At 44.7% G+C, this 139,034-nt stretch overlaps 16 protein-coding genes across 18 annotated transcripts in view; 10 read left to right on the top strand and 6 right to left on the bottom strand.

The window, feature by feature from the left end:
• Window positions 1–6,995, bottom strand: part of kctd17 (potassium channel tetramerization domain containing 17) — a gene marked incomplete at both ends in the record, with an annotated part of 10,514 nt that extends 3,519 nt beyond the window's left edge. The window contains one exon of the mRNA XM_080542026.1: window positions 6,612–6,995. Coding sequence (XP_080398152.1) covers window positions 6,612–6,995 — 384 coding nt within the window. The remainder of the gene's footprint in view (window positions 1–6,611) is intronic.
• Window positions 6,996–8,158: 1,163 nt separating this feature from the next.
• On the bottom strand, window positions 8,159–12,352 carry plbd1b (phospholipase B domain containing 1b; the record flags this gene model as incomplete). The annotated part of the gene is made up of 10 exons (XM_080542315.1): window positions 8,159–8,335; window positions 8,742–8,848; window positions 9,056–9,241; window positions 9,388–9,528; window positions 10,051–10,251; window positions 10,880–11,024; window positions 11,171–11,317; window positions 11,553–11,694; window positions 11,924–12,007; window positions 12,123–12,352. The coding sequence occupies 10 exons, from the start codon at window positions 12,350–12,352 to the stop codon at window positions 8,159–8,161; spliced, it is 1,560 nt and encodes a 519-aa protein (XP_080398441.1).
• Window positions 12,353–13,851: 1,499 nt separating this feature from the next.
• Window positions 13,852–15,180, top strand: cby1 (chibby 1, beta catenin antagonist). Of its 2 annotated transcripts, none has more exons than XM_080541672.1 (5): window positions 13,852–13,886; window positions 14,121–14,222; window positions 14,339–14,444; window positions 14,657–14,769; window positions 14,971–15,180. In XM_080541672.1, exons 2-5 carry the CDS (start codon window positions 14,145–14,147, stop codon window positions 15,049–15,051), a joined length of 378 nt encoding a protein of 125 aa, XP_080397798.1. In that variant the 5' UTR covers window positions 13,852–13,886; window positions 14,121–14,144; the 3' UTR covers window positions 15,052–15,180. The 2 variants fall into 2 exon arrangements, with proteins under 2 accessions (XP_080397798.1, XP_080397799.1); XM_080541673.1 differs by having other exon boundaries at window positions 13,854–13,886; window positions 14,099–14,222.
• Window positions 15,181–21,918: 6,738 nt separating this feature from the next.
• pdap1a (pdgfa associated protein 1a) lies at window positions 21,919–26,140 on the top strand. The gene is made up of 6 exons (XM_080542229.1): window positions 21,919–22,058; window positions 22,630–22,712; window positions 22,846–22,920; window positions 23,204–23,328; window positions 23,565–23,716; window positions 24,794–26,140. Exons 1-6 carry the CDS (start codon window positions 22,046–22,048, stop codon window positions 24,826–24,828), a joined length of 483 nt encoding a protein of 160 aa, XP_080398355.1. The 5' UTR covers window positions 21,919–22,045; the 3' UTR covers window positions 24,829–26,140.
• Window positions 26,141–29,511: 3,371 nt separating this feature from the next.
• sh3bp1 (SH3-domain binding protein 1) lies at window positions 29,512–38,119 on the top strand (the record flags this gene model as incomplete). The annotated part of the gene is made up of 18 exons (XM_080542314.1): window positions 29,512–29,573; window positions 31,658–31,700; window positions 32,120–32,224; window positions 32,367–32,443; window positions 32,590–32,701; window positions 32,844–32,920; window positions 33,174–33,261; window positions 33,430–33,498; window positions 34,022–34,112; window positions 34,377–34,513; window positions 35,234–35,345; window positions 35,493–35,574; window positions 35,695–35,775; window positions 36,018–36,131; window positions 36,365–36,462; window positions 36,607–36,769; window positions 36,994–37,337; window positions 37,728–38,119. The coding sequence occupies 18 exons, from the start codon at window positions 29,512–29,514 to the stop codon at window positions 38,117–38,119; spliced, it is 2,247 nt and encodes a 748-aa protein (XP_080398440.1).
• A 382-nt stretch (window positions 38,120–38,501) lies between these two features.
• cdc42ep1a (CDC42 effector protein (Rho GTPase binding) 1a) lies at window positions 38,502–47,716 on the bottom strand. The gene is made up of 3 exons (XM_080541524.1): window positions 47,580–47,716; window positions 42,524–45,200; window positions 38,502–40,507 (listed from the first exon to the last, which is right to left on the bottom strand). The coding sequence occupies exons 2-3, from the start codon at window positions 42,981–42,983 to the stop codon at window positions 39,822–39,824; spliced, it is 1,146 nt and encodes a 381-aa protein (XP_080397650.1). The 5' UTR covers window positions 42,984–45,200; window positions 47,580–47,716; the 3' UTR covers window positions 38,502–39,821.
• Window positions 47,717–58,263: 10,547 nt separating this feature from the next.
• Window positions 58,264–60,574, bottom strand: LOC308167385 (putative endonuclease 4). Its single transcript, XM_080541799.1, has 7 exons — window positions 60,448–60,574; window positions 60,108–60,317; window positions 59,544–59,726; window positions 59,297–59,428; window positions 59,013–59,117; window positions 58,567–58,696; window positions 58,264–58,401 (listed from the first exon to the last, which is right to left on the bottom strand). The coding sequence occupies exons 1-7, from the start codon at window positions 60,512–60,514 to the stop codon at window positions 58,338–58,340; spliced, it is 891 nt and encodes a 296-aa protein (XP_080397925.1). The 5' UTR covers window positions 60,515–60,574; the 3' UTR covers window positions 58,264–58,337.
• Window positions 60,575–61,538: 964 nt separating this feature from the next.
• Window positions 61,539–78,519, top strand: tnrc6ba (trinucleotide repeat containing adaptor 6Ba). Its single transcript, XM_080542602.1, has 22 exons — window positions 61,539–61,616; window positions 63,642–63,729; window positions 64,197–64,218; window positions 64,618–64,971; window positions 65,121–68,258; window positions 68,564–68,728; window positions 68,841–69,043; window positions 69,291–69,365; window positions 70,154–70,357; window positions 70,538–70,663; window positions 70,881–71,003; window positions 71,380–71,550; window positions 72,005–72,124; window positions 72,859–73,057; window positions 73,486–73,650; window positions 73,794–73,946; window positions 74,165–74,308; window positions 74,869–74,961; window positions 75,200–75,418; window positions 75,732–75,802; window positions 76,048–76,187; window positions 76,380–78,519. The coding sequence occupies exons 2-22, from the start codon at window positions 63,673–63,675 to the stop codon at window positions 76,954–76,956; spliced, it is 6,519 nt and encodes a 2,172-aa protein (XP_080398728.1). The 5' UTR covers window positions 61,539–61,616; window positions 63,642–63,672; the 3' UTR covers window positions 76,957–78,519.
• A 2,119-nt stretch (window positions 78,520–80,638) lies between these two features.
• Window positions 80,639–84,190, top strand: csnk1e (casein kinase 1, epsilon; the record flags this gene model as incomplete). Its single annotated transcript, XM_080541753.1, has 9 exons — window positions 80,639–80,714; window positions 80,997–81,107; window positions 81,291–81,439; window positions 81,917–82,145; window positions 82,502–82,672; window positions 82,987–83,135; window positions 83,289–83,487; window positions 83,881–84,020; window positions 84,158–84,190. 9 exons carry the CDS (start codon window positions 80,639–80,641, stop codon window positions 84,188–84,190), a joined length of 1,257 nt encoding a protein of 418 aa, XP_080397879.1.
• A 4,613-nt stretch (window positions 84,191–88,803) lies between these two features.
• Window positions 88,804–98,935, top strand: tmem184ba (transmembrane protein 184ba). The gene is made up of 7 exons (XM_080542607.1): window positions 88,804–88,868; window positions 89,895–90,060; window positions 94,597–94,687; window positions 94,857–95,024; window positions 95,163–95,332; window positions 95,626–95,826; window positions 98,049–98,935. The coding sequence occupies exons 2-7, from the start codon at window positions 89,901–89,903 to the stop codon at window positions 98,276–98,278; spliced, it is 1,020 nt and encodes a 339-aa protein (XP_080398733.1). The 5' UTR covers window positions 88,804–88,868; window positions 89,895–89,900; the 3' UTR covers window positions 98,279–98,935.
• Window positions 98,936–101,177: 2,242 nt separating this feature from the next.
• Window positions 101,178–105,167, bottom strand: maff (v-maf avian musculoaponeurotic fibrosarcoma oncogene homolog F). Its single transcript, XM_080542226.1, has 3 exons — window positions 105,026–105,167; window positions 103,474–103,563; window positions 101,178–103,316 (listed from the first exon to the last, which is right to left on the bottom strand). The coding sequence occupies exons 2-3, from the start codon at window positions 103,504–103,506 to the stop codon at window positions 102,873–102,875; spliced, it is 477 nt and encodes a 158-aa protein (XP_080398352.1). The 5' UTR covers window positions 103,507–103,563; window positions 105,026–105,167; the 3' UTR covers window positions 101,178–102,872.
• Window positions 105,168–105,840: 673 nt separating this feature from the next.
• Window positions 105,841–108,986, top strand: tomm22 (translocase of outer mitochondrial membrane 22 homolog (yeast)). The gene is made up of 4 exons (XM_080542042.1): window positions 105,841–106,117; window positions 106,941–107,059; window positions 107,349–107,466; window positions 107,851–108,986. Exons 1-4 carry the CDS (start codon window positions 106,022–106,024, stop codon window positions 107,923–107,925), a joined length of 408 nt encoding a protein of 135 aa, XP_080398168.1. The 5' UTR covers window positions 105,841–106,021; the 3' UTR covers window positions 107,926–108,986.
• A 627-nt stretch (window positions 108,987–109,613) lies between these two features.
• dmc1 (DNA meiotic recombinase 1) lies at window positions 109,614–114,905 on the top strand (the record flags this gene model as incomplete). 2 transcript variants are annotated; one of them, XM_080542045.1, is made up of 13 exons in its annotated part: window positions 109,614–109,667; window positions 110,104–110,148; window positions 110,738–110,884; window positions 111,529–111,611; window positions 112,128–112,180; window positions 112,989–113,030; window positions 113,220–113,292; window positions 113,523–113,614; window positions 113,823–113,896; window positions 114,157–114,271; window positions 114,397–114,457; window positions 114,579–114,695; window positions 114,836–114,905. In XM_080542045.1, the coding sequence occupies 13 exons, from the start codon at window positions 109,614–109,616 to the stop codon at window positions 114,903–114,905; spliced, it is 1,026 nt and encodes a 341-aa protein (XP_080398171.1). The 2 variants fall into 2 exon arrangements, with proteins under 2 accessions (XP_080398171.1, XP_080398170.1); XM_080542044.1 differs by having other exon boundaries at window positions 109,614–109,670.
• Window positions 114,906–115,337: 432 nt separating this feature from the next.
• Window positions 115,338–124,989, top strand: gspt1 (G1 to S phase transition 1). Its single transcript, XM_080542169.1, has 14 exons — window positions 115,338–115,696; window positions 116,139–116,177; window positions 117,918–118,193; window positions 118,458–118,491; window positions 118,652–118,729; window positions 118,820–119,000; window positions 119,852–120,006; window positions 120,213–120,353; window positions 121,076–121,169; window positions 122,199–122,279; window positions 123,522–123,695; window positions 123,776–123,865; window positions 123,955–124,123; window positions 124,337–124,989. Exons 1-14 carry the CDS (start codon window positions 115,501–115,503, stop codon window positions 124,387–124,389), a joined length of 1,761 nt encoding a protein of 586 aa, XP_080398295.1. The 5' UTR covers window positions 115,338–115,500; the 3' UTR covers window positions 124,390–124,989.
• A 333-nt stretch (window positions 124,990–125,322) lies between these two features.
• Window positions 125,323–128,911, top strand: rsl1d1 (ribosomal L1 domain containing 1). Its single transcript, XM_080541650.1, has 9 exons — window positions 125,323–125,374; window positions 125,676–125,809; window positions 126,057–126,195; window positions 126,581–126,729; window positions 126,887–126,988; window positions 127,409–127,502; window positions 127,844–127,987; window positions 128,083–128,184; window positions 128,430–128,911. The coding sequence occupies exons 1-9, from the start codon at window positions 125,333–125,335 to the stop codon at window positions 128,601–128,603; spliced, it is 1,080 nt and encodes a 359-aa protein (XP_080397776.1). The 5' UTR covers window positions 125,323–125,332; the 3' UTR covers window positions 128,604–128,911.
• A 3,672-nt stretch (window positions 128,912–132,583) lies between these two features.
• Window positions 132,584–133,615, bottom strand: LOC308167835 (kelch domain-containing protein 10-like; the record flags this gene model as incomplete). The annotated part of the gene is made up of 1 exon (XM_080542313.1): window positions 132,584–133,615. The coding sequence occupies one exon, from the start codon at window positions 133,613–133,615 to the stop codon at window positions 132,584–132,586; it is 1,032 nt and encodes a 343-aa protein (XP_080398439.1).
• Between the last annotated feature and the right edge of the window lie 5,419 nt (window positions 133,616–139,034).

The raw sequence follows: 139,034 nt of genomic DNA, 5'->3' as shown, positions 1-139,034 counted from the left end.
AAAATGGAGAGAAGAGAAATGATGGAGTGAGGGAGAAGAATGAAGGGTAGGTTATTAAGGAGAGCACGGGTGGGGGTGGGGGAGGGGGGACAGGAGCAAGACGGAACACAGCGGTAATAGAGGGCACCACTCCAAATCAGAATGGGAGAAGTGTTTCCGAAATGACAAAGAAAAAAAAAGCCAGAGAACAAGAGCCAGAGGAGAGAGAGAGAGAGAGAGAGAGAGAGAGAGAGAGAGAGAGAGAGAGAGAGAGAGAGAGAGAGAGAGAGAGAGGAGAGAGGGAGATGGAGAGTGTGGAGCACTCTTTTGGAGAGCCAGGCAGACAAAGGGAGGGGTATGGATTAGAGACGAGAGGCACAGGAGACACAGGAGAGATGAAGGACTCCCTTCAATCAGAATCAGAATCTGAATCAGAATAGCTTTTATCTTACTGTAGTACAAGTGCACAAGAGTACAATTATTTGGCTTTGGTTCCTCAACATTGACATTGCAGCATTCAGATACAAAAAACACAATAATAACACAGTAGTTATAAGTAGGCTAACGTAAGTCTAACTCTATAACGTAAGTCTAACTGTAGTACATTAGTCCAATGGTATGTACAAGTAATCCAATAGTGTGCAGTAGTTCTAACAGTTCTGTAATACATGTGTATAGCGTGCGAGGGGGTTGGTTGGGAGGTGGCAGTCTTTTGTATTCTTCCAGTGTGTTTCTCCAGGAGCCTGATTGCTTGGGGAAAATAGTTGTGTTTTAGGCCCGAGGCTTCGGTACCGTTTCCCCGACGGCGGTAGCTCGAACTGTTCCTGATTGGGGTCCCTAATAATCCTGAGGGCCTTTCTGACACACCAGTAATTGTAGGTGTAGTGGAGAGATAGTGGTGTAGAGAGATAGTGGTATAGAGAGATAGTGGTATAGAGAGATAGTGGTAGAGAGAGATAGTGGTATAGAGAGATAGTGGTAGAGAGAGATAGTGGTAGAGAGAGATAGTGGTATAGAGGTATAGATAGTGGTAGAGAGAGATAGTGGTATAGATAGTGGTAGAGAGAGATAGTGGTATAGAGAGATAGTGGTATAGAGAGATAGTGGTATAGAGAGATAGTGGTATAGATAGTGGTATAGAGAGATAGTGGTATAGAGAGATAGTGGTATAGAGAGATAGTGGTATAGATAGTGGTAGAGAGAGATAGTGGTATAGAGAGATAGTGGTAGAGAGAGATAGTGGTATAGATAGTGGTAGAGAGAGATAGTGGTATAGAGAGATAGTGGTATAGAGAGATAGTGGTATAGAGAGATAGTGGTATAGAGAGATAGTGGTATAGATAGTGGTATAGAGAGATAGTGGTATAGAGAGATAGTGGTGTAGAGAGATAGTGGTAGAGAGAGATAGTGGTAGAGAGAGATAGTGGTAGAGAGAGATAGTGGTAGAGAGAGATAGTGGTATAGAGATAGTGGTAGAGAGAGATAGTGGTAGAGAGAGATAGTGGTATAGAGAGATAGTGGTATAGAGAGATAGTGGTAGAGAGAGATAGTGGTAGAGAGAGATAGTGGTAGAGAGAGATAGTGGTAGAGAGAGATAGTGGTAGAGAGAGATAGTGGTATAGAGATAGTGGTAGAGAGAGATAGTGGTAGAGAGAGATAGTGGTATAGAGAGATAGTGGTATCAGATAGTGGTATAGAGAGATAGTGGTATAGAGAGAGGGTCAATGACGTGACGTGCATATTTTTGTGTCATGTATATTATTTCCATTTAAAAATAGATTAATCAATTCAAGTCATATATGATTTTATTCTATACAACATGGTTAGCTTGAATGTATTGTCAGTACATTCTAATAATATGGATTACTTTGTGTTTTAGCATCTCAAACCCCCAAAATGTCAGGTGGCGCAACCGTCTCAACAAAGGAACAGATTAAGAACACTGTTAAAAGTGGTATTTTAATAATAATATATTCAATATAAAATACTGTGGCATGATTTTATGTTTGAAACCTTTCAAATAAACACACATTTACAAATAACAATAGTTTTAAAGCTATTGAGATAATTGAGGAACTTTTGTCCCGTAAAAAAAATTCCTCAAATGTCAGGGTGGCACAACCGTAAACATGGGACTTTTATTTTGAAATCAAGAGACTATTGCATCAGCCAAATGTTTCATCATCCAGAGGACCCTGTCTGACATCTGTGGCTGAGTGAAAAGATTTGTAGAGCGCTCTCAAATATTGATAAAAATAGATAGTTTCACCTCAGAGGTAGGAGGGTATATTTTCCATGTCAGGTGGTACAACCAATGTAAAACTAGGAAAATGTTATTTTATCATAAAACTACTATTCTGTTTTAAAATTATTTGTATGATATTGCTAGCATAGGTCAAAGCTAATGCAGGTGTCCAAGTAGAAGCCTGTTTAATTTGAAATCAGTGGCAAAAGTCAGGTGGTGCAACCGGTATGTCAGTTGGCGCAACCACAATTAATGCCACTATATGGAATAAATAATGTTATTTAAAGCTCTAAAATGTGTATTTGTGTCTACTTAAATATATATTAACACTTTTAAACATTTCACGATTATAATGTCTTTAATTTTAATCATTTTAGATGCCACTATCAGTGAAGGAAAAAGCAGCCCAAAAACAATGATTATTATTTATTTATTTTGTCTAATAGATATAGATAGATATAGATAATAGATACATGACAAAGATTTCACTTAATAAATAAATAATAGGAAAATATAAATACTTTTACAAATAATTGGTTGCGCCACCTGACAGTTTTTGAGCAATTAAGTTAGAAATACAGTAAAAATAAATAAATAAACAAATTAACAAATGCGGCATGTTAAGCACATTGTCACATACTCAAAAATAAAAAATAAATGTATTTTGAACAAAGTAAAAAAATAAAAAACTTTTTAGAAGCCTTATTCGTCATTGACATAGTTGTATAGAGAGATAGTGGTAGAGAGAGATAGTGGTATAGAGAGATAGTGGTATAGATAGTGGTAGAGAGAGATAGTGGTATAGAGAGATAGTGGTATAGAGAGATAGTGGTATAGAGAGATAGTGGTATAAGAGAGATAGTGGTAGAGCGAGATAGTGGTATAGAGAGATAGTGGTATAGAGAGATAGTGGTATAAGAGAGATAGTGGTATAGAGAGATAGTGGTATAGAGAGATAGTGGTATAGAGAGATAGTGGTATAGAGAGATAGTGGTATAGAGAGATAGTGGTATAGAGAGATAGTGGTAGAGAGAGATAGTGGTATAAGAGAGATAGTGGTATAGAGAGATAGTGGTAGAGAGAGATAGTGGTATAGTGGTATAGAGAGATAGTGGTATAAAGAGATAGAGGCACAGGTGGGGGGGGGGTCTGGACAGCCAGGGGGGGATGTTCACAGTAATTAGAGGTTGGGTGCGACGAGAGGGAACACGCAGCACAGCAGTCAACCCAGAGGACACAGCGGGCAGCCAGCACAGGGCTGGCCTGGAGCTAACATCGCACACACACACACACACACACTCACACACACACTCACACACACTCACACACACACACACACACACACACACACACACTCACACACACACTCACACACTCACACACTCACACACACACACACACACACACACATACACCTAAGTCAGCTGCAGCACAGCAGAGGACAGACAACCACCTCCTCATTTGACGTGACTAGACTTGACAGTAGGCATGACAACACCTGTGTGTAGCTTCCAGAGAATCTCAGCAAGTATCACTCTCTCACACACGCACACTCCACGCACGCACACACACACACACACACACACACACACACACACACACACACACACACACACACACACACACACACACACACACACACACACAGCAGATTAAAAACAAGGTTTTCAAGTATTTCTGTCTCCCATCATCCTGGCTTGTCTTTTCAGCCACACATATTAAAAAGCTCATCACAGAGAGGTCGACCCTGGTCTTGTGTGTTAATGGTTTACTTGACATTTACACCAGGAAGTACGATGTGCCTCGCCACCAGCTCCTTATGGAAAACTCAGTGAATCCCTCAGGACCGTCCCTGTTAGGCAAACAGACGGCGTGTTTACCTCAACACAGAGACACATAAAGAGACTCTCTGACAACTCTGTGATGAAAACACTGACTGATACTGTACCAACACTGACTGATACTGTACCAACCCACATCAGTACTGGGGGGTCTACTTTGAATTCCTCTAACAAGAAAAGAAAAAACGCACTGTGTTGAAGAATTAGGCTAATCACTTTTTCACATAATCACAGATGGCTTAGGCTACATGAGTCCAGAGCTTGGCTCGTCACTGTCAGTGACAGCTCTATAGTAAGAGACATCTCAGTATAGTATACTCTCTGCTGCTTAGGTTTCATCCCAAGTGGGGGGAAAAAACCGCCAACCCACCTATTCAATAATCTATTCAAATATGTTACTCATAAACAAAGTAGAGTCAAATAGTCTACAGCACATACACAGGAAGAGGAGAGAAGACCGCAACACATCAACAACATTCTGAGCCCCTCTAACTAGCCTATCTCTATTCTCATTCACTGTTCTCTGCCAATACTGCAAATTGGACACATCTTATCACAGAGGGCATCAAGACGGGTTCGGGCATGTGTTGAACATCCGTAACGTCACATTGCAGAAGAAAATAGGGAGAGGCTCTGGCAACCCTGGGCAGAGGGAGGCAGGGACCTACCTGTAGCTGCAACATTACGAAACACAAATGCACTTCACCTCACTACTTTACCTAACAGCAAATCACCCCAATGCCTGCTCTGTGCAAAACGTATCCCTGACAGTCTCTCAGCTACATTAGCCTTGAAGTGTAGGCCTGCATTATAGTAATTTGTGGGTAATTGTTACATGCCATTACTATGCCATTCAAGATCATTTGTAGCAGATTTTACTATTCTGAGCTGCTTTTGAACTACTGTTCTGGACTGGTTCTTCTAAGCCTGTTCTGGAGCGGTTCTGAAACAGGGCCTCAGGGTTCTGCTTTGTGAACAACAGTCAGGAGGAGGGCAGGAGGCAGTGGGAGGCAGGGCCACAGTGACAGAAGGCACTAGGGTATTTTTGCACCGGGGGGTGGGTGGGGTGTAGCCCCGGAGGTGCCAGACAGACTATAATCTTATTTTAAAAAATAGTAGCTGTGTGTGTGTGTGTGTGCTCAAAACACACCACGCCAACCCCAAACCACCAGATTACAATAGAGCTCCTGTGATGATAAAAATAAAAATAAGTCAGATTGGCTTCGAAAAAACTGCTTTTAGGCTACTTGTTTCTTTTTTCTTCTTCTTCTGAATGGTAATTCAGTATCAGGGGAGTCTGGTGGAGGTAGAAATCGGCGGACGGAGGTTGTAATGTGTGGAAGGGAATTAGTAATGGTATCAAACACGTTAGGTACCATTCCTCCTTCTGTCCCATGCATAACAATGAGCCCGTCCTCCGATTTCTACCTCCACCAGCCTCCTCTGATCATGCTGTGTTCACGAGGTCTCAGCAGTGCCTCACAAGCCAGCCAGGTTACAAGTGACTGCTGGTCATGGGAGTAGAGGGGAGAGAATGGGTAAAAGAAAGGGATAAGTGTAGTTCACTGCTGTTATAACCAGTCGGTTAACAAATAATGACAGCGTGAAAACACAGAGACTAGCTGGGGAGACAGAGAGGAGGCAGGCAACATTCAAGCGGAGGAGACTAGTAAAGGGTAAATAGACTGTGGCATGCATTCAGAGTTAGTGAGTGATTGACAGTGAGTATACAAGCCTTGGGGGGCTGGAAAATAGAGGAGGAGGGAGATGACAGGCAAAGTGTGTGGACCGCGCCTGACTCCAGGCAGAGCTCCATTGTTTAGGCACTAATGAAGGTCAAATGGAATAGAAACATGTGCCTCCCCCAGCTATTCACTGGGCGCAGGAGAACATGTCAATTTGCAGGAAGACTAAAGGCTATGAACTAAAAGCTTTGGACAATCACACACAGCAGCAGTCCTCCATAGCGGACCTGAAGAATAGGCCTTTAAATGCAAAACCACATCATCATCATCAGTATGATTTGATCAGTCATGTGACAATCCAATTATGTGGGAAATAAATGGGAGAAGGCTGGATATGTCCCTGGCTGCCAACACTGCACAGGTCTGGCAAGCTGCACGTGTACACACATCTGACTGGGTAGTAGTGGTACCATTCATCTGACTGGGTAGTAGTAGTACCATTCATCTGACTGGGTAGTAGTAAGTGGGTACCATTCATCTGACTGGGTAGTAGTAGTGGTACCATTCATCTGACTGGGTAGTAGTAGTGGTACCATTCATCTGACTGGGTAGTAGTAGTGGTACCATTCATCTGACTGGGTAGTAGTAGTAGTGGGTACCATTCATCTGACTGGGTAGTGGTAGTGGTACCATTCATCTGACTGGGTAGTAGTGGTACCATTCATCTGACTGGGTAGTAGTGGTACCATTCATCTGACTGGGTAGTAGTAGTGGTACCATTAATTCCATCAAGTGATTAAGAGTTTTATTGAACATGCTGAGAGTGCAGAGCTCTTATTGGAAAGCCTTTCTAACCCTTACCGTGTCTGAATGCAAGTCCTGTTGCTGACAGAGCCGGTAGAGAAAGGAAGTTTGCTCTTTCAGTAGGGTTTGCCGCGTTGTGAGGAACACGGTACCGCCGACGTTCAACCGGACCCATTTCCCGTTATTCCCCGGGCCGGTCGGGTTGATCCCAGAGGCGTTGATCCCGGTGCTCTGCGTGTCCGTCCGGCTGGGCTCGGTGTCGCTGCCGGGGGTCGCCGTGGTGGTGGTCGTGTTCTCGCTTCCCTCGCTGTCTTTATTATTATTGTTGTTGTTATTGTTGTTGTTGTTGTTACCGTTAACGGTGCTATGCGGTACCGAGAGTGAACCGACTTCAGATAGAGCTTCTTGTGGCACCGGTTTCGGTTTATCCTCCGTTGCCATTAGGGAATAGCAGTGGGATTGCAAGTATGTAGCCTGATCTGTCAACGAGCAACAACAGCAGCGATCCTCTGCTGTTAAAGCTTCCTCTCCGTCTGGAGGCGAGAACACTACTCGCTCAGAGACACTAGACTTGCCTACTCGCTCAGAGACACTAGACTTGCCTACTCGCTCAGAGACACTAGACTTGCCTACTCGCTCAGAGACACTAGACTTGCCTACTCGCTCAGAGACACTAGACTTGCCTACTTGCTCAAAGACACTAGACTTGCCTACTCGCTGACAGGAGATGTGATGTGCTCCGCCTTTCCGAGCAACACCGCCAAGAACACTGGGTATTGTTGTTCCACTGAGATAACTGCATTATGTGTGCTCAGGCAGTGGTTCTCAACCCTCTCCTCTGGGCCGCTCCACATATTTGATCTGTTCCACCACCAGCTCACCTGATTCAACTGATCAAGTATAAAGCAATTATGGTTTGTACTTGAACAGTTGAATCAGGTGAGCTGGTGGTGGAACAGATCAAATATGTGGAGCGGCTGGGGGTCCCAGAGGAGAGGGTTGAGAACCACTGGATGCAATGGTGAATTGAAATGAGGGATGAATTATGTCAATGACATTAATCGGCATAGCCAAACGCATTATTGTACAACAAATAGTTTAATTTCAGTGCAATTGTGTTTAGTTCACAAAATATTCACAAAATATTCCCACATACACACACACACACACACCTGAGAATATTACAACATTATATACAGACAACAATTCACAACTGGGCTACACCATCACCAGTCACCGCTGGGAAAAAAGCACTCTCATCACTGAAATCAGACCACCAGCATAGAATATTAACAACGGTGTGTTTTTAATTGGGTCACAATTGGCCCCCAAGGATATTCCTTGTCCTAATTGATTGAAATATAGGCTACTGTACTGAGAAACTATATATGGAGCATAAAAAAACAACAACAAGCCCCTGTATTGTGAGAACTCAGGAAAACGTACAGTTGCCTATTCGTAAACAAACAGCTAATGGCGGTTGGCAATGAACAAACAAATACCAATAACATTTTGCCCTCACCAGCACCAGCACCACTACCACAACCACCTCTGCTTTCAGACTTGCAAGCACCTCTCTCTAAACCGTTGAACCCGGGCCTAAATCAAGGCAGGTAGAGGGAGGGCCGCATGGTGACAAAGCTGAAGTTGTAGGTCTGGGGCAGTCCCTGGTGAGCAGTGCTGTTGAAATGGCCCCAGGAGAACGGGCGGAGGCCCCCTTGCGTGGTGGGCCCGTTCACAGCCTCCGCCACAAACTGACGCGCCATGTGGAAGTCTGTCACCTGTACGAAAACAACAGAGGGAGTTGAGGAGGGTGTGTCTCACTCTCAACAGTCTAAGACGGCTCCTGCTTCTCTCCAATCTGCGTCAGTGGAGGCGGAAATTGGAAGACAGGCTCATTGCAATGCACATGATTGATGAGAGCAATGTAGTGGATGGCTATTAAAGTGGGTTCACGTGTCCTTTCACATCAGTGCAGATGAAAGGACAGAGACAAGGACAGGAAGCCACTTCAGATTACTGACTGAGATGCAGCCTAGAGGTACTGTAGGAGGTTTGTGTGAATATGAAAAGAAGGAAATAGCAAATGTTGGAGTTCTCATGTTCTCTCTGAAATAGTTATGCTATGTGTGAATGAATGTTATTATTATTTGTTAAGCTGATTGCTTTTTTATTATGAGCCCTGACCTTGGTGTCATAGCAACCTCCTGGACGTGGTCTCATCAGCCTCAAGTCGTTGCGACAGCAGATGGTCTTGCATGGGTGGCCCTTGGAATACGGGTCCTTCTTGTAGTCTGGAATGACACCTCAATAGCATTGCATTCCAGATTTACAGATGTGAACAGGAGGGGAGTTTCAAGGCAGGAGTGCATAGCTCTTGAAGCAGGGACACAGTGTGTACAGTGGTGATGTGATGGGGGGTGGGGGGTATTTAGGCAAGAAGACAAGAAGAAAAGCATGCACACAATGAGTCCATGTCAAAACCATGTAGCAGAACTTACTGTTGTATCTCATGATGTGCTTCAAGGAGGCTAGGTCAGAGACCTTGGCCTGGTCTCTGCGGAAGATCTTGGCTCTGGGGCACAGGTCATAGGAGAAGTCCTCCCCGCGCTTCTTCCACATCACCCCGTAACCACTCAGGTTGTAGATGTCTGCGTGGAAGGGGACGTTGTAGGACGGCCAATAGCCTGTTGCAGTAAAGATGACAAATACAATGCCATAGAGTACCACGGGATTATTCAAATGTTAGAAATTAAATGCCATAAATGGCGAAATGAACGAGGAAATCTTGCGGACAAATTAAATGCAAATGAGGATTAAAAGGCCCCCTTACCATGGCGGAGGGCCTGTGTCTGGTCTGAGTGCAGCACCAGTCCAGGGATCTGTTCCACCACAATCAGCGCCCCCTCCCTGACGCTCCGGCCCAGGGTCACCCTGCTCATGTCCAACACCATGTACTGGTTGTTATAGGTGCCTGACAGACCGGGAGTACCAGTGACACTGGTTATTATTGTGAAATGGCGTTATCTGATTGTATTGTACAGACCACACATTTCCTGATTAATGACATTCAATCACTCGAGTTCCAAAGAGTTCCACTCGAGTTGTAAAGAAAAGGTATACTAGTCAAACCAGAGCTAGGGAACCAAAATGTTACAAGGGGCTCAAACTGTACATATCAGGGGAGGCTGGTGGAGGTAGAAATCGGAGGACAGGCTCATGGTAAGGCATTATATAGCTTGGTAATTCTACGACCTATACTTTAATATACCAGCAGACACTCATTCTGTGCATGACATGTATTGTAGATGTATCCACCTACTGTATATGGCTGTAAGTCGGACTATTGTAAAACTATTTACTGAATACCTGAGGTGTCCAAACTAAGGCCTGCGGTTGTTGCGAGACAGCGATATCAAAACGTCATTACAGGTTTTACATTTATCACAGCACCCACACAGAGCACTTCTCCAAAGATGACCATGCCATGCCTCACCAGAGTTGTACTGGGCAAAGATCTGTGCCCACTGTTCTCCGCTGTGTGCCAGTGTGTTAGCCAGTCGTACCCTCTGCCAGGCCAGCAGGCTGTGGGGCGTCACCAGGCTGAACAGGGAGGTGTTGAACACGTTGTTGGTGGTCTGTGTCATCAGAAGCCCACTGCCCAGGATGTAGAAGTCATCCAAGGACATCAGGAAACCTGCGCACAGAGAAAGGAGGGGCTCAGAGAGAAGCATAGGGAGGGGAGGGGAGAGGAGAAGAGGGGAGAGGGAGGAGGTACATGAGTGCTTGGGTGGTGGGCGTACCAGCCCTAGCACCATAGGGTTAAGAGTTATTCCTGCCCACCCAGAGTTTTCTTTTTTCTGTTCACGTGGGCAGGAATAACTACTGGCCCTTAGCCCAGCATATCTCACAGGAGGAGGGAATATGGGGGGTTGGGGGGTGATGTATCATCACTGATACCAAAGTGTATAATAATGTCCTTTTAAATGTAGAATGCTTCTGAGATAGAGATAATGTAATAGCACTATTTAAGCCACTTCTGGTGTAATGGTAATGGGGCCTGCAAGGGGATTTCTATGGCAGGGAGGTTGGCAAATCTCTCAAACAAAAATCTCTCAAACATCATATCACCGCTTCTGACTTGAAAATGAGGAACTATGCTACCGGAATACATTTCATCATTCCTCTATTGTGGCATTCATCATTCCTCTATTTTGTATATACAAACGTTCCTCTTTTTCAAGACAGGGGTAGTAGATTCAACAATAGCAATTCAAGACTGCTTGGTTTCAGTTATAGTAATTAAATGTTTCGTTTTCCTCTACCAGGGTAGCTGCTGAAGGACATCTTGCCCGTGGCGGCTTGAGTATCTCTCAGCCTGAAGTCCCAGTGTTTATAGATACGCATGGTGGCAGCGTAGGTGTACCAGCTGGAATGTGCAAACAGCAGGTTCTCGAAGCCTGGTAGCATCTGAGACAGAGGAAGGCATGAATGATGTTGCATCAATGACCACATGGTATTCAGGCCCTGTTTCAGGATATTCAGGCCCTCTTGGAGTAGAACGTAGGACGGAAAGTTTTATAATAAATAAATGTCTAATGAAATAGCATACCAACCTTTATAAGTGCAGAGCAGTGGCCCATTCCAGGCATCCTGAAAGGAGTAGGGCCCCGGGAGGAGTTGGCGCGTAGTACCAGTGCTGGGATGAGGTCCAACAGGTCTCCAACCCCATTGAGCAACTGCACTGCAAACACTGATAGAGGCTAGGAGGTGGAGAGAGGTAGAGCAGATATATTGAGATTTAGCATAAAGGACTGGGAAATGTTTTTTTATGACCCCAGTGGGTCAATTGAAAAGCTGATGCCCAATAAAACAGAAGAGAAAGAGCAGTATTACAGCTTGCAACAGCATCTGTGTACAGTCTGACCACACACACACACACACACACACACACACACACACACACACACACACACACACACACACACACCTACCTACCTCTGTCTGTCTGCTCTTGGCCCAGTGTGCAGCCCCAGCCTGAAGCCCATCCAGCTGAGCTAGGATCAGTCCTGCATGGAACCACAGGGGGTCACTGTTTCTCCTCAGCTTCACCTGCTCCCTGGTCCACAAGTCCTGCATACTGTGTAGAGTCCCCAGGTAGATGTTAGTAGGTCCTTGTGTGTTTACTACCTGAGGCGATGCAGAAACTTCATTGGATCTGAATATGACCTTAACCAACCTACTAGTCAAGATCTAATGTAAAATCTCTGAAACATTGTCATATAGTGGAATTACAGAGTTGTCTCCCGGTTGCTGGAAATGATTGTGCTATATGATGTAAGCGATTTGAGAGGGAGGAATCATCATACCTCATGAAGTCTTTCAAGGGCTCAAGAATCTTCTCATCCTTAATCACCTCGGGATACATGTTGGAATAGTGGCTAAGCATCTGCCTGATGGAGAGAGAGCAAGTTCAGTGTTGCCTTTTTCTTTTTTTTAAGTCACCACTCACTCTACCGGTATATCAAACAAGCACAATGATTGTGACATTGACAACAAACCACTCACTCTGCGCTTAGGTACCCTTCTAGATAGCCGGCCAAGAAGTAGGTGATCTCGTCGCTCTCTGCGGTCTCCCCATACCCTGCCCGTATCTCCAACACCCCCCAACCCGTGAGGGTGAGAGTGTCGTTGAAATAGCCATAGGCAACCCCCTCCTGCTCCATCACCCCCTCCCTCAGAATCACACTCTTCTGGGCAGCATCCCAGTACACAGTGGCCTCTTGGATCTCTAACATAGGAGGATGGGAGTTGAATAACACACATTATATAATATATCACTGATGGTCACATGGTCTTGTCTGTGTGTACTCAACTTAATGTTTGGTTTAAATTATTGTTTCTTCATCTCCAATCCATAGAAGAGTCATGATCTCTTGTTTGTCTATTTTAAGTTCTGTTTATATAACTATAGGGAGTTATACCTTTGATTTGTATGCTACTTTATGAAATTGTGAAATCTAAATGTGTTTGATTTGATTTTAATAAGTTTCAAAAGATATGGAGAAATACAGTATATCAGACAATTGAAACTATAACTAAAACAATAACGGGAAGACAAATAAATCTGACTTTCTTAATGAGTGGAGGAACATGCTTTGGATATTTATCTGCGCCACTAAGATCCTGAAAAAAAGAGCAAACCATTGGCATTTTTAAAAAATAAAAACCCTATAGCCTGTCAATCAAACGCAACGCAGCGCAGGCTACGTAGCACACCGATCGTCTCACGTTTGTCGTTTGGTTTCAACAATACTCAGTTTTCTAAATGTTTCTTCATAAATGTAAATAACGAAAGCAACGTCAACGATATTGAAGAATTAACTACTTACGGTTGGTTTGAACGGAGAATGCAGCCACAGCGTACCAAATTAAAATGCAAGTGCATGGTCTTAATCTCTTATTCCCTATGACAGCCATTAATTGCAAAACAATCGCTAATTGACTGACATTAATATTGTTTACGAGCTGGCTGGATAGTAGTCTAATTAGCGGAAACTAACTGGATTGGTCGAGTGTTTAGACGCATCCTTATTGGCTCATGTCGGTGTTGGAAACGATTCCAATGCAAATGTTTTCGATATGAACCTATTTATTTATTTATTAAATGACTGTTTATAATTGTAACGCCTTGTATACACAATTATCGTATCGCAAAAAATGTCCACCCCAGATGGGACTCGAACCCACAATCCCTGGCTTAGGAGGCCAGTGCCTTATCCATTAGGCCACTGGGGCTTGTTCTGGAAGTGGGCGGGGTTTAGCCTTTATAACACAAAAATGCAATTGGTATACCATGCTAACTGTTATTTGCATAGCATGAACATTCTCCTCATTTTCGAGTAATGTCTCAGAAGATAGCAAACGCGTTAAGAACCTGCAAAGTAAACAAAGTCATCTCTTCAACGGAAGCACTCACTGACGCCATCACCATAGTGACCCGCTCAACTCGATGGATTAGCCCACTCCGTCTCCTCAGCAGGGGTATTGATCAAGATTCTATATTTTGAATGGATAAAAACTAGACTTTGTAGTTCAATTCAGCAACAACGCGTATTCCGTTACAATTAACATGCAAGGAAAATAATATATTATTTGAACATTATCTACTTGGAGTCCATTTATAGTTTCGTGTATTACCTCTTTTTTCTTCTCTAAATAATGGAACTGTCGCAAGTGTATGGCTAGCTACGTTAGCCCAAACTGGAAAACAGAAGTGTTTGGCGGTTAGCAACTTGAAGGATATTAACTAAGTCTGAACTTTAAACACAGGTAACACATAACATGAATGTTTAATTCACTCAACATTGTACTCAAGGTGGCTATATAGACACTATTTCCTCATCAATTGAGTCAATACTGTGGCATACATCTTTAGGCTAGCTCAGTTGTTATCTGCCCTGGCTCTAGCAACTGAATTAGACCGGCGAGAGTAACAGTCAAACATCTGGTATGGTCAATTAAATGGTCATTAATCCTCACAGTGTCTCTACCCGTCTCTCAAAGTCCAAGTCTATACCGCTCTCGAAGATGCCGCTATTTGGCAACACTTTCAGCCCGAAGAAGACCCCACCGCGCAAGTCTGCCTCTCTATCCAATCTCCACACTGTGAGTTGCTTTCTAGTGATTTACTGTATTCTGTTAATATTCTATTCTGCTTTATTTACTGTACTCTGTTCTGTTGCAATGATTTGTAGCCAGCTACTTTTTTTGTTGTGTTCTAGTTGGATCGATCTACGAGGGAAATAGAACTGGGCCTTGAGTATGGAGCCCCCATGATGAGCATTGGGGGTCAGAGCTTGAAATTTGAAGAGGGGCAATGGGTTGCAGGTAGGCATCCGATGAGGAGATCTCGGACAGTGAATTGAGGTCCACTCGGGCTTGCCATTGAGTACCTTACACATATTACTATGTTTGCAGATTATCAGAACATATCTCAGAAAGCTTAAAGAGAGCATGTATTTCACTCTACAATGACACTACCTGTGTTTATTTTGTTTATTGATTCTCTCTCTTCCATGTGTTGCCTTACATTTTTACAGAGTCAGGAGGGAACGTATCAGGAAAGGAGATGCAGAAATTGAAAAAGAGGAACCTACAGCTAGAAGAGGAGAACAATCTACTGAGGCTGAAGATTGACCTCCTCTTGGACATGGTGAGTTGATTCACTTTGTGCATGCCACTTATATATGTTTGTAAATAATGATATTACTTTGTGGGCCACAGTATGATTATTGTTACATTAAGTTGTACTAGGTGAATACGGAAGCCTTTTAATTGACCCAGGATATGAGACTTCCAGTTCCTTCCTAGAACAAAGGACTAGGGTAAATGTGATTCTATTTTCCTCTTATAGTTGTCAGAAACCACGGCAGAATCTCACCTGATGGAAAAGGAGCTGGAGGAGGTAAAGAATCATCCTCGGAGGAGAAAGTGATGCAGAGGAAACCTAACAGGAGTTTCCAATGACTGCATGTATGGAGCGGATTGACGAAGGAATATAAAAAAAAAGACGGTGATGATGGACGGTGATTCTAATTGTATATGTACTGTAAAATTATATTTATAATTTCTAGACCTAAAATCATTGAATGTATGAATGTTTAAAACACTCTAAAATGTCTTTGACTCACTTTTTGGCAGCTGAATGCATTTATACATTTTCATATACATTTTTTTTTACTATATTAAACTATTTGGATTAACTTGAGGATACTGTTTTCTTCAATTGCATACATTCACTGTTTATAACCTGTGTTTAATTGTTATGTTCTTAATGCTCTTTAAAAAAGAGAGAACAGCTGACTTCATTATTAGTGACAGTGAAGTAGGGGAGGTTAACTGAGGGTCCAACACATAAAGGGATCATTTGATCATCGAGAGTACATCTCGGTTTGATTCACTAAGATTTGTTAAACTTTTGTTTTACCCCTGCAATGTTTACCTCAAGGTATATAATACAGCCTGTTTCAATGGCAGAGCTTTTCACTGTTTGCATCAGTCCTATACAACCGCCAGTGCCAGGTTAAACCAATGTCTGGGAACTAGAAAGGATTTCCAATGGGAAAGATATTATGGTTAATATTACAGTATTGGAATAAATGTTGATGTTTGACTTAAACATGAAAATAGACAACACTTCCCATAATTTTCAGATTAATCATTGTAAGAGTGGGGGGTGGGACATCTATAGGCAGCTTGTCCTTGCAAATAGGTGAAACCCTTAAGAGAGAGAGAGAGAGAGAGAGAGAGAGAGAGAGAGAGAGAGAGAGAGAGACAGAGAGGATGCACAACAGAGGGATACAAAGGACTTTGTGAAGTCAAGGATTGAGAGACATAATAAAACCAGATTCTGGAGTGTTTTTGGCCTGTGGTCCTGTGGAAAGGGAGGAGCAGGAAAGGGTTTGGATGGAGTGTTTGGATGTTTTTTTGAGATGTGTTTTCAGGACTAAACAAGGGGTTATTATGGCACATGGGGGAATCAACAATAAACATCATATACTGTATACTTTTACAAAGGTTGCAGGACTGTTGGAAAACTCTTGACAGATTGTCGGTCTCTTTGGTGGTCAACTGGTGGAATCATACAATAACTATGAGCAGATTTGTTTACATGGTTGGGGCAGAGCTGATTGCTGCAGGCTTTTTCCTGCTTTTTCCTTTTTCTGTGTTTGTTTCCTACGGCTGCATTAGCTGCAGCAAAGCCACAGACATTTCTGTACAGGAAGAGAAAAACATGAAGCAGACTTATCTTTAACTTATGACAACCACAATTGCCATAGTTGCCATCACATGGCAAATGTTTTGAAACTCAGGATTTACCCTCGGGTACATAAGGTTCAGTGATAGGAAATGTTAGAATAGGTATAGCATAGCATAGAGTACAGCACAGTGTTTTATTTGTATAGTATAGTATAGTGGATAGTGTACATAGCCTTTATTTATATAAACCAGCTCTTTTCCCTTCTTGTTTTTAGTTTTTTTTTCCTAGCACCAGGGGAGCCCCCCCTCCCAAATTTCGTTGTTTGGTACCTGTACTATATCAATGACAATAAAGACCATTCATTCATTCAGCACTCTTCAGAACAGAGTATGTTCTTGGAAGTATGATCCAATGAGAGTGTTTCAGAGATTAGTCAACCCTCTATTCTGTGACCCATCCCAGTTTAAACCTAATTTATTTTTGCATAGTCTTACCATTGGTTAAGATAGCCTGGTTCAACTCCTCTGACTTGTTATGGAATACATGTTTATGACAACCAGGCTTATTTTTTTTAAGGCGAGACTACCCCCCCCAATAGGCAAAAAAAGAAAGAAAATAGATATCACTATGAACACATTCCCAGTTTGTTATGTACCGTATTTTCCGGACTATAAGTCGCTCCGGAGTATAAGTCGCATCAGGCAAAAAACGCAACATTAAGAGGAAAAATCATATATAAGTCGCACTGGACTATAAGTCGCATTTATTTAGAAATATATTTCACAAAATCCAAGACCAAGAACAGACATGTAATCTGGAAAGGCAAGTTTATTCAACTACACAATAGGACACAGAACAACAGGCTGAATAGAAGTCAGGCATGTTAACATAACACATTAACAGTTATTCAGCAACACAATAGCATAAAGAACATACCTGGGAGGCTGAATAGGCTAAATGAACATAACAAGCCAGCGAGTCCAACAAGCAAGTTACCAGTAAGCAAGTTCACCAAGCTACCGTTTGCTTAGCCTCAACAAGCTAATGTTTTAGATAACTTCTTCAGGGGAAATAGGAGCAGCATATAGTTGTCACAAGCCCAGAGCGCCCTCTGTCGGCTGTAGACGGTAATGTTTACTCCTTGGTTCATGTCAGTCAGTATGAAATTATATATATATATATTGACATATAAGTCGCACCTGACTATAAGTCGCAGGACCAGCCAAACTATGAAAAAAAGCGCGACTTATAGTCCGGAAAATACGGTACATAAAAACTAAGAAAAAATTTATTGCAAGTTTTCTGAATGGTATTATTGTTTATGTTTATTATGCAAATTAGATGCTAATTGGACCCAAATCTCCAGGATCACTCACACCATCATATGTGTCATTTTTTTTTAATTTATGTTGACACATAAGAAAACAAACTTTTTCCATGAAAGATTGTGTCTGTCCTCGTATCAGCCCATACATCAGGAAATACTGTCCATAGTCATAAAAAAATCTATTTTCGCCATGGTTTTGGTATAAAATGTACTATAAACAGGGCTATGAATGATATATCATCAAACTCTTGTGTGGAGAGAAGCAGAATATGGATAGGAAGAAATGTGGAAAGTTTGGTCTGTTTTGGTGCAAGGAAAATGGGCAACTCATATGGACAAACACATAAAAACCCATTTTCGGGAAAACACTCAAAGTTTTGTATTGTGAAATATGATTTTTTTTTATTTGAAACTGCTATTCACAAACACAAAACCTAATCAAACCATTAGCAATAAACATCCTAAACACCTGACTGATAACTGAATAACATAAACTGAACAGAAATGCACACAGGCTACAAATAGTGGCTGTTATGGAATAGAAAGTGTCTCCCTCTCTCACAAACCTCTGGCACCACCATGTAATCAGCACACAGAACTACAGCCAGCCAGCCAGCCACACACACACACACACACACACACACACACACACACACACACACACACACACACACACACACACACACACACACACTCATCTACTCAGCCATCCCAGCCCCATACATCTGCCCTTCATTCAGTTCCTGCTGGTGCCTTTTTAGCTTTTGGGCTGTGCTGAGGTGCTTACGCCTACGCTTGGCCGCTGCGCTCGTCGCTGCCTCTGCCTTCTTCACCCGGAGCAGATCGACCCCCCTCATGTTCTCCAGTGTGACCATATAGCTTTCCAGCCACAACTTTTCCATCACACCGAGCATGGCATGGGCACCTTCATTAAAGTTTGTAACGGCCATCCCTGCAGCAGCCTCAATTCGGCCTTTGCCTTGAAAAACTGTCTTCGGACACCGCGCCCAGATTACTGAGTTGAGGCACTCATTGGTGTTCTGTGTGCCTCCATGCTGCATCCTCTGTAGAAGGGCATCGCTGGTCATCCTGTGGTAGACAGGCAGCAGCTTCTTCCCCACCTCCTTGCAGAGAAAGTTCTGAGGGTGCTGGCTGTGGCTGTCGGGCTCCTCTCCCTTCTCCTCCGCCTTCTTGAACCAGCACCAGGACACATTGCACCTGTCGTGCGTAGGATGTTCATCATCCGACATTGAGTGGAGGAGGCCCGCCCATATTTCGCTCTTCATCACGTGTAAATTGCCCAGATTTGACAGAATGGCTACCCTGTAAAAATTTTGCAAAGCCTTGCATTTCTTGGCGGTTAACTGGCCGACCCCCTTCCCTCCCAACTTGCCTTCTTTAGTTAGTTTCCGCAGAGCAGTGCCCATTCTTTTGTGCGCGTGGTTGATGCACTCCAGCTTCTCAACCACAATCCCCGGGTAGGGGTCCAGGGACACCACCTCCCGGAGCGCTGAACTGTCCCCATCGCCGAGCATCTGCGTGTAGCGCAGCTGGTGGCGGTTTACTGACCTGCCCCACATGCGCTTGGCGGATTCCTGCTCCATTGCTTTGCTGGAGCCAGCAAAGTTTTGGGAGCAGGACTTGGTGTGTTCCTCCTTCCAGGTCTTGTAGTCCTCCTCTGTGACCTTTTTGTCCTTGACAGCAATGGCTTTGAGGACACAAGAGTGGCAGTAGGTTGACAGCACCTCGTAGTCGATGACTAGCCCGGTGAGGATGTCAATACAGACCCCGATGCCATAATGTGATGAAAACCCCCTCTTCTGCCAGGTTCCGTCGAATGATACAGAGATGTCTATGACAGCGTCCGGATCCTCCTGCAGGAGCTCTGCCACATCTGGGTCGGTGTCGGCGTAGGCCTGCCGCACCACCTCTCTGGTGTTGGAGAGGCTCTCAAGACCTCTGTTGGTCTCTACGGCTGAAATAAAAAACAAAGCAAATCACCAACTCTTCATCTGAAGTTTTATTGATAAAAAGTAAAGATGAGAACAAAGAGACTGATGCATTTTATTGCCATTATGTATGAATATCAATCATGAGACACAAACAGTATAGTAATCAACTGATTACTGCACTGAAAAACAGTATTGATCACTGTCTCTCTCTGCCTCTCTCTCACGCACACGCACGCACACACACACACGCACACAGAGGCTTCTGCCTACAGTAACTGTTAGCCTACACACACAAACTGTCACAAACACACACAAACGAAAGCATACACACACACACACACACACACACACACGAAAGCGTACACACACACACGCACACACAGACACACACACACACACACGAAAGCATACACACACACACACACACACACATACATACACATACACATACACACACACACACACACACACACACACACACTGTTTTATTACATACTGAAGTATTCCCTTCCCACTTGTTGCCATAGAAAATACACTATAAAATAGCCTGAGAGAGAGAATTCTTACCGGACACCATCTTGCTGTGCTTGACGTAGGTACTGTGTCCAATCCCAGGTATCCCGAGCACTTTGCTGACTTTTTTTAGGGCTGCATAGCCCGTTCCCAGTTCATGTGCGAGGACCACCATTCTGACGTTTATGTCAAACGCCGTGGACTGGAGACGAGGGGAAGAGAACGTGCTCCTGTTGTACTCACACTCAACGCACCCCAACACAAGGTTGGATGAGAATCCTTGGTTCCCTTGACCAATGTCCACCTTTAGTGCACCTTTCTCTCCGCAATCCGGGCATTGCAGGTCGGCAATCAGTCCAGTTAGTTGGCCAACATGCGCCAAAAGCCAGCCTTGTGTAGCCGCAGCAGCGTGCTCTTCAGAAGCGCTCGCTGACGGCGACAGCGACAGCTTGCGCTAGAATGAATGAATGAATGAATGAATGCTCTTTATTGTCATTGTACTGATACAACGAAATTAATTCTCTTATCTCTGTGCAACAAAAGGGACTTACCTTCGAAGCACTTTGAATAGCATCAACATTTTCCTCCACGTCACCTTTCCTCTTTCTCTTCTCTCTAGCCAAGCGGAGCTGCATCTGCTTCTTTTTGCCGAATTTGAAACATGAAACTTTCATCATGTTTGTTTTCTTATCGTATATTTCCTTGTCTAACTTCTGCGTAACTTCTAACTATCCTTGTCTATCGTTGTCTAGCCTTCTGCGTAAAATCGACTGAGTCAAGCCTTCCGCGTCACATGGGACACGACAACCAATCACATTCGAGAATTTTCGCATCAACCAATAGAATCGCGTATTTTAAAAGAATGCAACCTATCTATTTTAGTGATTGGTTGCTGATACAAGGGGCGTTGTAAATTTTGGAAGCGGCCATTTTGAGCACAAGAAACACATCTTTCAAACAAACTCAGGCTTGATGTATTTCAGACAGCAGCCGTTTCGGTAAAGCTGTGCGTAAACTACTAACTTTTGGCGAATTTATGAGGATTTTACGGACGCATGCACCACAATCAAGTAAAATAAACAACCAAATGTGTTTTTGTCGACGTTTTATTGTCACTAATATGAAAGAAAACATGTTTAGGAGGCAAAAGAGCAACTCATCTCAAAATCGGGAAAAAAGGGGAAATTGCGTTTTGACGGGGGGTAGCCTCGTCAATCTCCCGAGATTTATCAAAACAAGCCTACACTTTCCTTTAGCGAGGTTGATGGAATACCCCCCTGAATCGGTTTGGTCTGCATGTTCTTTCATAAGTCTCTTGTGTACCAATGTGTTTTGTCATCATTCAGTATGAAATATTAACCTACCTACTGTAATATTTAACAATGAAGTAGAAGGCCTACAGTTTCTCTTGGTTCCTGTGGCATAACCTTCAATTATCAATGGGCTAAACATGTTTATGCAGTCTATGCATTTGCATTTGAGACAGTACGGACTCATAACAAGACAAGTTCAGTCATCTAGCTAGCCTAGAAAGAATTAATAGTCACTATTATAGTGGTCTGGCTTTCTTCAACATAAAGGTTTCCACTTAAAAAAATACCGCCACATAAGGTAATTACGGCGGTATTTTTATTGGTCATTTTCACATTCAGTCCGCCCTGTACATGTATGTTGCTTATATAAACGGTCTGTTTACATGCCGATCAATGTGTCAGTTTAGCCATTGGTTGAGCTGTGCATCCCGGCCCCGCCCCTTTCACTGAGTCACCGGAAGCAGCTGAACATTTGCGCTTGCTTGCTTGGCAGCGGGAGACGAGAGGGCCTGTTCTTTAACAAGACAAAACCAAACCTCCTATTTTACTGGATAAACAGTGAACCTATTTATTTTTTTATATATATTTTTTTCAGTGTCAGTCGTTAAAGCTCTATCCTAAACATGCCGAGAGGTGGTGAGTATCAAACACTGTTATTTTGTCTAATATAATCGCGTTAGCAACTCCAGTAGCTAGCATAGCGAGCTAAAGAGTTCCACTTCTAGTCAAAAAAGTAGCTCGCTAGCGAGCTTAACTAACGTAACATGTGTTTTCTTTGAAATGTTATGAGCTAGCTGGAAATGTTCCAGCCAATAGTTATAACTAGATGTGTAACTGATATATTACGCTAGCTAGCTATTTTAGGTGTCTAGCTAACTATCCAGCTAGGAGCTACCCTACCCTAGCATACCATTACCATGTGCAGCCGGCGGATTTCATCATTTCAGCTTTATGACAGCGTCGTTGTTGTTGACGAACGCGTCCTGACTGTCTGTCCATAAGGACATGTGTGGGCAACTGTTTTGCCATAATCCTTTTGTGGCTAATACTAATATGTCAAAGAACCTCAGACGTGATCATTTGCACTTTGTCGTGCTGGTTCCATATGTCACATTGTGTGTGTATCCATGCCGCAGTGAACGTCATGTGTGACTCATCTCAATGTATTCTTGGTCGCCCACATTAAAGCGCTTCTTTTGTGTTTCAGGGAAAAAGGGTCACAAGGGCCGAGGCAAGCAGTTCAGCAACCCTGAAGAAATCGACCGACAAATGAAGGCGCAAAGAGAGTTGGTGAGAGTGGTTCTACATCACTGTCTCCATAGTATAGCATTCACCAATATACACGGAGGTAGAAGGAATGCATTCAAAACTCTGATGGGCTGGCTTGAACGTGAAGATAACATGTGCTTGGTTTGTGTGACAGGAGGCAAATGGTGGAGTGGAGAAGGAGGCATCAGGATCTGAATCTGACAGCAGCAGCAGTGATGAAGACAATATTGTAAGGAAAAATGTCTTATTGCCTCTGCTGACCGTTGTTATTGTAGTGCCTATTTCAAATCCAACCTTTGTTAGAGGTTTGATGCAGCACAGGCACTTCAATCTTAGTTTTCAGAAGTTCTGATCTTCAAAACGGGGTGAAATGTAGGGTTACAACTTACTTTGTACTAATTGCTAATTATGTCGCGTGGGCTCTGTCTTGCTCCAAGTTGACTGCTCTAGTTGTGATTGAATTCTGAGGTTGAATTCTGTTTGATGTACTGAAGTATTTTCTTTGTTTTTAGAATAAGAAGAAGAGTGGAGTTGAGGGGCTGATTGAGATCGAGAATCCAAACCGTATATCACAGAAAAGCAAGAAGGTGACAGAGCTAGACGTTAACGCACCTAAGGAATTGTCACGCAGAGAGAGGTGGGTGTCTCACGTCTGAATATTCCCAGAAATTATTATTGAAAGCAGTTTTATCTGAGAATCATAAATATGTATAATCTCTGTGTATTTTCTCTGTTTCTCCTCCTTTTGGTCACTTTTTCACTGTCTCTCAATTAAATTGAGCTTTATTGCCATGAATTATAAATGTAAACATTGGCCAAACAGACATACAAATGGAAAGTAAGTGAAAATCTAAACATATTTCACTCTTTCAGGGAAGAGATAGAGAAGCAGAAAGCCAAGGAGCGCTACATGAAGCTGCACCTGGAGGGGAAGACTGACCAGGCGAAGGCTGACCTCGCCAGGCTGGCCATCATCAAGAAGCAGAGGGAGGATGCTGCCAAGAAGAGAGATGAGCTGAAGAAAGGTAATGCGTCATACTGCTTTAGTAGTATGTTATATTACGTTAATGTAACAGTCCAATTGGCTAATACAGGGTTAGGGAATGGAATCGAGAACCGGTTCCAAATTGTTCGATGCATCGGAATCGTATGCCTCCAAGTTATCGATTCCTCTTATCGATGCAGGCATGTTTTGTGCATGCGCTGACAGTTGCGCATTGAAAAAATGTTTGCGTCAAACTCTGAAACTTGCAACAAAGAGTCAAGGAAGAAACGGTCCAAAGCGTGGCTTCATTTAACAAAGAAACATTACATCATTGCTACTGGTAACATCTTTAAAATAATAATTTCAGGTAAGGGTGGAAACACCAGCAAAACATCTTTCGACACAACATGGGCTAAAATTAGTTTAGTTTGACACTAGTTTTTGACACTAGGCACGTGTGCCACTGCCTCCCAAGCTAGCAACACGTCTCTTACTCAGGGTAAATATCCTATGCTAATAGCGCAACACAGACAGGCTTATCAGCTTTTTTCTTTGACTAAGAAAACCTAAATGAAAATGAATGCTGTACAAATATTCTCCCATTTTATCAGCTGACCCTGTGCTCTGGTGCTGGCAGAAGAGAGAGACACACTGCCACTGTTGTCAAACATATTTGTGCCTTCAGGCGTCCTCAACCCCATCTGAGAGGGTGTTTTCCACAGCTGGAGACACTATTAACCCAGAGAGATCTAGGATCCTCCCAGAGAAAGCAGACATGCAAAAAAGAATACTTTTTTGAGTGTATCAGTTTTATATTTGTTTTCAAAGTTATATCCTTTGATATAAAGACCATTTAAATTATTTTCAATTTTATTTTTAAATGCATTTTTATTTATGCTCAAATGTTATGTTCAGATATTATACACTTTGTTCAGAGACTCAATATAATAAAACAGCTTTGAGCTGAACCCGTGTAGGCCTTTTGTTCAGGAATCGATAATGAATCGAACCGATAATGGAATCGCTATCAATAACATCTTATCAATTCCCATCCCTATACAGGGTGTATTTATATTCTTCACATTAAGATTGTCCTGTTTTTTTGTTTTTTTTTCAGATAAAGAAACCGATGAGTCCAAGTCCAAGCGCTAGGCCTCCTCCCCCGAGGACTGGGCCTGGAAAAAGTTCTGGGGAGGATGGAGAGGGAGAACTGAAGGGAGGGGAGGGGACCAATATGATGGGTGTCAGCTCAGGGGTGTGCTTGGACTCCTGCCCTTCTTAGATGAGGGGAATGTGAGCCAGGTGTTTTGGTGGAGACAGGAAAGGGGTGAGGGGGAAGAAGGGACTCTTTGGGTGCCTGTTGGTTTCTCAACCTGTGATGTCACAGGCATTGTAGTGTCTCCCTCCTCACTCCTCCTCTGGGTTCTAATTCTAAAGCTGCTGGAGTTTCATTCTTTTTTTTCTTTTTTACATTTTAACACAGTTTACTTATGAATGGAAAGAGTTGGAGGGTGGATGAGGAGGGGTTTTATTACTTCATCTGACCTGTTTTAATAAGGTTATTCAGGAAGAGGTGGTGTGATGGAGGAACGCTAATAAGATCTGCATTATACAGGACTATATGTACTCCTTTTCTGTTCTGGCCTTCATCTCCACCAGCTGTGTCTTCATTCCCAATCAGACGGCTCAAAGGCCTCCCGAGTCCTGAGGAAGATCATGGGAAGAGAGAGGTCCCATAGGCAGCATTTCAGAGCATGTGTACGGAAAGGAATTCGACTTTGTGCCACTACTTATATTTAGGTGTTCAGTTTCTTCACATTTTGTAACCCGATGTTATGGCCCAGACATGTTCATGACATGTTCATGCCACAGCTTCTAATTGTCGATTGGCTGCTCAGTTCTAAAAAACGCAGTAGCGATTTGTCCGGCTGTCCCTGTGACTTGATTGGCTAACCAACCACCTGACAGCATGATATTAGCAGGTCAGAAAGGAGATCTATTGGTTAAAAGGGCTGATTATGCATTGTTATATTTCACATAATATGATGTAACTGATGTTAGTTCCACAGGTCAGAGCTTTGCCGGGGGCCTCTTACAGTTTGTTTCACCATTATGGCTGTTTCTTATGGGGTCACTTGTTTCTCTTCATAAGCGACCACAATTTTGTTGCCTTTGATAGTTTACAGGACCAACTCACTGTCTGTGTTTCTGGTAATCATAAACATGCTATGCTATAGCGCAACAGTGGAACCTGAAATGCCTTGAAAAGGAAAGCAATATTCTCTTAACGGAGGGGAGGTGGGGCTGAAAGAACTCATTATTCTCTTGAAACATACAGTATATAAAAAGTGTTTTAATGTTCGTAAAGGACTCTCCAGGACTGAAAGGATTGGTCGGTAATTGTTTGATTTTTGTCTGTATTTGAATTCATTTGCTGTATAGAAAATAAATACATTAATAGATAAATGAATATCCATTGTGTGTGTGCGTGTCTTTGTCTGAATTGACCAATTCGGATGATTCAGTACTTTCATTGATGTGTATGTTACACTTACACACTATAGAAGTTGCCCTTAGTTGATAGACCACCTCAGGCTCACTGTGGTGGGGTTGCCACTGGGCTTTTCAGATCTGGACAAAGGCACTGCTTTGGTTACAACAGCTGATGTGAACAGTCTGACAGACGGAGTAAGGAAGCGCTGATTCCATCGCTTTCTTGTTCGCTCTGGTGCTGAGATATGACAAACAAAGATGGGTGTTACTGATGGGTGTTTAATGTAGCTCAGTTTAGTTTTTACCTGTGCAGAAAAACACCTGGGAAAAATGCAATGAATTGACTGGCTTTAGCTATTGGCTACTCTATATCACGTCACTCATCACATTATGCATATGTGTGCACTTACATGTGCACTCACCATGACCACCAGACTGCAGTGCTTCGTAAGTGCATGTCTATCATGCAAATTACTTTTGTGCTGTTGAAGATGGTGATTAGCATGGTTTTATAATAACATTTAGCTTATTTTGCTTTAATTTCAATTAACATTTCAATTAATTAATATTTCAATTATTAATATTAATATTACTATTATTAATAACATTTAGCTTAAATGTCATTGTACCTGTTACAATGACAATAAAGATCATTCATTATAAGTATCTAGTGGTGTGTCTAAGCTACAATATCAGTCTGATACAATATCAATATCAGTCTTTTCCTAGTTACCTCACCCACTTGTCCCATAAGGGACACCCTAAAACTGACTACGAAGACAAATAAGAAAAACGCTTATGAAGAGAAACAAGTGACCCCATAAGAAACAGCCATAATGGTGAAACAAACTGTAAGAGGCCCCCGGCAAAGCTCTGACCTGTGGAACTAACATCAGTTACATCATATTATGTGAAATATAACAATGCATAATCAGCCCTTTTAACCAATAGATCTCCTTTCTGACCTGCTAATATCATGCTGTCAGGTGGTTGGTTAGCCAATCAAGTCACAGGGACAGCCGGCCAAATCGCTACTGCGTTTTTTAGAACTGAGCAGCCAATCGACAATTAGAAGCTGTGGCATGAACATGTCATGAACATGTCTGGGCCATAACATCGGGTTACAAAATGTGAAGAAACTGAACACCTAAATATAAGTAGTGGCACAAAGTCGAATTCCTTTCCGTACACATGCTCTGAAATGCTGCCTATGGGACCTCTCTCTTCCCATGATCTTCCTCAGGACTCGGGAGGCCTTTGAGCCGTCTGATTGGGAATGAAGACACAGCTGGTGGAGATGAAGGCCAGAACAGAAAAGGAGTACATATAGTCCTGTATAATGCAGATCTTATTAGTGTTCCTCCATCACACCACCTCTTCCTGAATAACCTTATTAAAACAGGTCAGATGAAGTAATAAAACCCCTCCTCATCCACCCTCCAACTCTTTCCATTCATAAGTAAACTGTGTTAAAATGTAAAAAAGAAAAAAAAGAATGAAACTCCAGCAGCTTTAGAATTAGAACCCAGAGGAGGAGTGAGGAGGGAGACACTACAATGCCTGTGATATCACAGGTTGAGAAACCAACAGGCACCCAAAGAGTCCCTTCTTCCCCCTCACCCCTTTCCTGTCTCCACCAAAACACCTGGCTCACATTCCCCTCATCTAAGAAGGGCAGGAGTCCAAGCACACCCCTGAGCTGACACCCGTCATATTGGTCCCCTCCCCTCCCTTCAGTTCTCCCTCTCCATCCTCCCCAGAACTTTTTCCAGGCCCAGTCCTCGGGGGAGGAGGCCTAGCGCTTGGACTTGGACTCATCGGTTTCTTTATCTGAAAAACAAAACAAAAAAACAGGACAATCTTAATGTGAAGAATATAAATACACACTGTGTATTTTTTTTTTGTCCGTTGATGCATTTGTGGGTGAGAAGAAGGACTTTGTAGTCAACCCTGAATGAGACAGGGAGCCAGTGTAGTGAGTGTAGAACGGGGGTTATGTGCTTGTATTTGTGGACTCTCATCAGGATCCTGGCAGCGCTGTTCTGGATGTATGGCAGCTTCTGTATGCTTTTGCCAGGAATCCCGATGAAGAGCGGATTGCAGTAGTCAAAGGCATGGACAAGTTCTCTGCATCTGACAGGGTTAGAGTGGGACGGAGTTTGGAAATATTTCTGAGATGATAGAAGGAGGTTTTGCACAGGTGTTTTATATGGTCACTGAAGGTCAGGTGAGGGTCAAACCTAACCCCCAGATTTGAGACTGAGGAGGAGAAGGGGATGACTTGACCCTCGAAGGTGAGCTGTGATATGGGCGAAGACTGAACCTGGTGTGGGGTGCCAACAAGAAGAGCTTCGGATTTGTTACTGTTTAACTGAAGGAAGTTGTTGTTCATCCATGCCTTTATCTCCTCAAGACAGGTGGTGAGACATGACATGGCTGCAGAGGGGCTTGGGGCAGTTTTAATGTAGAGCTGTGTGTCATCAGCATAACTAAATAAATGCTAGTTTCCCCTTTTTTCTCTCACATCCTGGTCCTTTTGGTGGTGTGTGAACAGCTACCATTTACAGAAGCAGTAACAAAAGCCACGAGATGTCAGACTGCTCCATATTAGTAGCCCCCTGTCAGAGAGGTGTCGACACAGTCTTTGCAAGCGATCAAAGGACAGGAATGTCAGCAGTGGTGTAAATGGAATTAATTCTCTAGGGGAATCCTGGTGGGTTCAGAGAAAAAGTATTATAACACAAACAGGTTAACTCCTGGAACCCCTCCCCCCCACTCAGTAGTCACTTCCCATAGACCCCAGGCTCTCCCCCCCCCTCCCTCTCTCTCTCTCTCTCTCTCTCTCTCTCTCTCTCTCTCTCTCCCCCCCTCCCTCCCTCTCTCTCTCTCTCTCTCTCTCTCTCTCTCTCTCTCTCTCTCTCTCTCTCACACACACCTGCACTTGGTAGATCCAAACCACTAATAGAATTTGGTGCTCTGCATATACAGTAGCACATCCTCATCTACTCTATGAGCATATTTCTATATGTTACAAGATTCCTGTGATGTTGTTTCACATTGTGATGCACACAAACCCTCTCTTCCTCTTGCTGCCTCATCTGAGTGACTTCCTCTTTCTGGACCTGTCTGTGAGGAGGTTGAGCACAGGAGCACATTTCTGAAACGAGAACGAAAACTGTCGGATGACGTGTCACGGCACACTGGTATACACATAAGACACATCCACATGCATTGTTTCCCGCTCGATGAAATAATACACACACTGCGACACTGCGACACTGAAGATCTGGAGTCAAGAACAAGGGAAAGTTCTAATGCAAAGTTTCTGATTCTAATGCAACCATGCTGAAACAGTCTTTCAACAATCTAAAGCAGGATATCTTAAAGTTCGGATCTGTAGGGAAGTAAGTACTTTCAAGTGCCTTTTTCTTGTTGTTTTTTTTGTTTTCAGGAATGAGTTTGTGAATACTATAAAATATGTTTGTCACAGAAAATGATCTACACTGTATAACGGTGGATAGAGTACAATAGTGACATACTGTACTTTTGTAATGCTTTAATTTCTATAACAATATACAGTACTCTTTTGTAGGCAATCTAGACATTTTTACTATGAGTAACTGTAGGTAGTTTGGAGTGGAGAGCATGTTTGAACCTATGTTTTAGAGTGACCTGAGGACCTACTGTATGTACGTAAAAGCAAAGAGTACCTTTAGTTTCTGAGGACTACCACATTTATGTGGTTGTCATGCCACCCTTCTTTTGATGATTGTTGGCGAACAGAATACCTACTTTTGTCACTGGTTACTAGTGATATTTGCTTCTGAGTTTACATTGACCTACAGTCCTTTTCACTGAAACCAGTTTGCTTTGGTTTTTAGTAATTATCTAGTCTTGTTTGCCAGCTGTGTCTAGGAGAGCAGAGATGCCTTAAATAGCAGGTGAATATTAAAGCCCCCCATAGTTTCATGTAGAGCACCAGATAAAGGGTTGAATGGTCTGTGCTTAGAGAAGTATCATGTCCTCTGTGACAGTAACATAACACAGTATGTGTGAGAGAACAGACTGTCATAGCAGTGAGTAGTTAGTTTAGATGCGTCACCGTGAGATGACAATAGTGCAGTCCTCTCAGCTCACTTGTATTTGTTTGTGTGTGTGTGTGTGTGTGTGTGTGTGTGTGTGTGTGTGTCTGTGTGGCATCTAACACAATAGGTTAACGTGTAAATGTGAGTGTATATCACCACCTGCAAACTTGAAAATCTCACCCTTTCGACCTTTCTGCTCTACTGTGTGAGTGTGTGAGTGTGTGAGTGTGTAAGTGTCTGTGTCTGTGTCTGTGTCTGTGTCTGTGTCTGTGTCTGTGTGTGTGTGTGTGTGTGTGTGTGTGTGTGTGTGTGTGTGCGTGCGTGCGTGCGTGCAGCTGAGATGTGACATTGGACACCAGGGTTGGGCTGCTGACATTCATCCCGCTACCACTGAGTGTTTTTGCAGGTTGCAGCAGCAGCAGCAGTAGCAGGGCAGGAGAGCTGTCAGTCTGCAGGCCTCTCTGTCACTGACATGTTCAGGTTATTAATAAACCCCACTAACGCATCTGCACCAGAACAGACAGTGCTCTAACCACCAGAGCAGAGGAGTAGCCTTCCTCCACGCAGTTCACACATTGCTAAGACTGGCTCGGATCTTGTGCCATTAAAGAACACAGCTCTAGGGGGTTTTGTTTAGTTGAGAAAACCTCTGATGAAATACTCAGATGTAGAAATGCTCCTTCTCAAGAATGAGTGTAAAATGTGTCTGCCGATGTGGCTGGACAGTTGAAAGTGAAAATAGGGAACTTATTGTTGATTTCATAGGTCGTTTCTCTATGGGGGATTTTTCTTCAGTTTAGTTTCAAATGGCACAATTCACACTCATAGAAACACACTCACAATTCACACGTAGGAAACACATATTACATTATGTAATTAGGCACCACCATGTGTCCTGTCCATAACCTGGGCAGGGCTTCCGTTTTTGCTTTACTTTGGTTGTTGATCTAACACTTCTCTCAAAGGCTTGTTGTGTATATCTCTCTCTCTCTCTCTCTCTCTCTCTCTCTCTCTCTCTCTCTCTCTCTCTCTGTCTTTCCTGTTTCTCTCCAACAGTGGTAAGAGTGTGATGTTGCACATCAGAGATGAGAGGCAGGAGAATGTGACGTCAACACTAGGGTTAGGTTAGGGTTAGGTTAGTTGACTTGAAAATGACTTGTTTGACAGTTTGACAGAAATGTTGAAGCACGCTGTCTTCTTTGAGTGTATCATGATCATAACCTTTACATGTATTTTATACTTCTGCAAGAGTTATTGTGGGCTGTTGTTATGGTTAAGTCATTATAGGCTCCAATTTGATGCAGCAAATAGTGCTGAGCAGAGCTAAAAATACTTTGCAGACTTTGCCCCAATTTTACTAATGTTTGCACGTCACGACAAATAAAAGTCTCTATCATCTGTAGGTCACAAGATGCTACTGACCTTCTGACTGAGGATCTGCACATGGTGAGTTAAAGAGGCTGTAGAGAGAAGAGAACAGTGGTGGCTCAGCTCAGTGTACTGCACTACTATGAGTATGCATGTTCATTAATACATATCAGTATAGTAGGTTCATACAGAACAGGGGAGGTTAGTTGAGGTAGAAATCGGAGGACAGGCTCATTGTAATGCATGGTTGTAAGGAATGGTTCTACTGCCATCCATTCCTCCACCGTCTGTGCACCTGTACACTTCCCCACAAGGATTTAAAAGCATATGAATGGCTTAAGCATGGGCTCTTACACCAATCCATTCCTATTTTAATTCATGTGGGGAAGTGCACAAGTACACATTTCAGGGAAACAGTGCAACACAAATTGTTGGTAAATCAGTACCTTCTCTGTGATTGGCCTGTCTTCTTTATCAGTCATTTTCATTGGTCCAAGGTGGAGCAGCGGGTGGAGCCAGCCAAGAAAGCAGCTCAGGTCATCAGCAAGAAGCTTGTGGCCTGCCTACAGAGTCAACAGGGGCTGGACTCAGAGAAGCGCATGGTAACTCCTCACCTTTGAACTTTTCATTACTGTATAGTCTCTCAGGTTTTAATTATCCACAGTATCCAATGTACAATATTATCTTCCTACTCGTTCTCTCCCCCCCCCCCCTCTTTCTTTATCTCTGTATCATACCTCACAGAAAAAACTACCTCTTATGTTACTCGCTAACAGCATGGCTGACAGTTTTAAAGACTTTGATGCAGGTTCCTCTATCAGGTGAGAGATAAACCCAGACACTCTCAATGTTTTAAATCAGCCAATCAATTCCATCATTCAGCTCAATCAATCATTCTTCATTCATTCAGTCATACAGTCAGCTGAGCAATCTCTGGTTGATAGATATCTTATTTTCTTCCTAATAGAAGTGTTTTGGAGATTTGCTGCTTCTTGGAGAAAACGTTGGCCAAAACACTCGCTGACTTTGAGGTGAAGCTGGAGAAGGAGGTTTTGGAGCCACTCAATAAACTTAGTGAGGTACGGATGGTTTAGGTAGGATGGTTAGGTTTCCTTAGTCCACATACCACATACTGCTGTCCACTTAGACCACATACTGCTGTCCACATACTGAGAATGATGTTGTAAAAACCAGGCCTAATTAACTCATATTTGACTGTAGGAGGATCTGCCAGAGATTCTCAAGAACAAAAGGCAGTTTGCCAAACTCACAACAGACTGGCAATGTGCACGCAACAAGTAGGTTACTCTTTTGACTTATGTATCGACTGTATGTGTCTAACACCCTCACTTCTAACTCTTCTCACTTCTGCATGTCTCCTCATTGTATCTCGTCATTGAATGGGGATACTAGACCTACAGCATCAGCCTACTTTTCAGGCCCCAGACAAGTTTTTCACCTGAATAAATAAATACAACCTCAAATGAAAATATAGTTTCATATACTATGAATGCTTAAACAACATCACTGGTCTTTCCATGTTGTCCTCAGGTCCACGGCCAGTACAGGGCCCCAGGCCAGGCAGGACGGCCTGAGGGAGGAGCAGGAGGAGGCCTGGAGGAGACTGGAGAGCATCAAGGTGAAGTTCGCAACTTCACTTGTGTCATGGGGTTATTTCAACTTCTTTATTCTACTGTAAGAGTGTTGGTAAAAAGGGCTAACATGTAAAATATTTATGTAGTCAAGGTCACCTTATGTTTTTATCACATAGATATGTTTAATTTACAGTAATGTGTTACCCCCACAGGACCAGTACTCGGCAGATCTGATTCACTTTGCCACTAAAGAAAATGACTATGCCAACTACTTCATTCGTGTGAGTGTGCTTCACTTCAGACTAATCCCTCATGCTATGTTTGACTGGCTACCATTAGCATTTAACACTGGGAGAGACTGGTGGGGGTAGAGCTTCCTACTGCTGTCAGGACTGCAGAATCACTCCCTCTCTTCCGCCGTAGACTGAAGACCTCCATCTCTTCAGGCTACACCTTAACTGTCCCCCCAGAGACATCTACTTACCCTCTATCCTCCTGTACAGTTTCTCCAGTGTCATAAAATGTCCTCTTCTGGTACAACGACTGCCAATGGCCCCAGGCCCGAGCAGAGATCACTTTTTCCTGCTATGACTGGTGAATAGATTATTTACTTACTTAGTCAAATGTACTTGTTGTAAGTCGCTTTGGATGAAGACGCCTGCTAAATGCCAAAAATGTAAATGTAAAGGGAATGGAATGAGATTCCATCCCATGAGCCCGTCCTCGGATGTCTACCTCCACCAGCCTCCCCTGGTTTAACATCAAAGATGAGGAACTTGTGCCTGAGTTGTGCTCTACCCTTAGCTACTGGAACTCCAGGCAGAATACCATAAGATTTCCCATGACACCATGGAACAACATATCAGTGAGCTAAAAGAGAATAGCGGTCAAAGAGGTGAGCAGTGTGTTGTGTATTTTCACTTTAACAGTATATATACAATAGTGGGTATTATGTGTTTGTGTATCTGTACTGTAGGTTTGTATCTATGTAGTTAAATGTGTACAGTACCCTATGTATCCTGCAGCCCAAAATGTAACGTGTGTGTGTGTGTGTGTGTGTCTGTGTGTGTGTCTGTGTCTGTGTCTGTGTGTGTGTCTGTGTCTGTGTCTGTGTCTGTGTCTGTGTCTGTGTCTGTGTCTGTGTCTGTGTGTGTGACAGAGCCCCTGGGGAGCAGCTCTATGGGGAAGGTGTTTGGGGAGCCCCTGCTCTCCCACCTGTGTGACAGCAACAGGGAGATTGCTGCACCCATTCAGGAGTGTGTCAGTATGCTGCTGCACACAGGGATGAGAGAGGAGGTATGGATGAATAATCTATCTGGATTTACACAATGGTACCAGATTAGACAAGATAACATATCCCTTACCAAACACTGTATACCATAAAGCAGACAGGTACACATGACTTGATTTCGAGGTTCGGTTCAGTGGAATTCATATACAGTCATGGGCAAAAATATTGGTGCTGGAGAGTTCTGAAGTGGCCAGCAATGAGTCCAGATCTAAAATGCCATAGAACACCAGTGGAGCGATCTCAGAACAGCAGTTGAGAGAAGGCACTCTTCAAATGTGAGCGACCTGGAGCAGTTGGCAAAAGAAGGGTGGCCCAAAATTCCAGTAGAGAGGTGTAAGAAACTTGTTCATGGTTACAGGAAGCGATTGATTTCAGTTCTTTTTTCCAAACGGTGTGCTACTAAATATTAAATGGCGGGTGCCTATCATTTTGTCAAGTCCTTTATTGGAGTTCTGTGTGGAATGATATCGGATTTGGCTTTTTTTTCTTGTTTTGTTCTAATGTAAACAAAAGAAATAAACATGTGAATACCAAAGCATTTGTAATTGCAACAGTTTTTTGGGAGTGCCAATATTTCTGTCCATGACTGTATGTATATGAGAATGGACCCTGCAGTCTGTCTTTCGTATAGGACTAAGATTGTGCTTGCTCTCTCTCTCTCTCTCTCTCTCTCTCTCTCTCTCTCTCTCTCTCTCTCTCTCTCTCTCTCTCTCTCTCTCTCTCAGGGTCTGTTCCGCATGGCTGCTGCAGCCTCAGTGCTAAAGAAACTGAAGAGCAGTCTGGATAGGGGTGTCATAGACCATGACGAGTTCAGCACTGACCCTCACGCAGTCGCAGGTCAGAGAGTGAGAGAAGGACAGTGACGGAGACACAGTTTTGACAATTTATCTATGAGGAAGGAAATTGCGAATTAATGATAATAACTTTTTCACTCAACTGCACATACAGTAAATGCCTATATGTTTTTCTCTTGTGTTCTTACAGGTGCTTTAAAGTGCTATCTAAGAGAGCTGCCTGAACCTCTTATGACCTTTGAACTCTACAATGACTGGTTTAGTGCAACCGGGTAGGTACCGCGATTGGCGTAAATATCACAAGTTTACACAGTACCTTTTCTATTTGGTTTCCAATGTTGTCCTTACACCTCTAATCTGTCTTCCCCACTCTCCCTATCTTCTTTCTCTAGAGAGAAAGAAATAACTGACAAGCTGGAGCAATTTAGACTGGTGCTGAAGAAGCTACCATTGGAAAACTACAACAACCTCCGGTCAGCACTCAAATACCGTTATCTGTGTAACACCTCCCGGAGATCCTGACTCACAGGTCAAACTCACCACAATAATGCAAGGTCCCCTCCTCTCTCCCTCTCTCTCTCTCTCTCTCTCTCTCTCTCTCTCTCTCTCTCTCTCTCTCTCTCTCTCTCTCTCTCTCTCTCCCTCTCTCTCTCTCTCCCTCTCTCTCTCTCTCTCTCTCCCTCTCTCTCTCTCTCTCTCTCTCTCTCTCTCTCAGGTATCTGGTGCAGTTTCTGTCTCTTCTGTCAGAGCAGCAGGCGGTGAACAGAATGAGTCCCAGTAACATTGCCATCGTGCTGGGGCCCAACCTCCTCTGGCCTCGCACTGAAGGGTTGGTATTAGTAGAGGAAGCTTAACCACAGTCAATAAATAGCCCTGTTGTCATGTCTGTTTCACACATATCTTATGACTAATGCTCTCTCTCTCTCTCTCTCTCTCTCTCTCTCTCTCTCTCTCTCTCTCTCTCTCTCATGCCTCAGTCTGCTTCGCCCATTAATCATTTTCCCTCATTATTCCTGCCCCCTCCTCCCACTCACTCTCACTCTCTCTCTTGTTCCCTCTCAGAGAAGTGGCTCTGTTCGATATGGCGTCGGCCTCATCTGTCCAGGTGGTCACAGTGATCGAGCCACTCATACAGTACTGCAGCAGTCTCTTTCCAGAAGGTGAATCAAGTGTCTAGAGCTAGACAATTCTTTTGAGTGACCCCAGAATTTTGAGCATGCGTATTGCCCCAAAAAAAAACGTACAAATGTATTGTATTTCGATGCAACTGGCTCCTCAAACACAAACACTATTTTCCTTTCCAGAGGTGGACTTTAAGATCCCTGAACCACCTGATAGCCCAGATCTTAGTCTGGGTTCAGCTCCTCAGCCTGTGGAGTCTGGGAAAGAGAGGGTCATCAGAAGTCTCTCCACCTGCTCCTCAGAGTCCTTCTCCTCCTACCATTCTGCTCTCTCAGTAACATTCAGGTACAGCACTGACTGAGAGGGAATACTACGCTGTTTTGCGCCTTTACTTATCACCACTTCAGTTGGTTCATTTGATTGGAGCAAGGTGCTTATACACCAGAGTTGTGGTTTGATACATGTTTTGACTGTAACTTTTGATAAAGACGTCAATTACCATATAGTATTGTTACATTAGGTGTTAGTTCTGTTGTCTAACACTCACGGTCTCGACTTGTCTTGCTCAGCTCCACGTCTCAGGACAATGGAGGCTATTGCCTTATGAAGTCTGACTCAGTGGGTCGTAAATCTACCACCTGGGAGAACCCCGGCACTCCATATCCACTAAGCCATGCCCAGAGCCAGAGCCAGATCCCACCCCCAGTGCCCAGCCCAACACTGGTTCCAAGCCCACCCCCAGTGCCCAGCCTAACACTGGTTTCAAGCACACCCACTGTGCCACCATTGGTTACAAACCCAAAACCAGACTGCAGCACCCAGAAGCAGAGCCCAGAACAGAGCGTGCTAGAACCCATCTCAGAGGCACCTCCGGACTCTCCCAGAGCCACACTGAAGATGTTTCCGTACAAAGGTATGTTGCCCTCCATACATGCTTGCAAGAAATAAAATGTGTTTACAAGAATCAATTGCGCACAGAATACCCTATAGTATCTAGCTACCTAAAGAGATATCAAAGAGAGTACTAAACTCCCTCTAAAGAGAAGTACTAAACTCCCTCTTGTTACTCTTTCTTTTGTGGACTCGTAGTCAGTCCACCCCTGCTTTAGAGACAAACCACAGGCCCTCTTCAGCACACAGGGTGCCGGTTGCCAAAATAACAAGCCTCTAGTGACATAAGGACCACAGTACTACCACAACCGACTGATTTAGTTGCAAGGCGATGATCAAAATACCCCACGTATCTGAATTCTGAAACCTATCCTCAATGTCCAACTGTCTCTGTCTTTGACTTATCTCACAGCAAGGAGATCCTTCCTCCAACACAAGACGCCCATCCAGGGTAAAGAGCAGCTGGTTGTCACGTACTCCAAACCTAGAGCCCCACCACGACTTCCAACAACCCAGGCCCATGCACCTCCAAAAGCCCAGGCCCCATCACCTCCATCAGCACAGGCCCCATCACCTCCATCAGCACAGGCCCCATCACCTCCATCAGCCCAGACCCCATCACCTCCAAAATCCCAGGCCCCATCACCTCCATCAGCCCAAGCACCATCACCTCCAGCAGCCCCACCACAACCCTCGCCCAAGCCCCAGGCCTTACAGAAGAAAGCCCCACCCAAAAAGGGTCCAGGAGTCAAGGCCCCAAATTTCCCTCCGCCACTGCCCCCACCACTGCACAGCAAGCCTTGAGTAGAGGTAAAAATGCATGATTACTACCTGTTTACTTGTGACCTTATACCTTAGACCTTATATTAGCTTTTTTTTTTTTCTTTCCTAGCACCAGGGGAGCCACCCCTCCCAAATTTCGTTGTTTGGTACCTGTACTATAGCAATGACAATAAAGACCATTCATTCGTTCATTCATTCATTCATTCATTCATTCATTCATTATACACCTGACCATATCCTCAGTGAGACATCTCTCTACTGGTGAGAAGTGACAGACCAAAACAGACCACAACTGGACAAACATACAGTAAACCCATACCAAAATGGCTCTTACAATGACAGTAGAGTATCATCTTTGAAACATGTAGTCTTTATGCTTTAAGTACAGATGTAGTGCATAACCATTGATTCAAACATAGTTCATTACAGAGATGGAGATGTCTGCAGCAGGTTTAGCTCTTTCTCTTTTTTTCTACAAATTTCTGATTTTTAGACATTTTAGAAAATCTCTCCTTCAATACCTTGTTTGTTTTGTATTACCATTTTCTCAATGTTGTATATCACATGCTCAATATGATATGTAACTAAAGCATGTAAAAGCTTTAAAAACATAGATTTATTGTACATATCATTACAAAATATGATTAGCATAGAGTGCAGCATAGATTTTGTTGACATAATGTACATGCTGTACATGTACATGCTGAGCATCATAAGAATGTGTTTTATTGGGGGGTACTACCTTTCTTTATTGTATAAAAGGGTAAAGAAAAGCAGATAAGAGGATGGCAATTACTATCAGAAAGCAAAAACGTAAACACATTTGGGGTATGTAAAGGTTTGCAGCATAATTATGTCAATAAAAAAATCATTTAAAAAAAAAAGAAAATAAAAAGTTAAGTCTAAACATTATACTTAGGAATATTACGGTAAACAACATTGTACAAAAAAAATGTATGGTCAGATTAGAGGTTTTTGTGGAACGAAAGTGTTTATCTTTGGTGTAATCTTCACTGGTGTAACCGTCAACCAATACGTAGATGGCTTATCTGGTAGTCAACATCAGTGTGTGTAGTGTGTTCCACAGGGACTGGTTAACCTGGGTTGATAGCGAGGGAGGGAAGAAGTTAGGGTAAAATGGCTGCTGGTATGTCCTTATGTCCTGCCTGATCTCTTAATAGATACAGAACTCACACATTGAGCATGTTTTGCATGCCTTGTGAGGAAGTCGACAGAATATTTATAGCCAGCTGTTAACTGATGTAATCGTCTTTAGTGTTGCCTTGTAAGTCCTCTGTGTCTCTCTGTGACAACTTTCTCTGTCTAGAACATTCTTACACTTTCTATCGCACCTCTGTTTCTGTTTCCCACTGGTTCCAATGACAAACATTCTTATTTTTTTCTGTACAATATGTTCAATTTGGGAACATTCAACGACCATAGTCTTTCTATTACACTTTTTGAAACTTTCAGCAAGAGTCTTTTATCTTGTTTTCAGGGAATTTGGGAAGAAGTCTTTGGCAACTGTTTATCATTCAAGTCATGGAATATGTCTGTAGTAAATCATCAACTTGAAGGGGGAGGATTCTGCTGGTTATTTGTGTCAATAGAGCCAGCCTCATTAACCATACAAGGTTTTAAGACAAAACGGATACATGCAATTAACCAATAACCACACATCTGGAGTTGACACTGTTGGTTAAAGACAATGTAGTCTGTGAGTTTAGACTTTGATCTCCTCCTCCTCATCTACATAGATGTAAGGTGCTTTCCTCTTAGTCTGGCCACTCATCATCTCTTCCTCCAGATCCATCCTCTGCTGCCCCTTTAAAAGGGCCCCAACCCCGTAGTGACGTGCCAGCACATCAGTGGCACACTGGAACCTCTCACCCTCCATACCCACCCTCTCCCTAGTGGGGGACCCCATCACTAAATCTGGGAATACCCCTTTAAGGGGCTGACCGCCATTCACCTCCTCCTCTTCCTCCCACTCTAACCCATAGGGACTCTTTCTGCTACCACAATCCTCCCTCAACAGGGAATCCACCAACGAGGCGGTGGCAGAGTCCATCTCCGAGCCTTCATTTGCCGGATACCCGAATGCGGAGATCGGCTCCTCGACTTCCCATGGGTGGCTGGCCTCCTGGTGGCCGTTGGGACTGTCAATCAAACCGAACACTTCACTCATGAGGGACGGGCCCAGGTCGAAGGTGAAGGAGGTCAGGGAAGTCAGGGAGTTAGAGGTGGTGACGATGGGTTCAGAGGTCATGGTAAGGACGGAGCTGGGCGATAGGAGGGCATCTGTGGCGTCGGTGAGTGAGCCACGATGGGTGTCCGGCGAACAGGAAGTGGAGTTCTGGCGCTCGGTTCGAGAGAGGCGGGGCAGAGTGACGAAACCAGACTCTAGACCTGAGGAGGGGACGAGAGGAAATGATAGAGAGATTAATACCTTCTTGATCACAGTTTCAACTTCACAAACAATAGAAGTCAAAAAACCAAAGAACTCCAGCTCCAGACCCTAGTTTGCCTTGTTTTCCAACGGTTTCCATCTGGTACATAAGCAACAAATCACTCCACAGACTGCTCTCCATGCTAAATGCAGCGACAATTCTGACCAAACTGTAAGTACATCCTCCTGTGACCAACAGAGGGCAGTCTAAATTGAGCTTTCAAAGAGAAGTTTGCGTCGGCAAGTTCAAAAAATGCTGACCACTCCAGCTCTATCTCTGATCTACACCTCACCTCCCTGGCACTCACGTCACACGGTCACACACTTGGGTTAGGGCTAGGCCACACACTTGGGTTAGGGCTAGGTCACACATGGCCTTTTGATGCCATAGCTGGAGAATACTGTACCAGGAAGAGAGGCAGATTAAGAGGATTTATTCATATCAAGCACCTACTGGGAGAGACAATGAGAATCTAGCTTAGTATACAGAGTAGATTGTCCTAAAAAGACACCTAGATTTAGATTTAGTAATCTAAAAAGTATAATATGATGTGATGTATATATATGATAGATATGATATGATAGATATGATTGATATGATATGATCACTTTTTTTTAAAATGTCGAGAGAGCACGCTGGCGTTGCTTGTTCGCCGCTTCTCCGCCCGAAATCTAGGTGTAATTGCAGTATACAGAGTAGATTGTCCTACAAAGACATTTGGATTTAGTAATCTAAGTAAAATTAAGTAAAATGAATTAGACCCCTATACTTTAATTAGACCCCTATATTCTTTTTATTTTACTACTCAATCTTTTCAGTTTGTAAAGTGTCTTTGAGTGTCTAGAAAAGCGCTATATAAGTCTAAGACTTAGACTCTAATGTATTATTATTATTATTATTATTATTATTATTATTATTATTATTAGCTTAGTGAGTGCTGTTGACATTGAAGCTCTGATGACAAGGGTTCAATACCAGTCAACAACATATGTATTGTCACATAGAAAAAGATTCCCCACTTTTAAAAGGTTAGATAAGGAACTTGTGATATATTGTGGAAAGACCTGTGATATATTGTGGAAAATACAATTAAAAAACCTTTAAGGTTAGATAAGGAGACATGAATATGAGGTAGTAGGCCAATAGTGTGTGCGCACACACACACACACACACACACACACACACACAAACACACAAACACACAAACACACAAACACACAAACACACAAACACACAAACACACAAACACACAAACACAAGGCAGTGGGAGGTCAGACAGTGAGACATGACTGGGGTATTTATGTGGTACAGTCACACAGGCACTCAGACATGGTGCAGCAAAATAATGTCTGATGCGCTCTCTTATCAGACAACAAGCATGAGAGTGTGAGCGTTGTATTTAAGCCATGGTGATTCATAAGGACCGCTGGGGAAAGTCTATATTAGATTAGATTCAACTTTATTGTTATTGACAAAAAGTACAAAGGCAGAGTCTATATTACTGCATGATGGTTTGTTTTAAAGCTGTCTGTAGGCAGCTACTGTTTTTCTTGATGTAATACAGTAAGCTGCTAAGCTATTCCAGTGGTCAGGGTCAACCTAGTCTCTCCCATGATAGACAATTGAGGGTACTTTAAAGTACAGACCTTTTCAATTACACTTTAAGTAAGTTTAGACTCTATGGTCAGTTTAGACTCTGGTCAACCCAACCTCCTCCCTATTCATTTGAGTAATGTATAACATAGATAAGTATAGTATTATATGTGTGTCTGTTTACATTTTACATTTACATTTTTGGCATTTAGCAGACGCCTTTATCCAAAGCAACTTACAACAAATACATTTGGCTAAGTAAGTGAATCATCTATCCACCAGTCATTAAGTAATCTATGCCCGGGCCCTGGGCCATTGGTAGTCGACTTGCTAGAAGTTTTTATTTTTGTGTGTGTGTGCATGTATATGTTGTCACACTCACCATACGAGTATGTGGACTCCTCTGGTGAGGTGGGAGGGCTGGGAAAGAGGACTTTAGCAGGGCATCCATTGGGTAAGTCGACATCCAGCCGTGGGAGGGAGACAGCATTCTTAATGATGGGGGAGATGGGAGGAGGTGGCGGGGACAGGTCCTTGGAGCCCCCCCGGGGACGGTCCGGAGTCTTCCTAACATGACGGAGGGTCCGAGAGAAGAACGCTCCTATCTTGTTGTCAGGCGACGAGATAGAATCTGCATCACTATTCCCATTGGCGGTCCCGCCATGGTTGCTAAGGAACGAGGTGTCCCCGAATACGTCCCCCCCTCTGCCCACGTGCATGGTGTGGCGGAAGTCCCCCAGTGGAGGACTGATCATGTCTGGTGTGAGCTCACCTTTAAAACGACGCTTCCCCTGAGAGTGGGACACCAGGCCCTTCAGGCCAGAGAGCTTCCCCAGGTTCATGGTGGCAACAGACAGAGTGTGTATGTCCAAAGATTCACAGATATCCCCTTTATTCCACTAAAAGTGAGGGTAGAGGAGGGGGCGGGAATGGGGTTTTATGAGTTTATGATGGAACTGTTACTGGAAAGTTACTCTTGAATGTCCCAACGGTGATTGTGTCTCAGAGGTAATTTTTATTCTGGCTTTGAGGAGAGTCAGACCAGGTTTTCTCAGTTCAGTCTCAGTAATGGAGTATTGAATTGCACACTGGGATATTATCGTTATCATGTGCAGGCAATTTCAGTCCCATTTTCGTAGTTTGTTGTTATCCATATCCAGCTGGATTAAGTCGAGATAAATTGAGTAGAAAACTATGCACTTGAGTTCCTGGAAGCCTCCAGCCTGAGTGTGGTCAGAGACTCCAGGCTCGACAGTTGTTTTGGGCTTTGGGTTTATAAAACATCAGCTCAGAAATAAGTCCAGCTCCAGTTTCAAATGTCTTTGTGGTTGAACACTGGAACCATTTATCAAAAAACCTTAGCCTTTATATCTAGAGGAGGCTCAAATTCAACTAAAATAACATAGACAAACTGGGTGAACTTTTGTTTGCTAAAGATGTATTCGTTATAGAGTTTGAGAAAGTAGTCTGGCAGAAAACATTTCTAATCAGTTATAGAGTAACTGGGTCAGGTTAAAAAAAAAAAACCTGATCCAAAAAAGCAAAAACCCTGGCCTGGCTCTCTGTTAGTATTACAAATTCTGGGTGCCAAAGTCCACCATTCAGGAACCATCTAAATTAAGACCACAGTGACCCTTCTGTCATTACACTGGTTGGTTATAAAAAGCGAATTTCTGGGTATCTTTGCCTCTCCCTTATCCTGGTTCCTGTTACAACATGAGTGCTACTTAAAGCACACGTCATATTTCAATGGAAGACTTTTATCTGGCTTCAAAGCAGAACAGCGACCCAAGTTCAAATAAGAAAATCACTTAGCTGGCTTTATTGCACAAAATCCTCTGTCCGTCAACAATGGCAGGAGGGCAAATAACGGACTACTTCTATGTTATTCTTATCCAGTGGTGTAATGGATATCCTATTTGAAAAATATTGTTATAGTGTATTGCGCACTGACAAGGTTCTCTGGTTCTTTTAAAAGCTTTCCACTGTGGCGGCCTTCCCACGCACCATAGCCTGACTTCATTAAGGACTTGTTACGGACCTGGAGATGGGGTTGCGTCAGGTTTAAAGCAGCCTTTTAATTTGCTCTTGACCACAGTCCCAGGCCCTCTCCTTAGGTTTCCACTGACTCCCTTTTTAAGAGGGACAGCTGGGAGCACAGAGGGTGGAAGCACGTCTCGTACCACAGCATAGAGACCATCCGTTCACAGGGAGAACAGACCTCCTCTTAGGTGTGATGTTGAACTTAAGGGGGTTTAATCTATAGGGAACAAGCACATTAACGTTTCTCTAAACCAGACTGTCTACACTGAGACTTCAAACCACGTCACTAGCTATCCTGATTGAGGCACAGAAGGGAAACCAACCATGTGTTTTCTCAGTCTCTCTTGAGTGTGTAAAGTGAAAAGGGTACTCCTCAATTCCAGGGACAGCTAGTCAACCATGTATTTCAGGGGGAGAAAAAAGACCTCAAACCCCTCACACAGTACTAAGAGAGGGGCTGGTGCTCCGGTGCTTCTGTAATCCTGTTTCAGTCGGAGGACCTTTGGCCACACTCAGACGGGGTCAAGTCTGCCCCCCTTCACTGGAGGAACCCAGAGACTAGAGATAGACTCAGACAGAGGGCAAGGGCCACTTAGCTACTGGTCTAGCCTGTCCTCCAGACACAGGCGAGTGTTTCTCCACATACGTCCGTACAGAACGCTCTCTTCCCTGTACTCCTCCTCCACACTTGATCCTTTGTTTTTAGAGAGTTAGCTACTCAAATCCAGTGGCCCGCACTCCAGGAATCTGATAGAGGAGGCTGAAACCAAGCCCAGTTGGAGAAAAAAAAAGTTATGTCTCAAAAAGGTAATATGTTTAATGCAATAATCCAGGCGGCTGTCTGCGTCTTGAGGGATGGGGGACTCCACAGGGGATTGATCTTGTCCAGGATTATCCCCTAATCCTGCATCTCTCCCCCCCCTGTTCCGCCTCCCTCTTTCTGGGCTCGGCCTCAGCTCAGTCCTCCTGGCCCACTGGTTATCTGAGTTGGAGGAGCTCCTCTGAGAACATGCTGTCTGCTGGGGGAGAAGGAGAGACAGGGAGTGAGACAGGGTAGGTCATGGACAAGGCACACAAACACACTGTGAAACAAATCTTCCGGTAGAGGATAGATACAGGCAGTTGTTTAGTTAATCATAACAATTCCGCACACAGTAAGTTTTGAATGTATTCACGTTTATTCGGTTATTATTGTATTGTATTATTATCTTGTATTTTTTTTTAATGATATGTTATTATTTCAATTCAACGGCCCCAACACTCAATTGTCAGGGGCTTTCGTAAACCCACCTACATCACAGACCAGACCCATCCAAGCAGAACCAGAACCCTCCATGTTGCCATGGCTGAGAGGTATGGTATATGTAAACCAGAGAAGCCGCAGCCTAATGGGAGCCGTGTGTGTGAACAGAACAGATTCCAGGGAGAAACATCACTTGACTCTCTCTCTCTATTACAGCCATCAAATATCCAACCCACTTCCCTGATTACAACCAGGTTCAGGTTTGATCCCTCTTTCCTTCTTGGAGGCTGACTTGTACAGTTGGTGGATCTCAGGGTTTACAGGAGCAGCTGGCACACACACACACACAGCTGGACCAAATGACTGGGGAGAAGATACTGTATTCACAGTCAGTCTTTTAAATTCATCTGAATAAAGTTACACTTGTTATTAGAGCTGGCTGTTTACAGGTCACATTCTGAACTGTGTTCAGTAAGTCAATATGTGTCATCCTTCCCCTGTAGCATCCTATCACGTTCATTTTGGATCCAGAATTGACTGTGTGTGTCTGTGGTATGTCCCCCCCCCCCCCCCCCCAATTCATTCCTTCTCGTCCATTTTATTCGTTCCCTCTCCTCCCTCCCTCTCCCTCCCTCACTCACAAACGTCAACCCTCTTTTAAGTCCTTCACTCACTAACTAAGCTAACCAGGTGAACAAACATACAAGATAAGCCCACATTTTTCTACTCACTCTTTGACTTTCAGTTAGTTTTTTTCCCTCAGTGCTCATTTTGAATCCAAGGAAAGCAAAGCAACACTTCCTCCTAAGCCAAGAACATTTTAAATCTTTAACAAATAACCACTCTCTTTCTCAATCCATTTGGTATTTGCCATCCTGTTGTGGACAGACCTTGAGGGGGTCATGAGTTGTGACCATTTGGTGACGACAGGGAATGATGGAGCACATTTCTCCTAAACTTCATGTGTGGCAAGAAGACACCCAAAAACAAGGAGCCTCAGGTGTTAAAATAAATAGAGCAACCGGAATGAGAGTTCACACCTCCACAACTGACCCCTTCCTGGTTGCGTCAATGACACCAAAGGGGCACAACACAAGGGTCACATGGGAGGAATGTGGAGCACAGGTAAAATGGCTGGGGTTCAAATGGAGGAACCTCACTGGATGAGTCTCACAGAAAAGCCAACATTCTACTTTCAATAGTTTCATCAGATGATGCTAGATGATTGGTTGTGACATACTATCAAAGTTAAGGCACTGGGGATATCACACAATGAATGAAAAAAAAAGTGATATATAATGCCAAAAATCTATCAATAAAGTATGCAAGAGTCAGACAGGTCTCCTGTGCATGTGCATACGATTTGAATCAATTAGGCCGGCGGATGTTGCAAGTGCCCAGAGCAGAGTGCTAAGTCAGTCCACTATTGAGTAACCATAATCATGGAGGCTTCTTCTCATTGATCTGACCAGTGTTAATGTTTGTTCATTGGTTTAATGAGTTCACTGCTAGGCTAACAAGTTCTCCAATCAATTCTATGGTCTTGTGAATGTAATTAGGTCAAAAATAGTGATCCTTCTGGTGTGGCTACAGTTGACATTTGAGTTGTTTGGAGTTCACTATCTCATCTCTGATTGGGAGATCAATGAAATGTGCAGACATACCATTATATAGAATGCAAGGGAATGATCAAGGGAATGGAACATGTTCTCTGTGAACAAGGCCTAGGCAAAAAGGAATGATATATTGCAACCCAAGCAACCCTAAATATACTGCAGCACAGATAATGTTTCATGCCAACAATCTATGACCAGTGTCAGTGACCAACAACACTTGTCCCACAAAAAAACAACTGCATGTCACAGTCACAGGACCATCAAAACTCTATGCATTCCTATACTTAGGCTACATTACACACATTATAAGCACGTTATAAACGCTTAATGACACATGTTGTCTCATTAGTCAATCTATAGCCTATCATTTCACAAATGTACAAAGTTATGGACAAAGAAGGTATTGACGCATACAACTTTACATAACTTTGGTATAGCTGACACTGATCCTATAAGTTAAGTTAAGGATAATTTAATTAATACACACATACATGGTAAACGCCTCTACATATAAACACGTTGAATGTAAAACTTACCGCAAGTAAGGGACTTTGGCACAGATAGCATTCAATCAAATGGCAGTCCGTTCAGTGCAAACACAAAATATATTTTGTTTCAGTCATGCATTAAACTCTTCGGACCTTTTCCGACTACACCAGGTTCACAATCGGGCAGTCCCGTTAATGCTTCTATTTCCCAAACCGGACTAGAATGACTTGAGCAGGAGATGAAGAAGGGGGCGGGCTTTACCAAATACCGACAAAGGCATCATCCAATCAGCAACAGCCGGTGAAGATAGGGGAAAATATGAATAAGCATTTGCCACTTATAAATAAACTTAAAAATCACATGTTAAATCACAAGTTTCGCAATAGTATCACCCCAAGTAAATCATCTCTCCTAATCGGAGCAAACATATGCTTTTGGGTTTCTCATAAACTTTCCCTAACTATGGCTGATTAACTAACTCTAATTTATGAAATACAAAATATCTATGTGAGGTCTGTGGGTACATTTACTAGAAGTAGTTATCCATTACTTTTGTTAATTAACCCCTATTGTCTCTCAGATTCCTCTGACTAAAAATATCTACCTTCTGATAGATCATCTTAGAAAATGTATTAAATCTGTCCACAAGTTTGCCCTTGAGACAACGTTTCTGCAGTCCTCACAACAACACAACGTTTTTAATGATGTGGTTATTTGTGAGTGATATGAACCTGAACTCAGTAAAGCACTAGATAGCCAGAGCCTACAATGTGTTTTACATTAAAAGTTTCCCATGCTGACCTCTTCAACAGGATACAGCCTTATCAACAGGAACACAGGAGTATCCTCAAACTGTCCTCAAAGCATTTCATGTGCTGCTAAGTAGTTAAAACTCCCAGGTGGCCTGGGTGTCTGCCAAACACTGTTAGAAGGATGACACCCCTTCCTCATGTTTTACCACTTCCCCCAAGTGCCCTCGCTGCAGAACAACACACGCACACACACACACACACACACACACACACACACACACACACACACACACACAAACATGTCTTAAAGCATAGGCCAACACCCATCCACTCATGTGGGTCAAAGCTCTCCCTATAAGTGCTGTGCTTATCAGTTTTCATATTCAACTGAAAATAGTCAAGGTAAGTTAAATTGGTTTTAGATAAGCTGGTCCCAGAACTGTGCTTTGTGGCAATACTGTATATGTACCTCATACCTTCCCTTATTGGTCACAGTTTAATACACACTTGTAAACAGAGGAGCATCATGTGAGAATAGGGTGGCAGGGCTGTCTATGGTCTGTGTAGTTTCAGCTGCTACCTCTGCCCATGCCAGATTCTGATTAACATGGAGTGGCATGAGGCGCTGGCAGGGCTGATTCCCTTCATACCCCTGACTATGGCCTACTCTGGGTGTCTATCTAGGCCTAATTCATATTAAATAATATACTAAAATGGGTTGTAATTGGGACAACTCACTGCCCAAATTGGGGATCATGTCTGATCAGTGTTGTTGAGACATCTGTGTTGTGTTTGTACTGCTGTCAGCAATTAATCTGTTTGATGCACGCTGTCCCAATCTGATTTAACATGGAGCAGATTAAAGGATTGCACAGCACACTCTCTCTCTCTCTCTCTCTCTCTCTCTCTCTCTCTCTCTCTCTCTCTCTCTCTCTCTTCTCTTTCTCTTTCTCCGTCTCATCTTTCTCCCATTTTCTCATTCTACCTCTTCCTCTATCTTTTTTGTTGCCTTTGCATGATCTCATATGTTCTAATCCATCTCTTTCGTCTTTTTCTCACAGGCTTTCCCTGCTGTATCCATCCTCACTGCCCCTCCACTCAGCTCTGTCCCAAGATCAACAGCCCTCGTACTGAAGCATGCCTGCTATTTGTTAAAAAAAAGCCCACAGCTTTTGGACACTGTTCAGATCTGGGTCCCTGAAGGGAGGCAAGCTTACAAATGTAGCTCTTTCTCCATCTCTCCTCCTCTCTCGTTCTCCCCCTTTGTCTGCCTTGCTCTCTCTTTCCCTTCTCACAACAATGCCTTTTTGCTAATCATTCAAGGGCCCTTCGGACTCTGGGATTGGGGAGTTTCGACACCCAAGACTGACACCCGTGCGTTTAACCCCACGCCCTCTCGATAGCCTTGCAGGTTTACTGTATCGAGCCTTATACTCCCTCAGTGCATAACGATTCTTCATAAATGTCTCTGTTTTCACCACCCAAAATAGAGGGGGAAACCACTGGTTCTCAAGCCTCAAAGGTCTGGATAAACCTTTGCTCCATTCCCTCGGGCTGCATATCAACAACACTGTGGCGGCACACTTCCAATACAGCATTTTTGCTTATCACAACCGTGTTTGGAAAGCTCAGGCGTGATTAATGACCTGGAGCTGCCTTTTCTCTGAGGACTAGCCTTCTTAATGAACTTGAAAGAAAACAAACAGAGTGTGGCGGAGTCTAGAATGTTCCATGTGAAGATAAAATACAGAACATTTAATGGAGTACTTTTCCGACACTCTGCATAGTTATTTTCAGTCACACACACTGGTTCTGGTCCAGATTTCTCCCCCCCACAGTACAGCCAGTTATGTGCAGGCTACAGGAACCTCTGGATTCATATAGTAACACTACATTCTCCTTAAGATTTCTAAGATTGTTTCGATGATAATTGCATATCAATAATCACCTGATGATTTATCTGTTAGGGTCTGCACTTTTTAGTTATTAATGTTTACCTTACTTTCTTTCTCTCTTTTATTCTTTCAGTCTTTCTTTCTCTCCCTCTCTCTGTGTCTGCATCTCCCTCATCACTGCCTCTTCTTGTGTTCCGGCCCATCAGCGTTGTGTATCTGCTCTCCGATTGGGTGGGACAGGGACTGCCGTCCTCCATGCACAGTGACCAGTCAGCGAGGCAAGACGAGGCCCTGTCAGACCCCTGTGGGCCATTGACCCAACAACACCCTCCCCCCACAAACACACAAACACACACACACCACACTGTGTGTTTAGACTGGGCCACCATTCCTATATGGAGATACAGATCACTGTTTGGCTTCCTGAGCATGATGAGGGGTAATTATCCTGTAACCAGAGGAAAAACAACACACGCAGAGAGAGAGAGAGAGAGAGAGAGAGAGAGAGAGAGATATAGTGTGTGTGTGAGAGAGAAAATAGAGAGAGAGAGAGAGAGAGAGAGAGAGAGAGAGAGAGAGAGATAGTGTGTGTGTGTGTGTGTGTGTGAGAGAGAAAAGAGAGAGAGAGAGAGAGAGAGAGAGAGAGAGAGAGAGAGAGAGAGAGAGAGAGGGTGTGTGTGTGTGTGGTGTGTGAGAGAAAGAGAGAGAGAGAAAGAGAGCAGAGAAGGGGAGAGAACGAAAAAGAGAGAGGGACTGAGAGAAAAGGGGGGAGAGAGAGAGACCTAGTGTTTCGTTTAAAGTGGGCTTTGTCGGTCTTTACTAGAGATTTAATGTTTCTCTGGGGAGGTGTGTGTGGGGGGGGGTTGTAGGTCTGTATGTCTGGCAATCCTGTGTTTCTTAAGTTGGTGCATGATGACACATGACAGTGTTGGCCTGCCTTTGTTAACTGTTATGTCCTCAGTTCTGTGTTTTCTCCTGTGTCTGGAAGTGCAAAAGTGCTGGTCTGCCCTGAACCATTTTGTTTGCGGCTTTTTGTGTAGAGTTTCTCCAAGTGTTTGTGTAAGCCTTGTCTAACGATTGTTCGAATATTGTTCCATGATTCCATGATTGTATACAATCATAGATAGAGTTACATACTCTGGGATAGCAGAGTCATCACTACCTCTTCATATTGAGGAGAGTGATTGGCTGAGAATAAAATACTAAGAAATTGCAGTTGACGAAAGAGACTAAGAATAAAAGAGGAAGCGGTTGAGGGGAAAATCGGTGAGCAATGAAGGAGGTAGTGGATAGAGAAGAGGGGGGTGGAGGAGGGAGGGGGGTACTCGAGGAGATTGAGAGGATGGTAAAACAGGATGAATATTTCCCAGACAGAAATAGGAAGTCTTTCCAGGAAATTACTTTCACACATAATGTAAAGTCTGCCAGACATGTTTAACCCATTTGCAGTTCTTTTTTCTTTTTTTTCTTCTTTAATTATTATTATTCATAGGATTTAAACAAATCTAAGCTTACATTGTATTGTATAATGTAACAATTTAATAAGCACCATACCTCCCAATTAGCTCCAATGAGTTTGCACTCGGGTCTTGTACAGAGCAATTAACACATAGCATTGTTAAAAACTACTTTTCACTCAAACCAACATCCCCTTTTATTGCAGCGACACATAATTGAGGTGCATTATGGTTGTAAATATTTTTTTCTAAATCGCCCTTGTTCCCATTGTGTGGACTGTTTAGAATTTCTCCTCCAAAGCTGAAATGAACTGTCATTTTGAGGCCCAGTCTAATTTGACTCCTAAAATAACAGCAGCTACTGTGTTTTTCAGAAGTCTAGGGTAGACGTCTGGAGGGAGCCGTGGACACACAGGTGCACTCTCTCTCTCCAGGATTATGGCTGGCAGAGATGTTCATTTTCTGGAGGGACTGCAGTTGGAAAACTTGGCCAGACGAAAAATCCCAAACGTCTTGTTTTTCATGAAGTCTGTTTCCTGACCTAAACCTTCCTTCTCCAATGCTGTCGTCTTAGTTTAGTGTGTGTGTGTGTGTGTGTGTGTGTGTGTGTGTGTGTGTGTGTGTGTGTGTGTGTGTCACTATTAACCTCAACATCATAAAAAGACACATTCAACATTTCTCTCTTGGCTCTGTATTTCTGTACCCTTTGTGCATTGGGAATACCAACAGTTAACTTACTACTATTATGCTCACCCTTTTGTTTTCCCAGAAAGCAAATATTTGTGTAATGGAGCAGCCAAAGCATGGACCCAGGGACCCTTGGCCAGGCATGGTATTTGAGCTCTTTTAGGAGCTGGAGAGGAGAGCTGGATTTGACTTATTATGAGTCCCAGATGTTGCCAAATGGGGGGGGGGGGGGGGGGGGGTGGATTGGAGGTAGAGATGAGGTAGAGGTGGGGGAATATGCAAGGAGAACCCCTGATACCCAGCAATCAAACAAAGGGATCGGGTCATTGAGGCCTCGGGTCTGAGAAAGATCCAAGGGTTCTCAGGCCTATACGGTATAGTCCAGAACAGACATAATCATTGTAAACCATGGAACGGAATTAGGCTTCTGTTTGAGGTTTTCCTTTCATGCATTACAACGAGCCCGTCCTCCAATTTCTACCTCCACCAGCCTCTGCTGGTGGCCTACTACAGTCCCAAGTTGTCCAGATGTCCACTGACCACTGTGGTAGATCAGTCTTGGTTTCATTTTCAAACTCTCACCAGCCTGTCGTGATGTATTCACACACACCCAGACATAACTGCAACTGCACATGTGGCTTTTTCTCAGGTCAGGGTGCGACGTTGATTAGCTTCCTCTCTGGGACAAGGCCTCCGCAGGCACTGTGTTCCTCTAGCACAGCGGTAGTGAAGCAGGGGTGGAGGTGTAGCCGTTGGTATTTGTTTGGACTGTGTCCCTATTTCCGTGAATTCTGACCTGTCAGGAAACGTGGCGGGGACCAGAGACAATGGGCTATTGTAAGGTCCTGCTTTATGCTCATGTTAGACTGAAACAGGAAAACATACTGGCACACACACACACACACACACACACACACACACACACAAACTAATAGCAATGCTCTGTCGCATACCTCACAGTCTCCAAATAGCTTTGCATTTCTGCCCACGGAACTTTCACCCTTTCATGCCCGTTCTAAACCCATGGGTCATCACAGCTTTAACCCTCCCCCTTTGATGTTCATCTAAAGGTGACGTGCCTGAGTCCACAGGGTAAGCTGTGGCTCTGGGACCCAGTGGTCAGGGATCTGAGGAACCAGCCAGTGTTCACCCTCTAAAGCCTGTATCTGGAGATGTGATAACAGAAGGCAGGAGAGCTTACATAAACTGTGTGTGTCTGTTTACTTAGTTTAGCCGTTTGCTGTGCATGTCCGAGGCCCTGGGTAGGGGCCAGGAGTGTTAAAGCAGAGTGTGTTAGAAGTGTGTGTGTGTGTGTGTGTGTGTGCGCGCTGTGCTGTGAGAATTGAATGTGTGTGACCTTTGATCTCTGGGTATGTGTGTATGGTCTATGCCTGGCTTCACTTACACACACACACACACACACACACACACACACACACACACACACACACACACACACACACACACACACACACCCCCACACCCCCCCCCACACACACACAGATCACACCTGTCAGACAGTCATGCTATCATGCATATCTACCGTACATACATGTCCTAAGCACACATACACAATCCTACTGAAACACATGCAACATACTGAAATTTGTGTGTGTTTGTACATGTCTGTCAATGTGTGGATAACACTAGGCCTTTCTGTTCTGGTGAAGGCCTCTGTGTGTGCTTGTACTCATCTCTGTGTAATTAGTACTAAGCATGTGGTAAAGAGTGGCATCTTAATGGCAGTGTGTGTGTTTGTGGCAGCGGGCATGTAAAACGTGTGGAAATAGCTGCATGCGGTCACTCATTCTGTGGGAGGGTAAATTAACTTTTCTATTCTATCTAGAGAGAAGTACTTAGCTGTCCAGCGTTCTAAGAACAACGGAGTTGTTAAGTGGCCCAACGTTCTGTTGCCCAACAGCTGGGTTTGGTGCTCGTCCTGCTGTAGGTGGCTGTGTCTGGATGGTGCTCGTCCTGTGCGAGCCTTTGCAATTGTGAACTGGTCTCTGGTGGTCTGCGTTAGTCTATATGGTTGATCTGTTCTGGTCTACACTATAGTCTCTGCTGGTCTGGGCCTTCTAGAGAGCCAGATGTGTGTTTGATACCATTCCTCATTCCATCCCATACATTACAATGAGCCTGTCCTCCGATTTCTACCTCCACCAGCCTCGCCTGGTCGGCATGCCAGGCGGAGAAAGACAGGGCCTGGGCCTGATGTTGAGCCGCGGCAGGCAGCCTGGAGACTGTGGTAGCTGTGCTACTGTGATGGCCTGTCTCTCCATGGCTCGACGCCCAGCCACCACTGGGTAACATTCCTTGCCCTGGGTCTGGGCCAGGGGCAGAGAGAGAGAGGCACAGGACACCTCCTTATATAGAGCTCCAACTCTCCTCAGAGAGCTTGTTTTGTTGCGTCGAAAATCCACAATGACCTTGTGGAGAGAGTAAACAAATCAGTTGTTTATGTCTTAAGCCCCTCTCTGTCGTTCTCTAGATTTTGATTGCGCTTCCTTACTATAAATGTTCCTTTCAACAGTTTTGTTTATACTCACATCATCAACTCTCTTAGACAACCACCCAGAGCTCATTACTATATACTACACAGTTATACCACATGGCAGGACAATTGTAGCACAAAAAGGCAATGAAAATACATAGTGCACACACACACGCACGCGCACACGCTCACGCGCACACACACACACACACACACACACACACACAAGCACACTCACACTAATGCAGGGAAAGAAAGAATGTCACATCTTAATGGTAACTTAAGTTATGATGTCTGTCTGGTGCATTAAGGAGCATATTTGCTGAGATGGCAGAGGGGCTCCACCTTCTCCATTCCCCTTCAAGCACAGGGACTCCAGTTAGAGGATGCCAGTGTGCAGATGAGAGTGCATGCCAATGTGTTTGCGCTTTGTGTGATTATGTGACTGTATGCGTGCAGAGAGGTGTGTTATTGTATGGGTGTATGCTTTGCGGAGGAGTGTGTGTGTGTGTGTGTGTGTGTGTGTGTGTGTGTGTGGTATCTGCATTGGGAGCTGCTGGCAGGGGGACAGTCAGACTGTGGATATGGAGTTTGGCTCAGACTTGAAGCCACACTGTAACAGAGGAGCCACACAGGCAGTAGTCTTTACTGCCTAACTAAACACAGGCTTCCCCTGCCCTCCTCCCAGCCTCACCCCTGTCCTCTCAGTCCTCAACGCTCTGATCCAGTACATCTTAATTACCCACCGTAATTGAGCTGTTAATTTAATGGGTGTTTTCAAAAGGTACTTTACAGAGTTGCGTGCTCCCGCCCAATGGGTTCTGGAATGAGAGACCACTCTTGTTATTGTCGAGACTTTTACTGTGGGCAGACAGAGAGTCCAAGAAACATTAAGAATGGCTTTAGGAGTAAGGCAGGCCTGCCACGGTCCAAAACCCAAGCTTTATATCACTTCAATTCAGTCTTTAATATCACAGAGAGACATGTGGTTTGCAGGGAGGGGCAACACAACATACAATAAAAGTACAATACAATAGGATTCGATTGGACTGCTTACTGTCTGTCCAGTGCCCTAAAGTGGCAGTGCTTGATATTGACAACAGTAAAGCTCTTGATAAAACACAAATATGAGTTACTGTATGTAAATGTTAGAATTTAAATTAAGATTGATATTGCAATGCTTTATCGTGCATTTAAATGATATTTGAGGTCCAAGGGTGTGAGGCAATGTGAGACAGATGGAAAAGGAGTCAAATGACTGATCATCATTTGTAATTTATCAAACCTTTTATTTTGTACTGTATAGTGGAATCCTCCCACAGGACATTGCATGGTCTAACCAAGGATATCTGGAAGTATTTACAATGTCTTATAATTAGATCGGTGGCTTCAGACTACTGCGGAAAATATTCTCAGCATAAGGTAATGACAGAGAGGGTGGACGACTGAATGAAAGGCACGTGAGCTCACAAGAAGCATTCATACTGTACTGTGTATCCAACTATACAGAAAAATAATGGGCAGACACAGGTTTTGGTATGGTCACATCTCGACATCATGCAGTATCTTGGAAACGCAATCAGTCAATCCTGAAGATGAAAGACATACCACCAGAGGATGGGTCTTCAGCAGAAGGTGTGTGTGTGTACTATATATGTGATCCCCTATCCGGAAAATCACACCCAGAATGCAAGAATGCTGCATAGCAGTCTGCCCCCTCACTGGGTCCTATCTCTGCCCTGCCCTATCTGAGGATCTACAGAAGCCTGTTCATCTAGACTGGGTTCAAGTGGCCCATGGGCACAGGTCTAGGATCAGCTTAGCCTTTCCAACCCCTATCATTAACCATGATGTGAGAAAACTGACCTTAGAGCAGTGTCTAAGCTTAACTTCACCCTCCTCCTGTTTATCCAGACACTGGACTGGCATTTCCTGTGGGTGGGTCCAAGAGGCAGAGACATTCCTGGGCCAGGCACCTCCACTTCCTGTCTCTCTCTACTCACACCCCCATTGAAAGACGTGTTTCCTGCCTCTCCCTCAACGCTGCTCTGAGGTTTCAGGACAAGAGGAAATATCCATGTCAGACACCATGGACTGTAAGGCCTTAACATATCATACATGCTCACGCAACACACAAAGACATACTGTAGACTAGAGGACACAGAAGCCACAGTAGCTGAGCGTTAGCCTTTGTTACCCGGCTCTCCCTCTCTCCCTCTCTCAGCCTTAACTGGCCTAGCTACTCTCTCTCTCTATTTCTCTGTGTCTGTGGTTGCTATCCAGTGTTCTCTCAGGAGTATTGGTGTCATACATGATAGGTATGATCAGCATTGCAGGCATGCCTCCCATGTCAGTGCGAGGTGTCACAGTGTCCAACAGTGTGGTGTCCCTGTGGGGGGAAGTTTTGGTGTCACTGTACTGCACCCTCAGGCGTCAGCAGCTGCAGCAACGGGTGGGTATCCAACAGCTGGGCTGGGGGATGGGAGGCAGAGGAACAGGGTGTTTCACCTTACATACTGATGATGATGACAACGATGACAAGATGCCTCAGGGGGTGATGGTGAGTATGGGAGATAAATAACTTGTGACCTTGAAGTTGTAAGTTCTTGAGTGTATAATTACACCTATACATTAGGCCTAGGATACTGTAGAGTGGATACTGTCAGTGGCAAACTGTTAGGGATGAACTGGACCAAGGGTCACTGGTATTATAGTCCTTATAACAAGATAATGAGTTTTGCTTTCTTAGCTGATACAGTACTCACGTTACAGTAACAACTGTCTGAAATGATCCTCCTGCATTTCTTTACCCCTGGCGCCCTCTCTTGGTACACATTCAACGGTAAGTGGTGAAAATACCTACATGTATCAATGAGGTTGTTTGACTTCAAAACTAAACCCGACTAGAATTCAGGCGAGGCTTGGTGAGATCAGGCGGAGGCAGTGCATCTGTGCACTCAAGTTGGACAATGTAGTGCAATTCTAACTGCACGGCTTGAAAACGTGGACGTGACAACATGACGACTATGAAATCCTCAATAAAGCACCCCATGAATTATCTTTAACTACCAGTCTTTACATTGTGGCATAAAACACTTTTCGTGATTCAGGTACGCGTGTCAAAAAAACATTCATGATTGGTCATGACAGGTCTTCCACAATGAAGGCACTTGCTGCTTCACGCCAACATTTCTGAGCAAGTCGGACAGATTTGATCCCCATTATGCAACAGATATTGAATGGCACTGATCAGCAAATACTCAAAATGTATCCTCTCAAACACGAGCATTAACACAACTATGCTTCAATCAACTCATTTTTATCAACAGAAACCACATTTTCTCTCCTGAATTCATACAGTGACAAAACAATGAAGATAAAACAACCAAATGAAAAACATGAAAGTATATGAGAGTTGCATCATCTGTTTTGGCCCAAATCTCCAAGGTATTTGTGGACACAAGTGAAGTGAAGGTTGCGGGGAGGTTGTTTAGACTAGGTTGTACTCAGCGTTGCTGTTTCATCCGTTCTTCTCACAAAGGGAGTACAGCAACTCAATCTGTTCAGCATCCCCAAACCCTGGGCTGTGGGACGAGGAAGAAATAAACATAAAAACTAAAAAACTAAAAACACTGTAAACATTGTAGATTGTAGAAACATTGTAGATTGTAGAAACATTGTAGAAGTCTGCCTCCTAACAGTGCTCTGTCCAAAGGACTCCCGCTGCTCTATCCCCCCATTCCTCTCACCGTCCCGGGGTCTCAAGGATCAGTGGGATGTTGTCCAGCCTGGGCTCATTCACAATGTCCTGGAAAGCTGCGATTCCTATCTGACCCTTCCCAATGTCCTCATGTCGGTCCAGGTGACAGCCCAGTTTACCTGTCAATCACAGCCAGACAGGAGGAAACACCCAAGAGGAGCAATTACTTCACAGGTACTGTATTAGGACAAAACTAACTATACTATACTATACTTTTGTCTGACTGAAGCCCAGGTGCTGTGTTTAGTGTTTGTGATTATGATCTGCTGATTAATGGAATGTGGAGATTCTACAGAAACGTCTTGAAGGCTCCAATTGTTTTTATTCCAATACTTTTCAATCATAATACATCTCAATGTATTCAATCATAATCAATCACTACTTGTCTTCTTGTTGTGTGGGAGTGAATCAGCAGCACAGGGTTCCTCAGTTCACCTTTAGAATCATTGAGGTGGATTGCTCTGAGGTAATGCAGTCCGACTGTCTGATCAAACTCGTCCAACATCGACTTCACCCCTCCCTCTGCAGACAGGTCATAACCTGGTGGTATCGTAAACATGCTACATTTGTCTCATCTTGACATTCTTAAAGACCTATAATGATTATGGTTTTATATGCTATATTATATTTTGAGTGATCAAGGATAGATATGAACAAATGCTGAGTAATGATAACTGAGATATTTTTGGAAAAGAAAGTCATAAACCAGTCTGACTCACCATAAGCAAAGGCATGGCATGTGTCCAGACACACACCAACTCTTGTCTGGTCTCGCACCTTGTCAATTATGTTTCGCAGTTCACTGAATTTACCACCCACTGTACTGCCTTGTCCACTCATATTCTCCAGCACTGAGAGAGAGAGAGGTTTGAGGGGAGGCATTAGGAAGATTCAGGAAAAGACCAATTAATTTCAAGGGCTTTACTTAAACTGGTGAAATAATCCACTTAGTAAACCGTAGTTTACCAGTGACGATGGCAGGTATTTGCTGGTGAGCGTGGTTAATGGCCTGGGCTATCTTCTCCACACATTGCTCTGTCGTGATGGAACCCAGAGAGGAGCCAGGGTGAAAGTTGTAGAGGCTCAGACCCAGAGCACTGCAGCGGCCTAGTTCATCTACCAGCATGGCCTGGCTCTTGTCAAACACGTCTGGAATACAACATGAGGAGAATATTAATGGATGAAATGGAATTGACATGGTTCTGTTAAAAGCAGTGAGACAAGAGCACTGCTGGGAGTCAAACCAGGGGAATGGATCTCTTCAGACTGAACCCGGCTCCTCCTCTTCTGACCTATCCCCTTCCTCGCACTTCCCCACATACCTTTTGATTGACCTGCAACTTTGCCATTTAAAGTAGCAATCTCAAGGTGATCTTTGGCACTTTGGACTTATTCAAACTGCTTTGAACTTGGAGTTTCACATTGCACAGAAAATAGTTGTCAAGAGCCCTGTCTGATATGCATTGGAAGGGAAGATTTCATGGATCATGCATCATCGTGAATTGTGTGTGTGTGTGTGTGTGTATAAACCTTCTTTGGGAGAGCCACAATTCATCAGGTAGGACCCGTGTGGTACTATGTGAGCGGAGTCAAACCCATGTTGGGCGCATTGCTCCTGAAACTTGGCTGCTGCTGATAGGTCCAGGGCAGGCCTCTTCCAAGACCGTTGGGAGCCTAGGAAAAGGGCAAAACTACGACCCCCCTGCTCTGTGCTTGCTCCAACCGCTTTCCATATTCCGCCTGAGGGGGGGAAATATATATTTGTCATGGAAAAATTGTGTTCACATATTTAGTTCACACGATTATGACAGTTTCAAAAGAGGCACAGACTAAAGGTTTGATATCATCATGTAGTTTTTTTTTTTTTTACCTGATATAGAGACATGAGCTCCGATGTACTTGTTTTTTTCATGGTCCTTACTTTCCCTCACCCTCATTTCCTCGCTCTTTCTGTCTCCTGAGGGTTCACCAACCCTAGCCTCCTCACCTTCGTTGTCTCCTTCCATTCCTCCCTGTGATTTCCTTTTCATTGTCACTCTCTTCCTTGGACCCATTGCTTCTGTTGAAAGAGGTAAACATTTAACAATTCAAACAGAAGATCTCTGTTACAGAGCCTTTCAAATCCGGTTACTCTTCACTAATGTTTCCAATTCATGGTTGAAATTAATTGAAACGTAATTTGGTAGCTAAAGACCAATCATGGGGAGCACTAACTGGGAAGATACCTCGCTCGAGGTTCCTCTTTTTGATTAGTATTATGATCTGAATTCTTTAAGTCTTGCGCCACTGTCTTGCAGGAATGATGCGCTCCCTATAATAAATGATGTACTGTAGCTGAATCTGATCACTAACACACTTTGCATCACAATGCCTTATATTATATTATAACATTAGTTTCGAGGTTCGAATAGAAATCTCTTCTAATATTACTGAAATCTTAATCATTTTTTGAAATGTGTTATACATGTCAATTTGTATATATGACGTCACCGATCAACCGAATTAAGCCTGCTGCCTTCACGCACATACACACATGTTGCCACTATGCCAGTCGACGCTTCCATGATGCTACCTACGCACTATGACAATTATTAAACAGATTATGGTGACACTCATCAATGTCTAATGGTTAATGCTGTTGTAATGAACTATGTCAAGAGTTTTCGTATAATGAAGGTCAGAACATTGTCCCTCATCCCCCCACCCACTCCCGTCAGAGCCAGACTCTCCATACATACTGAGCAGCAAGATGGCCGACCGGCAGCCAACTGACTTTACAGCGCTTTAAAAAAAAGAAAGAAAAAAAAAGGAATTATTCTGCACATTAGGTTTACATTGTCATAGTACTTACTTACAAATCATTAGCTCGAGTTATATTTCTTTTATTAAGCCACATACTTGATTATTCGTTTAGTGGTCGTTGTTTTTTCATGTAGCCTCGAATGCCTCAAAAAAAAAAAACTGAACATTTCTGCACTGAAGCACTTTAAGCTAAGCTAGCTTATCACGCTAGCTCTGTGATCATATGTGATTCCTGAGGTGAGTGTGCAAGCGACATTATCGTATGACTACTATGTTCAACAGTTTCTAGACAGTTGCATTGTTTATTTTTCATGCATATTCCATAGATTTCGGGTAGAGGTTAGTTAGCAAGCTACGACTTGTTAAATTTCTCCCGACATCGAATCGGTCCGAAAATTGTGTGCCAGTTTTTGCAGCTAGCCAGCCAAGTACAGTTTAGCTGCTAGCCAGCCCAGTACAGTTCTGCTGCTAGTTTAGCTAGCCAGCCAAGTACAGTTCTGCTAACCAAGTACAGTTCTGCTAACCAAGTACAGTTCTGCTAGCTAACCAAGTACAGTTTTGCTGCTAGCCAGCCAAGTACAGTTTTGCTGCTAGCCAACCAAGTACAGTTCTGCTGCTAGCCAGCCAAGTACAGTTTAGCTGCTAACCAGCCAAGTACAGTTTTGCTGCTAGCTGCTAGCCAGCCAAGTACAGTTTAGCTAGCCAAGTACCGTTTGCTGCTAGCTGCTAGCCAGCCAAGTACAGTTTAGCTGCTAGCCAGCCCAGTACAGCTACCCTGCAGGCAGGAGGATGGCTGTCGTCGTGCGATTGATGAACTTAACGTCTTTCCGAAACTAGTATCTATCAATCTTGCAAAGTTCAACCGACTAGCCTTCCTTTGTTTTGCAAGACGCTTGTTGGATAAGCTAACATTGTTGGACATGTTTGTTCGCATTATTACTACATTTCATAAAGATGGTGTGGCATTTTAGCTGCGCAGCTAGCCGTCGTCAGGACGGAGTACTAGCTTGGCTAACGCGTTAGTGTGACCCGTGCGCTCCTAGTCAAGGGATTACGGTAGCTATAATAGTATAGCTATTAAGGTAGCTTGTTCATTAGACTCGTAAAGGACTTTCAGAGCTACGGTGCAGACAGACAGACAGAACTTGCCTCTAATTCTAAGTTACGTGCTTCTTCTCGCCACGGTAAACGGCCGCGGGCGTCTTTGCGTCAAGCTGTGTCTGCGAGATCGATTCATTTCAATTGCGTGTTAGCTAATTAGCTACCGTTAATGGCCCCGTGTGTCGTGTGTCATGTGTCACTTTCAGCCCGCCACAGCTTCATCAATCTCACTAGTAGCCAGCCATTGCTGTTTTATATTAGGGCGTTAAAAGGTAATATCAATATCTGTGTAAGTATTATTATTGTTAGGTAGCTATTGTCAAACTAAGCTAAACTATATGAACAGATTAGAAACCACCCTGTGCTGTGCGCCCACCAGGCCGCCGAATGCAGGTCAGCTAGCTAAGCTAACGGTACATGAAGCTTTAAGCAGCGGGCCAGTCAGAGACATTAGCTACCCCGTTGGCCGTGATGATATTGATATTGAGGACCATAGTCAGCGACATCAGGTTCGTTTTCCGTTACAGGTCATTTTGCATAGCATTGTGAATTCATAGTGATTGAATGTGTACTACTGCCCATGAGAAAATGGACTCTGGCAATGTCATGCCTTGCCTACAAGCGATGCATATTTAGTGTCTATGAATGAGTCTGGTTCCGAATGCATTTTTAATACTTGGTTTGACATATAGAGTATTATTACAAGCGTTCCCATCCATGCCATGGCAAACATGTATGCTAATTGTGTTAGATGTTCTGTGAGACATTATATCAAGGCAAATCAGCCATTTAAATCAGCCATTCAGAACCATTACATTTCTGTCCCTGGACCGTGATGAAGTCATGCGAACATACGAGTTCAAAAACATGCCAACATGATTTGATCAACAGGACTGTATCACACTGCTTAAGAAGCTTTCGCCTTTGAAGCTTATGACAAGACCCGTCCGCTCCTTACATTAGCTAAGGCTTGCAAGGGGAGGATAAGCTTGGAATTTCCTGCAGGTTTATTATGGGGATAATTGCCATATGAGCTGTGCACGTGCCCAGCAATCTTCTGAGCCCTAGGCTGATTCGTCCAATGGAGCGTACAGCTATTGTTGTTCAATAACACAGGAGGATCTGCATTGTTTTTAATTAGGTTTTTCTCATTCAACCCAGAAAGAAGTATCAGGAAAGGGAACAGTAGTTCATGGACGACAAGAAAAGGAAGAAAGACGACAAAAGGAAAAGGGAAGCCTCTCAGAAGGTAAGGATGTTAATTAATTATTACTGTCCTTTTATGTCAAATGTCACTTTGCAAAAACGATCAGTTTTGCTCATTTCGTGATGGGGTTTTTCTTCCTGCTGACGTTGGCACAATAGCACTCTGATGAACCTGAGCTACCACCATGATCTGTTTCATTATGTGCAAAGTTGGGTTTGCCAGTAGGGGTCCATTTAGTATCGCTAAGTCGCTTGTGGTACACACAACAAGTCTCAACAAATATGTTGATAGATTGCTGATTATTCCCCATTACGCCTGGCACTTGACCCAGACCAGGGAATGTTCTTCTCCTAACCAGTGCCATGCATAACTTCCTGTGTTATACAGAATGAGATGTTTGTCTTAGATTTGGATGAATGACAAAAGCACACGTTTGCGATTTCTTGCTTTATGATGTTGGTTTTGAGATTTCCATTTTTGAAAACTGATTCAAGCGTTTCTTGTTTCAGGTTGCTGAGCAAAAAAACAAAGGTAAGCAGTGTGTGTGTTTCTGAGTTACCTGGTTGCTATGTTTACAAGGTCCCACCTGTCTCTCCTTGTCTGTTCACGCCCCTCTTGCCGTTTTACATGTGTTTTTGGATCTCACTGCTTTAGTTTGTTTTCGCTGCACAGTCTTTTGGCTTTGTCACTCCAGTGAAACACGACACAGAAAATCTCTATAAACAAACAGCACTGTTTTTTCCTTTCCCACCCTCGCTATCAACACTCAGTGTGCCTATTATTTAGTGTGTAGAATGTAGCAGTTTTCTCTCATTTTAAAATAATGATGGCTAGACATTTTATTAGTGTTTTGTCTTTACATCCAATCTCTGTTTTGTATACTGCATGTTCGTTTGCTGACTTCTGACTTCTCTCTGTTCCACCTCGCAGTGCCAGAATTGACCAAGCCCACGTCCGCCCAGTCTCCTGCTACCCCCAGCTCTGCATCCCCTAGCCCTGGAACCACCCCCTCTGCGTCTCCCTCCCCTGCCACCGCGGCTGCAGGCGCCCCCCCTCAGGGCGGGAACAATGCGAAGCGGCCGGCGGTGGCCAACGGACAGCCCTCCCCCGGAGCCCAGGCCCCCCAGCGCTACATGCCCCGAGAAGTGCCCCCGCGATTCCGCTGCCAGCAGGACCACAAAGTGCTACTGAAGAGGGGCCAGCCGCCGCTGTCCTCCATGCTGCTGGGGGGAGGCACTGCGGGAGGGGGAGACGGACCCAATGCAACCATGGCTGCTGCCTCAGGTCAGTGTCATCACATGGGTGTGCAAGTTCCTACTGTTTAATTCCAAAGTTTCTCTTTATGAGAATAATGATATTGTCGCGGTTAGAGGTTATAAGGTGTTCGTGAGGGGTTAAGAGGTAACCTGTTTGTTTGTTTGCTACCACTCCAGATTCCAGTCCAGGCTCTGTGGGTCAAGCTGCTCCCTCACTGCCCCTCACCTCATCCTCCTCCTCCTCCTCATCATCAATCGCTGCTGCTTCTTCTACTACTTCTTCTTCAAATTATGCAAATTCCACGTGGGGGGCAGGCTCTGGCAGCCAGCCCTCCTCTCAGGGCAGGGAGAAGGTGATAGTGGACGGCTCGGACCTGGATGAGTGGCCTAGTATCGCCGTTGGTGACGTGGGCGGAGCTACAGTTGCCGGGAGTGCGTCGGGGGAGGGTGGTGGAATGCCGAACAGCAGTGCCTCATGGACCGACAGACACCTCCAGCAGCCGCCGAAAGCTGTAGGAACCGGAGGAGGAGGGAAAGGTGGCGATTCTGGCAATCCTTCTCCCACTTCTTTGTTCTCTTTGCCCAATGAATGTATGCAGTCTGGCAGTGTTGTGTGGGGGTCTGCCTCGCAGGGTCCTGTAGGAGGGAATGCAGCTGCCGCAGGGTCATTGCCCTCCATTTCCAAAGCCTCCCCTCTACCAGGGAACCCTGAAGGCTCCCTTGGTGGCAGCAGTGGGATCCCTGGTGCCAACTTCAACCCAAATGCCAACCCTTCTGCCTGGCCTGCCCTGGTGCAGCAGGAAGGGGCTGGGGCAGCTTCTTCAGATGGTGGCCCCTCTTCCCTCCAGAGCCCTGGGTCTCTGTCTGCCAACAACCCTTCCCTGGGAGTGGGACACCCACCTCTATCTGTGAATCAATCCGCTCATCAGCACCAACTTCACCAAATGCAATCCAGAGACAGAGAGCACGCGGCGGCGGGAGAGTGGGGCGGAGCTGCGCTGGAGACTGGAGCAGGACCAAAAAGTGCGGGGGAGGGGGGCGAAATAGACTGTGGGGGTGGCAACGGGGGGGACAACCTCGCTGCCTCTCAAACCTCGTCCTCCTCCTGGAGAGGCCAGCCTTTCCCTGCTGCCAACTCCAAAACCGGTGCCTCAAGGACTGACGGGTGGGAGGGAGGAGCCGGAGGGGGGTTCGCAGCTGCTGAGGGTGGGGGTGGAACGTCAGGGTGGGGGTACAGAGGTCAAGGGGGAGGTGGGGGTAATGCCTGGGGCGCTGGAAGTGGGGGTAACAGTCAAACCCCCGCGGTATCTCAGGGAGGGTGGGGCGGAGGAGGAGGGGAGAGAGCGGTTCCGGCAGGAGGAGAGTGGGGGGCTAATTCAGGTGGTGTTGGTGGGGGTGGCAATCCGGTCGGGGAGGGTGGTGGTGGTGGCTGCAGCAGTAACAGCAGCAGTAGCGGGGGAAGCATTGGCAAGCCCCCCGCCGCCTCCGCCTCCCCTACATCCACTACCACTACCACAAGAGCTTGGGACAATCAGAAGGCGGTCGGGGGGGACGGAGGGGCAGGGGACACAGGGGACTGGGGGGGAGCCCAGGGCAGCAGAGGTGGAGGAGGTACCTCTTCCTCCAGCGGTGGAGGGAACTCCAGAGCTGGTAGCGGGCCCCACAATCAGCACCACAGCCACGGGCACCAGCGCTCCCACCCGCCTCCCCCCAACCCCGAAGTGGCCTTACAGAACCTTCTCAGCCGCAGTGACTTGGACCCCCGTGTCCTGTCCAACACAGGCTGGGGGCAGACCCAAATCAGACAGAATGTGGCATGGGATCTGGAGGGAGGAGGAGGAGGAGGTGGAGGAGGAGGTGGTGGTGGTGGTGGTTCATCTGCTTCATCCAAAAATGCTTCATCTTCGATGGGTTCTCAATACTCCGCAAGCTCGACGACTACTGATCCAATCGCTTCTTACCCTGTCGCTGGCTCCACCCCCAACCCTTCACTTGTGCCCTCGGCTGGCTCTTCTGGAGAGGGCTGGGAGAGCAGCAACAGCAGCAGCAGCGGCGCCTCCATACCCACACGGGGGCCACCGCCATCAGGCCCCAACATGAGGAATCCTGGCCTCTCACAATCTGGGTCGCAGACCACTGGAGTGGGCATGGGAGGAGGCCTTGGACCTGGGCAAGGGAAGCCCACAGGGGGCTGGGGAGGGGCTGGGCCGTCAGAGAGCCAAGGAAAAGGGTGGGGGAATGAAGGCTCTGACTGGAGGGAACGCAGAGCAGGGGGCGGAGGGGGAGGAGGCGGGTGGGGAGGGGATTCTGGACAACAGGGTAACCCAGCAGGTGGTGGTGGAGGTGGCTGGGGAGGGAGTCAGGAGGAGAAAGGGACAGGGACAGGGGGATGGAAGGAGATGGGTAGGGATGGCAGAGGAGGAGGAGGAGGAGGAGGAGGAGGGTGGGGTGGACAGAGGGGTGGGGCTGGGGGGGATAATTGGGGAGATCGAGAGCCCAAATCAAGTGGTGGTGGTGGTGGTGGAGGAGGAGGAGGAGGAGGAGGAGGAGGAGGAGGATGGGGAGACGAAAGGAAAGGTGGAGGAGGAGACACTGAAGTTGGTACGTGGGGAAGCTGGGATGAGGGAGCCCCTAGACGAGGGGCCGGGGGGGACATGGGGGGCAAACCCCACCAGGGTTGGGGTGGAGGTGGAGGAGGTGGGGGTGGAAAAATGCACCCGTCACAGATGCCAAACAGCCAGACAGCCTCACTTAAAGGCGCGGCACCACAGCAGCAACAATCACAGCCCCAGCAGCAGCAGCCCCAGCAGCAGCCCCAGCAGCAGCAGCAGCAGCAGCAAACGCTGGACCAGGGGGCTGTGCAAGGGGGCTGGGGACGTCAACCGGTTCCCCAAGCCCAGAACCAAAGCTCAGGCTGGACCGCTGGACCCATTCCCAGTGGACCAGGAGAGGTACCAGAGCCAAGTGGTTGGGAGGAACCTTCACCACAATCGATAAGCAGGAAGATGGAGGTCGATGATGGAACTTCTGCTTGGGGTGACCCCACCCGTTACAACAAGAGTGTCAATCTGTGGGACAAGAATGAAGCCGCGCCGAGTCAACAGCAGCAACAGCAGCAACAGCAGCAACCGCAACCGCAGCAGCAACCGCAGCAGCAACCGCAGCCGCCGCCGCCAATGCATGGGCAGCCGCAGGCCCAGCCACAGGGGCCACCCCCTGTGTTGCAGCAGCAGCCTGGCAGGCAGTCTGCAGGAATCGGGGACAGAAATGTCAACCCTGGTCATAGACCTGGGCCAGGAAAAGCTGCAGGGATGGGTAAGAGTTGCTGTTTGTTTTACAGTTTTTCCATCAAATGTTTCGCCCTGTCCACATATCATATTTGCGTGCCGATGACCTACAGTGTTACCAAACCTATAATAGTGCAATTAAACACACCGGTATCACTGATGTACTCACCCCAATGGTGGTCCTCTGTGGCTCCGTTTACTGGACCGTGGCGCTAACAACGCTTGTGGGTTTGATTCCCGCTGGGACCATATATACATACCAATGTATGCACTCATTGCAATGTAAGTCACTTTGGATAAAAGCGTCAGCTAAATGGCCCCCTCTGTCTGCAGCTCCATCCTCCGGCTGGGGCGGAGGCTCCCCCTCGAGCCCGTCGGTGGATGACGGCACCACTGCCTGGGGGAAGCCTACGGAGACGCCCACCGGCTGGGGCGAACCCGAGGACACTGGCAAGTCCTCCGGCTGGGGTAACCCTCCGCCCAACCCTGTCAAATCTGGTGAGGAAACGCTCATATTCCACAGAATGGCCCTGTATCATCCTTTTGGCAACCCAGACACTGGCCCTTACATACACACGGTAAGATGACACTATTAACGACTTGTACTCAGCAGGTCCAAAGTCTATGCAAGAAGGCTGGGGTGAGGGGGAGAGCTCGGTGGCAGCCTCACGCCATTCCAGCTGGGAAGAGGAGGAGGAAGGAGGAGGAGGGGGGGTGTGGAGCAGTACTGGGTCCCAGGGAAGTAGCTCCTCATACAACAGCGGAGGATGGGGCCAGGGCCACGGGGGCAAGAAGCCTGGTGGTAACAACAAGGTAGGACAACTCTGGTTGAGATGGTTTGGGATGGGTTGGGATGGGATGGGTTTAGTTGGGATGGGATGCAATGCCTATTGTAGCTATTCAAGAAGTGGAGTTGGATTGGACGATGGCATTTGTCTGAAAGATGCTTCAACATAATTGTCGCGCAACTGTTGTTGAATGCTGTCAGTTGATTTAACTAGGGTAGGTAGAAATTATGTCGGACTGTAATCTCACGTCTGTGTCTGTCTTTATCCGTCAGGCTCCTCTGAAAAGTGGAGGAGGAGACTCCTGGATGAACCCAATGAACAGACAGTTCTCTAACATGGGGCTCTTGGTAAGGCCTTATTTAAGTGTGGTTCATGATTGAGACAGACAGTAGGGATGCTCCGATCTGGATTTTTGGGGCCGATACCGATCACCGATTATTTTCCTCAAGATCAACCGATACCGATACCGATTTTTTTTTAAATACATAACTGTAGGCCTACTGACTGGATAGCCTACATATTTTTTGCTTTTTAGACAAAAGTTTTGATCCATTAGGCACCAAGCAAACGCAGACCCATTTTTATGTCATAGTAAAAGTCTGGCCTATCACCCAGTTAGGGCCTGAAGCCCAAGTCAGTGATATGGCTGTATAAAAGACATCATAAACGTGGCCTTCATGGTTTACATACTGTTACGTCCTCCTATGTTTTCTGTTCAGTTATCTGTCTTCCCCAGGAAAAAAAAAAGGAAAAAAGATCGTTTTTTGCGATCGGCCATTTTTGCCGATCACCGATCGAGTCATTTGGAGTGAAATCGGCCGATTTAAATCGGTGGCCGATAAATCGGAGCATCCCTAACAGACAGTTTGGGAATGTATTATCTTGGCTAACACAATAAGAACGACATACCAGTAGTCATGGCTGTGATGTTGTATATGCCCCATACCCACTTCACAACCTTTAGCCTCATTGCCTCTTAGCCTCGCACAGCCTACATCATTTATTGTTGTATGCACCAACCTCACCAAGTCCATTTCCACTATTTGCAAAACACTTGCATATTACGTATTTGGCGATACGTGCCAAATAAAAGAATTCTGATGTTGATGGTGGTGGTGGTGGCTGTTGTTTGCAGGGTGATGACCCCAGTGGTCGACCCCCCCTGGACTTGGCCCCTGGCCCTCCTCAGGATAAGAAAATGGAGGCCGAGAAGCGAGGGATGGGCCTGAACGACTACATTGGAGAGATACGTAAAGCGGGGAGAGCAGGAGGAATGGCCTACCGGTCACCTGGTTCCAAAGATGTGGGGCCTGGGGACCCTGGGCCTTACTACGACAAGGTACTTCCAGAACCACCACACCCCTGTGACGTTCTAACTGTTACCCGAGTCCCTCTTGTCTTGTTAACTCTTTCTTCTGTATTCTCTCTCTTCCTCTCTTCCTTTTTGATTTCTACTGCCCCCTCCTCCGTTCTTCCTTGTCTCCCCACTTCTCCCCTGACACTGATTGGCTGCCATCAGCAGACCTTGCCTTTCACCAATCAGGATGGGTGCCTTGGGGAGGAGGGGCCTTGCTCTCAATACTCTCCGCCCACAGTCTACAAGCCCTCCCCCCTCTACAACCACAACACTATCCCCCCTAGACAAGTAAGGCTGTGTCCCCTGGTCTCTCTAAGTCTGTTGCCTCACCCTATACCCCCCCCCCCCCGCTAGAAATTGTACTCACTGTCAAAAACATCATCAGTCAGAAGTGCCCCAAAATCTGTCTCTCTGTTTCCAACTGTTCTTCCTCCTGTGTGTGTCTGTCATTTCCTCTGTCATCTTCTGTTCACAGTTTATAACCCCCCCTCTCTTCTCTTGTCAGGGTGGTCATAATATGTTTGGTAGCGGTGGGATGGCCCAGTCAAGACACCAGCCCGGTGTGCCACCCATAAACCAGTCCCCAGGGATAAGAGCGCAAGTGCCTCATCAGTACCTGTCGCCACAGGTACCGTTAGGTTTTTGAATTTCATCAGACTGTTGACTTGGTCTCCTGTGCCTGTTTCCTAGTCAAGACAATTCTGTTCATTAGTTCACTTCCCCCCTGTGCACAAAACCCTGATCGGTACCATTGATTTTGGTCTCTGCTTCCAAGTAAGTTCTTTCTCAGAAACACATGTCCTGCCCAAAGAAGTGATTTATGTTACAAAGCTGCTGCTGATTAGTAGAACTTACAGGAGTGATTGAACAGTCGATGGAGGAGACTATCTCCACACAAAGCACAAAGCAGGGAGCAAAGCCCTCATCGACAGTGACGTGTTGCGTGCGTTTGAGTTTGAGTATTCTGTGCTCCCGTGGTAACCGGTATGTTCTGTGTATACCAGGTGCCAGGTTCAGTGCTGAAGCAGATGCCGCCCCCCAGCGCTAGCGTCGGTGGGGTGGGTGGAGTGGGCGGGGTGGCAGGTGTAGGAGGGGGTGTGTTCCCCCCTCAGCTGTCCCCCCAGCACATCGCCATGCTCAGCAGCATATACCCCCCTCACATCCAGTTTCAACTGGTGAGTAGCAGGGGACCACACCTCCTCTATTTTGAAGGGTTGCCCGCCCCCAAATCTTAGGTTTTCTTTCTGGCGTCCATATAAGTCCATATCCCTCACCAGCAGTTATCAGGCCTCGGTCTATAAACCGGAGGTGAAATCTGTGGACCCCAATACAACAGAGGCTGGTAGAGGTAGAAATCGTAGGATGGGCTCCTTGTAAATGCAAGGAATGAGGAATGGTATCAAACATGCCAGTCCCTCCTTCAATTCCTGCCTCCACGAGCCTCCCCTGCAATACAATATAAGTGGTAGAGGGGGGCCACCATTGAGGTTGAGGCCAGTTGTATAGCATACCCCTGGATTATTGTTATAGTCAGTTGGCAAGATGGTGCAGGTCTTTCTCTGGTATTTAATGCAAATGGATAGCAGGGGTTTCAGTGGTGAACCTCTCTCCCCTGTCCCCTCCCTCCAGGCGTGCCAACTCCTCCTGCAGCAGCAGCAGCCGCAGACCCAGCAGCAGCAGCAACAGCAGCTCCTGCAGAACCAGAGGAAGTTCCCCCAGAACATCCGCCAGCAGGCGGACCCCCAACAGGTACTGTGCACTTCACACAACCCCCCACCATTTCTGTGCACTGACACAGGAAACATACAGATGCAAGGGTAGTTGTACCGTCACGTGTCCATGGGGAGGGAATGGAATAAGGAATGGTATGAACACTGGAGTTTGGTACCGTACCTCCTTCCATGCATTCCAATGAGCCCGTCCTCTGATTTCTACCTCTACCAGGCTCCCTTAGTACACAACCCCCCACCATTTTGTTGCACTCTGGTAGGCAGGAAATATTACAGATGTAAAGATACAGTCTTGAATACCATCATGTGTATAATCTCTCTCTGTGTCTGTACCTGGTTTTATCATTTGTTTGGTTTTCGCATTTGCTCTCACTGTATCATTCTCATTGTGTTTCATTATCGTGTTCTATCAGAATTGCTTTTATTACATCCAATGTACAGGTACACAAAAGTAAAATTCTTAGGCTTATGTTCATCATCATTGGCATTGCAGCAGCATACAAAATCAACAATAATAGAATAAAGTAAAGTAAGTAATAATAAATTAAAATAAGGTGATAAAGTGATGGTAGTCGTACTACAGCGGGACCAGTCGTACTGCAGTAGCGTCAGTGTGCAAAATGCTGTACAGGTTACAATATGATACAATATGCAATATAATACAGATATGATACAGTACAGGAAGTCAAGTAGTATTCAGGTAGTGTTCAAGTAATCAGTAATCTCTCATTAATTTTCTTTTTATTCCCTCAGCTGGCTAAGATCATGGCTCTCCTTCGGCAGCAACAGCAACAACAGCAGCTGGCAGGCGGGGTGGGAGGAGGCTCCAAACTGTCTCCCTCTCACCTGGGTGGGGGCGGCCCCAAACTACCTATGGCTGACAGCCTCCCCCACCCTAGCATGGGGATCTCTGTGGCTGACTTGCACCAGAAAACACAGGGCATGTACTCTGGTGAGTGTCAGTGACCAGGGACCCTGAGCTTTATTCATTTCTATGGTTGTCTGCCTTTGATTAATTTATGCTTACGGTTAATTTATGTGTTGTCAATCGACACTGCCGACAACTGTCAATCGACAGAAATTATGTGTTGTCGACAATTTGTGGCTTGGCCGAAGGGTGTCCAGCTCCTCCTGAACATTCTTATGTCGCTGACTCCGTCACAGATCGTCTATGACAAGGCGAATGACATTTTGTTTAAGTGAACCTTTAGTCCTACAGTGTAGATGCTCTAAAATATAGTGCATGATCATTTCTCTCTTACAGTAGTGAAAGGAATCCTGAATCTTGTAACGGCACACTGGTCCAAAGCTCTGCATGTGATGGAAACCTGAGTGATTGTACTGTAATGGTCATCTAACCCCCTGGTCCTTCCCTCTCAGGGTATGGTACGGGTGTGAACCTGTCTGGTATGGAGCTGGGGGGCTCTGTGGTGGGGGGGCCAGGGGGGATGAAGGATGTCGGTGGACAGCAGTCCCGCTTCAAATGGATGATGGAGGGTCACTCCCCAGCCCCCTCCCCTCCCGAAAGTGTTCTACACAAAAATGGTGAGATGCCTCAAGAAAATAATTCAGTGAATAAGACTGTGGCTTGCCAGCATCGACAATGTTCACACATCTGTTGTCCAGCCTATATTAGATCAAAGCCTCTGTCTCATTCTTTCTCTTCATCCCTCTCTTTCTCCCATCAGGTCCTATTTCCAACCCTATGAAGATGCGGGGGGGCTCCCCATACTCCCAGTATGATATGCTGGGGGGGGAGGGGTTGGGCCTGCCCCCCCAGGGAGATAACTGGCACCGCACCCCTGGAAACAAGAAGCCCAGCACGTCCAGCTGGCCCCCTGGTGAGCGATCTAGACACTCCAGGATTACTGACCAGTGTGTTCCTCGTATCCTCTCCTCGAATCCCCCCCCCTACTTCTCTGACAGTTTTTTTATAGGAATCAAGTATTCCTATAATTCCAAATAAAATAAATATCTAGAATTGCTAGCAAGTGCTGCAGCTGCATGTGGTTCTATTAACTGGCTTCCATCCATTCCATTTGTTTCTTTTGATTGTCAGAATTCCAACCTGGCGTGCCCTGGAAGGGAATCCCGAGTGTTGACCCTGAGAGTGACCCCTACATGACCCCAGGGAGCATGATGGGAAACTCTGGGGTGTCGAGCCTCAATGACACTGAGCACCAGTTGCTAAGAGATAACACAGGTACCCACTTGTATACCTCGGCCGCATCTTAGTAGTGGAACATTGGTTCCTCTGTCTCCTTTCCTCCCATTGGTTCTGAGGTGAATGAACTGGACTTGTGGAAGCTAACGCCCAATAGGCCTCCTTCATATTGCTTCATCTAATAGATTAGTGCAGACGAGGAGAGGAGGAGGCCGTTTAGTAATATTGAGACTGCAGCCCCACTAGGTATCAGTTGCTAAGAGACAAGACAGGCTGACATTCTGATGTACCCAAGTCCATGTTCAGATGGAGCTATCCTCACATACATAATGTAAAGTTCTAAGTATCAGGGGAGACTGTGGTGGAGGTAGGCATCGGAGGACGAGCTCATTGTAATTCATGGAATGAGGAACGTTATTAAACGTGTGCGTTACAAAGAGCCCATGCATTATGAACCTGTCCTCTGATATCTACCTCCACCAGCCTCCCTTGGTAAGTATGTTATTAGGTAAGGAGACCTCTCGCTCCCACTGCATGTTAAAACGATATGTAGATAACATTGAAAATCCAATCGCCCCCTCCCTCCCTTGTGTTTGCAGAATCAACCCCTCCCCTCAACACCTTGCTGCCTTCACCTGGTGCCTGGCCCTACAGTGCCTCAGACAGCCCCCTCAACAATGCACACAACTCAGGTACCGCACCCTTAGTTTACCCCTCTCTGTTATTTTGATTATTCGGTGCCTATTGTCTGTTTTTGCTTGTTCCTTTTGTATCTATATTGTGGATTTAAGACATCAGTGCAGCTTTTTCATGGTGTCAGTGTTTTCCAAATCGCTATTGTGTCTCGCTTGGACCTGCCGCGTGTCCTCCACACGACTCCTCCTAACAGGGATCCTGGTCTCACACTTGTTCATTTCCTGTTTCCCACAGCAAAATACACAGAGTACAAGACCAGCTGGCCCCCCGAGCCCATTGGACACAACAAACAGTGGAAGGCCAACCGCATCAACCAATCCCAGCTCGCACGCCCACCCCCGGGACTGACCAGTCAGAAGCAGGCATCGCCATCCCCTTGGTCGGGAGGAGCCCCGCGATTGGCCCGGGGCTGGGGAGGCTCGGGCAGTGGCCAGGAAAACAGATACGGCCCTGGTAATGTCATAACACCGTGTTGTGTGTAGACAGAGGGGCCTGTGTAGCAGATTATGACACCCTGTACTGTCCATGAAATATTCAGCAGACCTAAATGTACCTAAGAGATGAAACCTGCCCTGATCTGACATTGGGTGCTCAGAACACAGAACCCATTCATATTTGATTTTGGGGGCCTGCCAAGCTAGAAGCAAAGGTTATTTATCATTCATTGGGTTTGAGGAGCTGCAGGGTTACAGAGGCAGGGATTGTGTTTGGAGGGATAAGGGGAACTTATCCACATTTCTGTGGTCTGGCTGGTTTATTTTTGCAGGCTCTGCTTGGAGTGACGGTGGGACCTCCAGAGGAAGCTGCTGGCTGGTGCTCAGCAACCTCACTCCTCAGGTACACACACACACACAACCTCACTCCTCAGGTAACACACGCCCGTTCTGGCTCTCTTTGTGGGACGTACACCCATGCACAATCTCACTCACTTCACAAAATGGCACACACACACACACACACACACACACACACACACACACACACACACACGCGCACAATAACACATGTAACCTCAACCTATAAGCGCGCACACACACACACACACACACCCTAACCCCTTTCTCGCCATGTTGTTTCTGCAGATTGATGGCTCCACTCTGCGCACCATCTGTATGCAGCACGGCCCCCTGTTGACCTTTCACCTCGGCCTGACCCAGGGCAGCGCCCTGATTCGCTATAGCACCCGGCAGGAAGCCGCCAAGGCCCAGAGTGCACTACACATGTAAGTTACTCCTCGCCCGTGACTTGATTCTCAGTCATTAGATCTGAGTGGGTTGTGGTGCTCAATACACTTGAGGCTGGATAATACCCCTGTGCTGAATTCACAGTTACGTGAATGTGAATTTTCCTCCATAATTGCAGGAAAAGAAATCCTCAACCTGACCATTGTCAAACGACCATCTTTTCTCTCCAGGTGTGTCCTGGGTAACACCACCATCTTGGCCGAGTTTGTGAGCGAGGAGGAGGTCGCTCGCTATTTTGCACATTCCCAGGCTGGAGCAGGAGGGAGCGGAGGGACAGCTGGGGCCCCAGGGTCCAGCGGGGGCCAGGGACCCGCAGGGACAGGCGCTGTGGGGGCCAACAGCAGCGGGAGCCTCCAAGGAGGAGAGAGGGACCGGGTCAGAGGTGGAGGAGATGTTGGCTCCGCCCCTGGAGGGAGCAACAATGGAGGAGGCAGCTCGGGGCACTCCAGCTCTGGATGGCAAAGTTTGGACGGTACAGGCAGCTCCTCGGATCCAAACTCCACGCAGGGGCCTGGGCTGAGTATTTTCGCCCAGTGGAGCAGCAATGGTGCTGGGGGAGGAGGGGTGGGTGGTGGGGGCAGTGGTGTGGAGCCCGGTAGGCAGGGTCTGTGGGGGGGTATGGGTGGCGGGGGCTACCCCAGCAGTAGTCTTTGGGGGTCCCCTGCCATGGACGACCGCCACCAGATGGGAAGTCCTGCTGCACTGCTCCCAGGGGACCTGCTAGGAGGTGGGGCTGATTCCATCTGACTGACCAGCCCATGAACACACGCACACTTTATGTGTGCATACACTATATTTACACATGAACGTAAACTCATACACATACATCAACACACACAGTTGAAATGACGTCAGACTACACTGGTCTCTCTCTCTCTCTCTCTCTCTCTCTCTCTCTCTCTCGCACACACACACACACACACAGTCAGTCAGTCAGTCACAAATATGGTGACGTACTAACATTGCACACACATACGCACACACACACACAGTCAGTCAGTCACAAATATGGTGACGTACTAACATTGCACCTACACACACACACACACACAATACACACACACACACACACACACACACACACACATAGATATTATCAGATTCACCCCCTCCCCATCCACACACCTCTTACCCCTAAATGAAGACTTCAACAACAAGACTTGAACAGAAAGTGAAATCCGTTGGACTCAGACTCAACTGAACTCTTTCTTTACCCTTGAGTAAAAACACAAATCACTCGCATCCTGAGGTCCTATCAACTCAGGCATGCACTGTAAAGGAACCAACAAGTGACGCATCACATGGGATGTCCTCTTATGTGGTGTAGAACAGCAACACAACTACACATGCACAGGGTGACTGGTAATGTTACAGTGCCAGCCTCACTGGCAAACCGACAGACACTCACCAGTTACACACTGCTCTGATATTTGACAAGCGAAATTGTATCTTGTTGTATGTCATTTTCTGTTTGTTTTAAAAATGTGGAACCAGTGGAAATCCAGAGATGTCTTTTTTTCCCCTTCAAATGCTGACCTCGTTATATATTTTTTCTTACTCAATCAAGTTCGTTATGTTGTCATGACGATGACTATGATCACTTATTGACTAGCTGTACAAGGTGCCCTCCTGCCTGTGTGTGCATGAAAGGAGTGTGACAGTATGGAGGAGATGATGATGAGGAGGAGGAGGAGGAGGAGGAGGATATTGGGAGTGTCTGTGTTGTTGCCGTGGTGAATGTTTTTGTCACTGAGAGATTCATGATTAACAAGCGAGGCGTGTTGTCTCCAAATGCTTGTCCCAGTCAGGGAGGAGAATAAATGTTTGTGTGATCGCTTACATCAGGTGTACCATGTGTGTTTGTGCGTGCGTGTGCCTGCGTGTGCGTGTGCGTGTGCGTGTGTGTGTGTGTGTGCGTTTGTGTACTCAATTAAAGAGGATCCAAGTGTATGTCTGGGTGTCTGTCTGTCGTGTGCGTGTGTGTGTGTGTGTGTGTGTGGAAAGTTCAAGAACATTGGCACTAATGCATATTTCTCTTAAGTTGTGGTTTTAGCAGCATTTTTTTGTTTTCTATTTTTGTCTGAATTGCAATAATAAAAAAAAGTTTTTTTTTAAAGAAGCAACTAACTGAAGGCATTCATATTAAGAGATGCCAAAACCTACCATACCAAGCTGAGCTGGAGAGGTGTTTTATGAACACGTTAAAGTTACCAATTGTTTTATTTTTTGTTGTTGTGTATGATACCAATTTAAATTAAGGCGGGCTTTATCACTCCTGTTCAGGTTCTTTTTGTTTGTTTTCAGATTTTACAAAGGAGAGGAAGTTAATTTAAGCAGAAAAGAACAAGACAATAAAGGTTGAATTAAACACAGGGTGCTGTGTCTCTTTTGTCGCCTCAGATTCGCATTTACAGATTATAACTCCCACGTTTTAAGCATTTTAATGCTGCTTAGTTCCTACCTCCTTCCAATGAGGAAGCGCTAGGCCCTTTCACAATGATCTCAAATCCAATAGATTAGTAATTGTAGGCAGGGAGGAAAGAAACTGAAATGTATGCAACTGGATGGAAAACATTTCAGTTTACAGGGCGGATTGAAGGCATCCTATTTTATCAGAATGATTAAGGTTAATAATAGGTAGTGCCGTAAAATCTTAATTAATTAGACTTTAGTCTTTCAATGGTAATCATACCACTAACTAACTTAAAGATGCATACCAAATGAATTACATCTGCAATGATTCAACGTGCAAACAACAAAGACAGTGGAGAAGAACAATAATCTGGTGCACGACATTCATGACAGTAGCAGAGCTCTGCACGGCGTCTTTAAGGCAATCCGGGCATTTCTGATAGTCTGTGGATGACATCATTGATATTGTCAATGGTGTAACTGAGCCGAGAGAGATACGGATTTTTTTGCGTTTTCCCCAAATCTGACATTCGCAGTGCAGACTTTACAGCGGGACGTTCCATCGGGGTCATTGAGGAATGAACCGTCAAAAGTCTGTCGCTGTCCGTGGTCCTGTTTGACTGACAACCACCCGATCAGCACCACCGGAGCAGCAGTCAGTCCCTGAAGCGCCTGGCATATCGGGTGAGGAGACGCGGGTCCATTGGTTATTCAATGGGAATTGTGTCTGGGGGGGTCGTGTGGGGTTGGGGTTTGCAGAGGGACACAAATAGCGAATCGGATAAAGTGGGGAAGGTTTTCTTTTATTATTTTCCGATAAAGATGGTCTCTGGTCAAGGGTGCGGCTGTGCAAATATTGACCACAAACACTGACTGAACGTCAATTATGGAAATCTTTTGAATCAAATGTGACTAACATCACTTGTAAAATGTGAATAGGTTTTTATTTGGCCTGCCAACACTATCGCAGCGATATTTATTGCTTTAGATCTGCAGTAAGGTGACGTACTATTACCTGGAATCTTTACTATCGCGTAAGTACAGCAAGAGAAGGGATCATTTTAGTAACAGTACTCATATACGTATGACTGAGCGTGGAGAGATAATAGGCACGAGCTCGTTCCTGGTCACTGTCAACTAGTTCGACCTTCATTTCATGGATTGCAGTGCACATAGGGCAATACGACCATGTTCAAATGATTGAATCATGTTACTATTTGATATGTAGATCACATTCGTTTATGTCCTCAAAGGCTTTAAGGTAAAGATAGGCCCATATCTCACCTCTTCAACCGCCAATGTGGCAGTATTCTCGGCACTTCGCTTGCATAATAAACAAATGCCAATTAACCAAATGCAACCGATTATCATCAGTCTGTCTGCTGGAAAATTCAAACCACAGCACAGCCATTTTCTTTGACAGTGTGCTTTGATGGGGAAATAATGGACAATGCTAGCTGAGAAAAAAATAGGACTCCTTTAATTTCAGCAGCAACTAAAATGTATCAGACTTCTATATGCTAATTATTTGTATATGTGGTCATGTCCTTTGAAGTGATAGTGTGTTAAATGCAGAATGATTGTCAGATTCACACCATTTTCCCTTGCACTAACCATGCACATATTATATGAAGTTTCTTCAAATACAATATTATCTAACTTGCCTTTGCTAAAGTTAAAACTGTTTTAAATCATATATTTGGCCACTAGTTTTCACTTCACACTGAATTTGTATGTTCTTGTGACATTTTCATTCCTTTGTTGTCCTTATTTGTTGCTTTCCGTCCTAGGTCTCACTTTCTCTTTTAGTGTATCTTCATTTGAGTTGGAACAGGAGCACAAACATGACAGTATGTTGAACTGGGCCTGCCTTGTGCCACACTGTCCCTCCTCTCTGGTCCACACTGTCCCTCCTCTCTGGTCCACACTGTCCCTCCTCTCTGGTCCATAGTCTGATTGATGACAGTTTCCTCTTACTTGTTTGTCCCTTTAGTGAGTCCTGGAGAAGACCAGCATCATGGAGTTGAGGGTGGGGAATAAGTATCGCCTTGGCAGGAAGATAGGGAGCGGCTCTTTTGGAGACATTTACCTGGGTAAGACTTGTGTTGTTCTGAACCGTGGGTTAACTTTTCCTCAGACCACCCATACAATTAGCCCATCACACATGATGTGTATCCTGTTACAAGACATCTAACTACAACATACAGTAGGATACAATTATAATCTCAGTGGATATTATTGGTAATTGATGACATTGTCACATGGTGGTTATGGTGTATGTATGTGTGTATGTGTGTATGGATGTATGGGACTTCCCTGCCAAAATAAAGGTTAAATAAATCAAATGTATGTGCACATCACCCTGCCTTTGTCAGGTGCTAACATCGCAACAGCAGAGGAGGTGGCCATCAAACTGGAATGTGTGAAGACCAAACACCCACAGCTGCATATCGAGAGCAAGTTCTACAAGATGATGCAGGGAGGAGGTGAGAGTGGTGCGGAGACAGAGGATGAAAATGAAATTGAGGGCAAATAATAGCTGTGAAGGGAGAAGATTGAGAGGGAATTTGTCTTGCACAAAGATAAATGAGGAATTCATAATAGACAAATGATGGTACATTACTCAGCAGAAACAAGCCTCTCAGACTCTCGTTCCCTTCCTCATCTAGTGGGAATCCCATCCATAAAGTGGTGTGGCGCCGAGGGGGACTATAACGTCATGGTGATGGAGCTACTGGGGCCAAGCCTGGAGGACCTCTTCAACTTCTGCTCCCGCAAGTTCAGCCTGAAGACCGTGCTGCTGCTGGCTGACCAGATGGTACTGTGTGCATCATCTCCGTCTCTGTTCACCTCCTTATGTATCCACATCCGGGGAGGCCGGTGGAGGTAGAAATCGTTGGACGGGCTCATTGTCTCCAGCCTCCACTGATCCACATAAACATATGTCTCTCTTTCAATGGCTTTTTCGAAAGAAAGAGTGTCCTTTGATATGATTGTGTTGATCAAGAACTTGGAAGTCATTCCACTCATGAAAACTCATGGGGCCTGTTTCCCTGACACAGATTAAGCCTAGTCTTGGACTAAAGTACACTTTCAATAGAAAATATCCATTGAATACACTTTTTAGTCTAGCAATATGCTTAATCTATCTTTGGGAAACGGGCCAGGGCTGTCTTGTATGAACTTCATGAATCTGTAAAAAAATACCACGCTTTACCCTATTTACAACTGTTCATTAATCCTTTTTTATCCTATTTTCACTGTAATTATGACTCCTCTCCTCCTGTCTCTCCAGATCAGCAGGATTGAGTACATCCACTCCAAGAACTTCATCCACAGAGACGTGAAGCCTGACAACTTCCTCATGGGCCTGGGCAAGAAGGGCAACCTGGTCTACATCATCGACTTTGGCCTGGCCAAGAAATACCGGGACGCCCGCACACACCAGCACATCCCCTACCGCGAGAACAAGAACCTGACTGGCACTGCCCGCTACGCCTCCATTAACACACACCTGGGAATAGGTAAGATACCTGTACCACACACGCACGCACGCACGCGCACACACACAAAATAACACATGCAACCTCAACCTTTAAATACACACCCTTACGGGTGTAAGGCCCTGACACGTACATACGTACGCACGCCACACACAAACACACATGCACAGTTTGCAGCCTTCGTTGGCTGTCTGTCGTCATTTTAGAAAGTCAATAGATTTTATGTGATTGCATTGATCAGGGCTGGATTCTCAGAAGTACTGCTGCAGAACTCACACTATATTGACCCTACTCCCTTCTCTCTCCTTTTTCACTCCCCTCCTTCCACCAATCTCTCCTCTCCTCTCCTCTCCTCCATCTCTCCTCTCCCTCTACAGAGCAGTCTAGGCGTGATGACCTGGAGTCTCTGGGCTACGTCCTCATGTACTTCAACCTGGGCTCTCTGCCCTGGCAGGGCCTCAAGGCCGCCACCAAGAGGCAGAAGTACGAACGCATCAGTGAGAAGAAGATGTCCACCCCCATCGAGGTGCTCTGCAAGGGATACCCCTGTAAGTAGTGGACATTTAAGCTATTTGTGGAATTCCTCCATCCTGGTTTAAGCATAGTCAGTTTTAGAGTAGAGAGGGTAGTAGTACTTTAGCAGTTCCTGAGGGAAAATTCCCTTCCGGCAGCAGATGTACAGACAACACATTAGGACAACACCGAAAATACACAGTAGACGTTAAGTAAAAAAAAAAAAAAGAACTTTAGTTTAGTTTTTTCTTTTGAAAGGACAGTGATAGTTTTGACTTTTGTCTAATTAGTTTTGCGTACCCCGACTCTTCTCTCTGTGGAGTGATGCTCTTCTCTTTGCGCCCCACAGCGGAATTCTCCACCTACCTCAACTTCTGTCGTTCACTGCGGTTTGATGACAAGCCCGACTACTCCTACCTGAGACAGCTCTTCAGAAACCTGTTCCACAGACAAGGATTCTCCTACGACTACGTCTTCGACTGGAACATGCTCAAGTTTGTAAGTCCACTTTTCATTTACTCTAAAACCACAAACAATACAACATCTATACTGTTCCATAACATTTACTCAAATACTTCGTCATGGTTCCTGAATTAGTTCATTTTCAAACTCCTTCCATCTCCTTCAATCAGTAAGTTCTCTCTGCCTCAGGGATCCAGCAGGACTGCAGAGGATGGAGAGAGGGAGAGGAGGGAGGGGAAGGAGGGGGATGAGAGGATCGGTAGGGGCCCCAGAGGTGGTGCAGCCCAAGCCCTACCCCCTGGGCCCAACCCCCCGGCTGCCGTAAGGGTCCGAAACGGCCCTGACGCTGCTGCCTCGAACCCCGCCTCTCGTGGAGTCCAACAGTCAGGTGAGTCATACACCAGACAGGAAAGGGCTGTGTAAACAAACTCTTATTTCATGACTTCAGTGTGCTGCTCTCCAGCCCCTCGTTACTCTCTTAAATAATGTTCTGTTAAAATGCCGTTACTTACAAAGACGGTTTTATAAATATATAACCCACTCCTTAACTCTTTTACATGTAGTGTAGAATTGAAGCATGGTTGACTGAATGACTAATAAGTAATTTGTCAATCCATAAACCACATCTATATAGAGGTCTTACAAATACATTTGTGACAGTTGAAACCTCTAAATAGCAGGCAGACAGAAGTGACAATGGTGTGTGTGTGTGTGTGTGTGTGTGTGTGTTTGTGTGTGTGTGTGTGTGTGTGTGTGTGTGTGCGCGCGCGTGTGCGTGTAGGGAACAGGTCTCCTCAAGCCGTGTCCCGTGCCGAGCGAGAGAGGAAGGTGGCCATGAGGCTCCACCGGGGCGCTCCCGCCAACGTGTCCTCTTCTGACCTCACTGCCCGCCTCGACCAATCACGCATCGCCACATCACAGGTAGGCTGCCCTAGAATTAGGATGAAGTTGTCACCAGACATTGATTTATGGTCATATGGAGACTGATCCTGGATCTGTGCTTCCACCCTCAAAGGCTTGATCTCTCTGACCCATTGCCCCTCCCTCTCCCAACCCAGGTCAGTGTGCCGTTTGAACACCTGGGAAAGTGAGTTCCTCTCTCGCCCTCTGGACACTGACAGGTAAGGACAAGTCCGATGGCCACAACCATCTGCATTGAGAAGGAATGTGGAAGGCTTTAAGGAATGACATTTCAACTTTCCCTGGCTTCTTAAGTAATGTTTAGACAAGAAGAAAATATGTTATGCTTTCAGTGAAATGTTCTCCCTTGTTTCTGACAGTTTTGAAGCCACTCCAGGGTTTCAAATACCCCCTACTTTTGAAATTGTTGGATTAAAAACACCAGAGTGGGTCAAAGACACTGAAGACAGAGGGGGAAAAAAGAAAAGATAGAAGGAGGTGGTCTTATTAGAGGAGGAATGAAAGTGAGTGTGTGTGTACGCCTGGCCAGTATGACCTGATTTTCCACCTGGAGAAAAGATGAAGGACAGAAGGACATAGTCTTTAGAGCCTTGCTTTCCAGGCTTCTGAGACCCAGGGCTGGGGAATGATTCTACTCCTGGCTTAGCTCTCCTTCACTCCCATTCACTGGCTACATTGATCTATGTGATCATACATGAAGTTTCATCTTCTCAGAAGCTCAATGTGCATAAAACAAAAACAAACATGCACCTGTCGGTGCAAAAGGACAATTTCAGGTTATTCTAGCTGTTTCCATTGCTGAGGTGTTGTTGTATGGGCACATGTGTAACACAGTTTAAACTCTTTGTCTCACGATGAATTTCCAACTCATGAGAGCTGTTTTACAGCTACAGTAATGGTGTAATTGAATAGATAAACAATAATCATATGGAATTTCAGAGAAGCTCACATGGATCAGAAAACAACTGACTTTAAGAATTTAGGCTAAAGAGGAACTGTATAGAGAGAGGGATAGAGAGATGGGGGCAGAATTAGTTAAGAAATGGGAAAAGGATGAAGTGAATGTAAAAGTGTTTGCAGCTGAGCTGCTTAGGGAAGTGAGTTTGCATCTAGTCAACGTCTGTGAATGTCTTCTTGTCTTGTTAGTTTGTCATTCTCTTGGTTTTAGCAGTGGACTGACCATGAGTCAAGGGAGAAGTGAATGGTAGGAGCACAGAGAGGTGGGCTGTCACCCATTTTCTCTCTCTGTCTTTGCTGTTTAGGCATTCCTAGTTATACATTATTGGTAGATTTTAACCAAATATAATTAAGGACATTTCAATTCTACTCTGTTTGGCTTACTTGACACATTTAGGATCTACAAGCTGGTACCTGCTGCTCTGTGGACACAGCTGGTACTATTACATTTGTCAAAACCAGGTTTGGGATATGAGACCAGATGTCCCATCGTGGGGATGTTATTGGGGAATATTACTTATTTTACAGAAGAGGAAGAAGCTATTTTACTGAAATGGTTGTTTTGGTTGTGTTGTTGGTTAATCTATAAGGGAAGAAAGTGACAGACAAGTAAACAAGCCTTATTCAAACTTCAGAGATGTGAGGAGTAGCATGGAAGATACAATATTATAGAGTGGTGGAACTTACGACTTGTTTTATGTTTATGTTTGATTTTTTTTACACCTGTGTAAATAATTGTTTTGTGTAAAGCCACATTGTTTGAAGATGTCAATGTAGTAAGAGATTTATTAACCTGCATAGGGCTTGGATGGTGGGTTTAGACAAAGAGCCTACAATATTAAAGATGGATCTCACTGATGGGATATGGCTGTGGATACACTGATATCTTGTACATTTCTTTACCATGCTTAGACTTTATAACAATGATAATTTGTGTATATTTATGAACCAATAAAGATGATATGCACAACTTACTACTTTGTGTGTGTGTGTGTTTGCGCGCGTGCGGTGTATGTGTGCGTGTGTGCGTGCGTGCATGGGTGCGGTGTATGTGTGCGTGCGTGCGTGGGTGCGGTGTATGCGTGCGTGTGTGCGTGTACTGCGTGTGTGTCTGTTTATGTTATGGCTATCTATCCGCTATCTTCAAAATGCGATTGGACTCAAAATAGATCGAAGCATGCGCAATTCCCACATCTACTTCCTGCTCCTCGGTGATTGGTGCAGCCAGCAGGCTACTTGTCTACGGAGTGGCCCGAGCACCGTTGATCTGCTCCTGTAATCCGAGGGGGATTGAGACGGGTTAAGAAGGAATGACGGAGTGCAAACTCACAGCAATAAAACATCCATTCTACTTGTGTAGTTTGATAAACTGTCAAAACGGAAGAAAGCACAAAGCTGCGCTAAAATGAGACCCAAACCTCAGAACTGAGATTTTAATTGAACTCTTGGATTTTACGCAAAGATTTCCAACCGAGTGAGCTGCACTGGGACATAAACATGGATGTCGGAGTAACGATGGCAGCTTTGTGGAAATAAGCCGTTTGTGTTTTATTTCTGGTGCTAGACTGTACTGCCAGGGCCAGACAGAAAGTTCTCTGGAAGCATCAGCCGGTTTTAGGTGAGTTGATCGAGCCTGTGAATTTAGTTGTATACATTCGAATACATGACAATGAAGTCGATAAAACGATATAAATAGTGAATTAATCTGATTATATTTTAAACAGTTTATTATTTCCAAAATATCCATAAAAAACATAATCAAGCATGTTTTCCAAATTCAGGTTTCATCTTAATTCCACTTTATCAGAGGGCAATCAACTGCAAAGGTAAGAGCTTCTGTGTTTTTGTTGCTGTGCCCAATAAAAGTAGTTTCTCATATCATTAATTAGTATTAATTACTGATATGTACTTGCTGGCACTCTCTCGTGTGTGTGTGTGTGTGTGTGTGTGTGTGTGTGTGTGTGTGTGTGTGTGTGTGTGTGTGTGTGTGTGTGTGTGTGTGTCTGTGTCTGTGTCTGTGTCTGTGTCTGTGTCTGTGTGTGTGTGTGTGTGTGTGTGTGTGTGTGTGAATTAATGAATGAGAGAGAGACTGACTGCCATTTTGCCTTTCAAATGAAATGCACAGATGTCCCAGGGCTTCGCAGTCATGGCCATTGTGTTTGCCCACCCCCCCTCTCTGTCCGCCGCTGATGCATTCACTTCTGTCCCATTCTGCATGTTGATCTGCTGATTCTCTGCAAACCAATACAAATGACTCCCCGTGGGGCATATGTAACAGGAGGGCTCCAACACCCACACAATCAACCAGTGGCTGCAGAGATCATTCTAATCGAATTGTATTACACTGCACAGTGTTGAGACAGAGGTGTGTGTGTGTGTGTGTGTGTGTGTGTGTGTGTGTGTGTGTGTGTGTGTGTGTGTGTGTGTGTGTGTGTGTGTGGGTGGGTGGGTGGGTGTGGGTGTGGGTGTGGGTGGGTGGGTGTGGGGGGCTTACGTCAGTCCGCCATGTATTGTGCTGCTGTGTTAATGACTCTGTCTGTGGTATTGGTAGTAGAACGTCGGTATGACCCCCCCCTTGTGCGTGTGCGCACCCTCGTCGCCCCTTGCCTCACTAATCTCCCTGATTTTGCTTAAGAAAGGCAGAATGAGTCACAACAAGCTATTTTTAGAGTGTCTGTGTGTTCTTCTCTTCAGTAATATCAAGGACTCCTCCAAGCACAAGCTGACATTTATTACAGACAGTCAAACATGCCAGCAGAATATCCCATCCTGACAGCTGATCAATGTCACATTGAAATAAGTGGCGAATGCTAGTTGTTGCTAGCAACTTGGTTGCTTACTCTTATGTTCGGGTCCCCGTAATGAAGTAAAAGAAGACATTCTGTAGCAGGGTAGGTAGACAGGCTCCCACTCCATTACATGCAGGACAATGAGCCCCTTCTCAGATTTCTATCTCCACCAGCCTCCACTGTTAATAAGACATTTAGCAGATGCTTTTATACAAAGCGACTGCATGAGTGCATACTTTTTTCAGTTTTTATGGTCCCAGTGGGAATCAAACCCACAACCTAGGCCTAAGCGTTGTTAGCGCAACTTTCTACCAACTGAGCCACAGAGGACCACTATCCTCTGTTCTGTGGTTATAATAGGTTTGGTTTATGCTTCTAATTTGGACATGAATGGTACTTCTTGTCGGACCTGCTGAGGTTGAGTTATTATCAGTCAGACATGACGTAGCTAATGGTTGTATGTCTCTCTCTCTCTCTCTCTCTCTCTCTCTCTCTCTCTCTCTCTCTCTCTGTCTCTCTCTCTCTCTCTCTCTCTCTCTCTCCTGGTATCTAGTCCCCTCAACCTCTCCACCTAACTGATACCTGACTCATGTCCTTATCATTCCTCTGCTTTTCCCCTATCTCTGCTCTTATCAGCATAGATTGCATGTCCAATATATCTAGTTGATAATTCCTCAATGTCTCTGCCAAAGGAAATGTACTGTCCTCTGCCAAAATAAATGGACAGTCATCCTTTTGTTTCCATCCACACCCAATATTGAAAACAAATCTGTCCCACAATCTCCCATTGTTTGTGGCCATTGGCATTTGCATGAGAAGTCAACTGGTGGGGTTGAACGTTCAGTTGTCTGTGTTTACTTGTGTTCAGATGGACAGACTGTGGAGGCGTGACGTGCCCCTCTCTGAGCGGCTAGGAGAGGACTCCCCCATGGGTGTGGCCCCCGGCCCCTCTCCCACCATGGCCCCCCCAGGCCCTAACATCTCCTGGCTGCCTGAGGCCCCCCTTCTAACCTCCGACCAGCCCATCTTCCTCATGACCCCTGCGGCCCAGGCCGTGTCTGGCTTCTTCGTCTGGACAGCCCTGCTCTTCACCTGCCACCAGGTCAGAACACAACACTGGCACTGTGACGCTCACTTTTACCAGAGGATTTTATAATGAGCAAAGTACACTCACAATGTATTCAGTATAGTACTGTAATGTATTCTTCATTTTCATTGTACATTTATTACAATGTTAGGCCTATATGTTATGTTTTTATGTCTGCAACCCTGTTAATTGTGTTGCCGTTCTTGTAAACCCAAAAAAATGTTTTCATCTCAATGACACTTTTCCTGGTTAAATAATATATGGTTCCCATGAAGGACATAAACCTTCAACTCTGTGATTGCGAACACTATGCACCATTCCAACCCACTGAGCTGATAGGAAGCCCACAGAGCATGATAGTGGAGTGATAGTGGCTAGACACGTACCCCTCTGTGCTGTGTGCTTGCTGCTGACTAGCTCTAGAGTCTAGACAGACTAGGGGTTGTTCTGATATAAGGAAGAAATAACATTGAATCGTCGTTGGGATGAGTGGTTGTTGCTTTGGGAATGCTGTTTTTACAAACACCATTGATGTCTGTTTTGGCATGTCACGTTGCCTGGAATCCTGGCTCTACTTGTTGTGGTTGTGCATGCATGCGTGCGTGCATGCGCGTGTTATGCAACGAGAGGGTACAGCTGAAGTGATGCTCGAACAACAGATGCATCTGCCCAGTCAGAGAGCACAGGTTACCTAGCAACAGCATGCATCTCTTGTTTGTTTTGTTTTCCGGAGTACTCACCTGATGAACGCTACCACCTGTCTTACACATGAGAGGGCGTGAGGGCTGTTGTTCAGATTGAGGAAAAGGGGCGCTGAACATTGATCGTCCTTGTGATACCTGTTCTCACAGCCATGTCCTCCTCATCACCATTCTGTCAATTATTAACTGGTTGAGATACAGGAGGAATGCTGCTCATGTCCACAACAATGTAAATCGATTCCTCTCTTTCTTTTCTCAAATTCTCTCTTTTCTTCTCTCTCCCGCTCTCTCCCTCTCTCCCCCCCCCCCCCCCCCCCCACCCTGCATCCCCGTCTCTCAGATCTACATGCACCTGCGCTACTACAGCTCTCCCAACGAGCAGAGGCATATTGTGCGGATCCTCTTCATCGTCCCCATCTACGCCTTTGACTCCTGGCTCAGCCTCCTCTTCTTCACCAACGACCAGTACTACGTCTACTTCGACACAGTCAGAGACTGCTACGAGGGTAAGGCCTCACAGAGACTACAGTGGAATACAGTAGAACAGAATACAATACAACAGAATACAATAGAACTTCACAGTCCACCCTGATGCGGAAATTCACCCTTCGCCTCACCGCACTAGTAACAAAACCACCTCATAGACTACAGGATGTGCACTATCATGATGAATGAGAAATACACGGTTGTAATTGGAATGGATTTGCGATGCTGTGGCCTTGGACTGGCTGTGGCCTGCTCTGTCAACAAGTGGATGAGATAAACGGATGTTTGGGAGTGTGTTTTGGTGTTGTTTTAGGGCCAGTGTGGGCAGTATGGTGCAGGCCCATAGACAGATGGCTGCCTACTGGGCTCCTCGCTCTGCCTCTGCTGTCTTGTTGTTGTTCCCAGCCCTGCTGAGATTTCTGGAAAGGGAAAACCTGTTGCGTAGCAACCACGTTCACTGCAAACTGCAGCCTAATGAGGATGCCTCAACCAAACTTGCTGGCAGATAAACTAATAGTCTAACTTCGCATTCAGCCGCGCTCCCACCTACTGTATCACCATAGCAACAGCCGCTCCAGAGAGTCCCGCAGGAAGTGTAAATGAGCTCTGGGTGATAAATACTCGGGTCATCCTCCTAACAGAAGCATGCACACACACAAGCAGAAGCAGATTTTTTTTTATCTGGCACCTAGGTTATTTAATTTTCTCTGTAAAGATCTTCAAATTAACTTTGAAAACAAAAAATTATGATTAAGTACTTTGACATCTCTGAAAGTGTACAATCTTCGACTGCTAGGGAGAGATGGTTAGAGTGGTATCTGATGGTGTCTGTGTGTAGTGTCTAGTCTGCTCCGACTATGGTCTGGTGTCTGATATGGGGTCACCCTGGTTCTGTTTGTTCACAAGAAAACAGAACTGTGCTGCTGAGATTCCATACATCACCTACACACGCGCACACACACACACACACACACACACACACACACACACACACACACACACACACACACACACACACTGAGAGAGACATAGTGTGAGAGAGAGAATGATGGTGTTAGTAGAAAAGAGAGTGAGACCCAAAGCAAACTATATGCCTGTTTCATTGATTTCAAAAAAGCCTTTCATTCAATATTGCACAAGGGTCTGCTATACAGACTGTTGGAAAATGGTGTTGAAGGAAAAACCTATGACATCATAAAGTCAATGTACACTAACAACAAATGTGCTGTTGAAATTGGCAAGAAACACACAAACTTCTTTTCCCAATCCTGGGGGTTAGACAGGGATGTAGCTTGACTCCAACCCTCTTCAACATATACATCAATGACATCAAAGATACTAGAATCATCTGCAGCACCTGGCATCCCCCGTGGTAGACACAGAAGTCAAATGACGATCTGGTGCTGCTGTCTCCAACCAAAGACGGGCACAGCACCATGATCTTCTGCACAAATTCTCCCAGACCTGGGCCCTGACAGTGAATCTAACCAAGACAAAAATCACGATCTTCCAAAAAAGACCCAGCCTCCAACACCACAAATATAAATTATTTTTTAGATACAATTGCCCTAGAACACACACAAAACTATACTTACCATCAGCACCACAGGTAACTTCAACACTGTGAACGACCTGAGAGAAAAGGCAAGAAGGGCTTTTTACGCAAAAGGAACAAGACATTACAATTCAAATCTGGTTCAAATTATTGGACTCCATTATAGAACCCATTGTTGTGAGGTCTGGGGTCCACTTGCCAACCAAGACTTTACAAAATGGGAAAAGCACCAAATAGAGACTGCAAGGAGAGTTCTGCAAATCCATTCTCCATATCAAACGGAAAACACCAAATAACGCATGCAGAGCAGAATTAGGACGATACCCTCTAATTATAACAATTCAAAAGAGAGCATTTAAATGTTATAATCACCTAAAAGAAAGTGACCCTGACACGCTCCACAACAAAGCCCTTACCTACAGAGAGACTCTAAGGAGATGCCACCAGACAGAAACCCCATTAGACTAAACCAAATTATAAGAAAACAAAAAGAAAATTACCTGACATATTGGAAAGAATTAACCAAAAACCAGAGCAAATTGGAATGCTATTTGGCCCTAAACAGGGAATACACAGTGGCAGAATAGCTGAGTACTGTAACTGATTCAAAACGAAGGAAATCCTTGAGACTCAAGTGAGCACAGTCTTGCCATCGAGAGAGGCCACCACAGGCAGACCTGGCTCCCAAGACAAGACAGACTGTGCACCCACTGCACACAAAATGAGGTGGAAGCAGAGCTGCACATTTTAACTACCTACCTGCCAACTGTACAAAGACATCAGAGAGACAGACTTCCCACAGATTACAAACACCCAAAAACATGTTGAAGTCAAGACTAATGACAAACAAACGGCCATATCTGCTGGGTGAAGTACAACAATGTGCAGCTTTGCGAGCTGATGTGACAGTAAAAGGACATCCAATGGAACACTACCCCACTGTACAAACTGTAAATAAGTATCTGCACTATTTGCACCATGCGGATCTCTGTACATAATGTTTTCACAGTTCTCATTTATCTGTAATCATATTTTTAAATGGAAATGTCCACACTTTTCTATTTTAAGTTATCTCTATCTACTTGTATACCATACATACGTATACACATCTCTGTTGAATCATTTCTTTATTGTAGTCATACATTAGTCTTTTTTGCTTGTTTTTTTATCTTCACGCTTGCTTTGGCAATGTAAACGTATGTTTCCCATGCCTATAAAGCCCTCTAAATTGAATTGAAAATGTTATTGAGTGAGAGAGAGAGAGAGATGACAGGTGAGCTGATGCCAGTGGTGCAGCTGAGATTTGGTTGACACATGGTGGCTACAGCTCACAGCAGAGTCTGTTCCCCTGGGCACACAGGCTAAATATAGAGACACACACACATACATACACCCTCTCATACTGTACACACACACATCCATGCACTATACCACAAACCAGCACACAATCTTACCAGTCCAACACACACTCTCACAAAAGGTCACCCTCACTTGCTTGTCCAGTTCACTCTTTCTCTCACTTCCAATTCACATTTAACACACACTCTCACCCTGGCCTGCCTCTTCAGCTCACACACTGACTGAGCAGGTGAGGAGGTGGTGACAGACTGTGCCCCTAGGGGCCAGTAGAGAGCACAATGAGAATGGATCTGGGTTGGCTCTCTCCTTGCTTCTGTAACGGTTACACATTGTAATATGAGGAGAGATAAGGTCATAAACAGGCCACGGGATACAGTCAGGTGGTCTTTCATTGAGTTGGTCAGAGGTGAGAATGGAGAGTGTGTTTCCTTGTGTGTGTGCGCGTGTGTGTGCGCGTGTGTGTGTGTGTGCGCGTGTGTGTGTGCGTGTGCGTGTGTGTGTGTGCGCGTGCGTGCGTGTGTGTGTGTGTGTGTGTGTGTGAGCGTGTGCGTGTGTGTGTGTGTGTGTGTGTGTGCGTGTGTGTGTGTGTGAGTGTGAGTGTGTGTGCGTGTGTGTGTGTCCATCCATTAGAATAGATTTCCGCTCTGAGCCTGCAGGTCAGTGGGAGACAGTAATCCCTCCTGGTTGTATAAAGCTGACACAGAGCCCATCAGTCACAGTGCAGTGGCATACACACATAGCCTAGACCAGAGGAGACACACACACACACACACACACACACACACACACACACACACATACACACACACACACACACACACAGAACAGCAGACATTGCAAAGTCACTGCCACCTGCTGTGTGACTCTCCTAGAGACTTGACATTTCCCACTCCTCCCCCGGGAACAGGGATCTTCTCTCCTTGTTCAGGAGCTGCTGCTTCACTTCTCCACCACTGTCTACAGTGTATGGACCAGGGAGGCCGCTGGAGGTAGAAATTGGAGGACTGGTTCATTGTAACGAAAGGAATGAGGAAAGGTGTCAAACACGTGTTTGATACCATTCCTCATTCCGTTTCATGTATTACAATGAGTCCGTCCTCCAATTTCTACCTCCACCGGCCTTCCCTGATGTGGATGTGTCTTTACTGGTGGTGCTGTGGGCCAATGTGGGTGTTATACAGATCAGTGTTAATGTGCAGGGTGTGTTCGGTCTGGTGATCTTATCTGCTCTGTTTGAACTCCTGAAAACATGTCTGTTGTGAACAGGAAGTGGGATGAGGCTCCCCTATGGGTGCCACTCTTCTCTGGACAGGAAGTCAACCAGTTCCCAGTAGTTATCAGTGGATGGTCTAGTGGGACCATTGTCTTTCCATTTCCTGTCATACTGTCATCTCCTCTCCTGGGAGGTTACAAAGGGACAGGGATTCAGGTCTTTTCCATGGCCATAGCGGCAGAGCAGAAAGCATGGCGCTGGATGTATTGGTGTTTGGATTATTTGATTGGTTCAACAATTGTCATGGAAGTATGTTCATTAAATGTGGTTTCGGTTTTTTATCTATTTTTTACACACACACACACACACACACACACTACATTTACATGGGAGTCCAGCTCTCATCAGATGAGTGTTTTTCCTCCACAGCGTTTGTCATCTATAACTTCCTCAGCCTGTGCTATGAGTACCTTGGAGGAGAGAGTGCTATCATGGCTGAGATCAGAGGAAAGCCCATCGAGTAAGTCTCCTCCACTATGCTTTGTGTGCATGCGTGCGTGCGTGTGCATGTGTTCTCCCAGTAATGCTATCTCTCTCTCTCCCTCTCTCTCTCTTTCTCTCCCTATGTCAGTGTGTATGTCTTGGTTGGTCTTGTGTCTAACATGTACAGTATCTGCTTGCGTCCCCAGGTCCAGTTGTATATATGGGACATGCTGTCTGTGGGGGAAGTCCTACTCCATCGGGTTCCTGCGTTTCTGCAAGCAGGCCACGCTGCAGTTCTGTGTGGTCAAACCTCTCATGGCCATAGTCACTGTCATCCTGCAGGCCTTTGGCAAATATCGTGACGGAGACTTCAAGTATGCCACATAACTCCATCCTATCTGTTCCTAGCCCAAGTCCTATTATTTGTGTGTGTGTCAGCTAAAATGTCCTGTTTTGTGTTTTCTATTAACAATGATGTGTGTCATAAATGCATGTGTCTGTGTGTCCCTCAGTGTGGCCGGCGGGTACCTGTATGTGTCCATTGTGTACAACATCTCCGTCAGCCTGTCCCTCTACGCTCTCTTCCTGTTCTACTTCTCCACGAGGGACCTGCTGAGGCCCTACGGCCCCATGCTGAAGTTCTTCATGGTCAAGTCTGTCATCTTCCTCTCTTTCTGGCAGGGTGAGAGACACACACACACACACACACACACACACACACACAGTTATAGAAGTATTTGACACACACACACACACACACACATAACTATCACACAAACATTACCCTCTAACTTTCACACTCCCATATATAGTCAGTTACCAGATTAAATCCAAATCTAGTGGCACTGAAGGTCATTCTATTCTGAGTGAGGTAATTCACAGTGTGACACCTGGGAACACACCAGTGACATTAATGAGATGTGCATAGACTGTATTTAATTGGCCCCCGTGTGACGTGTGACTGTTTTCCATCAGGCATGTTGCTGGCCATCCTAGAGAAGTGTGGGGCCATCCCCAAGATCAGCTCCCCTGAGGTGACGGTGGGAGAAGGCACGGTCGCCGCGGGTTACCAGAACTTCATCATCTGCATTGAGATGTTCTTTGCCTCTGTGGGCTTGCGGCATGCCTTCACCTACAAGGTCTACATGGACAAGAGCTCCAGGCTGGACTCTCAGGGTGAGGAGAGGGGACGGGGAGGGCGGGCAGGGACTCAAGGAAATGCAGAATAGAGATGGGGGAATGTGTAAAGTCACAGTTTAGACCAGTGGTTATTAAATGGTGGGTCAGAAGACGATGCCATTGGGCCATTGCATAAGACTGGGTTGTGGCTGAAGAGTTAGAAGGTGTATTTTAGCCAATAGGGTTGTTGGCTCAGTGGTATTTCAGCCAATAGGGTTGTTGCCTCAGTGGTATTTTAAAGGATCCCTGCATAGATTTGCAGAACTCGGCTTACTCTATGATGTCACTAGTCTTTTCACTGACTCACTTTCTTTCTTTATTTCTTTCTCTTCTTTCTCTCGTCCCTCAATTTGTCCTCATCCCTTCATTATCCTTCTTTACCCGCTTCATTGAGCTTTTTTATTCCCCCCATTTCTTCCAAATGATCCCCCCCCCCCACCCCCGCTTCCATCTTTTCATCATCTCCTCCCCCTCATCTTTTTGTTGGACTCCTCTCCACATTTCTCTTTAATTTTCCGTATTCTTTGGTCATTTTTCCTTGTTATTCGTTATCCCTTCTGCCTTCTTCCCTACTCTCTCACTCTCTCTCTCTCTCCATTCGTCCCTATGCTGCGTTATAAAGGCCCTGTTCCTACGTATGGAGAGTTCGGTAGGTCTACAACTGGTTGTTTCCACTCCTCAAACCCGCTTCCATCCTATGTTTACATGTTTACAGTCCTATGTTCTGTGTTGCTGTCCTTTCATTAGTGTATTGTTTTTTGTGGTATACTTCTTATTTTTTATTCTTATATTTTTATTAATTTCCCCTGCTTTGGTCAAATAGCTCAAAAAGTCCCTGACCAAAAATGATATACATTTGCACGCCACAACTAGAGAGGATCAGTAACTATGGAAGAAAGAATGACCATGATTAGACCATAGGTGGCGCTATAATAACCAAATGTAAATAATTAACTTCAGAATGCTGGCATTTCCACTCCGTTGGATGAATTGAAATTCATGAAACTTGGTACATATGTGTCTTTCCTCATGGGGAACATATTTGCCTCAATAACCCATAAGGTCCGCCATGATGGATTTTTCTGCAGGTGCAACATTTAGCCAAACCTATAAAAATGTACTTAGAATCTATATCTCAAGATCTCTCTGTCATCGTTATCGAAAAACGCACCCAATCGCCGACCACACGACTCCAAAAACGATACGGCAAATCTAAATGTTGAAATAGCAGTAATACCACGTTCATTGATAAAATTACATAAAGGATGGAAAGGGGGGATGACAGTTTTAGAAGGGGGATGATGAAGTGCGCTGGACTGTGGAATGGTCTAGCATAGGCGCACAGCACATCGCCATAATAGCGATTTTTTTGTTATGCTTGTTGTAAAGAAAAGTTCTGTGATGCATTGAAATTACATTAAACTAAGATAATAAGATGGTTATCATAATTTTTCAAATCTTTATTAATAAATAATTACAGAAAAAATAAATGACATTTTCCGAGATCTGTTGTGGTATTTAAAAATGACGGTTAGCGGTGAACTCTATGAACATGGGATGACGATGTTGTGACAATTTCCATTGACCAATCAACGGTCTGCAGCGTCACACGTCACACACAGCCTAGCACGGATAGTACCTTTCGCTCCTAGTCAGGAAGGGTAGCTAAAACCGCTACGGGTACTCTAGCCCGGTACGGCTCGGTTGGCAGTGGAGAAAGCAAAACAAACCGGGCTCACACAGTACGGTACGGTACGGTACAGTAGTGGAAAAGCACCATTATAGGCCCGTGGTCCTAGGGTACTTCATAATATCATTGCTTAGTATATCATGAGTTCAACTTGGCCCATATTAGGTGAACGGTCTACCCCCCTGTCTGTAAGTCTACCCCCTATCTGTCAATCTACAACCTGTCTGTAGATTTACCCTGTGTCTGTCAATCTCACCCCATTTATGTTTATGGGGGCATATCTGTAGGAACACACCCCATTGCCGCTTGCGGTTATATTTTTCATTTATATTTCCTTATTTATGTTTTTCACCTGGACTCAACTTGTTATCCATCTGTGGATGAAGTTTTATTTTAAAATGTTATTTATTTTATGCTTATCTGTAGGACTCTCCAGCGGTGCATTTCACTTCACTTTGTGTTTTTGGCTGATCTAATTCTCAAGCACCTTAACTCTCATTTTAATCTTCGTTACGCCCCCTTCCCCCAGGTCGCAGTGCTCCGATGAAGAGCATCTCCAGCAGCCTGAAGGAGACCATGAACCCTGGGGACATGGTCCAGGATGCCATCCATAACTTCTCCCCAGCCTACCAGCAGTACACCCAGCAGTCCACCCTGGAGCAGGGATCCGCCCCGCCCGTGTCCCGCACACACAGCACTGTCAGCACCAGAGGAGACACGGAGAAGACCCTGCTGCTCAGCTCTGATGACGAGTTCTAACCCACTTACACACACACACACACACACACACACACACACACACTCCCCCAAACCTTGCCAAACCTTGCCCTCTTTACTGGCCGTGGGGTAGAGTCCGAGTACCCCTCTGTACGAATGTGTACACAATCTCATTGGGGATGGTACAATGGTATTATAGCATGTGTTGATAGAGGGAGAACTTGTCTGTGGGTAGGCACCTCAATACAGTACCATTTAAAGTACAGTAGCCTAGTCCATATTTTCTGTACTACACACACAGAGACACACACACACACACACACACACTTATTTTACAAAGGAACTCTTGACTCATACATACTTGGGTTTAAGCGGGAACATGCTTGTCCAGTGTGGTTGAAACCATTGTCTAAAAAGATTCAGTGGTCATAGGAATTTGGGGGGGATTTTCTGAGACCAAATTATACTTGACTTTTGAGACATACAGTATGTTTGGTTTTGATAAAAGTGTGATTTTATGATGGAAATGGATCTGCTAATATCCCCTCAATTAGATATTCTACACCAAATGTATGAAGTAATTTTAGAATACTCTACTCTGCCTCTGTGTGGTCATTTAATATCTCTGGTTTGAACGTTTTTCAGTTGGAGGCCCGGTCTTTCTCATAGATATCCATGGTGACAGTGTTTACAGTTGGTTTTAAAGGGACAGTGTGAGTGAGTGGAGAAGGGAAGGGCAGCTGTGTGAAGTATGATGTTGTTGTTGTCATTGATTCAATGGGGGCAGATTAGAGATTGGGGGGGGGGGGGGAGGCGGATGAGTGATGGGTGATGATCAGATTATAGATGAAGACAAATCTGCTCCAGTGTGTAGTGGGTGGGCAGGGTGAGTGTGAGCATCGCAGCAGTCTGGATTATACTGGTGTAATTGGGGCATTATTCTTATGGTGAGGATTAGGACAGGCTCTAGTCCATGTTCACTCAGCCACTCTCGACCTCAGGCCACTAATGTACTTTAACAGGATCTGGGTAGAATGTCTTAGTCGTTCTATATCTACAGTTCTATCTATGACTATACAGTAGTCACTGGGCAGAGAGGAGTATAGGTTACAGCTATGCTAGGTATATAAGATAAGGAGTACATTGATGTTTTCAACGTATACATGTCCAGTTAGAGTATAACTGGAGAAATGTAACTAGATGCCAGAAAACCCCCTGAGAAGACATGCTTTTTGTAACCAAGTGTGGTTAAGTTGCTGTTTTGTCTGTTCATTTAGTCAATCGTTATTGCACACAGGGAATGTGATATTGCATTTTCCATAGTTGAGGTTTGAGGTCATTGTGAGTCATACTGAATGGCTGCCATTATACGGTGAAGTAGGATTGAGTCACAGTTTGATGATCAATCCTACCACCAGAGGGCAACATTGACTGTGATATTTGATATGGTCTCTACCACACACACACACACACCCTCTTATCTATGAAATGCAGACAGGTCATTATCCAACATTGTACACATTAGGAGAGAGGTATGCTTTGTCTTAGTTTATCCCCCCAGCTTCTCTCCACCAGTCATTGCTGTGTGGGATAGTTATGCTGCATTCAAGTGCTCCTATATCTCAGAATTTATAATCAATATCTTACGCTCAATCTTGGTGGGATACTTGAGTTTGAATGCTCAATCTTGGTGGGATACTTGAGTTTGAATGCACAATGTGTGCCAGGAAGGCACATGCCTGCATCTGTCTCGTGGTTGGATGTCTTTCATTGAAGTATGATCAGAATGTCTGCTTTATATTTATATTGTTGAGGCCAGTAGGTCAAGTCTCATAGAACTACAGTAGGAATTGAGAGTACCAGAGAGTTGGTGCTTGATACTATATGGTACTTCAACTTGTTCCGTCACATTTTATTGACTTGGATTCTGTCCCAACATTTCAGTTATCAGGACAGCACAGCACAAGAGACCATTTAATTCTCCACTTCCTCTTTTCTTCTGTTCCTCTTCTTCTAGCATGTATTTTATTATTGAGATGTACTCATATTATTGCTGAACACTGAGGATGTTGTAAATAATGTTTTAAATGATACTGGGGGAACATTAGTCAAGAAATTGCTAGAATAATGATGCTGGAGTAAACAAAGAAAGGCTTAGTTTTGTATCGTCTCTCCATAACAGTCTTTACTTTGATGGCTGTTTTTCGTTCTGGTTCTTTGTACTTTGTCATAAAGCTGCTCATTATGCTTCTATTTTTCATCCAAATGATATTCAAACAAATAAATAAGTGAAGAGAAAATAAAGATATTTAGTTTTGTCTGTAACATTGTCTCCTTGTTATTTTTTTATTTCAACGTAATAGCATATTGGTTTTTTTAAGACTTGGTTGTAATGTATCTTTGGAACGTATACATGTAGGTCAGATTGATGAATGTGGATAGCTTGGAAATTCCTTACATGAGATTTTTTTTAGATCTGCTCCTCTTTTGAAACTGATATTACAAGTTTACACATTGCTTATTTTTACCTCTCCTCTCTGCAGTTCTTGTTCCTTAAATAAAACTCTCCCCTACTGGTTTTTACACACACAGTTCTCCTTTCTGCTTCCCCCTCAGTCAGTCAGTATGAAACCCACCAGTGAGCAAACACTAACCTGAACAATGTGATCTGCATGATCAGTTATGACATCATATCCTGTCTTTCCATTTCTAAAAGCTGTTATTATTTACCTCCACCACAACTGAGAACTCAGTTCATATCTACTATGGTTAGGAATGCGTACTGAATAACTTATATATTTCACATTGTTAAAATGATCACAATCACATCATTTTATGTACAATATATACAACATTTAATTCAATTATTAATATATAAAATAGACAATGTACTTAATTTTCACCATAGAAAAAATACATGTAATAAATACAAAGACCATTTTCGTTTTGCAGTATTACAAAACATCCAGCACAATTTGACATAAATCTGAGACATTAGACTTTAGATATTACTGAGGATAAATGCTATGCAACATTGATATTGATATAGCTAGTTATATCTTACGGGGATATTTATCAACACAATATAATGTGTCATATTGACAGTTCTAAATCATATTGCTATTACTATCCAATGGTCTAAGCCCCATTGAACCCCAGTCTATTGGAGTTAACATGGGTTTATTGAAAAATCATGGATGTTAACAAGGCTTTCAAGTGAATTAAGCACCACCTCAATTCTTTCCTCTTACAGTTCTCTTCTTTTACCTCCTAAACCATTCTTCCATCACCTCTCCCCTATCCGACCTCCATGTCCAAATTCTCTCCCTCTTTCTTTTCTTCCTTCACAGTTCTTTTCTTTCCCTCCTTACAGAGCTAGCCTCTCGTGCCATTTCAGAACCAAACTTAATAATTTGATCATAAATAACAATAACACATAATCATCATCACCTTGGTACTTGATAGAAAAATAATATCCCTACAACAAGCCACTATGAAATTAGTAGAAATATGGCGTACACGCATACCAAAATCATCTTTACAGCAAAATGACCATCGGCTTTTAGCATATCTAAACAGCTCATCGTTACGACAGTTAACATTACAAAAATAATCGCCACACTCAGTACAATAATTAGACGTGAGAATTTCCCCAAACTAGTCATACGCAGGTATTTGAAACATACATTACATCACAGCACTCGTTAGCTTTTTGTAATATCTATCTTTAAATACAAATAAAATAGAATACCTCTGATAAATGTTGCTCAACATTTTTGTCTCTTGTACAAACATTACAAAATAACAGATAAAGGAATGTATCAATAGAATTTGCATTGACATAGCATTCTACGAGATGCGGGTTTTTCGACTCACCTTCCAGCAATGACCAACATCTGCAGTTGAGAGTCTAGGTACAACTGAAGCCTTGCTCTTTTACATAGCAAATGTGCACTGTGGTACAGTTGGAAAATACCCAGGTAGCCACTACAGACTGCAACACAGTAAAGCACAATAGTATCGACACAAAGGAGTACAGTGGGACAAGACTCCAGACCAAACAGATGTGATTTGTGAGATGGCATAAAACACAAGACTAACATTGGAAGAAGCTGCAAAAGTGTCCGGTCAACCCTGGCATTTTGTAGTGGGCAAGATGCCATGCTAGAGAGCAGAGCGCTGGCTCGGCCTTTGAGGAGCAGTATAAGAGAGAGCACCAGCAGCAGGACTGGCTTTGTCAAGGGATGGTGTGTGTGTGTGTCTGAGTCCCTGTTTTTCTTGTCTGTCATGCTTCAGTCGGATTTGTCAATGGTTACTGTTTTACAGTCTGTGTGAGTGTGTATGCCTGTGTGTAGGCCAGGTTTGTATGAGTATTTGTCACTGACCATGAAAACCTCACTATTCTCAGTGTGTGTATGTATGTGCTGCGCGTGCACGTGTGTGTGTGTGTGTGTGTGTGTGTCAAGTCATACACGCAGCAGAGTTTTGTAAGTGCCTATTAGTATGTATTCCTCCAATTCTCCTGCGCTCCCTGCGTGTGTATGTGTGTGTATATATCATGTAAGTGCAGTGTTTGTCTCAGCTTGTGTGTGTATGAGTGTGTGCATGAGTCTCTCCCCAGCCCTGGTAGTTCCTCCTAGGACCCTCCCTGCTCTCTCTGGACGTGGGCCTGTGGAGGGGTCTTCACTATGGTAATCACAGAGGCTGTGTTGAGTCGAGGGGCTGTGGCCAGGAGGTTGCCCCCTCCAGATTCCAGCCCACGGGCAAACCTCTGCAGGGCGGCCAGACGAGCCCCCAGTCCCTCAAGCTCTCTCCTCATCCCGGCATTCTCCACTCCCAGCCGCTCCACCTCTCTCTGGAGCTCCTTCTTCTGCTGCTCCAAGGCCTCACGCTGGGACACACGCTTCACTCTGCAACTGGCCGCATAGCCGCGGTTCTTCAGGGTGCGGCGGCGCTGCTTGAGTTTTTGGACCTCCTCGCGAGACAGGCCGCGCAGGTGCAGGTTGAGTTCCCGCACAGACAGGGACATGAGCTCACTGTCTGACAGCACAGGAACATTCTCACCACACTCCCTCTTCACCTGGGAGAAGAGAGGTGAAGGGTGGAGGTGGGGATAGAGGGGGTTAAGGAGGAGAAAGTGGAAGAGAGAAAGAAGGGGAGAGATTTAGGTTAGCACAATCTTTCTCGTTTAACAACTCTCATTCTTTTGATAAGAAATCTATTGACAAAACACATACCTTCAGGGCTTTGCTGGATCTTTCTGACGTCATGGTCTGGCTCTGTCCTCCTGACCTCTTCCGACACAAGTAAACACAGATTTAGACGTTCTAGTAGATAAGGGGAGAAGGAAAGAGAGGATATAATATCAGCTTCAATCTAAGAAAATGTCAAGTAGCCCAAGTTTTCCTTCTGCTGCGCTTACAAAAATCTTGCATATCAGCTTCCCAGGTCCACGAGAGAGAAAACATTTATCACACTTCTAAAAGTGGTCTTTCATATATGTAAATAATAAATTACATTTTAGAAAAATATGTCATAAATAAATACGTAGCCAAGAATGGAAGTAAATTAGGTTTTGAAAGCTGATGATTTTCTCCCCTGAATGGAATTGTGAAAGGAAGTTATCATTTGGTGCCCATCCCACATTGCACAAGGCAGGTGTTCCCCTCGCGAGGTAACCACTTCTCCCTATTACAGTTAATACAGAACTGACCTTTCCAAATGGTCAGATGAAATGAACGTTGTCTTTGTCATACGGTCTTGTAGGATAAACAATGTCTCAGTTGTTTTATTTTATTTTTTCTTCGTGTGTAGGTAGGGTTGTCATAATCACACAAAATGTGTCATGTCCTCCCACGAGGTGCCGATTTCTAGGGGATAGCCTATGTCTTTGTACGTGTCTTGTTTTATTTGAAGGCTGTGGGTGGCACTTGCTTATTTGTGGCCTATTTGTCTTTGACCTTACACAGCGTGCTTCCCGAAATGTGTGGGAAGCCTCCCAGAGAGACCGTACATGCAACAACTGGTGTCCAACCACGAGGCGGTGTTGTAAACCGATGTGACCATTTCAAGACAAGTCATAGTGATTCAGCAATAAACTACCTGACGACGGGCTCTCCTCCCTCAACATCCATAATCAACTACTTGACTGTGCTCAACGCAGTATTATCATAATAATTATGTGTCTACAAACACACGACATGACTGTTTCAGTCAGTACACGAATAATGGATTTTAGGGTGTCGACAATAACTGTTACCTTACATAAACTTGCTGGGATCAGAGACTCTGATAATAATATATAACACAACAAACTAATCAGTCGTGTGATCAAATACGAAACGAAAAGGTTTCTGCCCTCTAAGTCAACATTTAATGCTCAACAACAATCCACCCATGTCCTTATACGGAAGGGGACTGGCGGCGCTAGGTGTAGCATGCTAGCTCGCAGCGGCGATAGTAAACAGACAGCCATCATCACAACTGCGCAGGTCGCAGCCATCCATTTTAGCAGTGCTTTAAATAGAACCTTTTAATTCTTAGAAATAGATTACCCAACACAAATGTAAAAAAATAAATAACTGATGCTTGAGAACTGTCGTTTATACACATAAAACAACAATAAATATAACTACCACAGGGTTCCTATCGTTGTCGCCAAATTGAAGCGATTTTTTGACAGGGGCGAGCTAGCTAGCTAAAAAAAACATGCTAACGTTAGCTAGTCAGCGACATGGACATTACGCCAGCGAGCTAACCCCCGAAAAAGCAAACAGCTGCTTTACTCACTTGTCCTTGGTTATGTCGTTGGTTGAATACCAGTGGCCAGTCCTTCAGTTGTCGACAGTCACAATAGTAAACGGTGTGTTTTTAACCCACTAGAAACGTCAAAATATCAGCTCAGTTCGAAGCGAGTCAAGCGACAAAATGTCAGTCCGCCTTTTCCCGGAATTACTCTGTTCGCTGGGGTTGGATTCTTTCATTCATAAAAAACACAGTAACAATGACGTCAACCCCCAAGAATGAGGGCGGAGCCTCCCGCCCCCACAGCGTACGAGCTGGAAGGATGTAAACAATAAGGAATTTCTGTTTCCTCAATCCCCCTATGATATTACTGCTCCTAGAAATGGACTATAGACTATAGAGGAACGGAAATTGGGTGCCTTTTCTTTTCTCATTGAAGGAGCTTGCTCTTCTGTCTCGAAAGAAAGCCAGGGATGGGGGGGAAAAACATACACACTGATTATGACTAATATTTTCACAGCTAATTAAATATTGCATTTCACGTCTCTTGCATATACACGTAGGAATGTTGCATCTAACTTTTTCCACATGAATGTTTAGATCAAAATTGTGGTAACAAAAATAACTCATTTTTGGCTGGCTGATGAAGATAAATAGCCGTATTACAGTGTTTTCTATTACAAGTCCATCTCTAGTTTTATGGTACGGTTACTTCAGGGCAAAACAAATACAACTGTTTTGTTGATTCCAGAAATCTGCTAGGAGACATCTTGTACGATAGGGGGCGCAGTTTATAATAGCCAAGCAGGCGAATGACCCTTATTCCCCATCATCCACCGCACACATGCAGCCTACCCAGTGACCTCGGATTGTCGCAGGGACCAATGCACGCCTTGTCGGCCCAACGATTCTTCAACCCGGGGAAAAACCAATAATACCACGGTAAAACCACTAAACACCGATTTACCCTTCCAGCGATTTAGATACCTTTAGGGATATTAATCAAACCAGCTGGTAAAGGGCGCAAGAACAGCTTGTTCCATGGCCGGAATCGAGGAGCTATCCCCCGCTGCGGGCCCCGTGGAGACCCGGTCCCTGGAAGACGAGATCGAAGGAGATGATGAGGACGACGACGAGGTAGTTATGGACATGACAATGTGTCTAATGCCCTAACCCTAACACTATATACTATAACCATCATCATTCACAATTACACGTTATTTCTAGTTGCATCAGATTGTCTTGCCAGCAATAGAAGGCCGGGCTAGTAAGCACTTGCTTACACACAGGGTATCCGCGGTGTCTTGAAAAGTATTAAAAGTTGATGAATCCATTTTGGGAAAATCAAGACCCTTAATAAGTATTAAAAAGTATTATCACGATTTTATGAGGTCTTGAATTTTGTAGGTATTTTTCTGAATTAGACTCTGTCCAAAGAGTTTGAGTCCTAAAAACGTTTAGTAAAAGTTCAAGGAACAGGAAAATGTGTTGTCTGATAGTGGTCTAGTCTGTTGCAAACTAAAACTGTTAAGTTAAAGGTGTCACTGATGTCAACGGTTACAGCTCGATGTGGCGGTGAGGTCTGGAAAAATGTTGACAAGGTCTTTAAAAAGTCTTAGAAAGGTATTGAAATTAACCTCAAGATTCCTGTATATACCCTGACACAGTTGCTAACCTCATCAGTAACTTAGTAGCTAGTACAGCCAGGTTTTTTTCCAAGTTGGTATCTAGCTACTGTATGCATGTCATTCCGGGAAATAGGCCTATTGTGAAATTGTTCCCTTGTGAAATTGTCAAGTGTTTGTTGTTCAGTTTACTTTATAGGACCCTCCTATTTTACGTCTAAGTTAAATTCTTCCCCCATGCTTACTTACCTCCATCCTACGCTGTACTCTCTGCCATGGCGTGATGTTTATGTCTGTTCTGTTGCACAAATGTATACTGTTTCGTTCACCCCCAGCTGGATGAGACTCTCATGGAGCGACTGTGGGGCCTCACTGAGATGTTCCCTGACAAAATTCGCTCTGCAGCTGAGGTGTCCGCATACTGCTCGGTCACTGTGGCCAAGAGTCTGTACAGGTGAGCATGTTGAAAAGTTGAACTGCACACTTCTGTGACTGTGATTTGCATCTCTATCTTCAGGCCAATCAAGTAGTTGGACAACTACTGAAAATGTATTATCAGATGCAGATCAATGTAGGTTTCAATGAATGAGTGATAAGTGATTATAGGTTGAATATGTTTGGCAGAATATGGACTCGATTCATGATCGACAATTGTTTTAAAAAGCCCCTCTGGAATTCAAGTACCACTCAGTATGTTATTTTGTCCTCCTTTCTGACTTCTCACGCCTGTGTGTGTTTGTCAGTTTCTCCCGCGCAGCACTCTGGGTGGGCACTACCTCCTTCATGATCTTGGTGCTTCCGGTGGTGTTTGAGACTGAGAGGCTACAGCTGGAGCAGCAGCAGCTACAGCAGCAGAGACAGGTAGGCCTACTGCACTGCCCACCCGATAGACCACAGACTAAACAAATAAAAATTTATTTGCATTAGGATCTTGTTCCTTGCTCAACAACAATCAACAAGTCGACACTAAGAAGAATAAAAAAGTGACAAATTTACTAGTGCAAATAATCACACTCTTATAACCCAGTAAGTAAGGGTTACTTTTAATGAAATCACTGTTTGATTCATCTGTGTGTGTTTGTAATCCATTTACTGATATGCCAGTGAACACTCTGCTCAGTTAGTTAACATGGTGTCCGCCTCTTCATACTGAAAAGCAACGAATGATTGAAATCAGAAGCACACCTCTCAGTATTTACAACGTTCTAAATGCACTAATTAATGTATTTATGATGCCCCTATAAGATTCTATTGGGACCAAACACTGGGATGTCAGGTGGGATGCCAGGAATGATGGCCCCAGCTCCAGGAAAAATGTGACGAAAATGTCGCTCTGTCAGCCAGCCGGCTGCAACTAGCGAGGGAGAGGGAGGGGAGAAGCCTCAGAAGGAGAGAGAGAGAGAGAGACAAATATGAGGGAGGAAAAGGAGAAGACAAAGCTGCATCCGGTCAGCACAAGTGCTCATTCCAACATCCAGGATTGGCATGTGGGGGGGGAGAGGATGATGATGTCACTTCCTGGGTGTTGCAATATGAACGTCCCTCTGGCCGTCTCTCCTACTTCAACGTCCTGCAGAGACTGACTTCTGAGCACTTTCCTGTTACTTCTTTTTTTTATATATAGCGATATAAATATGTGTCTGTTCCAGGGGGCCAGGTGAAGGTGGATAACTGAAAGGGGGATATTGAGTCTATAGTGGTCACCAAGTGTGTGTGTGTGTGGTCTTAAGAATGTCTTCATGTGGGTGTGTTAGTTACATTTGGCCTTGAAACTTACGTCCAGTTTTGGAGGTCATGGTAGACTTGACATTACGTGCATAGACCAGTCCCATTCACAGCTGGTCACTGAGATCACCTGTGTCTGCTGGCGTTCGTTGTCACCTCACCGTTAACACATGACTTACACTTGAGGGGCCAGGTAACGTGACCCTATTTATTGAGTTGATGACTTGGTTGATGTATCGACTTGGGTGTAACAAAGACCACAGCAGGCCAGGATACTCTCTAAAGGCTAAGCCATATAGGGTGTTAAAAACAGTTTATCCATTGTGCGTGGTCCATTTCCCATTCAGAAATGTTGCACAGGGATTCCCAATTCATCAGATTACTTCTGTCATATGTTGCTTGAGACTTTGTTTCATGTAGGCATTAAGCCATCACAAAAATGCCTGCAATAACTCTATTTTGGTAAGTTTCTATCAGCACTTTCCTTGCATTTAATTCTAATAAAATAAGTCAATGTGCCCATACAGTAATTTTAAGATGAGAATGTCAGTAACTTTTTTTCTGTTGTCGACTCTTTGGAATTAACGGTCTCTTACCTCTGCTCCCTGAGCAAATCTATGTCTGTGTTTTCGACATGACTGCAGGAATAAAAACATCCAGAAAATTGTGATTTTTGTCTTCTCCTTTCTCTCCAGTTAGTTTGGTGGGATTATATAGAATACAATATGACTATAATAAACAGTAGCAAAGAGTACTGGAATCTACAAGAAATCAAATGAATATCAAATATCTCATATTTGGAAAAATAATAATACTTTTTTTTAAAGTGTCAACGTCACGTGGTGTTCCGTACTGAGCGTTCTCGCGCATGTCATAATTTGATTGACTGAATTTGACGCTCGAGCGCGAGGTGAGAATTTCTGTCAGGATTCCCGCCGTCTGGAGTAGTAGTCGGTAACTCGCTTCAGGTAGAAAACTATTTTGATTTCAACTATATTTATTATTATCTAGATTGTATGTTCTTTGTACAATTAATAACCGTTAGGCATTTGCAGTGTAATCAAGTTGAGTCTTGACTAGTAAAAGTATCTAGCAAAGTAGTGAAAGAAGAGGTCGGCTGTTGTCAGTCAGTGTATGTCACTGCTAGCTAGCTAAACAGCGGCGGCTAGCCCATAATAACTGTCATCAGAAGCGTCTATGTTTTCGCCTCCCAAATGTTTTCTCTTATTCAATTGATTTAAAAAGAATAAGCCGGATTTATTGACCTACTAGCGCCAGTCAGTATGAAAGCTGCAGGGGACCAGGTGGTGGAAGAAGAGGCTGATTTACACGATGATGAGGTGAGGCCACACTGTAAAAAAATATATTTTGGATTTTAGTTCCTTTAACACATTTTTGTGAGTCAGGTCAACAAAATGTTGCCAAAAAGTTGAAACAACTAGAAATGTAAAGTTTTAATCCATTCAACCTGTCTGTGAAATTAAAATAGTCAGGATGATGAGGTCTAGTGTGATCAAGGTGCCTGGCTGACTGTAGGGGTCAATTGCCTCTTCAGCAATTTACCTTTTGACGTTTACTGAGATGTAATGGACGTTTTGTTGATACATAGGCCTACTGTACACAATGTATTCTATCTTAGTATAATAATAATGCCAGTCAATTAATATGATGTTTAACTTGTGTCAGTTAGGCCTATAGGGGTCAGATCGCATTGTTGGTCAATTCTAACATAGTTTGAAACTGAGTTGACTTTGGAATTCTCTGTACCCACAGGAATCCTTTTTCCAAGACATAGACCTCCTACAGAAGCACGGCATTGTGAGTATCTTAACAGGCTGATGATGGTTTATTTCTCTCTATCAAAACAATAAGTGATAGGTTCTGTCTCTCTCTCTCTGTCTCTGTCTCTCTGTCTCTCTCTCTCTCTGTCTCTCTCTCTCTCTCTCTCTCTCTCTGTTTCTCTCTCTCTCTGTTTCTCTCTCTCTGTCTCTCTCTCTCTGTTTCTCTCTCTCTCTCTGTCTCTCTCTCTCTCTCTCTGTTTCTCTCTCTCTCTGTCTCTCTGTTTCTTTCTCTCTGTCTCTCTCTATCTCTCTCTATCTCTCTCTCTCTGTCTGTTTCTCTCTCTCCCTCTCTCTCTCTCTCTCTGTTTCTCTCTCTCTCTCTGTCTCTCTGTTTCTCTCTCTCTCTGTCTCTCTCTCTGTTTCTCTCTCTCTCTGTCTCTCTGTTTCTCTCTCTCTCTCTCTGTTTCTCTCTCTCTCTCTCTGTGTTTCTCTCTCTGTCTCTCTCTCTCTCTCTCTCTTTGTCTCTCTCTCTCTCTCTCTCTGTCTCTCTCTCTCTCTGTCTCTCTCTCTCTCTCTCTCTCTCTCTGTTTCTCTCTCTCTCTCTCTGTCTCCCTTCAATGCAACAGAATGTGGCAGACATCAAGAAGATGAAGACGGTTGGTATCTGCACTGTGAAGGGGATACAGATGACCACTCGCAGGGCGCTGTGTAACATCAAGGGCCTATCTGAGGCTAAGGTGGACAAAATCAAAGAGGCTGCTGGGAAAATGCTGGTGAGAGAGGACTAACATGAAGGACTTTGGAGCCTTATGACAGGTTATGCAGTCTTCTCTGCCATAAAGATAAGGGCTAGTAGCTGAGCAGGGGAGGCTGCCGTAGGGATATATCCTATCTTCCGCCATAGATTGAAGACTACCACAAGCTACATTGTAACTGTCCCTCCTAAAGACCTCCTCATCCCCACTACCCCCCTGTACAGTTTCTCTACTGTAAATTTAAAAAAGCATTGTAACTTCTAATTAGCATAGATAGCATAGATTCTTTTGTATTATTGATTGATGATTATTTCATAATAATTTCTCTTATGATTACTGATCGATAGCCCTAGATGATTCACCTTCTTAGACAAAAATGGCTTCATTTAATGCCTAAAATGTAAATGTGATGTAAACAATGAGCCAGTCGGCTTGATTTCTACCTCCGCCTCCCCTGAAGCTGAGTTATGGTGCACTGGGCAACTGGCTTCAAAGTAATAGAAATGTATTGCGTACAACTATGATCCTCTGTCATGTAGAAAATAGGGAATTGTTTGATCAGTTATTTACATTCAATTGTTATCTAAAACATTTCACCTTCCTGAATAGGTGTGTCTCCACTCTGTTTACATGTTTTGCTCTTTTATCTTTTCCTATTGTAGACAACTGGTTTCCTGACAGCCTTTGAATACAGTACGAAGAGGAAACAAGTGTTCCGTGTCACGACTGGAAGCATTGAGTTTGAGTTAAGATTTGCCCCAACATGACAAAGTTTACTCTTTGCAGTACTCACTTTGAAAGCAAGGCCTAAGCTATCTGGACACCGATAACATTGTATTACAATTTTCTTCAACTTAAATCACGTCACTTAGCCTCATCACTTCAAATATACAGTGCCCTTGGAAAGAGGAAGCATTCTCTTCTTTTAGCTCTATACTTCAAATCAAATAATTACTATAGGGTCAATGTAGAAATTCTCAGCTTTAATTCAATGTTTTTTTTTTCAGATTGTGTTCACCATTTTGAAACACGTTTTAAACATACTCCCGCTACTTCAGGGCTCCGAAAGTATTGCAAAAAATAATATAATGTCTGTATAAGTAAAGTACTCATGTTTAGTATTTGGTCGATCCTTTGCATGCAATAACTACCTGAAAATGTTTCTAAATTAAACCAATCTGAAGAATAAGAAAAGATTAGAAAGAGCAGTACTACTATCTACATATTACCGGTACTCCTCCTGATCTCTATCTCTCTACAGTAAACTGCTTGGTGGAGGCATAGAGAGTATGGCAATCACTGAGGCGTTTGGAGGTGAGCTCCCATCTGGCTACTCTGTCAGGGTGGAATCCTAACTCGAGATCTGCGTGCTTAAATTGAATCATTACGCAAATGTACAATTGATGTCAATGCAACTTTTATGCAAATGTCGGAGTTCCGCATGTGGATCTCGGAGTTAGGATTCCACCTTCATTGCCTCTGATGTGGTCTTATGCCTGAGCTGGGCTTTTGGCCTGACATGTATCATACTCTTGCAATTGCATCATTGTAAATATGTGACAGGGTGTGTTGAAAAAGTCCCCAAGTCGGGCAAGGTAATTTTTCTGTTTTTTACAGATTATGAAAGTGCAGATTATAAACTTTTAATACATTTAAATAATTTAAGAAGATATGCTTATTTGAATGTTGGTACACCTCAAACCAAATACCAGAGAAAATCGCTCTGAATCAAAACCCAACCCGCGTTGGTAGCTACCTACCAACTAAGAAAGAACATTGCTATGAACATCAACATGCTAAAAACATATAACTACACATAATGTAATGTAGATGATCACACAGTCCTTGCTTTTGAACACGTCCTAAAATGTAAGTTTGTTTACAAGCCATGTATCACTAACCCAGTAGCCACGAAGCAGGATGGCAGACGATACAGTGAATTCAATTCACAAATTATAAGTATTTAGTGATCCTAAAACTGTTGTTTGTTATATTGAGTGGGGTCTTCAACACTTAAACTTTCGTAATATTTAAATACGCTTTTTGGTCATTTGCACGACTTGAGAATTGCCGGCATGCGGACCTTTTCACCAGACCGTATCACATGTGCTTTGTCTTTCAGAATTCCGGACAGGCAAGACACAGCTCTCACACACACTTTGCGGTATGTGAAAGGAGGGTCAGGGGGTCATGCAAACTGGTTTCCGAAGTGTTTTTAGAGAAAATAGGAAATATAATCCCTTCTTGGATGTACTTCTTATTGTTTGAAAAATAAAGAAATAATACTATCTTGAATCAGATACTCTTCAGATATTCTGTTACATAGTGGTTTTGTCCATGTCTTTGTTTTTAGTCACAGCTCAGCTTCCTGGAGAGGACGGCTACACAGGAGGGAAAGTCATCTTGATCGACACGGAGAACACATTGTATCCCAGTTTCACAAAGAGCTGCTTCAGGCCCGTTTATAGAATACTGTTTACACCTTTGATTGATTGTCCTTCTGAGGGCTGTGTCTACCAAACATGGACACAGCCCCTGAGAATACATGGCCAATCTCACAACATGTTTAGTTAATAACAATGTGTTTATTCATGTTACCTAATGCATAGTCTCTAGTTATATCCCATATTCCTTTACTAAACTTGATAACTCCTAGTCGCCCAGACAGACTGAAAGACATAGCAGACAGGTTCAATGTGGACCACGACGCTGTTCTGGACAATGTGTTGTATGCTCGAGCTTATACCAGTAAGACCTCTTATAGTATCTATAGTATTGTCTGGGGAAAGAATACATACCTCTATCTTCTTTGTTATTGGTTTACATTTGTGTACACAGTGTCATATAGCTGAGCTTGACAGATGGGTTTCATAACTGGTTCTTATGACATCAGAGGATTTGGTGTTGGCATTTTGGGCATTTTGGATGTATTGTACTACTCTTGCCCCATCTCTAGGTGAACACCAGATGGAGCTATTGGACTTTGTTGCGGCCAAATTCCATGAAGAAGGAGGGGTCTTCAAACTTTTGGTATGAAACAGGAAGATAATGCTGTAATTATTAAGCAACATTTTTTTAAAACTCTCTTTCAACTGTCACAAATCATTAGCCTGTATTCATTATGACTTACTGTTTCTGTTTTTTCTTCTTTTCTTTCTCAAAGACCATGTAAAGGTTCCAGTAGAGTAGAGTAAATAACAGATTCACTATGTTTCTCACTCAAGTCTCAACTATCATCCCCTCTACTCTGTGTGTAACTCTGAGTCATCTCTTCTGTTGGACCCGTTCAGATCATAGACTCCATCATGGCCTTGTTCAGGGTTGACTTCACTGGCAGAGGGGAGCTGGCAGAGAGACAACAAAAACTGGCCCAGATGCTCTCCCGTCTGCAGAAGATCTCTGAAGGTCTGGACTCGAGGGCTATATATGGGGCTGAATCCTATGTTAGGGTTCACTGTGTGTGTGTGTGTGTGTGTGTGTGTGTGTGTGTGTTACACAGTGGCATCTTCCTTATTGTCTGCTTTCCCTAGAATACAACGTTGCTGTGTTTGTCACCAACCAGATGACTGCAGACCCTGGAGCTGGGATGTCGTAAGTGACCTGTACACACATAACATAGAATTAGTAGAACTAAAATTCAATTCCCACTCTTTGCTAAAGTTTCATGAGAGTTTGAGCTGTGAATCTGATAGCAAGGGATTTTGTCTGTCAGGTTCCAAGCTGATCCCAAGAAGCCGATTGGAGGTCACATTCTGGCACATGCATCCACCACACGAATCAGCTTGAGAAAAGGGCGGGGGGAGATGAGAATTGCCAAGATATTTGACAGGTAGTTACTGCAGTTTGTGCAATGTCATGTGTCTCAAGTTTTAGTCTAAAATGCATCACTCACTCAACGCTTATAGAAGTCACACCTATGCTATGTGAGATTTCCCTCTTCTTACAGCTTCAAACTTTTATCTCCTACAGCCCTGATATGCCTGAGAATGAGGCTTCTTTTGCCATTACTCCAGGTGGAATAGCTGATGCCAAAGAATGAGAAGCCCTTTTACTGTACTTACAGAAGAGAAGAACCACACATCGTCATCTTTGCAACTTCCTTGTTGATATTATTAATAATAATAATATATTTAACTTATACTAATACTGTTTCACTGTATTCTTCAGGTTTGTTCATTGAAGTTATTATACCTTATTAGCTAAAGTATTTATACAAATTAAGTTTTGCTTTGATTAATAAATAAATTAAAACATTAGATGTGTGTCTTGCTTCCATCACTACGGCGAAGAAGGTAGTTTGATATCTGCTTGGTGCTTCGGTCAGGTACTGTAGTTCAGAGAGAGGACAAGAAAGACCCCACGTTCCAGGATGCATTGCGGCTGGAGAGGGGAGATGATGAAGCCGCCTAGCGGTAACACTGGCCTACTGCAACACCGGCAGCACCGTAGCACGTATGCCTCTCAAAACAAGGCTCGGCAGAGACATGGGAACTTCTGTAAACGGTGACCAGACAGTCTGAATACATCGCAAACATAAAAACAACGCAGTTAGCGGTATAAATCAGTCAAGCTGCGCCTAATTTGATAGCTAGCTAGGTAGTCTTAGAGTTAGCTAACTCTCTGGGAGATCTGCGATGGACACAGCGAGAGACACAGTAGCCCCGGACTCGTGGGAGCAGGAGGAGGATGCCGAGGCCCCGGTCAGCGCCTTCGCTGCTCTGAACGTGGAAGCCAAGCCCTTCGTCCCCAACGTTAACGCCACCGTGTTCGTACCGACCTTCCTTCCGAGTAGTCCCACAGTAACTGTGCCAGTGTCCGGATCCGACACAGGTAGGTTGTCCTGGTTCTGGAGGAAAGGGAAAAACAGGGTTTTGGCAGTGGTGACAACAGCTGTCAAGTTAGCTCAATGGCTAAGCTACTCTAGCTAACATCATGTTAACACAGTCTGGCTGCCACACAGTAATCAAGCTATTTGTCTTACCCCGGTCCAACCCAACAACATACCACTAGTATGTCATGTTCTGACTGTCATTCTGTCAATACATTTGCGATGAATATTTAAAAACTTAAGTTGTGTGTCGTCTCATGGTCTTCTTCTAACATTCATTGTCTTAAAGTTCTTCACATTGTAGCCTACAGTGTTCAGTGAAAGTGGCGTCGTGGAAAAGCTCTCAAGCCAAGGAAGTGACTGTAAACATTGTCACGGATAGGGTTGAGAACCAGACTTTCGTCAAGAATAATGTAATATTAGGCCATGTGTCTCCCTTCATAGGTGCTGTGGTCGCCAGCATGGAGGTAGCAGAAACAGCTGGTATGTATGTAGCCTGTATCTGTTTGTTCTGTCATGCTCTAAGGCCTGTACACACATTTCACCCCCACCATTTCATGCAGTTGTGTGGTTAATACGGGCTAACAGTACTACCTGTTATTGTTTTTGACACCTGATGTGAAGTGGGTTGTTGAGGGTAAACAAGATACAGTCATAAAATATATACATGTGCAAGGCAAAGAAGGAAACCCAACATAGGCTTGTAGAAGAGCCTCACCCTTCAAAACAGAAAGACAAACATCAATAATGTGTGCATTGTATTCATTTATTCCACCCATTGAAACATATTCTGGCATAGCTCGACTGCCTTCCTGGATGTCAAGGCCACTTCTGGATGACAGTGACACCCGGCGAACCCTAGATGCACATCTTATGTAGTATGATGCAACGTCATAGGCCAATGCCAAAAATAGACTACTACTCTAAGCACAGAGAGAGACACAATATCAAGCCTGCCAGATGTCCTAACCAAATGTCTCACTCTGTTTATTGTGTTTGTTGAGGGCAGATTGCTGCATAGAGGTACTTACTATGTTCCTCCATGCTTTTGGCGATCAGGCCTCTATGTGCTGATGTCAGTTGTTTACATTTTGGCCAGAGAACACTGCGCACACCTACTCAAGTTACAGGCCAGATTTATCTTAGAGAGAGAGAGAGAGAGAGAGAGAGAGAGAGAGAGAGAGAGATATGAAGCTGTCGTATTCATGTATGTTTTTTTGTGCTATCCTATTTCTAATCCCCAGCCTACCTTGTTATTTAACACTGGTGATGACACATGCCGTTGCCTAAGTTTTTCTGCTGAACATAATGCTACACAGGCTAGATGATGAGGAAATGCGTGCATGCCTCTGAGAGCAGTTCAGTCATAGTCATCAGCACTTTCCTCCATGCCTGATTAGGAACGACAAGCATTGAGAAGAAAACAGGCTTTGTACATGATTAGTGAAGTGCTTAATTTTATGGATGGGGAAATTAAGCTCTTGTGGATTTGTTGCTGTTTGGGAAGAGTTTCTTGTTTGCACGACTAGCATATTTATTTATACCAGGCAATCTTGCTCAGATTCCTTTCATTTGTTCTCTATAGAGATTATATTGTTTGTGTTATTTGATGATTACGTCATGTGGACCTATGCAAACCTCAATGGCATGTATGAGTCCCAGAATGACTTGTTCTGTGGTGTGAACATAGGCTAAATCACACTCATGCATAGTCACATTGTGACTTTTGTTGGTAAATGAATATAGATTAGATGGATTGATTAGTACTTTAAAGCTTTCACTAGGTCCCATAATGCTTTATGATTGTTTGGGGGCATTACTCACCTCATTACTCACCTTGTTGTGGCCCAACACTTTTGGATACCCTGAAAGTGTTGCAATTTCTGAATGGTGAAACCAACATGAATACTATCAACTAAAAGCTGAGAATCTCTACTTTCACCTCATAGTAGTTGTTTGATTTCAAATCCAAACTTTTGCAGTGTAAAGCCAAGAGAAGAAAAAATGCTTTACTCTCTCATTACTTACCCAGGGCACTATATATGATTGTTTGGGGGTACATTGGTGCCGCCATTGGTGTGTGAATGTGTGTGTGAATGGGTGAATGAGAGGCCATTGTAAAGCGCTTTGGAGCAGCTTTGGAGCAGCAAAAAAGGCGCTATATAAGTGCAGTCCATTTACCATTTACCATTTACCTCATCCGCCACCTTGGTGTATCCTCAGCTCCAGTGGAGAACGGAGGGACAGAAGCAGACATGACCACGGAGGAGGAAACGTGGGAACAGAAAGAGGAGCCTGGTGGAGCGGAACCTGGAGGGGGAGGGTCCCTGGGGGTTGGGAGTCCCAGTGAGGAAGTGCAGGAAAGGGAGGCGGCGGTGGTGGAGGAGGACGAGGAGATGGAGGAGGAAGAGGAGGAGATGCCCATGCCCAAAGTCGTTCCCGCCCAACCAGACGCTCCAAAGAAGGAGCATGTCAACGTGGTGTTCATCGGTCATGTGGGTGCGTTCTTGATATTATTCCTTTATTTTCCTCCATATTAAACTCCATGTGGTCTTGTGTGCCTTCGTTGGTAGAGCATGGCGCTGGCAACACTATGGTTGGGAGTTTGATTCCAATGGGACCAAAGCATCTGCTAAATGGCATATTATTATTGTAATAATGATCACCATAATAATTGTAAGAGATGTCAGGTCTTCTAACACAAGCAGTTTTTATTTTTATACCGTTATCTTATCAATTTTGCTCAATTGCTACATTTTTCAGATGCTGGCAAATCAACAATCGGAGGACAGATCATGTGAGTCAGCAAATTTGTAACACAACACTGTGTTTCAGAAGATGGCTAAACGTTTACATATGTTCTCCTGTTAATGTTATGGCTCCTTATTAAAAATATGACTACCCACCTAATAATCGGGCTCTCCCTGTCATCTTTGTTTTCTTTCTTTTGATTTTAGGTACTTGACAGGGATGGTGGAAAAAAGAACGCTTGAAAAATATGAGAGAGAAGCAAAGGAAAAGAACAGAGAAACATGGTAAACCTTGTATTGTGACTAAGTAAAGGGAAACCATAGACAGCCCTTTGAACAAAGTTCTCAACATTTTGGCATGTTTTTCCTCTACAGGTACCTGTCCTGGGCACTGGACACCAACCAGGAGGAGAGGGACAAGGGGAAGACCGTGGAGGTGGGGAGAGCCTACTTTGAGACTGAAAAAAAGCACTTTACTATCCTGGACGCCCCTGGCCACAAAAGCTTTGTCCCCAACATGATCGGTGGGGCGTCACAAGCTGACTTGGCAGTACTGGTGAGTTTGCCAACAATGCTTTGTCATTGTCCTCCCGCAGTAGGCATTGACCACTCTTCATATCTGCTGTGTAGAGGCAAAACACCTCCCTGTGTCCCTGTTAGTTAGACCATTGCTGCTATGAAAGCTGACTGTGACTGCTTTGGTCAGGCATTTGGTGTTTTGGGGGATGGAAAAGACTAATAAACTGAAAAGATTAATGGAGAGAAAGTGGATCATAATGTAGACTGTGTTTAATTAACTAATGTAATGGAAATTTAACCATACAGTCCTCAGGTGAGACAGGAAACCAACAAGATGGTACACAGTATTTACTCGTTAATAAGGTTTAATCAAAATAGTTTGCAAAGTATTGACTTCTTAAACAACAGTACACAACAGAAGTGTTATGAGAGCTGTCCTGGCAAGAAGCCCTCAATTCTGTCTCACGAACATCTTATACTTGGACTGGGCGCACAAGGTCAGCCGGCCCCCCTCCGAGGGTGGCGTGATTTACAGACAATGAGCTGGTGTGTACCTTATCTTTCTCAGTACTAGCAGATGGGCACCCTATCTAGTCAAGTGGCAGATTTAGCACATTCTGTACTGAGAAGTAAGGTAAGATTTAATCAGAACACAATATCCAAACTTGCATTCATGTAGAAACTCCAGAGCAGTTAGATCAGATAACATACTGTTAACCTCTTAGTCTATGACGTTAGTACAGGAACAAATCAACTTAGGATATACTGATTATACACAGGAATAACAGGAAGACACGTTAGAGCATTTTTAGCCATTACACTAACTACTGTAATTCAGAAAATATTAGTATAGGTGCTGATCTGAGTCTGCACCCTATGCTCTGTCAGGTGATCTCAGCCAGAAAAGGGGAGTTTGAGACGGGCTTTGAGAAGGGAGGCCAGACACGGGAGCATGCCATGCTGGCAAAGACTGCAGGAGTCAAACATCTCATCGTCCTCGTCAACAAAATGGATGATCCCACTGTGAACTGGAGCTTGGAACGGTGAATATGTGCATCTTGTTTGAGTAGAAATGAATGGAAAAAGTATAGATTTAGTCAAAGACCTGCCCCATCCAATCCATTAGTTGACTTTTATGCAGCGCTGGTTATCACAGCCATGCAGTAATGAAAGTGTGAAAAGACTGTCCTCACTGAATCCACAATTTCACATTACAGTATTAAGTAATTCTGCCTCCCTCTGACCACAGGTATGAGGAATGTAAAGAGAAGTTAGTGCCATTTCTGAAGAAGGTGGGCTTCAACCCAAAGAAGGACATCTACTTCATGCCCTGCTCTGGGCTGACAGGATCCAACCTTAAGGAGCCTGTGGAAGAGTGCACGTGGTATACGTAAGTTGACCTTCGAATGTACATCGAAGAAAATACTGATGTGTGTTATGGTGGTTGCCAATTGTAATGGAAATTTAACCATACGGTCCTCAGGTGAGACAGGAAACCAACAAGATGGTACACAGTATTTACTCGTTAATAAGGTTTAATCAAAATAGTTTGCAACGTATTGACTTCTTAAACAACAGTACACAACAGAAGTGTCATGAGAGCTGTCCTGGCAAGAAGCCCTCAATTCTGTCTCACGAACATCTTATACTTGGACTGGGCGCACAAGGTCAGCCGGCCCCCCTCCGAGGGTGGCGTGATTTACAGACAATGAGCTGGTGTGTGTACCGTTATCTTTCTCAGTACTAGCAGATGGGCACCCTATCTAGTCAAGTGGCAGATTTAGCACATTCTGTACTGAGAAGTAAGGTAAGATTTAATCAGAACACAATATCCAAACTTGCATTCATGTAGAAACTCTAGAGCAGTTACATGTAGATCAGATAACATACTGTTAACCTCTTAGTCTATGACGTTAGTACAGGAACAAATCAACTTAGGATATACTGATTATACACAGGAATAACAGGAAGACACGTTAGAGCATTTTTAGCCATTACACCCATTTTTGTCAAATAATAGTTTACCTTTTCTGAAGCCATCTTTCAAGTGGATAGAATGTCTTTCTGTGTAGGTCTTTATTATTGACTGTCTTAATGTTTCTGTGTTGCCAGGGGATTACCATTCATACCACATCTGGACAGCTTGCCAAATTTCACCAGACCGACTGATGGCCCTGTCAGATTACCCATTGTAGACAAATATAAGGTGAGACACTGTGTCATCCTACCATGCCTGTATTACACAAATTCAGTTCACATTCTGTAGTGTATTCATTAGAATGACACCTTTTTGAGATTGACAAACAAATGTTTTCACAGTGCTATTGAATTACATGTTGGCATAAGATAATGCAGCTAATCCTGCGGCTGTGGCGCAGGAGGTAGAGCTGGGTGTCCAATGATCACAAGGTGGGCAAATCGGCGGTTCGAACCCTGGCTGGCCACATGTCGAGGTGTCCTTGGGCAAGACACTGAACCCCAAATTGCTCCCAATGAGCGGGCCGGCGCCTTGCATGGTAGCTTGCCTCCATTGGTGTGTGAATGGGTGAATGAGAGGCCATTGTAAAGAGCTTTGGAATAAGGCGCTATATAAGTCAGACCATTTAAATGAATAATGTCTCCCCTCACCATTTCCAACAACACATCCAGATAAAGGTCCACTGGTTTGGGTGAGCATCCAGCTACTCTCTCTGTAGCCAGAGCACAGCCATCTTCTCAGTACTTCAGTTCTCTGCCACTTCAGTTTACCAGTGCGTGGGTGTGTTTTGGAGCAAGTAGAAGGCAGGGAAGGTTATGGAATAAAGATATGTTATTGCTTCCTCAGCAGGTCATGTCCCCCTTGCGGTTGTGCAAGACAGGTGTTATGAAACCAAGGAGCTCAACTAGGTTTGCTGTTCAGTTGAACTAATGAGATTACGGTCCAGTTAATTGGAGCCTGGTTAGGTCGTTAGGCTAGCTGGCAGTCGCCCTGATGCTCACTAGTGACAGAGTGGATCAGCACATTAAGGCAGATAACGAAAAGTGCTACACTGGCTGAAAATATGAAATCTCAGATGATGGGAGCAGGAGGGAGCTACAACAGCCCAAAAACAGCACTGATTTCAACTTGATCTCCTGATTTTGTTTTCAGCATAGTCTCTGTAAACCACATCCGTGGCTAGATGATTCTTCACAAGTGCTCCTCCTAACCTTAAATGTAACCGTAAATCTCATTACCGTTGTGCTTTGTCTGCAGGATATGGGCACGGTGATCCTTGGCAAGCTGGAGTCAGGGACTATTAGCAAAGCACAGCAGTTGATCATGATGCCAAACAGGGTAAGGCTCTTTGTAGGTGGTATGTCCATGGTCCATGTGCCCTGCTCACTAATGAAGTATTCTTTCACCAAGGCCCAATCCCAATTCACCCCTTGGCCCTATCGCTCCGTTTTGCGCGTTCACGTGTAGGGGTAGGGTGTCCCAATTCTTGTTGGCATGGAGGTGAAGGGTGAAGTGGTACGGCTATTTTGGCCATCCAAACGGAGTTTTTCTTTTAGAGGCACACTCCAAAGCGAGGGTTAAAATCTAGTGTTGAAATCTCCCAGAATGCCTTGTGAATAGAAATTCAATGAAAAAAATTATTAATTAGTGTGATCCCATCACGTTACAGTGATCTGTTACCTCGCTCTTTTATTTTGAAGTCGCGAAAACATCTTATTGTTGGAACGTGCCGGTTACTGTCGTTCAGAGAACACAGCTAAATTTTGACCGGTGAAAACCTGACAATGTTTGTAAACAGAGAAGGCAATGTTTAATTTACATATAATAATAACAACAGGAAGAAAACTTGTGCTTGAACATTAGGCAAGAATGATCTATGCTATGGGCAGACATGATCAAATGTACTGCAATTACTTTGCGGCGGTAGCTATAACGTGCAACACACAACTTTGACTAGCTTTGTAATAATTATTTGATAAGCCGATAGCTAGCTATAACGGTCAGCTTGTGCAAAGCGTTACATCTGTTGTTTGAGGAATGCAAATATAGTGCTCCCAGAGCACAGTGCTCTGAATTTTTGAACAGCACTCCGGCAGTGCATTTACAAGTAACAATGTTGTAATTTTTCTTAGTTACATGAAGCCATGCTTTGGACCGTTTTCTTCCTAGACCCCGCCATGACTCCTTGTTGCAAGTTTCCGATTTTTTCCGATTTCGAACTGTCAGCATTGTTCTTTTTTATGTGATGACTTGTTTGATCGACTGATAGTGTGAAACTGAAGTTGTGGACGAATCACGAGCATCCATGCTTTTCTATGAATTATTTCATAGGGGAAGATTTCAACCACTACCCCTTGTAACTCTGTTCCGAGGGGCAAGCCGAAAAGCAAGTGGCACTCCAAAACGAGGGGTAGGGGTAAAAATAAGAAATGGGATTGGGCCCATTTGAAATACGAATGTACTGTTTTTACTTTTGATATTACTTTTCTGTAAATTTCTCAGACACTATTAGTCAATTATCCGCTGTTCCTTGTGTATAAGCTCAGCAATTCCCTGTGTGTGTGTGTGTGTGTCATCCAGCACACAGTGGAGGTACTGAGCCTGCTGTCTGACGAGGTGGAGACGGACGACGCACTGCCTGGTGAGAACCTGAAGCTCCGGCTGAAGGGCATCGAGGAGGAGGAGATCCTCCCAGGCTTCATCCTCTGTAACGCTGAGAACCTCTGCCACTCTGGACGCACCTTCGATGCTCAGGTATGAACAGAACAATAGCCCAGTACCACTTGTCGACACGTGGAAGCTGTTGTTAATGATAGTCTCTGGGTCTCTTTCAGATCGTCATCATTGAACACAAGTCCATCATTTGCCCTGGTTACAATGCAGTCTTACACATCCACACCTGCATTGAAGAAATACAGATCACCGTAAGTTACAATTCTCAACCCGGTCTATTATGTTGATTGATTTTGTTTATTAATTAGACTTGCATTGAACTCTTACACTCTGTCCTCAGGCCTTAATCTGTCTCGTGGACAAGAAGACTGGTGAGAAGAGCAAGACGCGACCTCGCTTTGTCAAACAAGATCAGGTGTGCATCGCCAGGCTACGAGCCGCAGGAACCATCTGCCTCGAGACCTTCAAAGACTTCCCTCAGATGGGGAGGTTCACACTAAGAGATGAAGGTAGCGTGTGTGTGTGTGTGTGTGTGTGTGTGAGAGACTGTGTGTGTGAGACTGTGTATGAGAGACTGTGTATGAGAGACTGTGTGTGTGTGAGACTGTGTGTGAGACTGTGTGTGTGAGACTGTGTGTGAGACTGTGTGTGTGTGTGTGTGTGTGTGTGTGTGTGTGCCTACGTGTGTCTACGTGTGTTAAACATGTAATCATCCCTTTCAGGCAAAACCATTGCTATTGGCAAAGTGTTGAAGCTAGTACCAGAGAAGGACTAAAGCATGGTAGGAGCATGGAAATCCTGTAACGGCCGTCTTTACAGAGGAGGAAGTTGCTGAAGTCTACCTTACCAGCCGTCCTCTCTATCCACCACTATCCGCTGGAGAGGAGGGAGAAAAAATAAGAAAAACGTTTAAAGTGACTGAATCAGTTTTTATGATGAACAATATTAAAGAAAGGCAAGTCCAGTGTGTCAGCTTTCTCATATTGAGAGCTTAGCGATGCCACTAATGTAGCTTCCCGTTACCCGGCCAACCTCACTGTTCTCTGGCCTACATTTGTTTTTGGAATGGAGATGGATGCGGTGTTGCTTCGTTTGGAAAGAAAGGGACTGGTTTTACATCACGTGTGGACCAGAGTTAGCATGTAGTAATGATTTGCAAAGTAAATCACCCATTTAAATCCAAAATGGTCATTATTTGGTTGTTAGTATACCCATATCAAAATCCTAGTCAGGTTTGTCCATACTTTATTTGGATCCACAAAGAAACATTGACATAAAGGTCATAGGTCATGCTGCCCCACACGAACACACACACTGTTCCTGTAGCGAACGAGGGTCTGTTAAGTTACCAATCAATCAACAACCTTGAAAATAAAGTATCAAACTGAGAAACAAGCTTCTGATTCTTCATTTTGTGGACTATTATTCTGACCCCTGAAATTGGATGTTAATTAGTATTTGAAGTATTTGTTATTTTATTGTTGTTTTATTCTTTATTTGCAATATTGTAGTTTTCCCCTTTTACCAGTGACTCTCCTCCTGATGTACTGTATCACAATGCACAGAGGACATCCTCTTTCTCTGATCTTCAGAACTATCTTTGTATGCACAAACTCATATGAATAAAGTTGGACGGATTCAATGGCGAAAAAATGACGTAGGCGATCGTAGTATACAATACGCATGCGTCAACCTGATAAACACGTGAAGCTCCAAGCATGGCAGACAAGACGGAAGGATTGGTTGTGGACCGGGAACAGGTAATAATGTAACATTGCAGTGCATTGGGTACCTGTATCCAACGTGTTCTACAATATAAATCAATTGAGTGTCGTTGGAAAGGTGTTTTGGACGATGTATCACCGGTGATAATATCTAAAACTTGACTAGCCAGCCAAATTAGCATGCAGCACAGTCGGATAACGTTGGCTAGCTTGTCCATGGGAAATGCCACGAGGCAAAAAATAACCATTATCATGAAAAATAAAGCCAGCCATTGGCTCAGTATGGGTTGTCTGTTTTCTTGTAGTAGTATTAACTTAACTTCTGGTCGTGTCTCAGGTGAAGAAGGCTGTGCAGGCACTGCAGGCTTTCCTGAAGTCCAAGCCAGACTCACTCCTCTTGGACGAGAGTCAGCACATCTCCCTGCTCTTCACCCTCTGGAAGATCCCCAGACAGCGACAGACCATCCGCATGTGAGTCCCTTTTAGTGAACTTTGTGCCCTTTGAGTGGCTTGGTGATGACCCTCTTAAAAGTGAAACCGGTAGCTTTTTTTTTTTTTTTTTTTTTTTTAAAGCACATGACTGCACCAGAGCTAGTTCCAGACTGTTCCTCCTAGCAACTTTGAAAGGCACTTCTGATCCAGACTAGTAAACTGCTCTATAGAAGCACAGATGAACTTACCAATACTAATTCTTAGTGCCTGTGTTTTTGTGTTTCAGCCCTCTACCCCATGGCATGCGCCCAGACACAGGTGAGGTATGTCTCTTCACCAGAGACGAGCCCAACATGACGTCAGACCAGAGCCAGAGGTTCTACAAGAAACTCCTGGCAGAGAGAGGTGTAAAGAATGTTACAGAGGTACTATATACTGATGATCTTTTCTGTGTTTTCCGCCATTGAATGTGAATTTGCACCACAGCAAACCCTGTACTCCAGTCTCAGTGTTGGACATGGGCAATGATGGTGCCATAGTGACTCAAAGTATATCCAGATGGACCTCCCTCTTCAATTGGAGCCTGTCTCTACAACTTTGACACACACAATACATGTCCAGTCTCAATTCGAGGTGGTCAATAACTTCAGTTGAAAAGTATAGAATTGCTTCAAGTGTTCTGAGGCAAATTATTTCAGAATGGTATTATCTAAATACCATTTAGATATGGTCCTTGTGTACTTGTCGTACTAGTAGCTGTGTGAGCCGTAGAGTTACTTACCGTGAGGTCTTGTTCCTGTCCCCCCCCAGGTGATCCCTTACCAGATGCTTAAGACCGAGTACAAACCCTTCGAGGCCAAACGGAAGCTGCTGGGCAACTTTGACCTCTTCCTGGCTGACGACCGCATCCGCCGCGTGCTGCCCTCTCACCTCGGCAAGCATTTCTACGGGGCGAAGAAGTAAGCATTCTGTAGCACCTCAATGCATTTATGTTACCTTCTGATCACAGAAGGCTACGCCAGAGTAGTGAATTGCATGAATATTTGTCTTTTAGTATGAATAGATGTCTGCAGTCTTCTCCCTATGATTCTAATAGCGGGTTTTCCCTATGCTTAGGGAGCCTATGGCAGTGAATCTGAAGAGTAAGCACCTGGCCGCATATGTCCAGAGAACTGTCCAGGGAACCGTCATCAAAGTGTCCAGTAAAGGCTGCTGTTGGTAAGGCCTCCCGCCTCCCCGTGTCGATGTGGATGAGCTTGTAGACTAATGTGAAGTTGATACCAACCTGAATAGATGGTCAATTGTACCTATCTGTCTATCTAATTGGGGGCACCCCAGCAAACCCTGTCCTGCTGTCTCAGTGTTGGACATGGGCAATGTCGGGTGCCATAGTGACTCAAAGTATATCCAGATGGACCTCCCTCTTCAATTGGAGCCCGTCTCTACAACTTTGACACAATACATGATATGATTCATGTTTTTTGTTGTTGTTGTGCCATTAATATTAATCTGAATTATATAGTAGCAGAGCTAAAACAATAATTCAGCACAATGTAGTTTAGGAAGTGGCATTGAATGCAACGTTGTGTGTGTGTCTACATGGCCCAGCCATGTAACCTTGTACTGTCTGTGTTGCAGCATGGCTCGCGTGGCCCACTCAGGGATGGCTACAGATGAAATAGTGGAGAATATTGTATCTGCTGTCAACACTGTCGCAGCCAAACTATGCGTGGTAAGTTATTAGGAAAGGTGGAATGCCTCTAATGTACTGTTGCCTTTCTACTTCAATAGGGCTTGGTGTAAGTGGAAACACATGATGAATTGGGGGCACCCCAGCAAACCCTGTCCTGCTGTCTCAGTGTTGGACATGGGCAATGCCGGGTGCCATAGTGACTCAAAGTATATCCAGATGGACCTCCCTCTTCAATGGAGCCCGTCTCTACAACTTTGACACACTCTACAATATGTCTAACTTCAGTCACATATGTGTAAACGCTAAATCAATTGGTGAACGTTCCTGCAGCTGGTTTCTTAACGTTGTACTAATGTTGGCCATCGTCTTTGTCGTTGCAGAAACAGACCGTCAAAGGAACAGCTGTTAAGATTATCCATCTGAAGAGTGAATCATCAGTGGCTCTGCCCATCTACACCTCTGACCTCAGTCACCTGACCCTGATAGAGGAGGCACAGAAGCTGTCCAGAGAAGCCAAAGCCAAGGTGTGTGACGGCAGAGAGGTAGAATGTGAGAGTTGGAGACAAATGTCCCCACTCCTGCTTATACTGAATGCATGTGTTTTGTTTGCGGATTACAGAAGGTTTCAGACAAAAAGCCGGCTAAGAAGCAGGTGTCTACAGAGGAGGAGATTCCACAGCTGGTGCCCATCACACCCCCCAACAAAAAGGCCAAACTGCAGGTCAGTTCCGCACACAGAGTATTTAAGACATGTTTTTATATAGAGTGCTGACAGTCTGGATTGAATCACCAGTATTTGAATTCAATTCAGCAGTAATCAGTTTAGTTTTGAAGCAGCCATAGGCTGTAGTAGATTTTGGTCGCATAACTGCATGAATTCATGGGTAGATATTGTATTATATTTACCCAACTTTACAGACTAGATTATGTAATAATCGTTTGCTTATCGCTTTCCCCCCCCTGTAGATACCATCTAAAAAGAAAGGACTTGAAAAGGCACCGAAACAATCTCGAGGGAAGAAACGCTTTCTGCCTAAAGGCCAAATAGCCAAGAAGCCTAAAGGCCAAATAGCCAAGAAGCCTAAAGACCAACCTAAGAAAAGAAACTCAAGAAAATTGAAACAAGTTCTTCAATCTTAATGTTTGTGTCAAAACAGTGACGCAACTCTTCATTCTCTCCTTCTATTAACCCCCCTTTCTCTATTGGTGTTTCCCCTGACTCTATCATATGGATATACAATTAATGGCCATATTGTGGTCATTTAGTTATGTTTGTTCTGTCCACAGTTTACCTAACTTACCTGCAATTATGCAGATTTAATGGGTTTTGTTCAAAATCATATTTTTTAAAAGCCCAATTTGTACAGTAAAACAATGCATATTATAAAAATGGCTCCTTTTCTAATGTAGAGAAGATTCTGTTGAAATCTCTGCCATTTGTTAGTCAATAAATGTCATGCAAACCATATACTTTTGATTGGATCTGCCTTATTTCTTTTGTGTGCACGGGTATTGTGTTGTTTATATTGGGTCCATTAGCCTTGGGCAGTGTTTACCCTGGGTATAGCCAGTCATCACTCGCTGCCTGTATCAGATGACATGTCCTTTGTTCATGTGATCATGCCCTGGTTGTACAGCTGCTGTCTGCTCTTGACTGACAATGTTAACATTCAAATATCGCAGATGTCATTGTTCACCATGCATGTGGTAGTCTTTCGATTGCAATGCCTGGGTTGGTTAATTCCTTTTTTCATGAGATGCCATGTGTTTTCCCGTGATAGACTTTGAACAATCATACATAGCAATGAGTACTACTGTACAAAAAATACACAAAACTAGAATATAAATATCTATAAACCAATGTTATTTTTGCCAAAGTTTTTTGGGATCCTATTATGAAGTTTCATAAAAAAAATGGTCAGGATTTCTCCAAAGTGAAGATGTATTCTAGTCTTTAAGGGGTTTTAATTACATAATCCAGGTGTTTATAGGATAATTGGAGAAGGACCTCATTATAAGGCATGGTATCAAACACGTTTTATCGTTATTCCGTTCTATGCATTACAATGCACCTGTCCTCCGATTTTCTACCTTCGCCAGCCTCCCCTGCAGGCCATAGATACAGGTGGTCTTATTCTGTCTATTCAGACCTCCCTCCTTGACTAGGGTGGGTGTGGTGGTTGACGTCTGGAGTTACATGAGGTGAGAGGAGGGGTGGGGGGGAAGCAACAGAGCTTTTTGACAGTAGCTGACGTCAGTAGAGGAGGCTACAATCTCCAACCAACCACTCGTGATGTAAGTGCCAACCAGCAGTCAAGTCCAGATGGATTAGATGAGGAGCAAATTGGATCTACAGAAGATCCTACTCTTTGTGCAGGAACATGGAAACTGAATAACAGCTTTTTCTTCATAATTAATTAGTGATAAGCCCTTATCAGGTCCTTTTGCAGAAGGCAGACAAAACAGCCATCGTATCATAATTGTCAAGGAGCTCCACAGAATGGTCTCGGAGGCTGGTGAGTCAGACCTCCCTGGGTCAGAGACTTCTGTGGGACGAGTGCTGTGTCCAGATCCAGACCCCAATACCCCAGAACCTCCACGCTGGGCCTTCTTCCACAAACCCATTATCGTCATGGTAATTGGAGCCCTGATGTCAGGGGTGGGCGCGGTGCTGTTTCTGCTCCACTCCTCTGGAGTGATGGATACACCTCACGCCACAGCTCCTGTCTGTCTGTCCATTGGACTGATGTTCGTGGTAGTGGGGCTGGTCTGGTTACCCATTCTGAAGGAGAAAAGGCGACGTAAGGGGATGGGGGACTGGACCAGGAGTAGATCCAGCAGTGTTTGACGGACCAAATGCGGGAAAATATAAATGAAGTGATTCGATAGACGATGTCATTGTGATTCTCTATGCTGCATGACTTTCCCTTGTGAGCTGTGTTCTGCTGTGAACCTGAAGACCAGGACAAGACACCAGGATTGTAAGGGAGGAAAGAGCAAAGAGCAAATTTGAAAGAAAGAAAAGAAAAGTCAAACTTGCATGTATCTGAGAGGATAGTCTCAAAACTCAATACATACATGAGACTTGTTATATAGCATAAGCATATATAACATAGCATAGCATATATAACATAATATATGTTATTACTTGTATCTACTTGTATAAAGTTACATTTCAGTTTAAAATAAAACCTACATATAGGTTTCTCTCTCAATTATTGTTCAGTTGTATTCTATCAATGTATTAACTAATTTATATTAACCTGGTTCCAACATCAACTAGACACAAAATATTCTGTAAATCAAATACTTGAGGATATATTTGTTAACGTGTGCTATTTTATGAATTACCTCATATTGTTTGCTTCAAGCCTCAAATAAAAACTAAAATCTAATTAAAATATAGTTTTTTTTTAAATTCCTTGCTGTCCTCCTTAACAATAATATGTATATTTTAACATTAACACTGTCAGTATTCTCATGTTTCGTTTATTTTGATGCAGACATGTAGGACTCTATAAATACCCAATGCATTTCTCTCAAACATATTGATAAAGAACTCTGAATTCACACAATACTGTATGTATACGTAAATAGTGTATATTCTCGCCCCCTGCTGGTCTCAATGTTGTATTGCATATTGGAGATAGATCGCTGCAGGGATTTAACAGCGGATAGATGTAACCCGTGTCATAACCAATGATGTATTATGCCTAATGGCCATAACAGAGTTTATGATAGGCTAGTCTTATTTTAAGTTAAATGTGCATTCGTTGAAGATTACAATAAAATCAACAACAACTGTGCGGTGCTATAATTCAATGGACCGGTAGGCCATTGTCCCCAAACTCAAACAAGAGTGATTGAAATGTGAGCCATAACTCCCGCGTGTATCAGTGTACTTTCCACATTCCATACCTTTTGTCAACATTTAGGTGGCATAACTAAGCCCCTAATCACTGCTATCAAATAGCCTCAGTTAAACAGAGAGGGAATTCCTAAACAGATTAAAGTATTGATTTAAGTATTGATTGAATTACGTAGCATATTAGCCTATTTTATTTAATTTTCACCTAGGCTTGAAAATGTTAGGTTCCATAAATAATTCAAACGACTGAGTTAGTCTACTCACCATGTCTGACTTGAATAATTCTCTTTATTTCAGACAAAGTAGGTTTTGGGTGCATGGGGTAATATAACATAAAAAGTGAGTAGGCTATTGGAGAGGTTTGATATTTGAACAGTTACTCCAACAGACCAGTAAACCTGGCCTACGATCATATTTTTTGTGTTGTTACCATCCCATTTCAGATACAAAATACAAATATGCACTCTGCGTTGAAACAACTGTTCTAGTCGACTCATAGGGCTGCACTGCCATCCTGTGGGAGTATGTGGTACTGTATAGTCCGAGGTAGTTTCCTTCCTCTTCTCATCTGCACGGATGGAAAGGACCGATGTGGCATGAAACATTCCACTTGTTGTTTTTTTCCTTTAAAAATATCATCATCATCATCATCATCATCAGAAGTGCAAACACAAACACAAAAGGGGAAAAAAGGCATCCCATTGTTTTTGGTTTTATTAAGGCGGGGCTACGTAGGCAGAAGAACACTTCTGTTCTTCAAAAGAAATCCTTTGCTCTCCCTCCAACCTCTCCTCTCCTCTCCTCTCTCCAACCTCTCCTCCCTCCAACCTCTCCTCTCCTCTCTCCAACCTCTCCTCTCCTCTCCTCCCTCCAACCTCTCCTCTCCTCCCATCCCTCCCTCCCTCCCTCCAACCTCTCCTCTCCTCTCCTCCCTCCAACCTCTCCTCTCCTCCCTCCCTCCCTCCAACCTCTCCTCCCATCCCTCCCTCCCTCCAACCTCTCCTCTCCTCTCCTCCCATCCCTCCCTCCCTCCAACCTCTCCTCTCCTCCCTCCCTCCAACCTCTCCTCTCATCCCTCCCTCCCTCCAACCTCTCCTCTCCTCCCATCCCTCCCTCCCTCCCTCCAACCTCTCCTCTCCTCCCTCCAACCTCTCCTCTCCTCCCATCCCTCCCTCCCTCCCTCCAACCTCTCCTCTCCTCTCCTCCCATCCCGTCCGTCCCTCCCTCCCTGTCCGTCCGTCCGTCCGTTCCCCTATTTCAAGCGCTCTATGAGTTCCTGTGTGAGGCCGAGGTTGAGCAGCTGCATGGTGGAGAGCTGGGCCAGGTGGGGGTAGGCCTTCAGCAGCCGCTCCCAGCACAGCTCCAGCAGGCTGGGCACGGCCAGCCAGATCTTAAACAGGGAGCCAGTCCGCTTGTTCTCGTGGATGGTGTTCACCACGCCGCCGAGGATGTACATGCAGCCAGCCGGGGTGACGGCAGCACAGTGGTGGTAGGCGGGCTCCGGCATCACCGCCGGCAGTCTGGTCCACTGGAACGTCTGCAGGTTCATCTTCCACAGGTCCGCCAGGATCAGCCCCTCGTGGTACCCGCCGCACAGGAACACGTCGTTCCTTATGTGCACACAGCTGTGACCACTCCTAGGAGCCGGGTACCCGATTCCATCATGAGGCTTGGTGGCGATCTCTTCCCACGAGTTGGTCTCCAGATTGTAGGCGTCAATCTTGTCCAGATGGTAGGACGTCCAGGCGGTCCCCCCTCCCAGGATGTAGATCCTCTGTCCGTCGTGTGCTATCTTGTACCTGTACCGTTCCCCCGGCTGGGGGTTGTTGGGCTTGAGGTGGATCCACTCCCTGGTGGTCAGGTCCAGCCTGTGCAGGTCTGTGCGGAAGATGTGCGATGTGGTTCCTCCAAGCACATACAGGAAGCCGTTAATGATGGCCATGGCCTGTCCGTATAGGCTATTGGGCTCCTCCCCTCGGCAGTCGAGCAGCGACCACCGCTTGTACTTGACGTTGAAGACGTGGACGTCGTACCCTATGAATACGAACAGGTTGTTGCCGTGCAGAACGGCTGGCAGCTTCGTGGGCATCATGTAGCCCTCTGTGCGGATCTGTTGCCAGGTGCTCGTGGCGAAGTGGTACCTCCACATCTCCCTGTCTATGTACCCTCCGAACACGTACAGGTTGGTGTTGTCTGCCACGCAGACGGGGTGAGTACGATGACCTACTACTCGGAGAGGAGGCCTCTCTGACAGCTTCTCGAATATATTCAGCTGGTCCTCCATCGTTTCCCCAGATCCAAGTCAACCGAAAAAACAAAAACGTTACATAAAATCTAGACAGAATCCTACTATTACACGACAAATATGAACACTCGAAAACATTCGAAAAATGCACCACCGGGCTGTGCATCTACGGACCAATCAGAGAGCACCACCGGGCTGTGCATCTACGGACCAATCAGAGAGCACCACCGGGCTGTGCATCTACGGACCAATCAGAGAGCACCACCGGGCTGTGCATCTACGGACCAATCAGAGAGCGCCCCCCCCCCTCGCTTCTTCCTGAAGTCCACGGTCAGCTCCTTAGTTTTGCTGATGTTGAAGGAGAGGTTATTTTCTCTTACCTCTTCTCTGTCTCATCGTTGTTAGTGATCAGACCAACCCCAGTGGTGTCATCAGCAAACTTGATGATGGAGTTGAATGAATGAATGAATGGTCTTTATTGTCATTAATACAGTACAGGTCCATACAACGAAATTTAGGAGGAGGGGGCTCCCCTGGTGCTTGGAAAAAAGACTAAAAAACAAGAGGTCCAAGGGTAAAATAAAAAAGGGAAAAGAGCTGGTTTACATAAATAAAGGCTATGTACACTATCTACTATACTATACTACTATACTCAGGACAATTCCTCCAGGTCATTCCTCCAGGTCAATTCCGCTGCTCATTTTTTGAGCCTTGATTGGCTACGAGTAGTTGACAGAGTGCAGCAGCTTGCACTGGGCCTGGTCTTCAAGATACGCTACACCACAAAGACACCCAAGTACCTGTCAACATACTTCCAAAAAGTGAACAACGTCCACACATACAACACCAGAGGAAGCTCCACGAACCACGTTCAACCGCGTTGCACCACAAACAAGGGGTTAAACTCGTTTGCAAACTATGCAGTAAAAATGTGGAACGCCCTTCCTATAATCTTAAAGGAGTGCAAAACACTGCCCACCTTCAAAACCACTCTCAAAAAACATTTACAGGAGGCTGCAATCCGTAACTGGACCCTCTAAATCAAAAATCAGATTAAAAGACCCGAACTACCCACTGTACATACTTTGTGTTTTGTCCCCCGCCCCCACCTGTGGTGTATGTCCCCACCTGTCCTACCCGCTGTACATACCTGATGTTTTGTTGTATTGTTCTTCCCATGATGGATGTATTTTTATCTTGTAGATAGTAATAGTTATTTGTCTGTATTATCTTGTAGATAGTACTAGTTTGTTTTGTCGGTCTTACATGTAACGATGAATTGAGAATCAAGGACCCCAATTGAAATAAGCCAGTGGCTTTCTTGGGTTTTTATCCTGTTAGTTGACCTTGTATGTAATATGTACTTTCATGTACCTACTTCTGCAAATCTTCTAATAAAGTTTTCAATCAATTCAATCAATCAATCAGGTCTCACACATCTTATGATTGTAAGTATTGTGGTGGGTTAACATAATTCACCCCCGGAACTATGGGTTGGGAATATTGTTTCCGCACGGAGGGTTAAGTCCGTGGTACTCAAGTTGTTACATGAGTGTTATAGTTACTGCTTGAAGCATGTGGTCGCAGCTTGTTCATGTTTGTTAATAAACGTTTAGCTGTGACATTTGATACGCCGCCTCCGACTCCCGTCTCTCGGCACTACACTGGTGACCCCGACGTCAGTCCCGTTGAAGTATCCGAGACTGAACCGAACATGGCAAATAACGCCGTTATTCTCAAATTGCCGGAGTTTTGGGAGACGTCCACGGCAGCATGGTTCGCACAGACGGAGGCGCAGTTCGCCCTCCGTGGGATTGCAGATGACACCACACGCTACTACCATGTCGTCTCGGCGCTGGGGAGCTCCACTGCAGCCAGAACGGTGGGCTTCATTACAGTTCCCCCTGCCCTGAATACATATACAGCGTTTAAGGCTCTCCTCCTCAAGACCTTCGAACTATCACGGTCAGAACGAGCCCGACGTCTGTTCGCAATTCAGGGGCTGGGAGACAGCAAGCCTTCCCAGCACATGGACATGATGCTGAACCTACTAGGTACGGAGGAACCTAATTTTCTATTTATGGAACTGTTTCTTCGGCACATGCCTGCACATGTACAGACAGCGCCAGGGCTGGACTGGGACAAAAATTAGGCCCTGGCATTTTTGGCCCAGACAGGCCCACCCCAATCGGTCGGACCACACCAGCACAAAAATACTTGCCTTATATACTCGTCTTATATACTGTGCTGTACAGTCATATGACAAACTGTAGTATTCCCCCAAACCACTACAAAGACGACTACATACAGTAAGCAATGGTACCAGTGCAAGTAGACCAGTGTACTCAGTGATCAGATTCCAGAGCGAATTTACGAACGCAGCCTTGTTGTTCTAGACTTTTTTTCTCCATTATCAACCTATCATTGCGCTTTAGAGTAAAACAAAGCACGCAACTGTCGCGTCTATCTTTTCATGGCAACTCTACATTGTGATTTACAAGGGATATTAACTAATATTAAGTAATATTATTACTTGGTTACATTTTGCAATTGATCCGCGGTACACATGCGTGCCGAACCGTGGGGGGCGATCCGTTACACCCCTAACAGCTACCTACGTATATTTTCCTTACCGGGTCAACGGTTACAGGCTGACTCGGCCCCGCTTCTTCTGTATCCTCTCTATCCTCTGTATCTGTACCCTGCTCCCGCTCCTCCCTGCTAGCCTCCTCTTCAACCCTAACCCTAACCCTAAACCTCTGTATCTGTACCCTGCTCCCGCTCCTCCCTGCTAGCCTCCTCTTCAACCCTAACCCTAACCCTAAACCTCTGTATCTGTACCCTGCTCCCGCTCCTCCCTGCTAGCCTCCTCTTCAACCCTAACCCTAACCCTAAACCTCTGTATCTGTACCCTGCTCCCGCTCCTCCCTGCTAGCCTCCTCTTCAACCTGTTGCTGTTGCTGCTGTGGTAAACTTGAGGGTGCAGCAAACATGTCCCTAATGTTTACACATTTGGCAGCATCTTCCTCGAGTTTCTTTTTGTTTTTCTCTCTAAGTTTTTCCCAGCCTCCCTTCCGTTTTAGTGTGCTTTTGCGCTCCATCTCTCTCAGTATCTATCTAGTAACTATCCAGGCTAACAAAATTTATTTTGCCGGCCGGCTCGGCCCAAAACTACCGCGAAACTGAGACGGAGGTCTGGTGCTGCGTGCGTGTGTGACCCCTGCCCCCCCCCCTCTTCTCTCTGTTGATTGGGCCAGCCCAGACTCTGTATAGAAAATTGACCAATGGGCCGCTGTCCCTGATTTATGGGCCGTTCAATGGTAGCTTTCGATTTATGGGCCGTTCGATGGTAGCTTTCGGCCGGGCCGGCTGGTAAAAAAATAAAATAAAAAAATATTTTTTTTATAATTTTTTAATTTATTTTTTGCCGGTCGGCTCGGCCCAAAACTACCGCGGCCCATCGGGCAAATGCCCGGTATGCCAGATGGCCAGTCCAGCCCTGGACAGCGCTCGCTAATACGATTATCACTGAACCCTGTGAGTTGGCAGAAGAGGCTGACCGCTTCTTCCTAGCTACCCAGCGTTTTACCCCTGAAGTGTTAGCCCCGACACACAATTACACTCCCCCTGGCAGAGACAGGCTAGCTAACAAGGGCCCACCTACCACCGATAGCCGTACTAGCCCAGGCATGTGCTAAGACCGAGCTCCTCTTCATCCCCGGGAAAGCCTGCCCTCTCCAAGACTTCTCCATCACAGTGGAGAACTCTACTGTAACCCCCTCCCTGACAGCCAAGAACCTTGGAGTGATCCTGGATAACCGACTATCCTGTGCGGAGAACATTGCAGCAACGGCTCGCTCCTGCAGATTCCTCCTCTACAACATCAGAAGGATACGACCATTCCTTACCAGAGAGGCAGCGCAACTCTTGACCCAGGCACTGGTCATCTCCCGCCTGGATTACTGCAATGTACTCCTGGCTGGGCTCCCCGCTTCAGCCATTAGACCTCTGCAGCTCATCCAGAATGCTGCTGCCCGGCTGGTATTCAACCTCCCCAAATACTCGCATGTCACCCCTCTCCTTCGCACCCTGCACTGGCTCCCGATAGCAGCTCGCATCAGATTCAAGACCCTGGTGCTTGCATACCAGGCAGCTAAAGGGACAGCCCCTGCCTACCTGAAGGAAATGGTAACCCCCCAAACCCCTGCCCGCTCACTCCGTTCCTCCACCTCGACTGGCCGACTGGCCCCACCTCCTCTACACAGCAGTCGGGCTGCCCGATCACGTCTCTTCACAACACTGGCTCCCCGCTGGTGGAATGAGCTCCCCACGGCTGTCAGAACGGCAGAGTCACTACCCATCTTCCGTCGTAGACTGAAGACCCATCTCTTCAGGTTACATCTTAACTGCTCCTCCTGAGACATCTTCTGACCCTCACCACTACGCCTCCTAAAGACACCCGCTTTCCCCTTTACTGTGTCCCTAAGAACTTCTACTGCCCCCCTTGTACTGTTTCTCAGTTTCTCCAGTAATTCAAAAAAAAATAATAATAAAAATAAATAAATAAATTTCACGTTTTAGTAGAAGGCGATAATAGGGAGAAGGTTTTTCCTTCTATCAGTGGCCCCGGGCCCGAGCTAGAGTACTCTTCCTGCAACGAATAGTGGACTGCTGATTCACATGCTTAGTATTCAAATGTATTGATTGTAAGTCGCTTTGGAATAAGGCGTCTGCTAAATGCCAAAAATGTAAATGTAAATGTAATTTTCACTCACGCTTTGGCGCGAAAGCGAAGAGGTGCCGCTCCCCTTGCAACTACAGCTCGACGGGAAACGGCAAAGCCTGCGCTCTGTAGTGGCTATGAGTGTGGGCACAACAAACCAGCTACTATTCATCAGAGACACTCTCTCCGGGTGCAAATTCCTCTGTGACACCGGTGCTCAGAGGAGCGTCCTGCCTGCGACAGTGGGTGACACCGCCAGGGGAGGTCATGGCCCACATTTAAAGTCCGCTAACGACACCCCCATCCGCACCTATGGCACGAAAGCTGTAGACCTATGTTTCGGGGATCAGCGGTTTACATGGGACTTCGTCACGGCCGACATCTCTTTCCCCCTCCTCGGTGCAGATTTCCTATGTGCTCACGGACTGCTCGTGGACGTCAAGAACAACCGCCTGGTGGACGCACTGACATTCTCCTCACTTGCATGTGTCCGCGGTGAGGCGACATACGGCGGGCTCTCCAGCTCACTCTCAGAGGGTGACAACTATCAGCACCTGCTCAGCGAGTTCCCCAGCTTGACACAGCCCACATTTTCCGCCTCCACTACCAAGCATGGGGTGGAGCACCACATAGAGACCAAGGGCGCCCCCATCTACGCTAGGGCCCGGCGGCTCAACCCCGACAGGCTAGCAGTCGCTAAGTCTGAGTTCGCCAACATGGAGCGCCTTGGTATCA

Source organism: Nansenia antarctica, assembly GCF_963989245.1.
Source record: "Nansenia antarctica genome assembly, chromosome: 11".
Lineage (NCBI taxonomy): Eukaryota > Metazoa > Chordata > Actinopteri > Argentiniformes > Microstomatidae > Nansenia > Nansenia antarctica.
The sequence above is the reverse complement of the archived record's forward strand: the minus strand, read 5'-3'. Positions and strand labels throughout refer to the sequence as shown.

Bases quoted from the DNA above. Each gene is read 5' to 3' on its own strand.
- cby1 (XM_080541672.1), top strand. From the start codon at position 14,145: ATGCCGCTATTTGGCAACACTTTCAGCCCGAAGAAGACCCCACCGCGC. The intron at 14,223-14,338 runs GTGAGTTGCTTT...GTTGTGTTCTAG, and splicing joins CTCTATCCAATCTCCACACT to TTGGATCGATCTACGAGGGA. The intron at 14,770-14,970 runs GTGAGTTGATTC...TTCCTCTTATAG, and splicing joins TTGACCTCCTCTTGGACATG to TTGTCAGAAACCACGGCAGA.
- pdap1a (XM_080542229.1), top strand. The intron at 22,921-23,203 runs GTAAGGAAAAAT...CTTTGTTTTTAG, and splicing joins GCAGTGATGAAGACAATATT to AATAAGAAGAAGAGTGGAGT. The intron at 23,329-23,564 runs GTGGGTGTCTCA...TCACTCTTTCAG, and splicing joins GAATTGTCACGCAGAGAGAG to GGAAGAGATAGAGAAGCAGA.
- cdc42ep1a (XM_080541524.1), bottom strand. From the start codon at position 42,983: ATGAACCTGGGGAAGCTCTCTGGCCTGAAGGGCCTGGTGTCCCACTCT. The intron at 40,508-42,523 runs GTGAGTGTGACA...TCCCCTCCTCAG, and splicing joins GGAGTCCACATACTCGTATG to GTCTAGAGTCTGGTTTCGTC.
- LOC308167385 (XM_080541799.1), bottom strand. From the start codon at position 60,514: ATGAGGGTGAGGGAAAGTAAGGACCATGAAAAAAACAAGTACATCGGA. The intron at 59,727-60,107 runs GTTTATACACAC...GTTGTATTCCAG, and splicing joins TTGTGGCTCTCCCAAAGAAG to ACGTGTTTGACAAGAGCCAG. The intron at 59,429-59,543 runs GTAAACTACGGT...TCTCTCTCTCAG, and splicing joins AATACCTGCCATCGTCACTG to TGCTGGAGAATATGAGTGGA.
- tnrc6ba (XM_080542602.1), top strand. From the start codon at position 63,673: ATGGACGACAAGAAAAGGAAGAAAGACGACAAAAGGAAAAGGGAAGCC. The intron at 69,366-70,153 runs GTAAGGCCTTAT...TGTTGTTTGCAG, and splicing joins TCTCTAACATGGGGCTCTTG to GGTGATGACCCCAGTGGTCG. The intron at 71,004-71,379 runs GTACCGTTAGGT...TGTGTATACCAG, and splicing joins ATCAGTACCTGTCGCCACAG to GTGCCAGGTTCAGTGCTGAA.
- tmem184ba (XM_080542607.1), top strand. From the start codon at position 89,901: ATGCACCTGCGCTACTACAGCTCTCCCAACGAGCAGAGGCATATTGTG. The intron at 95,333-95,625 runs GTGAGAGACACA...GTTTTCCATCAG, and splicing joins CTTCCTCTCTTTCTGGCAGG to GCATGTTGCTGGCCATCCTA. The intron at 95,827-98,048 runs GTGAGGAGAGGG...CCCTTCCCCCAG, and splicing joins CTCCAGGCTGGACTCTCAGG to GTCGCAGTGCTCCGATGAAG.
- maff (XM_080542226.1), bottom strand. From the start codon at position 103,506: ATGACGTCAGAAAGATCCAGCAAAGCCCTGAAG. The intron at 103,317-103,473 runs GTATGTGTTTTG...CTCTTCTCCCAG, and splicing joins GATCCAGCAAAGCCCTGAAG to GTGAAGAGGGAGTGTGGTGA.
- tomm22 (XM_080542042.1), top strand. From the start codon at position 106,022: ATGGCCGGAATCGAGGAGCTATCCCCCGCTGCGGGCCCCGTGGAGACC. The intron at 106,118-106,940 runs GTAGTTATGGAC...GTTCACCCCCAG, and splicing joins ATGATGAGGACGACGACGAG to CTGGATGAGACTCTCATGGA. The intron at 107,467-107,850 runs GTAGGCCTACTG...TGCCCCTATAAG, and splicing joins AGCTACAGCAGCAGAGACAG to ATTCTATTGGGACCAAACAC.
- gspt1 (XM_080542169.1), top strand. From the start codon at position 115,501: ATGGACACAGCGAGAGACACAGTAGCCCCGGACTCGTGGGAGCAGGAG. The intron at 121,170-122,198 runs GTGAGACACTGT...CTTTGTCTGCAG, and splicing joins CCATTGTAGACAAATATAAG to GATATGGGCACGGTGATCCT. The intron at 123,866-123,954 runs GTAAGTTACAAT...CTCTGTCCTCAG, and splicing joins TTGAAGAAATACAGATCACC to GCCTTAATCTGTCTCGTGGA.
- rsl1d1 (XM_080541650.1), top strand. From the start codon at position 125,333: ATGGCAGACAAGACGGAAGGATTGGTTGTGGACCGGGAACAG. The intron at 126,989-127,408 runs GTAAGGCCTCCC...TCTGTGTTGCAG, and splicing joins TCCAGTAAAGGCTGCTGTTG to CATGGCTCGCGTGGCCCACT. The intron at 128,185-128,429 runs GTCAGTTCCGCA...CCCCCCCTGTAG, and splicing joins ACAAAAAGGCCAAACTGCAG to ATACCATCTAAAAAGAAAGG.